Source organism: Heteronotia binoei, chromosome 4 (assembly GCF_032191835.1).
Source record: "Heteronotia binoei isolate CCM8104 ecotype False Entrance Well chromosome 4, APGP_CSIRO_Hbin_v1, whole genome shotgun sequence".
NCBI lineage: Eukaryota > Metazoa > Chordata > Lepidosauria > Squamata > Gekkonidae > Heteronotia > Heteronotia binoei.
The window spans coordinates 76,322,908-76,462,488 of NC_083226.1; the positions used below are offsets into that span (position 1 = coordinate 76,322,908).

The window sequence follows — 139,581 nt, forward strand, 5'->3', positions numbered from 1 at the left end:
CACAGCATTATTTCATTGGGATACATACCCATACATGCTGGATGGAAATATACTTTCCACTGAAAGAAATGCAGTGGAGGTAGCTAATTTCTGCATTCAGTTCACATGCTTTATACTTGCAGTTGCTATTAAATGTGTAGAGCTGCTTCTAGACACAGATTTCAGCATTGGGGCAAGTGTTCTAGTACAGCTGTGTTTTTTTTTTTTAAATTAAGGCTGACTATAAAACTCCTCTGAAAACATTTAAGGTTATTAGACTGGAACACAATTACAGCAAATGCTCCCTATGTATTTTTAAAAAGTCTTATGAAATATTCAAATAATACAAAGAAGCAGGTAGGAAATTACACTTTTCATGTGGCTGTTTATTTCAAGGTCATAAATAACAGCAGCTTAAATTTATGCTGTATAGTTTCCTTGAAAGGAGGTATTGTAGCATCTCCAGAAAATCCTGACGTTAAGCCTTGATGACAATAAATCCTTGGTTAGCAAATGGTTCTTTATTTTTCAATAAAACAGTGTATTTTTTAAATTGCCAACATATCCTTTTGCTTTTCTCTTTATGTGTATGTGTGTTATAGACAATGGGAAAATATATTATAGCAGCAGAAAACAACCAACCAGCTTCTCAGTCTTTCTGTGCACAAGGACAAGCAGCATATCATAAAACAACTGAAGGAAGAACTCACTCAATGGCACTGCTTTTCCACAGAGACTTTACATAAAAGTTTACTTAATGTCAATGTTTAGTTCCCCAAAGATTAAAATATTTGTAAATTATGGCAGTAGCAGTCCAAAAATGTTTCAGACATTTAACACAAGAAATCAGTAAAGGCTCATCATTAATAAATACCCCTTTTTAGCCTTCAAAAATAATATTTTGAAGGTGATGCTATATTTGGCTTGCACACCATTAAGTGCACTCAAACATTCAGGCTGAATACAGAAAACTTTTTGATGTGGCTTGGATTGGGGAATTCCCTGATCTACATGTTTTACCTAGTAAATACAGACATCATGGTTTTCTATTAAAATGCTCAAACTTATTATGAGCAGGGAAATTCACGGTAAGAACAAACATTAAAATCCACTGCTTTTTCCTCTTAAGCAATTTAATTAAAATAAAATGCATTCTCTTCAAACTTAATTTGAAGACTGCTTGTGCTGCTGTTTTGTGAACCTGGAGATTATAAACAAAAATAAACGGATGGCCTGTATTGCAAAAGTAAACGATTGCTTCAGTCTCTCATGAATCTTGATGGGGCCTCTTCTGTGAAGCTTTTCCCTGAGTCATGTATTTACTGGAAAGGCTGCCTGTGTATGAGGAGAAAATATCACTTAATTGAAAATATAACCACAAAGGAAGCAATGTACACAACTTTCCATTAATGTCTTTTTAGTTTACAATGATAGGAACCATTCTGCAGCCACAAAGAGAAACTGGATACTAGCTAAACTTGAACTAAAAGTCTCTCAGAACTTCTAGAACAGTGGCCCCCAACCTTTTTAGCATCAAAGACCGATTTTTTCATGGACCAGTGTGGGGGGGGAGGCACTGGGGGTTTTGCCGTCCCAGGCTGCCCCCCCAATTGTGCCTGTCCCTGCCCCCATGGGGGGGTCTTTAAATGGAAGGGAGACTGGGCTGTTTATGCCACCCCCCCCCAGATGGCCAGGCAGCAGAAGGCCAATTTCCCTCCCCCTCCCATTTAAAGACCCTTGCTGATCACCTGATGACCCCTGCCGATCACCTATAAATGAGGGTTAGGCTAAATTTGTAGCAGCACTGCTCCTTTTGCAGCCTGCAAGGGGAGGCAGTCTCAGAGCGAGGCCACACTGCCTCTTTTGTCCATCTGGGTCCCAGGAGAAAGGGGCAGCGGGGCTGCTCTATGGCCCGGTTGCTAGCAGGCCACGGACCAGGACTGGTCCATGGTCTAGTGGCTGGGGACCCCTGTTTAAGAACTCCTGTAAATCATTCCATGCCACCCATTATGACTTTGTCCAGTACACATTTCTAAACAGCTATTCTTCCATAAGAAAGGAGGTATATCCTAAATCTGAAGTCATACCCTTCATCATCAGCATCATCAAAGACACTGTGATGCATACAAGCAATGACTTCAGCATGCTATGACACAACTGGTTTTGATTACAAATTGTACAGAATATATTTTAGAACAATATTTCAGCAATTCAAAAACATACATTTTATGAAGGACTGGAGAAGCCTATAAGGTGCTCATAGTAGGTGAACATAGAAAAATAGATGCCATTTCAGTATGTTGTGGAAAAATAGGTTTTAAAGTACTTGAAAGCTGAGCATCTAAGTAGTAATAAAACTTCTTTTAAAATGTGTGTTAGCTTTTGTTGGAGCCCATGTAATTAGCCACTTGCCAAGGGAAATTAGCCTGCCCAACCCAAACTTTAAACCTCTAACTCTATGGGTGTACCAGGGAAAGGGTGGGGTGTGTATGAACTTATAAATAATAGATGCTATAAAAGAAAAAGTGTAAGTTACAAACCTGACTGGGGACTCAAGAATATCTTTCCTTTCTGTTTCTTTCTTTCTTCCTGAAAAAACAGTCCCTTAAAAAGGGTTAAAGAATGGATGAATATATGAAGTTAGTTACTGAATTATGCAATTTTATTTTAAAAAAAATATTATTTATTTATACCTTGGCTATCTCCCCAGTAGGGACCCAAAGCAACTTACATTATTCTCCTTTCCCCCTGTTTTAGTCTGAGAGTATGTGAACGGCACAAAGTTACCCAGCAGGCTTCCATGGCAGAGTGGGAATTCAAGCTTGGGTCTCCCAGTTTCTGGTCTGAAACTCATAATCACTAAATGCAGAAACAGTATACTACTTGAAACATCTAGCCTGTGGGGCACCTTTAGAATTCTGATAAAGTGTGATGTACACAGGCACAAAATGGCTGCCACAACTTACCTTCAGTTAGACAGTGAAGATCATTGTGCTGCTTCCAAAGCAGTAGTGACAGCTGCTTCCAAAGCAACATTTTCTTTTATTTTCTTTAAAATATGAACAGCTAGTCAATCTTCCAGTGGTCAATCAGACACCTTGGTGAGCAAAAGCCATACCTGGTCCTGCCACTTTTTAAAAACACTTGGAAGGTACCAGGAAAGGCGCTGGCAGATGCCATGGTACCCACAGGCACCACATTAGGGGCCCCAGATCTAACTGAATATGTAATATGAATTATGACACTTAAAAAAGAATATACTACATTATTTACCTGATTTAATTTACCAGGGTGTTTAACAGAACTGGATAAAGGGGACACACATGAACCTTCAGATGTCAAAACACCTAAGAAAGTAGGGAAAAAGAATTGTATAATGGTAAAAGGAAATGAGATTTTATTTCCCTTCTAAAATGAATCTATTCACAAACTTAGGAATTCATTCATATAAAAAATGTAAAATGTAGTTCCCTGTGCAAGCACCAGTTGTTTCCGACTCTGGGGTGATGTTGCTTTCACAACGTTTTCACAGCAGACTTTTTGCAGGGTGGTTTGCCATTGCCTTCCCCAGTCATCTACACTTTCCCCCTCAGCAAACTATTTATTCATATACAGCTGAGCAAAAGTTTAGCAGGCGTTTTAACCCACTGGAAGGTTTTAAAATGAGATGTTTTAGTGTTTAAAATACAGCGCAAATAGTATATTTGGGGAACTAAAGAAACCGAATAAACTTTGGTTCACAATAAATAAGGTCAATGCATGGTGTAGAAGTAAAAGGAAGAGATTGTTTAAAAATGTTTGCAGCCCCTGGAATTTAGCTTACAGGTGTAAAGGACCCAAGCTGCTGGTTTGCATCAGTTCCATGCACATTCCCACCTTTCTCCATGGCTCTATCCAGATCTCATGGATCAGCTGTGACTAAGGTGACTGCATGACCTTAGTTAGGCACCCAGCCATACAAGCGATGGTTTGTTTGAAAATCCCAGTTAATCTAATTGATTGTCTCCAAGATCAATCACATATTATTCGGAGCTCTCTTGCACTGCCACACTACTGGCAAAAGCCTCATTATTGGTCAGCTGCAATAAATGGGCAGGCAAAGGGCAATTTTCAGAGACATTCAGGCTGGTCTCACATAAGCCAATCAGTCCCCCTCCTGATTCTGTCTAGATCAAACCCACAGAAATCCCCCCCCACACACACACCTGCCCTCACCTTATGAAACTCTGAGGCTGCTGATGACATTCCCAGCTCCTTCTGCCTTGCCTTTGCCTGCTTCAGCTGGGCTTGCAAAGAAAATGCAGAATGGATTTTTCATTAAGGTCTCCACACCCAGAAAGATTGGTCTGCTTGGGTTCAGAGACCTTAATGGAAAATCCTTTTCGTATTTTCTGTGCAACTTTGTGCTGCAATGTATTTCAATCAAGTGGAGATCAAGCAGTTTCACTTCTGCAGCATTTATGGCCAGTTGAAGCTCCTTGCAAATAAAGCGTTGATGCTTTAAGCCAGCTTGTCTTTGATGAATGGACAAATGCAGATTTTTTTGTAGAAAAAGCTCAGCATGAATTCATTTGCATATCAGGCCACACCTTCTGACATCACCATTGTTTCACTTTTTTTGTAGAAAAAGCCCAGCAGGAACTCAGTTGCATATTAGGCTACACACCCTGATGCCAAGCCAGCTGGAACTGCGTTCCTGCTAAAAAATAAAAAAAGAGCCCTGGACAAATGAGTTTGACACCAACGGTCTAGATGCTTCAGTGCATTCCCTAAAGATCTGAAACAGATCTTTTACAGCCCTCATATATGCCTTTTCTCTCTTGTCATTTTCCACATTCCCTAGCCTTGTTTCCTCTCAGAAATGAAATAAAAAAAATTAGGAATAAACACATATGGCTGGGTTACTCCTCTAAATGGAGAGATGGCCTCATGGGGAGAAAGCTTTGGCAGCAGGTAGGTTGTGAACTGTTTTCAACTGCAACAATGATTTGTGTGGAACCATTACTGCACATATTGGCAAACTGAATAAAAGCAATAAAAATATTTTTGTCCCTCTGCTTTTTGCCTTTCCCCCTCCTGAAGCTGCAGTATCCTACTTGGTGAGTCGCCCCTAGCAGGGAGGGGGACCTGCAGGGAGAAGACAGGGGGCAAGAATATCCTGGAAAAAACCCTTTAACAACTGAATGCCTCTGATGTCAGCCAGGTTTTTTTGCTGCTCTGTGTAGGTGACTATGTACCTAGATTGCACTACTGAACAGACTGCAAGTTTTCAATTCAGGCATAATGAGAAACCACAGCTGAACAAAAACAGGTTTATAGTGTAATGTTAAACAGAGTCACACCCTTCTAAACCCATTAAACTCAGGAGTCCCCAGTATCAGATCTTGGAAGCTAAGCAAGGATGGGAGACCGCCAAGGAATACCAGGGACATGATGTGGAGATAGGCAATGTCAAACCACCTCTGAATGTCTCTTGCCTTGAAAACCCCATGGAGTCGCCATAAATCGGCTGTGACTTGATGGTACTTTAGCAGAATATTAGCATTAGACTGCATATAGATTTCATACCTGCAGCAACTTTGTGCTGTGGGCACTCTTTTTTAATGTGGCCTTCCCTTCCACAAATAAAACAGCGCTTCTCTCTTAAATCCCTGTCCTCTTGTCGCTTCCATTTCTCTACTGGTAGCTTAGTAGTCTTGTCTTTTGCTATTTCCATTGTTCCCTTGCCCAATTTGGTTTTATCAGGCATACATATCTGTAATTTCCCATCCTTCAGCAAAACGTCTCGGTCTGCAGCTTTAATTGGTGTCTCTTTGTCCTCTTTACATTTTTTTTCTTTGTTTTCTGTATACCTTTGGTTTTTGGAATCTTCACTGTCATGCCGTCTTCTTAGTCTAAGAGAACATAGCATGAATTATAATCTTAAAAGTGAGAATTCCCCATATGCTACACTCTTATCTTAGCTGTCTAGAAAAAACAGACAGTCAATGCAGTCATAATCCTTTTGCAATTGGATTTATAAGCTTTTGAGGTTTGATTTATTACTTCCATTTTGTCCTTCCATTTCCTCACTTTGTAATTTGCAGCCAATATACCTTGCAGCAATATCATTTGCGAAAGAAATCAAGCTCCCCACTCCTTTGTTATTTGGGGGCATTTTCATATCACTGTTCTATCAGAAGATCATTATTAGTAAAGGTATACACTGAATATCTATAAATGAATGCACAAAAACGTTTATATTTTGTGTAAACTGGACATTCATCGAGCAAACGAATAACAAAGTCCAAGTGTAGTATCTTATTGGTAGAAGCAGAATTAGTAACATAAAAAAGGGATCTTTTGTTAGAAGCTTCTGATTTTTATTAGAGAAATATTTAATCCAAATATTTTTGTGAAAAAAATCACCAATAGTTTTTTACACAGTTACAGAGTTTTTCCAAGAGTTGCACATTCAGGGTGCTATAAATATTTAGAATTACCAAACAAATGCATCTGACATGGACATGCATGCAGCATGCACGTACACTTCAAAAGAGCAGCAGTGCAATGCAAGTGTAATGCTCCAAATTTCTTAATAACAGTTAGAAGACTTGGAACATAAGTTTAAAAATATTGATACTATCAGAGGCAGATTGCTTCTAGACAAACAGGAAAAGTACTCACTTCCTCCGCATAGGACAGTCTTTCATGAAATGTCCTATTTTACCACAAATTCTGCAACATCTATCATTTGGAGCCAATTCTCCTTCTGTCAGGACTTCTGGGTCAAAAAAATATTCCTAACACACATACACAAAATAACTGTTAGCATTTGACTCACTGAAAAGAACAATTATTTTTACCCAATAAAGAACATACATACCATTTTAAATGACCATGCTTTTCCTAGAATTTAATTTAAATTCTAGTAATACTCTAGAAAAATCACCCAAGAGACCTCCAGAATTATAAGCCTAGACCTTTTTCTGTTTATCCCACTTCATGCACACAGGAATGCCAAACCACAGGGATCTTCAAGGGACACCTTGTAGATAAGACTACCCAGAGTATACATATGCTTTTGTTATTGTCACTATTTTTGAGTCCAATGGTTTATGAATAACCCTAATTCCCAATCATATGAACGTAACGGCATAATATAACTTGATTTGGGGTACTTTTTCAGTAATGGTGAATACAATAGGCTGTAAAATACTTAGATTCAGGTGGGTAGTTGTGTTGGGCTGAAGCAGCAGAACAAAGTTTGAATCCAGTAGCACCTTTAAGACCAGAAAGTTTTATTCAAGGTATAAGCTTTTGGGTGCACACAGAGGAAATAATCTGCACAGCTAATTGCCCCACTTCAAAGAAGATGCTGTAAGGTTGCCTCCATGCTTGAGAGGAGATGGATGAAACATAATGGCAGGGTCTCAGTTAATTATTTTCAGCATTCCAGAATGAAGACTACATCTGCCCATCAGTCTCCAATTCTGACATATTTATTTCCTTCATTATGCCCCCCCCCCCCAATTAAATCCAAACAAATGGTAACTTTATGAACGAAGATTGTTATTCCTGCTTGGCCCTTGAATCTGTTTAACATCTTCATTATATTGTATGCTAATTTACTGCTCACCCTCTACCTATGGACTGGTAACTTCTATTTCATTGTATTTGAAGAAGGGGCCATGCACACAAAAGCATATACCTTAAATAAAACTTAACTCAAACTTTGTTCTGTAAAATACTGCATACAGGAACTGTGCCACACAGGTTTAGTGCAGAGGTGTCAAACTCATTTGTTACAAGGGCTGGATCAGACATAAATGTTACTTTGTTGGGCTGGGCCATGCATAGGATAAAATGTAGCATGAGGTACCAGAGATATAAACTATATAAAGGTGATTTCAGATATCAAATGGCAATAGCAGGTGAATGACAATAGCAGGCTTGATTGAATTAGGTGTGGTATGCTGAGGGGTAGTAGGCATGGAGATACCAGTGTTGGTAATGAGACAGGAAACCTAGGTCTCAATTCCATCCAGGAGGATTCAGTCCAGGAGGATGCAAAGAGTAAATGGACATAAATCTGACATCTGAAGCCACAACATTCATAGAATCATAGAACTGGAAGGGACCCTCCAGGGTCATCTAGTCCAATCCCCTGCACAATGCAGAAAATTCGCAAATACCTCCCCGTAAAACCACAGGATCAGCATTGCTGTCAGATGGCCATCTAGCCTCTGTTTATAAACCTCCAAGGAAGGAGAGCCCACCACCTCCCAAGGAAGCCTGTTCCATTGAGAAATTGCTCTGTCAAGAAGTTCTTCCTAATGTTAAGCTGGAAACATTTCTGATTTAATTTCAGCCTGGAAACTCTTCTGATTTAATTTTAGAAGCTGGAAACTCTTCTGATTTAATTTCAAACTGCCTCATTTTGCACTAGCTGCAACTTCTGTATCAAGTACATGCGCGTAGGTTAAAACATTATGCGGTTATGCGCATATAGCTAAGTAGTAAAAAAAAAAAAAGGCGACTGTAAACCGGATGTCTGAGGCTTCTTTTGCTCCAGGACAGCCTTCAGACAGGTAACAAAATACTCTGGTTCCGAGAAGGACCAGAGGGGGGGGGGGATACTACGAGTTAATATCGGGAGGCAGATGTTGCTGTCTGATCAGCCACTTTTAATCTGGTATGAAACAGCAGCCACAACTGATTATACTGTGCGTCTGAACAGCCCCTCGGTGTAGTAACAATAATAGGACAAAGTGATAAAAGTTTGGAACAGTAATCTCAAATATTACAGTAGTTAAAATGGTTATAGTAAAAAGCTTAACTATCCAAAGAGGAATCATAGATACACCTTATTTCTCTCACTCACTCTTCCTGCCCTTTCCTCTTCCCTCTTTTCTTTCCACTTTTTCTTGGCCCCCTGAGTACATTTGTCAGGAACTCTGCCACCTGCTCAATCATTTCAGGGTTTTTGTCTTCTAACAAGAATTCAATGCCTCTATTGGTCACAGTCTTAGAGAGTTGAAAAAGAGGACTAATCAAACATGAACATAGCTGAGTAAACAGCAGGCAGTTTAAGAGGATATGCTGAACAGAGTTGGGTTCTTTACAGAGACATTTGTAGAGTCTTTCCTCATAGGAGATACCCTTGTATCTGCCTGTAACCACAGCCGAATGGAATATATTGAATCTGGCCATCATAAATGCTTTGCGTTGAGAAGGTATTGTTAAGCTTGAAATATACTGAGCCACAGAGGCTCAGGCCTAGAGAAGGCAAGGCCCAGGAAATGGAGGAAACAAATCCCCTCTGCTCCAGCTTTTGTAAGTTGTAAATCAATGTCCAGGATTCTCCTTTGAATTGTTCGGAATATATAGGTTTCATTGGAGTTAGCTAGGGAGTCTAAATCAATACCTAAAGAGTTAATTTTCTCCCGTATTAATTGGGACCATTTAGAAACATACGGGTCAGCAGGTAAAGCAACAATAAGACTATTTGGAGGGTTTGAAAATAAAGATGTAATATTTAATAGCAGCAATCCAAGCTCTAGATTCTATGGTATAGAGACCCAGCTCAGCACATAAGGTGAAATAACTAACCGAGTTGGGAATGCCAAGAATACGGTGTAGGAAGATTGCCTTAACTTGATCAACCTTTTTATTAAGGTCCTGAATCCACACGGGAAACCCATATAGTAATTGGGGAATCACTGTAGCCCGAAAAATCCATAGAGCATCCGGGACAAATTGGTTACCTTTTTGATAGTGAAAATGAATTATAGTAGCCATTTTAGATTATAATTTAATCACAACTCTCCCACAACGCCCCCCCCCTCTAACTGTACCTTCCCCCAACTCCTTGGTAAGAAAAAACAAGTATTTACCTAACTAATCTTAATGGATGGGTTCTTAATCTCTAACTAACTAGCTTTAGTAGAATATTTAAACCACAGTAAGATTAAGATACTTTCAGTTTACAGGCAGCCACTGGCTGCCTCTCTCCATCCACTGTCTCTCCCTTGTGTTGTCCAGGAATAAAAAATTATTTGTACATATTCATGCTGTCATATTCCCAATACTCACCATTTTGGAAGGGTATTCTTTAGGAAATCCTCTTACTGGGATACCAAATACCCTCCTGCCATTTATAAAAGCCTTCATTATAAAGTTTGTCACTAGAATAATAATAAAAAAACATTGTTTAAATGGGAAAATGAGAAGTAGTTTTGTACAGCATACTTAAACCAAGAAGTCTTACTTTTTCTTGATAATCCAGCTCCAAGATTATGATTCAAGTCAAAAGGATCTGCAAAAAGAATGTTACTTCAGCAAAATATATATAAAGCATATGAACAAACAAGAGCCCAGTGGACTGAAAACCAGTGGAATGCACTATACAAAATCAAAAAGATTTCACCCCATTAAAAAACAAAACAAAACATGCAGACAAAACTGAACTTTTTGAAAATGAAAAGTTTTCAGTGAGGAAAAGGTAGAGCTCTAAAAGTTTCAAGATTCAGCATAAGGAGCAGGGATAATTGAAGCACAGCAACTTTAAGTATGAAGGAAAAAGGACTAACAGGAAAGGGTGTCCTGGACTGAATAAAGGGGTGGAGGATCAGCAGCTATGCTAATGGTGGTTTGTACAGCTCTTGGTAGCTGGTATGGAGAACTTTTAAAAAAAGTATGTCTGTGCAAGGGATAGCTTGAGGCACTGCAAATTAGCCAGCAAAATACACAAGAAGCCAAAACCATGATGGCTTCTTTCTGGTTATATCAGAAATTCAGGATACATCCTGGGAGATGGGAGTTGAAGCAGGTTCAGGGTACAAAACACTTGCAAAATACCTAAATCAAACACCAACTTAATTATACACCAAGTTAATTGTCACTTTCTGTTTACTCTCCCCCTCTGTGTTTAATGTCAACACTTACTTGCAATAATTGTTCAAAGACATAGATGGCGTAGCAGCTATTATGCCCTGCTCATAACAATAATTTGCTAGGATCAGACTGCTATACAAACAGGTATGGAAGTTAAATAATTGTTATTCCAAAACAGGATGAGGTAAATAAGAAACAAGAGATAAAGTAGTTCTTTAAGATAAATGATACTCAAGAGGTTGACTATATGGTATATAAAATTTGACTTTAGCAGCATAAATATACACTAACACAGGGGTATCAAACATGCGGCCCGGGGGCCGTATCAGGGCCCCAGAAAGCTTCTATCAGGCTCCTGAGCAACCAGCTGTCATCTGCTTCCTTCTCCCTCTCTCTTGCTTCCTTCTGCATCACATCTTGCTTTACCAGGCTTGCTCAATTGCACAGGAGCTACAGTGCAAAACCTCTATTTTCTCAGTTACCTGAGGCTCCTCCCCTCAGTCCCCTGGGGAAGGAAGGAAAGAGCCACATTTCTTTGCCCTGTTCCCTGGATCCCATGGGAGAAATACAAAGAAAGCACCTTTAAGACCATCAAGTGCCAACGTTTTAAACATGTTCTAAGTATTTTTTAAAAAAAAATTAATGTGTTTGTCTGTGTCCTTTATAAAGTTTATATCTCTGCTACCTGATCTTAAATAGGTATACATGTGACCTGGCTCGACATGGCCTGACTCAACCTGACAAGGCCCGGCCCAACAAGGTCTCATTTGTGTCAGATTTGGCCCTCATGAGTTCGACACCCGTTGGTATAAAACTCTCTCATAAATGAAAGCTCTCTCTCATACCTTCAATAACAATGTATTTTGAAGTCCACTGTTTCTTGAATGTTGTAAGTAAATTTCTTCTTCTGATGCAGATAACATGCTCTTTAAAATCAAATTCTTCAGTATAAAATCGTAAAAGTCCTAGCCATAACTCCCCAATGGATTCATTATTTTTACCAAAGTCTGGCCAAAATGATGGCTGCAAATGAAACACACAAATACAATGCCTTCAGTGTTCAGTGCTTCAAACCAATTAGCTACAATGAAATATCAAATAACTGTAGTATTTTGAGAACATATAATTGTACACACATAATTCTCTGTTTCACTGTAAGATATCTAAGCTGTGTAATGCAACCCATGCCCTTCTTCTACTCCAAGGCCTATATCAGAAAAAGTCAGAATACCTGGCTGCTGGCAAATTTCCAATGGACTGCTATGCTATAAAGAAAAGCTCATGCTGTTGCCTCTGTGCTCCTCAGGTGCCACTGCCCTGCATGTCTGAGGAACACAGAAGTGGAGAAGGCAATATCTTCCTTGAGAGCTCATGCTGTGTTTTTGGGCGCAGGCTTGTATTTGTCCTTACTAGATCCAACAGAGTGTGTTTCTTGGCAGCTGATTCCATTTTGAAATGAAAAGTGAAGAAACAGCGACAATGTTAAGCCTTTCAACACTTTCATCTGGCATCCAGAACATCCACCCATCCCCCAGCCAGTTGAATCTGGTCCAACTCCAATAGGCCAGCTGCCAGACTATAAAAATGAGATCCTGGATCCAGCCATATTCAATCTAACTTCATCCACCAGCAGCTGTAGTGGTCAAGGAAGGGAACTATTAAGTACCTTCACCTGCTCACTGTCTAACTTCTGACACCTCCAGCAAAACAGCTGATAGTGAGAGTTGGATTGAACAGGGTGGAGCCAAAGGGAGACAGCTTTTTGGGATCTCCTCCTTATACTCTCCCTCCAAAGCAAACATGCGACTGAGCACCAGCCATCCAGTACCTGTGGCAGCAGGCAACAGTCTTTGAGGAATAAATTGCTGAGCATGAAAGTGAAAATATTGTGTACAAGTCCACATGTATGTATGCCTGAGTTTAAGGAAGGGAAAGGAAACTGGTGCTGAATTTTCTGCATGTTTATCCAACAGAGTCACCAGAAGCATTTTGTCACTGCTAAATATGATTCACAGCATGTCTTTACCATGTTTTCAGACCTTCACAAACAAAGAGAGGCAGCAGAAGTGGTGTGCAAGTGGGCCACCTCAAGGAGCTTATTAAAGACCCTCCCCCCAAATTGTGAAATTCAAAATTTGCTCACCCTTGCATACATCACAAGTGCAAGCCAGTATGTTTCCCATAACATACTGAGGCTTCATTCTGCAAGAGGACCTTCAACAGAATATCTATAGCTATGCTGTTACAATGATGAAGTTGCACCCTTGAATCAAGAATGCAAAACAAAAACCTTCCATTCCACATTATGACATTATCTTTGTTCCAAATCTCAGAACGTCCCCCCCCCACTCCCGCAAAACAACAACAACCCCTTAACTGAGGGTTTCTTAGATCCACAACTGCAGGATCAGCCATCAAAACAAAGCTGAATATTACTATCTGTCTTCTTTTGGTAACATGTCATGTGTTCCATCACACATAAACCACCATCAGAAATAACTTACAGCATAACCAGTGGCAAAGTGCATACTATGTGTCCTACTAAAAATAAACCTCACAAAACCATGCAATCAGACATTATGAAAGAAACTACTTTGTTAACTCTGCTCTGCGACAGCGAACACCCAGGCTTGCTGCCTGTTCAGATACTAAGAGTCTCCCTTCAGTTCTTCAGCTATTTCTGATGCATATGTAAACCACTTATTTTAATAGCAATGCACACAGACTTTGTCTACATAGAATACTTTCAGTTGCAGTGTATGCATATAATCTTTGGCACAGAACTAATATTTTACCACTGTTCAAATATTTCATTGTACCTGGGCCTATCAAGGTATCATGTTAAACTAACAACTGGAAAAGAGAAAAGAATTGTTACTAAGCATGTAGTTTCAGAATGTAAATGTATCCATTAGGTAATGTGGCAGTATGTTTAAGAAGGGGAGACTTTAAGGCTACATATGCAAAAGAAGAGACTCACCAATTCATCTATTTTGTCAAAGAAATAGACATTCCAGCCATCAACTAAAATCTCAGGCTTCTTTTGGTCTTCATAAATCTAAGAACAGATGTATTAGACCATCAAGTTTAAGACTTGCTGTTTCGAAATTATTTTGTGAGCATGCAACTGTGCAAAAAATAAACATGTACTGTACCTCTTGAAGAACAGGAATGACAGGTGGGTTTCTCTGCTGAAGAAAATAAAGCACCATAAGAGTATATGCATAGGAGGACAGACTGCCCCTAGATGCATCACCAATATCACACATCTGAAGAAGAGAAAAAAATAGTTAAACCACACTTGACTGGCATTGGGTTTTCTTTCAGTATCTGGAATAATGCTTACCTTTGTAAAGACTTTCATTGTATAACAGAGATGTTTTACTCTGGGATCAATAGATGCATAAGAGGATAATAGTCTTGTGTTATGCAGGGCCTATAAAAATACAAATATATTTAAAGTGAAGAGAACCAAAAAGATTTTCTCTCTGCAAGGCTATAGTTTGGAAAGCTCTTCCAAATAACTTCATCTAAAGCAGCTCAGCATGTTTCAGATGACTCAAACTGGAATTCTGAGTGACGAGTATGCATTTGAGACGTGTATATTCACATGCAAGTGTGTGTGCACACATGCACAGCCTTCTTACTTTCTTGATCCTGATAACCCATTAGTTAAATAAAATATCTCATTGGAGAACAACAGGATGCCAACAGGCATAATTTCAAAGAAATATGCTTGTAATCACATGGATTGTCAGAAACATATTTTTAAATATTTACAATGTCTACAGTTTAATGCCAGTCCTCATGTCCCCCCCGGCACCAAACTCAACCGATCAACTATCCATGGATGGCACTTCAGTTCCGTATTCCTGTTTATAAACTCCCACAATGTGTGTGTTCAAGTACTGTCAAGTCACTTCCAACTTAAATCTACCCAAAGAATTAATGTCCTCCAAAACGTCCTGTTGTTAACAACCTTGCTCAGGTTTTACAAACTGAGGGCAGTGGCTTCCTTTATTGAGTCAATCCATCTCATGTTGGGTCTTCCTTCTTTGCCTGCTGCCTTCAACTCTTTCTAGCATTATTGTCTTTCCCAGTGACTCTTGCCTTCTTAAAATACGATAGCCTCAACTTAGAAATTTTAGCTTCTAGAGAGAGTTTAGGCTTGAACTCCCATAATAGCTAGTAAAAAAGGTTAGCAGTTAGTGGGTGTTCTTACCAATGTATTGTATAAGCTGATATCTACTTCAAGACCACTTCGGACATGGAAAAACTTGACAATTGGCACTTTAGCAGTGGTTATGGGCAAGATATTTCTTAGACCTAAGAAAAATACGATACTGATTTATACCATTCCATTCAATGGCATAGTAAATAACAATTTCAATCCAATGTTATGTGTTCACTGAGGTTTATGCTGCAAATTTATACACACTTGCTTAGGAGAAAATGCCACAGAATTAAGTACATTTTGCTTTAGTACAGTTTTCAAACTAAACAGCCATAGTTTTCAAACTAAATTCCAGAGAAATCTGAGACTCCTTGGGAATCTAATCAGAGGTTTCTCAAATGAGAAAGTGGATGTACTTTCCTGAAAGATGGCTTCTGATCTTTTTTTCTGCAATTCACAGCCACAGGAGAATATTGGGTTGACTTTAGGGCACACTCTCCAATTCACATGTAGTGTACTGAAGTCCTACAGGTCTGGCCTGGCCAGTGCACCATGTGAAGAGTTTATCTTAAGATGTACCTCAAAATCTTCAACAATAAACGGCTTTCAAAGCAAACAAGTCCGTATGGAAAGGCCTGTCCTGGATAACCAGTGTTTTTGTGCATCAGCAATTTAAAACTCAACAATAACCTATCACTGAACCTACATTCCTCCTATTAACTGTGAGGAAGATGTCAGTAACTGAAAAAAAAAAACAACAGCCAGAATCTGTACAAAATAGGCCAAGTGTATTTATACACTTTGGAAAAAGCTATAAAAGTACTGGTTTGTCAGACTATATTTGGTCTGAGCCTGGACAAAGGAGGAATGCTCTGCTGGTTGAAGTGTAAGTTGTTTTATTTTTTGTTTATAAAACATTGTTTTAAACATTTGGTATAACTTGTTTACACTGCTTTTGCATTGCTGTTACTCACTTTAGATTCTTGGATGCCTGGGGAAAAGGTGGGTATATAAATATTCTGAATAAATAAATTCGGTATTGCTGCTTCTCAAGCTATTGTCGTAATTCCCCACACTCATTATAGGTCCACAAAAGTTATGCTAATGAATCTATATGAACACTATGATATTAAACAGATCTTGTGCTCTTCTTACTGCACTACTGACTGCTTGGAGAAGAATATTCAAAAGCTACATAAAAGTAAATAACATTGTATTCGTTGAAGTAAGACTCATTTATTTATATCTTCCTTTTCTTCCTACATGGACCCAACTTTACACTTCATATTACAGAGTAAAAGATTTACAAAACAGACCAGGTCATTAATGTTATTTTGAATTTAAATACAACAAAATCTGCATACAAGAAAACAAATGTGTATTTTTCATCTGCCTCTAAATCTAAGTTTTATTTGGAAGTGGGGGGCTGGTAACAAGCAACAAGACAGAAGCAGAAACAGGCACACAAGCATTAAGGAGATATGGCTATGAGAAGAGACTGAAAACTGAGGTACAAATATCTAGAACACTGGAGCTCTTTGGAAAAGAAGCCATATGCATATCACAGCACTTTTCAGAAGGGTTAGAAATGTAGTTTCCTCTCTTTAAAACCTTGGTTAATATTTTGCAAACAAATCAAATGTATGTATACTCAATCATGGAAAGCAACAAGTCCCACCTACAACTATAAGCAAAATAGTATCTTTTTAAGGCTATGTTTAGGTAAACTGAGAAATTAATACAAGCAACTTAAAACACCAAACTGACTTTATTAGCGGCTCTCAGACAAAGCATCCCTGATGTGTCAATACACAAATCATTTATAAAGCCTGCTTCTCCAATTAATTCCTGAGACAAATCTATGTTTAAAGTTTGGAAAATCTGCTGCTTAATCTGAATGCTTAGATATGTTCATTATAACTGCTTATTAATTCTGCAACCATCTTACATAACATGCTCCAGTATGTGTAAAAAAAATCGAGAGATAATATTTAACCAAAGTTACCTGAATGTTTCTTGAGCACTTTTGCAAGTTCCTCAATGATTCTTATACAATCAAGACCCTGTGATAGGAAAAAAACACAGTGTAACAACAATGGCTATTTCGATAAAAGAAAGCAAATATTTTTATTTACTTATTTATTACTTTCAACTTTTATCCTGCCCTCTCCGCAAGCGGACTCAGGGTGGCTAAATATTACAATTATAGGTTTTAAAACAATAAAATACATTTTAAAACATTTTATGGTGCTTCAATGTAGGCAGGATCTTACTCTCCTCTGATAGCGATCTTCTAGTGATCATAATTTCTCAGCAGTGTAGGATGGCAGTCCATCCTGGTTAGATATTGAAGGTCTGTTTTAGAGGTCCTGTGGAATTGAGAAAGATCCTGCAGGGCCTTTATGACCTCCGGGAAGGCATTCTACATTTCTGGTGCTGCCACTGAGAAGGCCCTAGCCCGTGTAGAAGAAGAAGAATTGCAGATTTATACTTCTCTCTTCTCTCTGAATCAGAGACTCAGAGCGGCTTACAATCTCCTATATCTTCTCCCCCCACAACAGACACTCTGTGAGGTGGGTGGGGCTGAGAGGGTTCTCACAGCAGCTGCTCTTTTAAGGACAACCTCTGCCAGAGCTATGGCTAACCCAAGGCCATTCCAGCAGGTGCAAGTGGAGGAGTGGGGAATCAAACCCGGTTCTCCAAGATAAGAGTCCACGCAGTTAACCATTACACCAAACTGGCTCTCTGTAGAACACAGTCTGGCCTCCCTTGGTCTGGGGATGGACAGTAGGTTTTGTGTCCCTGAATGCAGTGCTCACTGGGGGACATATGGAGAAAGGTGGTCCTGTAGATAGACAGGCCCCTGACCATATAGGGCTTTAAAGGTCAATACCAACACCTTGAAACGGACTCAGAACACAATAGGTAGCCAGTGCAGCTCTTTCAGCACCGATTGAATGTGCTCCGATCAAGGAAGCCCCATTAACCACCGAACCACAGTGTTCTGCACTAGCTGTAGTTTCCGAGTCGGGATTAAGGGTAGCCCCATGTAGAGAGCATTACAGTGATCTATTCTCAAGGCAACTGTAGCATGGATCACCATTGCAAAGTAGTCGTGCTCTAGAAAAGGGGCCAGCTGCCGCACCCGCCAAAGATGAAAAAAGGCTGCTACTTTTATTGATTTTTCCTCTTTGAATGCAGTAGATTAAAAAACAGATAACATCTGTTTAGTGCATATGGACAAATTAGCAATACAAAAAACAAAGATGAAAGGCATCTAAATAACTGAGAATTTTAATTAGATTAGTGATGATTCAATTTGACTAATATGCAATTTGTTCAAAAGTGAAGTTTAATGTTACAGAAATCGCCTACATTTGCATTTGTCTAGATGCCTAGATTTACCTCAGCACTCTCTAGACCATCAATTGTCATGCAGATATCAAGATCACTTTGCTTAAAGCCAAATCCATTCTTTGAAGACCCAAACAAGCTTAATTTGGTGCCTGTAGGGAATAAGCACAATTTTTAGTATTTGTTGTAGCACTCACCACGATCAGGTCATTGCAGAGTATGAATAAGCTGCTTTGTAAGGAAGGAATAATAAAATAAAGCACTTACACTTTTTCTGCCATGTTGCACATTACATAGTTTTTATACTGAGTGAACATCATTTTAAAACTCTGAGTTGGTGTAGGTCAGACAGAGCTCAGTGAGAACTCCTCAGGAGAAGAGGAGCCCTGTGTAGTCAGCTCTGAATCAGCAGAAGCCAGCAGGCAGGAAGACAAACTGCAGGCTTGTCAGGACTCACAGCCAACAGCTAGTGCAGACCCACCAACACCCTCCAGCCCTGACTGAACAGGTGCAACTAAGTTAATCATTCCCAGCCCTCCAGTATCACCCACACCCTTTGAGTGCCGCATGTGCAGGACTACAGGAGAGTACTTGCCTCCTGGCTCGATACCAGCTGCTTGAGTAGTTGCAGGATTACTCCTGAGAAGCTGGCTGCAAGCATGACCATTAGGCTTATGCCTATAAAAACCAGTCAAGTGTGGAAGCAACATGTCCTCTTACTGCTGACTCTGCAACCACTGTACCAGACCTTGCTTTGATCATGTGACTTCCGGACTGGCTCTTGACCTCGCTTCTTAGCTCTGTGACCTCTGCTTGTGACTGCCTGATTACGCCTCATGGACAACCCTTCAGTAACAATTTCTTCAGGTATGAACTCTGGAACTGAGCCCTTGACTTGGCTTCTCACATTCAGACCCATGCTACCCACACTAAGTGTGTTCACACTACACTAAATAATGCATTTTGCAACTGGATTTTTACTGTGTAAGAACAGCAAAAATCCAGTTGCAAAATGCATTATTTAGTGTAATGTGAACGGGCTCCACCTGACCACAACAGTTCAATCCAAAAATCACAAGCAGAACTCTGCTTGTCAAACAGATTTTCCAAACTTCTCTATGCAGCTCTTTGCACCACCACTTAAAAAGTGCTGCTGAAGGCTGGGGGGACACTTGGGAACAGTATGGGATGATGCGGGTGGGGCTACATCTTAAGTGGAAAGTTCACTGAAATTGCAGACATTCTTCTCCTTTTCCTGACAAAACTTTGGATCCTAGCCTATGGCATTAATAAACAAATTTGAAATTTGAAAAAAAAAAAGAAGAGACACCTGGAAATTCTTGTCGGATGAAACTTTCAAGATTTTGTCTTATATGTTCACGCGCCTGATCTTCTATATTACTTGGAGCAAAATCCTCTGTTGAAAAGTAAATCAGTTTCGAAACAGAATTATGACAGCAGTTAAGCAATGTAAAACAGACATTTCTTCCAAAATGTTTAGCATGTTATTCAGGCCCGTAGCTACAGTGGGGCCCAGGCCACTCCATTTAACCCCCCCTTCCATCTGTACGGCCGCTCCATTGGAGGGCCTCCAGAGATCTGCCCCCTTTGCTCACCGCCACTTGGAACCATTCTGAACAAGTGCAGCATTGCTACTGTAGGGGCTTCAGTGGCATGGGGGGGAGGGAACCTACATACAGCTGGATTCCCCTGAAAGGTTTACTGAGTTAGACAAATGGGGGGGGGGGGTTGTCACTTTACTTGAGAAGCGAAGTGTTTAGGGCCAAATCGGGTGGCTCCCTGCCCCGCCCCCGCCCAAACAACAAATGCTGATGCAGGCCCTACTAAACATAAAATCCTGGCTATGGCCCTGATGTTATTGCACCACACCTTTGGTTGCATCCCATGTAAAACCTTAAGATAGGTGCAATATCTGTCAGTGGAGTGGGACTTCCCCCCTCCCCCTGCAGCTCCAAACATCTCCCAAATCTTGCTTCAGGAACAATATGGGAGGGGCATGAGATATCTGCTGCTGGAGAATGAAAATCATCCCCTCCCTTCAATATGTGGAAACGTCCAATGGATTTTACTGCTTAGATTTCCAGCAGTTCTGGGAGCTCTAGAAAACTGCTGGATAATCAGATGTGTTCTATGATGAAGCAAATATAAAATTTGTGATCTAATGGATGAAGCATTAGAATCTGTGTGAATTTATAAGCCTAAACCTTTGGAGGGAAGGAGAGTATATTTCTCTCTCTACAGTAAGCAAGCAAAAAAAAAAAAAATTAATGATCTCTATAAGGTTTGTTAATAAGACTAATTTCATGTACTTCCATAGTTCAGGACATTCAGTGGCAGAACTTGGGTCCAAAACTCAAACTACCAATGTTTGGGAAGGGTACTCTACAGTAGACAAATGGCACAGGAGGGGATACTTAGCCCCTTTCCATGTCCACAGCTTCTCCAGTTCAGCACTCTTTGCCCTTTGCCATGTGTTTTCTTGTGCTTCTGCAACTGCATATCTGAAGTGGAGCCCATGCATAGGAAACACAAAGTTTCTGGCATTCTTGTAACTTCTTTGTATACTTAATCATTTCCAGAAATGTGCAAAATATAAAGTTCTGTCAACTTACTGTAGCACTGGATACACACTTGATCTAAAATTGCAGAAAACTTGGGTGTTAATGGTGGCAAAGGATCTAATTCAATTTTTTTGAAGTCTTCTGGACAGTCCCTCTTTAAGTGACCCTCTCGCTTACATAAGCTGCATACAACTGTAGGAGACTGTATCAAGAGAAAGCAGTACAACATTAAACATTTCTCTGCTGAGTTCACTTCCTCTTTCTAGTCTGTCAACAGCTATGGAAGAAAGCTCATGTCATAGAAAGCCAACAGCCACCCATGGGATATATAGGGGGGAGGAGAGAAGATGAATTTGTCTACACCAGAAAACAGTCAACTTTTATATGCAGGGTAGTGGGGGGAAGGCATCTTATTCTCCAAAACCTAGATAAAAAGTCCAGAACAATTTGACTCCTCTGTAGATAATCAGGAGTTATAAGGAATATATTTGAGGACTTCCAAAGTAGTCAGCTTATTTTAGGAGATTAATAATTTTTGTTACTAGACTTTGATTAAAATAGTGCTCTCAGGGCCCAGATTCAGCCCACCAATTGGTCAACCCTGGCTTATACAATACAGAAAAAAAATAACATTTCTCCATGGTAAGGTAGAGGGTCTCAGGAGGTCAGTATAACTCTGGATAAAAACTTTCATTTTAGTATAACTTCATCTTTCATCTGACATCCAAAGTATTTAATATGAAGCCCATCAAGTCCTCTCTCAGACTATGAAGGCATCCTAGATTCTGTCATGAGGCAGAATTCATGCTAGTTAATATGGTTATAAATAAAAATTGTGAATGGGAAAAAAGATTCACAGGAAAAGAACCATGGAGAAAAAAACAAGTTTAGATAACAGGTTTTATTCCAAATTCATCATTCTGAAGTGCCACTCCAAGGTCTAAACTCAAATAAAACCTTATTTCTACATATCATGATGCAGAAAACTTAAAACACTGTATTTTAAATAATACTTTGATACTTAGATATCATTACCTTGCCTTTTGTGAAAGCAGCTTTACTGAACTCATAGAAGAATTCAGATGCACTATATTGGTCTATAGGTAAGCTGCTTTCACAAGTCTCTCCTTTCTCAACAGCATCTTCTGTGATTGAAGATATCTTCGGAAACTCATCAACATTCTTTTTGGGCTCAGTGCCTTTATATTTAACTGACATGAACAATTCTTCCTCTTCAGAAAGAGCTTCTTCATCACCAGATCCAGTGTAAATGTTGTCCAGCTCATCCTCAGTATTGGTAGTATTGCCATGCTGTTCCTGACTTATGCTCTGTTCTTCTTCCTCTTCCTCTGAGTGATCTATTCCATATCTCTGTTCCTGAGCTGGTGGTTCCAATTTGATCAGAGAATCTTCCAGTTCATCAGTATCCTCTGTGCTCCCTTCATCAACGTTAACCGTTTCATTAAGTACCTCCCCACATTCTAAATTAAATTCATCAACAGCAACCACAGTGTTTTGAAAATTTTCTAAATCAGAAATGCTGTCCGTTTCAATATCATATTCACTAGTTGGAACTGCAAGATCTCCACTTTCACTGTCTTCATCCAAACCTTGGTTAATGCCCAAATGTGTCTGCCACTTTCTGACATGTTGGTTCCCTTCTTCCTCTTCATTTCCACTTTCAGTGTCTTCACAGCTTGGTTTAAATTCCTCATTGTCACCAGAAATAAATTCTTCAATTATGCAGTCTCCGGTGGCAATTCCTAAATGTTCTATGTCATCTGTCAGCTGCTCTTCTAAAAGGCTTTCAGTTCCGAAAACCTGAGAAAGATCAAATACATGTTCCTGAGGAACATGTGAACTTTCCTTGATAATAGTTGCAGAGCTGCCCATGACTAGTTCTCCTGCTTCTTTATGTGCCTCTTTCATGCCAGAGATGCTATGTTTCAAAGCATTCTTTTCATGCTTTTGCACTATGGAGGATTCCAGAGGTTCTTTTTCATTGTTTTTTGTACTATGCTTGGGAGGCAAAGCAAAATACTTGTAAGTTGCTCGTAAACAGTGAAGGATATACTCATACACTAGTTGACTATTTAGTGTCCTTGCCACATTCCTCTTCACAGAGTAAGGATCTGCCAGAAACAAAAGCCAAAGACCTTTCTAAAAAAGTGTATATTACTGGAGATATTACATGTTTTTCTGCTATAATTTAAGACACGAAGTTACTTGATTCAGAGATACTCAAGACAATGTAGATAAAAACAGACCCATGAATAAAAATGTCATTAAAACAATATTAAATACAAAATCAGTTGAATATAAGAACAGCAAAGGATTCACATCAATCACATTTAGCAGAAATCAAGAAATACCTGAAAAACAAGTCTTTAGCTGGTAGCAAAGAATGGACATGGAGAGGATCATTACATGCTCCCTCAAAAGGCAGCCGCAAAGAGCAAACTGCAAAGAGCATATATCATAGCTGAAAATGCTCTGCTATATGCCCCATGAAAACTTACCAGAGTAAAGGGCAGAATGCAAAGAAGAAATAGCATGGTATAGTGGTTAGAGAAAATAGGATCTGGGAGATCCTCATTCTGCTATGGAAGCCTGCTGGGTGACCTTGGGCCAGTCATATGCTGACAGTCTAATTTACCTAAAAGGGTTTTTGTGAGGATAAAATGGAAGAGAACGGAATAATGTAAACTACTTTGAGTCCCAGTTGGGGAAAATGGCCACATATACCCGAGGTAAATAAATAAATAACATGATCTGGGTCCAAACTAGATAAGGCATACATAACATTTCCCTGACAGCATTTTGCAGACTTAGAAAGCCACTTCCAGAGTGGTGACCGAGATTAGAGAGATAGTGTCAAGCATGGTTGAACACTACTGCCAATTGACTGCTTTAGGGTCCTGTCTATATCTGGTCTGTGAATTGTCATGAAGGACCCCAGTTCATTTGTTTGTTATTCTTTCCCTTTTCTTTTCCCACTTTATGGCTGTTAATTTAGAGTAGTGTGAAGGGAACAAAGTAATCAGCACCTTCCCATATATCCTCCGGAGGGAGGATGAGACATCTGGCGAAAGCAAGGACAAAGTTCTGATAAACGTCCTGGGAAAGTATACAGTCTGATAGTTTAGATGTGAACACTTCCCCGCGGCCCCCTCCCTTGGAATCCCTTTGAAGTATGCCTTAAAAGTTTTGTATCAATGTATCAGTTTCATCACTCTCAAGAAATGCCTTTGGCTAAAGTATCGGTCTATCAATAAACGTAGTCTTTGTATCAACTTCAACTCGTCATTGAACCCACATGCTTGACAGATAGTGGAGCATGTAATCTTTCCACCCGCGAGGATGAAAAGATGTTTGGAGAATGACTTAGAGAGAGTGTTATTTGCAGGAGAAAAATGACAAAGAAAGGTATACAGATCCTCTAGCTTGGTATCTACTCCCCGACCCCCCGAGATTTTTCAGATTACAAAAGGCAGTTAAAATGTTATGCACATCTGTGTGCAACATTTAGCTTGGTCCTAAAAGTCTTATTTTGCAAACACAGAATTGCATTTCAGGTAGTGACTTGACTTGTGCCCCTTAGTAAGCCAATGAGTGAGCATATGCTTAAACTCATATCTCTCAGCTACAAGTTCAACATTTATTCACCAGACTACAAAAGGCTCTCTGAATAAACCTGTTTGTTTAAGTTGTTGCACTGCAGCATGAGCTATATGGAACAGGGTGCATTAAGATTAAAGCACAGAACAAACTTTTCCTTGGTTTTTTTTACTAGTTTTCAAGCATTTGCAGGGTTTCACACTTCTTTTCACTGGATCTTCTAATCTGAATGTATGAGATCTGATCACAAAGTCCCAGTGACTTATTGGCAGACACCATCCTATATATCTGGAATCACTGTGGTACAATCAGACAATATTTGCCAGAAACATTTTGCTCAAAATGAGAATCTCCTCAACTTCTGTGGGTTGGCACACATGCAGCTGCTTTACATTATTTCTTATGGAAAGGGAAGGCAAAAGGAAAGTCGCCAGATGCATATGGATCCAGTTATATACAAATGACTTTCCACATGGGAGACAGTCAGGGACCAATGCATGACAGCCTCTAACTAGCAGGGTTTTTTGTGTACACCTTTCCTAAAACAGAATTCATACTATTAAGCCCAAGTCACTCAAGAAAAAACTTTGAATTTCCTCTGCTATAAATAACAGCCCCACATGATGTTGACCATTTAATGGGATGTCAAAGTAACTCAGAAAAACTCACAGTAGCTCAGAAAAACTAAAGGTCTGTAACCCTGCCCCCCACCCCAAGATCTTCTCTTTGTCCCTTAGCTGAAACCAAGTTTATTTCATTTTATTTATTTATGGATTTTTACCCTGCCCTACTCCATAGGCGGGCTCAAGGTGGCTCATATAAATCCACAGAACAATTAATTCATAAAAACATAAAAACAATAACTTTAGCCAGGTTAAAATTTAAATTAAATACTTAAATATTGATTAGCAGCTTGGTAATTAATTTCCATTCCAGTATGCTATGCTTATGCCAGGAAGACAGTAGATCATTTGGTAGAATAAGTCTACTGCCCCTAGTGCTGATGATCTAAATCGCATTATGGAGTGCATGAGGCACTTGAGGTTTGAGGCAGGGGAGGCTGATGTTATTTGATGTTTGCTGCCTCAACCAAGGGTCTGGCAGAACAGTTCTACTTTCAAGCCCTGCTAATTACAACAAATCCTGCAGGGTCCTGATCTTAGTTGGGAGTATTTTGCACCAGGCCAGGGCTGAGAAGGCCCTGGTCGAGGCAAAGCAGATGTCTTTCAGGCCAGAAGTACCAAATGGTGCTAGGTCTAGAAAGCACAAGGCTCTATGGGGGACAGATGGTTCTACAGGTATGCTGGCCCCTGGCTGCATAGGGCCATAATCTTAAACCTGATTCGGTACTCAACCAGCAGGCACAACACAGGCCAAATATGTGCCCTCATAGATGTCCATAAAGCAAGTATGTGACTGCATTTTGTAGCAGCTGAAGCTTCCAGATCAGGCTTAAGGACAGGCCCACATACAGCAAGCAGTAGTCAAGCCTGGAAGTGACCACTGCATGGACCTCTGTGGCCAAATCACAGGAGGAAAGGTAAGGGACCAGTTGCCTGACAAGCTGAATATGATAAAAGGTTGACCTAGCAACATTAGTGAACTGGGTCTCCATAGAAAGTAAGGCATCTAGGATCACTCCCAAATTTCTCAACATTGGCACCAGCATCAGTGGTGCCCCACCAAAAGTTGTAAGTCGGATTCCAAAACCAATCCCCCCACAACTCAGAAACAGGACCCGTGTCTTAGCTGGACTAAATGTCAGCCGTAACCAATCAGCCACAGCTTCTATAGCTCTAGGAAAATATCAGGGGCGGAATCTGGCTGGTCATACATCAACAGATACAGCTGGGTGTCATCAGCAAGGGAGCCATGTTGGTTTTAAATAACAATTAAGTGTGTGTGAGGGGTAAGGGCTAGGAAAAAATACAAAGTGATGCTTGTGCAACACACTGATTAGGATGCAGGAGGATACCACTGATGCATATGCAAGTCAGAAGCTTCTTGCCCCTTCCCTAGTTTGTTTGTAGCTATCTCTCACACACTCAAAAACTGTGGCTCTGTATTGAAAATTGCACAAATAGATTTCTCCAGTATTCAATACACCTGCACGCTCTTGAAGTTAGCAAATTCCAAATACCTTCCACAGCAATCCGTTTTTTAGGCCAGTCCTTGGATTCACGAGAGACTTTTTCTTTGAGGCGTATGCTGATGACCAAATCTGCCAAATTAAACTCCAGGGCATAGAAACGAAGCAGTTCAACCCAGAGCTGCCCAACTGCAACTAAACACTGATGGTTTGACTCAAACACTAAAGGAACCTGCCAATTAAAGCAAAATCTGAATTATTCTGTATGTCAAGGACAAAACCATACATTATCAAACATTTCAAAACAAAACACAGCAATATCAGTTTTCTCTAAGGTTTAAAGGTGCAAGGCAGAAAGGAAAGAAATGGAAAATAATCCTGTGTTCAGCCAGTATTAATATATGGAATTGATTTTTATATAACAGGAAATTAAGTGATTTTATAAAAAAAGAAACAAAATATGAGATCCAGCCATACTTAGCTATTTCAAACACAGCAAGATTGGCTACAATTTCTATCACAAACATTAGTACAACTTAGTTACATGGCAAGTGCTCTCCCTCAAACACACACCAGAATGTGATGATATTACTAGCATAAAGAGAGTATTTCTGAGGTAATCAATGGTTTTCCTTTTTTTAACTTGTATTCCTGGCATGAATGTGCTTACTCCATTACAAGTGCTCAGTTGTTCTGACATGTATTAATCAGTACAGTAATTAAGATGCTACTCTATCTTAAAAGTGCATTACATAAGTACCAAGTTACACACCAAATATTTAACAGAAAAAATAGCAAGAGTAAATAGTATTAAACAATTATGTATTTATTCAAAGCATTTCTATTCCACCTTGTCTCCTGGGACTCAGAGTGACAAACAATGTAGGAACCAAGTTCCAAATATATTCCCATTTGAATTAGGAATTCTAGTGTTTTCTTTAATAATGACTAAATTATATTACTTGGCCCTAAGGAAAATACAATTATTCATTATTTGTTTCTAGGAGCTGAAAGACTTGACTGTTTAATTCTTCAATTCTCCAATCTTGTGGGGGTCCACAGAATCAGTTTTATATTGTGGCAGCTATCAATAACCACTGAAATAAAGCGCAGCCTCAAATATATTTATGATGCCACTTATATTTCACCATTACCAATGTAATTGCTCCATGTTACTTGAAGGTTTATAAGCTGAAAATTACAATTATAGCCAACATCTTCATTTTAAAAACTCAGCAAGCAATAAATGTTTTAAAATATACTCTTAAATTTAATTTCTCCTCCATAGAAATAGATTAACACACCTTGCCACTCTTGGGAGAAGGCACCTGCGAGGAACTGGGTTCATCGACAGCAGGACTGTGCTCCCACACCACAATGTCATTTTCAACTTCCTTTAGATTAAAGTTCACTAATTTGTTTAATGAAAATCCTCCAATCTACAGAGAATACACATAATCAGAAGTAATTACATATGGAGATAAAATTCAGTATTGTAAATAAATATACATACTATATATAATGTATAATTATACATCATATACAGCCCCATAGCCAGAAACGTTGGGGTGGGGAGGCCCAGGGGAAAAATTTTGGGGTGGGGAGCCCGGAGGCTTGGCTGTTTCTTCCAGCGGCCAGCCACCTGGCTCCAGCTCTCTCTCTTGCATGCACTCTCCCTCAGATCCACTGAAAAAGCCCCCACCACCCTGCCCCGCAGAGAAGGACACCCTCGGCAAGCCAGCAACTCTCGCTCACTCTCTTCTTCCTCTCCACACTGGAGGGGGGGGGGGCATGACGACGACTCTGAGCAGAGCAGGTCCCGATCGATCCTCTGGACTGGAGTCGGGAAGGCAGGCGGACCGGGAGGAGGATGCGGGGAGGGGGGGGGAGAGGCAGAGCTGCAAGAGGGAGACTGAGAAGGAGGAGAGAGAGCATCCAGCAGGGAAGGAGCTGAGCTGCAGGCCAATGGACAAGGAAGACGGCACCACGACTGCTGCCTCCCAGACGCAACAGTGGAATCCAAACCATGCACCCCTCCCTCCCCCCTCCAGCGGCCCCTGGGATCCCCCTCCCAATCAGGCTTCCCGTGGCTCTTTGCCTGCTAGGAATCTCACCAGCTGGAAGACTCCAACAGAGGGGCCATACAACTAAAGAGGGGGAGTGAACAGAGGGGTCTCCCCCCCCCCCCCGTGGCTATGGGCCTGATCATATATATATTATGTATAATTATAATATTATAACATAAATACAGATATAACATAAACATAATATAGAGGACACAGTACTATAAGTGACACTATTAGACAGCTACTAAAAAGTGTCATGAAGAGCACCCTTGCTGTATCGGGTCAAGACACAGTCTACTTTACAAAGAAACTGTATTCTGGTTCCTCAGTTTAGATTTGAAATACGACAGAGTTTACTTCTCTCTATGTTTATCATCTCTTTGTTCAGCAGTATTTAAGGAATATTTTGTTCAGCTTTTTCTCTCTTCATTGTAAACAAAGGCTTAATTCAGGGGTGGCCAAACTGTAGTTTGGGAGCCACGCGTGGCTCTTTTGCACATATTGTGTAGCTTTTGAAGCCCCCACTGCCCTCTTGGCCAGCTTGGAGAAGGCATTTCTCTCTTTAAATCACTTCTAAAAACCAAGCTAGCCAGCAGCTTGGATAATGCATTTAAAGTTAAATCTGCTTTCTTTCCACTTCTCCCTCCCTCCTCCCTCCCTCTATTTTCCTTCCTCCCTCCCTCTCTCCAACATCTGACGTTTATTCTATGTGGCCCTTACATTGAGCATGTTTGGCCCCCCAGGTGTAATTACTAATAAATTGCAAAATTTCACGTACGTTATAAATAGCTCTTTTGATGAAATTAGTGTATTCTAATCACTCTGCTCCTACAATTCTGGGCACACTACCCAAGGGGCAAAGAGAAGAATGGGGCCTCCTTTACAGTTTTTTCTTGCTAAAAAAGTATTGGCTTCCTGAGTTTTTTCTTATGTTCACAGGGAACTGGGACAAGAAGCAAAGAGAGGAGGAGTCTTATGAGCTGTTTTTGTCACTTTTGAAAATTATGTCAATCTAAGTTGGTTGCAACTTGTCAAGTGCCAAAGGACTTTATCAGTAATACTCTTCTGACCTATAGTGGTGGCAGTGATTAAAACATTTTGATTCTTTCTGATATTAAGAAGGGAAGTATTTCAGAGGTACTGAATCAGTTGTAACCTTGGCTTTCTTGGAATATTCATCAATGGAGCAAAATAGGAAAGTCTGTAGAGAGCATATTACCTCTAATAATATGAAAAGGGGAGATGGAGACAGAACTTTCTAATTCATTTGCTAGTATTCGTTCCAGTATTGTGAAAGAGTTCTCTCTTAACATCATTAACAATTTTGGAAACTTCTACTACATTTTCCCTTAATCATCATTTTTTCTCTGGTGCAGCCAAATCTAAAGCCTTAGACCCTTTCATTGTGACAACTGACTATTTATGCATAACAACTGTCTATTCATATCTATCACTTGGCACTGGACTCCAATTTTGTTTCACTCGCTTAACCAGTTATCAATTCATAAGACTTTTCCTCTAATCCCATGACTGCTAAACTCTTTTTATGAGAAAGCAGTAAGGAACTTTGTCCAAAAACTGTTTGAAAAATCCATATGTCTACTTGGTCACGTATATTTAGAAGCCTGTAATTTTGTAAATACTTAGAATTAATTCACTTAACCAACCACTCATTAGAATGCGGTTGGAGATGGTTAAATCACCCTATCTCCAAACCACAATCTTTGCACTTCCACCGTAGTGTTGATTCCACAAAGTTTCTCAAGCAAGTACTTGGATTATCCAGACAAAAATTAGATATGCAGGCCACAGGAGTAGGGCACGAACTGGTTCACATACTACAATTCAGTTTGGGCTAGTTTGGGAACCGATGTTCAGGGAAGGCACCTTCCTCGAACATTCACCAGACTTGTGGCTGGTTTGGCTGTTCTGGGCCAGCTATTTAAAACTGACAACTGAGTGATACATGGTCAGCTGTTAGATTTCACTCCCCTCTTTGAAATGAGGGGAAGCAAAAACAATGGGTTAAATAGCTGCCAGCCATTTAGAGCCAGCACATGGAGTAGGCCACTGGGCACCCCCTCCCCTCAGTGGAGCTGGGGCCGGCACTTGCATAGCATGCTCCTTGCAAGGAGCGCGATATGCAATGCAGGAAGCCTGAGCAGGGCCGGCGCTTATGTAGTGCACTCCTTGCAAGAAGTGCAATGGGATGGTGCCGCTTGGCCATGTTCAACCCAAAAGCAGTTGGGCACCGCTAAAACAGTGCACTCCTTGGAGATTTCCAAGGAAGCCTTCAAAGAGCATTCTGCAGGGGAATGTGGCGGTGTGGCAGCACTGTTGTGCACTGCCTGTCACTCCCTCATCCCCCACTCACCTGGCCTGCATGATGACATCACTTTCCGTGTGCACGCAAAGTGTGCATGCAAAGTGGCATCAGGGCTGCAGCTATTTAAGCCTAACAGAAGACTAGCAGACTCAACCAGCTGTTAGATTTAAATGGCTGTGAGTCATTAAAACACTTTGTTTTCACTCCTTCCTCGACTTTCAGGACAGCCTCAGCCTGCTTTCTCCCAGTGGCAGCTCATCATGGTTGGGAGAAAGGGGGACCAAACTCATTGGACTGGCTTGGTTCAGGTGGGGCCCTTTTGGGTTAGTTCAGGGGCCAACCCTAACCACTTTTGGGGGGTTCGTGCCCATCTCTACACAGGAGTGACAGAAAGAAAGTGTCAGAAAGGTTCTGTACTTTACATAATATTCCTTACTGTATACTCTGGGAAGGAATACATGAGGTACTCATGTAGGAAAATTAATGTTGTGTTATGATGAATATTTCCTGATTAAAAAATGAGCAAGCAAAAAATTGTATGTTATCTTAAGTTTATATACATAAATGTGAATTCAAATTTTATAAGCATTTACACAAACTTTAAGCAAAATACACATACCCATGATCCTAAATAAACAGGCAGAAAAGGTTCTCTCCTCTGTTGCAGAAAGAAAATGACCATTAACGCAAACACATAAGGTGGTAAGCCACCTTCTTCAGGGCGATCTGCACAACATAGCTATAAATGGATGAGGAAAAACATTTTAAAAATGCCTTTGTCAGACAAATATTCCAAAACAACAGATCTTCAGTAATAACATAAACTAAAAGCTTTATTAGGAAAACTAATAAATTAGGGAAACTCATAGCCTAATCCTCTTCCGCCCCTTAAACTGCACCAACTCAATGGACACTCCTGCAATACAATAGCTCTCCACAGAAGACAAGTACAGCAGAGCCATGGAGCTGTATGTATGCAAACACACTCTCTCCTCATTACTTAGTTTTGGTGATGCACTGACATGCCAATGATAGGGCTTCATTGACAGCAATGCCATTCCTTTTCATCATATCTTGTGCTCCACTGCAGAACACAGCATTCATAACACTTGAGAACAGCAATATTTTGATTTTATTGTGACTAAACATGCATAGATTATAATGAAGTCAGATCAACAATCACACTAATCTGTTAAAGGATGTAGCACTAAGTATTTATAGAAAAAATGTTTCCATTATTTGCACTATAATGCAGTGTTCACTGTACTTAAATTTCTGTGAAGAAACACTGTAGACCAAGTATGCAAAAAAATACAGTCAGGTAGAAGGAAATGAAATAAGTCTCTTTGAAACTGTAGGTGAGAAAAATTCACAGCCTAGAAAAATCTAGCAAAATTAAGCTCACTGTACATCACTGTTAGTTCTGAAAATGAAAGGGATGGGAGAATTCCTAGATGTCACAGGAAGGGAAAAACTCTGTGTGAGCCCAAGCAGCAGCTAACCTCCTAAATAAGTGGTTATAAAATCAGGAAGCACTATGGCTTGAGTCTTGCATACAATTTTCATTTTCATAGGTCTGTATAAATTATAAAAATTAAGTAGATGTGCATATATTTCCTTATTTTCCTTAACTGATAGAGAAATCTAGGTGGTTTTTTCCAGTTGCACCTTAAAGACCAACAGAATTTTTATTTAAGGTGCAATTGATTTGAATTTTGTCTAACTACTACAGACTACCACGGTTTTAAGAACAGAGTGCATTCCGTTTGAATTGAAGGGAATTATCTGTTCCAAATGTGTAATGCTTCATGCCTAGCCTCAATCCTGGTTAGACAGATAGGAGGAATAAGCCTTTACACTTCCAAGATCCTGTCCAACAAAGAGAGAGTCGAGAAATATCCACAGCTCTTCAATACAGCTAAAATAGATATCACCTGGAAGAATATACAACAGATAAAATAATACCAATTTATATATTAGTTGTATAAATAAAAAAGTCACATTTACCTTTGCCCAGTACCTAAAGGCAACAACAAGGGACACCAGATGAGATTCTAGCTTTCCTAGAGCAGCCAAATGATTTGTTGTCAGACATGCATTTTCATTCCCTGCACTTACTCTGCAAACAAGGCCACTAAAATGATGAAGACAAAAATGTAAAGATCTTTTTTAAAAACATCATTTAAAACTGTGGATACAACTACAGGCGACTGAGGAAGTTGTGGTTTTGTACTTCCTCTTCTCTCTCCCTCAGTAATGAGTAGCAAAAGTGTGATATAACATGACCCTGTAGTCAGGGGTGTCAAACTCATTTGTTATGAGGGCTCGATCTGATTGGGCCAGGTCATGTGTGTCATAAAATTTAATATCAGGTAGCAGAGAGACAAACTTTATAAAAGATATAGACAAAAAGTTTTTTTAAAACATACTCAATGTAGGGAATTACCACAATAATAAATAACATAAATCAGAGTATGTAAGCACATTTGTACTTTTTAAAATTGATCCTCCTTAGTAGCTTTGTAACACAATAGACCTATTAGGGAAGCAGTTGAGGAACTGTGACACAAATGTTAATATTTGTATCAAAGTGCACATTATGTTTGACAGAGGGCATGTTATGTTTTCTGGTGAATCTTTTTTATTTACTAATAACTTAAAACCTTTAGTACCCATAATCAGATGCATATTTATTAAAACTGGCGGCTGCTCTGGGACAACAGGGCTCTCCAGAAGCCAAGACAGGAGGCAGACAGTTTCCTGGCCCTGGGGAAAAGTGGGGAAGTACTGGCAGTAACATTGTAGAACACAAGCTAGATGCTAGACGTGGCTGCAGTGCAGTCACTAGGCTCTTTCACTTCTGGGTCATTTTGCAGCTCACTGATGGGCAAGAAACTGGCACAGCAGCTGCCAAACCTGGCAGAAAGGAGTGGGGATCAGTAGCAGGCACCTGAGTCTCTGCCCACACCCCATCCATGAAGGCCTTCCCTCTAGAAGGGATGGGATGATTGCTAGGCATGTACATTCTGGAACAGGGCTTTATTGGAGCAAAGTAGGCAGACTTTCACTCCTAAGCACAGAAAGCAGGCTGGAGACCAGGAGGATTATCAGAGTAACAAACCAACCCTTTTCTCTCTCAATTCAGAGGCCTTACTGAAAAAAGTTTCAGGAGCACAAGTATGCCTTGGGACAGTGTGGCCAGGATCCCACTCCTCAACAGCGCACTTATTAGGAAATGCATTCTACTGAATGCAGTACAGCTTACTTCCAGGACAAGGTTATATGTCTTCACTTACATACAAGGTTCACCCCCCCTCCCCAATATGCCGATTCAAGGGAAAAGAACAGAATGAAAACAATGATTAGAGAATTAAGTAGTACAGAAGGAGTAACAACCTTAATTCTAAACTAGAAATGATTTAACCATATAATTATTTTTACATGTAAAGAATATCAGTTACTACTACAAAAAGAATCCTTTTCAGGTATGGGGATGTGTAATTTCCATTTCCATATGCTGGAACACCAGACAAAATTGCAGAGACCTTTCTTTTTCTTTGCATACCACCACAGGTACTCTAGCATGGAAATCTGCATCAACATCGATAAAGGATTCTAAGGGAAAAAAAGAAAGCCACAATCTTGATATCAATGATAACTAGGATGTAAAATCTTTTGCACATTAAAGGAAGATCTTCTACTCCTTTGCTTGCCTTTCAAAGATAGATTCACATTAATTTAATTTTCATGTGATATTTAAAAGTACTGATTCTGAGACCTGTCTATCTAAAACTATCATTTGCTGCTTCTCCCCAGGATATCTTTTTGATACATGGAGTCTGTATTTGCATTCACATGAAAGCATATCTGTTAGAATGCAGATGGTATTTGTGCAATTCATACACTTATACAAGTGTATATGCAGGAAACAATTTGCCACCTCGCCCCAACAACAGACTGTACGAGATTTTGCTCCTTTCTAGCCAACCTTATACACACTCAATATCACTTTAACACAGCTGCTTTTAATCCCTGACACTTCATAGCTAATATACCCCACTGAGTGGGTTTTTCTCCCAGTCTGAATGCATGTTTATAAATTCAATGGCAATTTTAATCCACATTTGTGACCAATTATGGAGACAGCAGGCAGTAGCTATTCCAGATTAAACAAGGATAAAGCACAAAGGTGGAATTCTGCATACACTCCAAAGTGTATTATTCTTGCTATGCCAGGCCATAGGCAGGACAGGGACAACCATTCCAACATTCTCGTATTTGTAGTAATTCTCATGGAACTTTTCCCACTTGTAATGTTAAAAAAACAATAGCCACCCTAATCAGTTGCCTTACTGACTCAGTAGATCTCTCTGTAGTGCTACTTGCACAGAACTGACTAACTCTCATGTGGCGTGAATGACCAAATATAGCTAGCAATAGATCAGAATGAATGCACCTTACCACTGTTCTTCAGGCTTTCCTGTACAAGCAAGAGAACATCTGGTTGGGACATCTGTGAAGGATAGTACAAGCTATAGAATTTTGATATTTCTCAATTCACTAGGTATTTATACTTTGCAGAAGTATTTTGAAATATTGGTATAGTGTATTTTTTTTACATTTAGCATGCTAATCAACCAAATACAAATTAGTTTTTTAATCCTTTTACTGCAATTTTGAGATAGAATATTTGAGAATAAAGTAAGCTAATTTCACATAAAAGGATAGTCTTCCAATAATCATATTGAAAAGAGAAATCTTAGATTTTAGTTTACATCAAGAGCTAGGAACCTAGGAAATGTATGTATATGTGTTACACCACCAAAAAACAATTACTTTTATTTTGCTTTAGGAAATGGCTCAGATTTAGACATTTTTTTCAGAATATCAGCTAATAGTAACATTATGGCAGTTATCAATCATTTTTAATTCAAAAAAAATTAGTGTAGAGTTGCCCCAATTTATACAATATTTATTAATGAAAATCATCACACTTACACTGGCTGGAAACTGAGTATCAAGATTTACATCAGAATTTTTGAAACCAAATCGGCTACAGGATGAGCCATACAGTCTTAGAGAACAATCTATAGGTGAAGGGAAATGATATGTTTTAATTCGAACTGTAGAATCAAGAAGCAAACCTATGTTCTCTATAACAGTGGCCCCCAACTTTTTTGGTCCCAGGGACCAGCCCCAGGGCCGGCCAGCTCACCGCAGCCCCAGGGTCAGCAGGGTGGGGGCACCCAATTCGGCCTCCCCCCCCGTGGAGCCTCCTCTTCCAAATCCCCCTCCCCCCCTGCAGCCTTGCCCCCCCCCCGTTTTCACCATTTAAAGGCCGGGGAAGGGGCTGTGAAGCACTTCCCAGGCTGACCCCCCCTGTCGATCACCTGATCTGCAGGGGAAACGGCAGCAGCGGTGGCGAGCAACCCACTGAAAGAGTGGCACTGCCCTTGCCCCTTACTGCCGTGGTTTTTCCCACCAATCAGGTGATCAGTGGAGGGGGGGTGTTGGCCTTGGAAGTGCTTCAAGGTCCCTTCCCTGGCCTTTAAATGGTGAAAACGGGGGGAGGAGGCGCCGCGGGGGGGGGATGGTGAGGCTGCTCAGGAGGGTGGGCGACAAGGCACAGCCCAGTTGAAAAGAGGCCCGAGGGGCACCCCTGCTCTATAACACCAGAGTTTTACCAGTACTGGTACACAAACTGCAAGAGGCTTCACTTCCAAAGCCCTCCAGTGTTTATTATGGTTCAGGGAAAATATACACATGGCTGAAACTTGATAAACTCAAACTGAAAAATCTGTTTTAAAAATGAAGATTGTCAACAGATTATTACCTGGCAATTTTTGATGCAATACATTTTCCATTGCAGTTTTAATTCTGAGCCTTTGTTCCAAGTCTTCATTATTTAAACCAAACTCTTGCACTACTTTTTTAATGGCAACACCAATAGCTTGGATTTGCAACGGTGTCGGTGGAGGAAGGGCTGTCAGCAGCTGTTCTTCCTGCTTTTCCTTTGAAGATAAATGCGAGAAAATTTGGATTACTTTTTCAGGCTTTTCCACAAACTTTGAAAGTGTATCCTGACATAATTATCTGACAGCAATGTAATACCTACCATATTGTACAGATAAAAATAAAACACACATAAAATACCCTGGAAAAACTGTTGAAACTGTGTACTCTTACAGCTGGAGACAGCAGACAGAATAGGGAGCAGATTCTGGGGTACAGCTGACTATCATCTGCCTATAGGTGGTATCAAAAGCCAAGGTACTTGAAGTGATCACCCAACGGATAGTGTGTTGTGTGAGGAGAAAATAAATGGATGACCCACCAAACAGACTAACTGGGGATGCCAATAAAGAAGCAGCAAGCACAGAGTTTCTCTCTGTGCAAACACTGGGGCAGATCACAATCCATGGAGGTGGTCGGCAAAACATGTGAAAAAGACTAGGAGATGGAGAATAAATGAAGACTTCCTACAGAAAACAGAGATAGTGGTGTCTCTAGGAAAATAAACCAAAGCTTTTTTTCAAACAAATGAAAATGAGGAGGAGGGACGGTGGCTCAGTGGTAGAGCATCTGCTTGGGAAGCAGAAGGTCCCAGGTTCAATCCCTGGCATCTCCAAAAAAAAAAAGGGTCCAGGCAAATAGGTGTGAAAAACCTCAGCTTGAGACCCTGGAGAGCCGCTGCCCGTCTGAGAAGACAATACTGACTTTGATGGACCGAGGGTCTGATTCAGTATAAGGCAGCTTCATATGTTCTTCATATGTTCTCTGATCGAACAACTAGACATACAGAAAGAGAATTAGCTGTCTGTGAAGTGAGTCAAGCAAGAACTATACTAAGAGAGTAAAAAATTCATGGAAGATGATGACAGAGCAGCCAGAGGACTTTTGGATTTAATCATAAGGAGATCATAGGCCAAGGGAGTAAAAAGCATGAAGATAAATAGCTAGAAAGGAGATCAAGCAGAAGAATAAGAGTAAGGAATATTAATATGATATTCCTGTAGTAAAAACTGAATAATATCACTAAATTAAAATTGATTTTCACATGGTCTGTGTTCCAAAAAGACCGTTACTAATTTTAGCATTCGTTTTCACATTCATTCTTTAGTTCTAGTAATATAGATTTCAGAAGATGAAAGATTAATACCATGAGCCTGATCACAATGGGTGGGATCCAGTTTCTATCAGTGAATGACCACTGGATACTTATTGTGAAGGGTCATTCTTCTCTGAGGAAAGGAGGACATCTTGATGGTGCTTCCTAATGTTCAATCAGGGAGGCAGGAACAATTTTTTTCAACTTTCTGCCTCTTGCCTGTGGGAGCCACCCCCTTCAGTTCTGGTAACTCCAAAAGCAGTAAGACTGAATGTCAATTCTATGAAAGAAAAATGGACAAAAGTCAAACAGCTATCTAAGAAAAACAGCAATTCATACCACTGAGACCAGAAGTATATCTGCTGAACAACTAAACTGATAATGACTTTGGAAAGGGCAAGATGTCCTCCTTTCTTCGGAGGAGAATCACCCTTCAGGGTAAGTACCCAATGGTCATTCTCCCTCTGAGGGGAAGGACATCTTGATGGGATCTCCCAAAGCAATATCTTCATGTAATTGGTTGGTAATCATCTTCTGGATCTAGAATATGTTGTAATTCATTTGTTCCAAACACAGCATCAGCTGAGTAATAGTCATCTTAAGACATCTTAGAGAGGTGGATATTGTTGACCACAGTTGCCTAGTAGGACTCTTCAGCGTAGTGTGTTAGATAACAGCTGTATCAGTTGTAGTCCATCTAACTAAGTATGGGGGTGATCCCAATTGGTATGTCTAACTCAAACTTTGTATGCTTCAACAATGCAGACCTTAAGAGAACTGCCAAGTCTGATCTTATATCTTCATTCGGTGGAGTGATGGATATGAATAATCAGCTTAAACATATGTGACATGTCCAAGACGTGTTGCAGACTGTATTTTGGATGAATGGGGTCCAGATGAAAAGATGGAAGGAAAAATTCCCTGAAACCATAGACAAATTCACCTTTGGTTTAAAGGTAGGGTCAGGGTCTGTCCTCATGACCACTTGTCTTCATCGAGACTCAAATTTCAGTTCTATTGAATAAGCACCTAGTGTAGACACCCTATTAGCAAATGGACTGCAAAAAGAAACACAGTACTGATCCCCAGTCCTCTAAGACCCAAGAGGGTGACTGGTGAAAACTGAAAGTACAGTACGTGGTTTCTGCATTGAAAATCTGCACCTTGTGATGGACCCTTTACAGAAATACCCTAGGAAAGATGGCAAACTTGGGAGTGTCCTTAAGACTTAGACCCTGGAATGGAGACATCATCATCAGAGATGAGACTTAACATATTGAGATAGGATCCTTGAGTTCACTGCCATGTTAAGAACATCAGAGAAGCCATGTTAGATCAGGCCAATGGTTCATCCAGTCCAACACTCTGTGTCACACAGTGGCCCAAAAAAAATTACATATATATATATATATATATATATATACATACACACACGCACACACACACACACACACACACACTGTGGCTAATAGCCACTGATGGACCTCTGCTCCATATTTTTATCTAACCCCCTCTTGAAGCTGGCTATGCTTGTGGCCGCCACCACCTCCTGTGCCAGTGAATTCTACATGTTAATCACACTTTGGGTGAAGAAGTACTTCCTTTTATCCGTTTTAACCTGTCTGCTCAGCAATTTCATCGAATGCCCACGAGTTCTTGTATTGTGAGAAAGGGAGAAAAGTACTTCTTTCTCTACTTTCTCCACTCCATGCATTATCTTGTAAACCTCTATCATGTCACCCCGCAGTCGACGTTTCTCCAAGCTAAAGAGCCCCAAGCGTTTCAACCTTTCTTCATAGGGAAAGTGTTCCAGCCCTTTAATCATTCTAGTTGCCCTTTTCTGCACTTTCTCCAGTGCTATAATATCCTTTTCAAGGTGCGGTGACCAGAACTGAACAAAGTACTCCAAATGAGACCGCACCATTGATTTATACAGGGGCATTATGATACTGGCTGATTTGTTTTCAATTCCCTTCCTAATAATTCCCAGCATGGCGTTGGCCTTTTTTATTGCAAATGCAAACTGTCTTGACATTTTCAGTGAATTATCTACCATGACCCCAAGAATTATCTACCATGACCCTCTTGGTCAGTCTCTGCCAGTTCATACCCCATCAACTTGTATTTGTAGCTGGGATTCTTGGCCCCAATGTGCATTACTTTGCACTTAGCCACATTGAACCGCATCTGCCACGTTGACGCCCACTCACCCAGCCTCAATAGATCCCCTTGGAGTTCCTCACAATCCTCTCTGGTTCTCACCATCCTGAACAATTTAGTGTCATCCGCAAACTTGGCCACTTCACTGCTCACTCCCAACTCTAAATCATTTATGAACAAGTTAAACAGCATGGGACCCAGTACTGAGCCCTGTGGCACCCCACTGCTTACCATCCTCCACTACGAAGACTGCCCATTTATACTCACTCTCTGCTTCCTATTACTCAGCCAGTTTTTGATCCACAAGAGGACCTGTCCTTTTACTCCATGACTCTCGAGCTTTCTAAGGAGCCTTTGATGAGGAACTTTATCAATAGCTTTCTGGAAGTCAAGGTAAACAACATGTTCATCTTGTCAAAAGAATAGGACTAGTTTTGTTTAGGGTACTGGAGGTGGATATGTCTCCTCATACTCCATTGACAGGAATTTTTCATGAAGTAGTGTAAATTCTGTTGGCTAACCTTTTTCCAGATCTAGCAGGGGATCTGTTACTTCCATCGAAAGCTCTAGATGTAAAAAGATGAGTACTCCCTTCTGTTTCTATTCTTCCTGATTAATTTCTTTTTTGGGGGGAGAAGGACTGGGGGAAAAAACAAATGTAAGGTATCTTGGCCACTAGAATGTAAAAGCATTAATTGCTTCAGAAGATGGGTGAAGTAAAATCTGGAGGAACACTGATTCACTTGATGTTTGAATGGCAAGGCAAATAGGACTACTAAAAGAAAACCAAGGTGGGACGTGATCATCTGGGTCAGACGTCTCAGAAACCATTCCTTCCCTTGGAGGGCCTGTCTGCCAATTTGGCTCACCTGGATATTCACTGATCCCTGAATGTGCTTCTCTTTGCCATATAGTAGAGTCTTGATAGTCTCTCAATGGAGGGATGAGGATCTAGAGCCTCCTAAATGTTGTGGTAACTTTGGCAGATACATGACTATTCTGATTACAGCATGTCGACAAAATATCTGTAAGTTGAGGAAGATAAGGTCAGGTACCCGACCCAAACTCAGGAGGTTGATAGGGAGGTTTTTCTTGCTCCTGGACCACCAACCTGTACTGGTGAGTCTTCTAGCACTGTCCCCAACTAGCCAGAGTAGAGTCCATGAAGATCCACTTCACTGGTGGAACACAGTATTTCTTACTTGAAAACTCACTGAGAATACTTGATCACTAAGCAAGACTAGATTTTACTATAACACGTGGGTATCCGATGGAGGGTGCTCTTTAATAATAAATTGTAGATAGGAACGTCTCAGAAATTGCTGAAGTGATTTCACATATAAACAAACTTGCTGTATGGTGTCAATGCTTGAAGTAAATAGGGTCATTGGCTGCAAGTGTCATCAATGATGAGGAGCTGCTCTAGGGATTGTTTGTAATGACTCCTTCATTTCTTGCCTTCTACTTAAATGGCGAGAAGCAATCACATGTTGTGCCCAACATGACACATAATTGCTCAAATTTCTGAGTATGGTCCGAAGAACCTAACTGAAGATTGACAAGGAATCTGCAGTCCTGTAAACAAGGCCTAGTTGCTTGTGAGTGCAGCTTGGTCACATAATTTGATCTGATCTACAAGTCATCAGTAAGGGATTGATCAAGATCTATTGGGATACTCACCTGGCTATAAATGCTCAGCGAGATAAATGGAGAAGTTTCCTTGTTCCCCTTCTAAGGAGGGGATAGGTTTTATGTCCCTAGTGCTATGAGATTATGTGTAACACATCCAGCCGGGGCTTCGGGGACTGCACTGGCTGCCGATAACATACCGAGTTCGGTACAAGGTGCTGGTTATGACCTTTAAAGCCCTTTATGGTCTGGGACCTGCCTACCTTAGGGACCGTCTCTCCCCACATGTCCCCCAGAGAGTGCTGAGGTCGGGGTCTCAGAACCTCCTTATAATCCCTGGGCCAAAGGAGGCCCGTCTGAAAGCGACCAGGGACAGGGCCTTCTCGATTGCAGCTCCCTGTTGGTGGAATCAGCTCCCGGAGGAGGTGAGGGCCCTGCGGAACCTTGAACAGTTCCGCAGGGCCTGTAAAACAACCCTCTTCCGGTTGGCATATAATTAACTGTGAGCAGAATGCCTGAATATTAAATCTTAAACATCAGATTACTGAATATTGGAAATTTGAAGGACTGATTTAAGGAATAGTAGCATAGTGTATATCGATGTGAGTTTTATGTATTTTTAGGCTTTTATGTATTTTATTGTATAATTTTAATTGTATTTAAATCGACCTTTGTTAGCTTTTATTGTTGTAAGCCGCCCTGAGCCCACCTCGGTGGGGTAGGGCGGGATATAAATCGAATAAAGTAAAGTAAAGTAAGTAAAGTAACAGTATGAGTTCAGCAAACTCCTTCTGGCCCTGGTTTTTGAGGTGGGAGGGAGGAAGGAATACCAACATGGTTTGATGAACTCCATGGAGTATCCTCTGACAACTGTCTGCAGGACAATGTCAGCTGAGGAATGAACCTCTTCTGAGGGTTGTGTGGGGAACCTCAGAAAAACCTGCTATTCTTGTTGAACCTCAGTAGGACATGCTGGGAACAGAGTAATAGTTCCTAAAACTCCTCTTGTCAAGGCAGTTAGTACTTAGGGTAACACATTTTTCTAATATCAGGTTTTTATAAAAATCGTATCGAAGTGACCCCAAATAGCCCACCGCTTTCAAAGGCACACACTGAAACTATTGACCTGGCATGGCGTGTAGGAGCCCTAAAATCTATAGCTATATTTTACATGACACTGCTAAGACCGCAGCAGAAGCCTTAATGGTCGTAAGTGATGTCATTAAGGTGAAGTCACTCCTCAAGTATCAGCTATGCTGGAACATGCCCTCACCATCCTCTGACAATAGTCCAGATGACTGCAAAGCTGCCACTAAAGCATCCAGTAGTGGGAAGTTCAAAGGAACCGAGTAGTAAATGATATTAAGAAACAAGTTTCTTAGTAACTCTTGTAATTGTCTACTGGCCATAGGTTTTACCCATTCAGTCTTTAATTGTTCCCCAAAAAACTTCTTCTGACCTGCTAGACCTAGGGAGGACTTTGTATTCTCTTCGGCCAACTGCTGGGCTGAGAACCAGAGGACTGAACATGTCTTGAGGTAGTCAGCTACAGCTCTAATGCTATTGTGGTCTTAGATCTGGGGGGGTCCCTTTTCACCACTCTGCTGATGTAAATGGAAAACAGCTTTGCATCCATGTAAAAGTTTGCATTAAAAGGATGGAGCCCATTCATTTAATTCCTGTCAAATACGTACTGATGCTTATTAGTCATTGCACATATAGCCATTTCAACAAGCAAAGTACTTTTTTGGTCTTCAGCTAATTTGTTATTATGTAAAGTTGTTAAGTTCTCCCGAACCACTAGAGGGAGTGTGAGGACAGTAATCTCTCTTTCCTTGTGTGCTACAAGATCCCTTCCTAACCACCTTAAGGAACCAGCTAGGTCTCCCTTTGGAAGAGGCTGTTTTTTCTGAACTGCCTATCAGAGCGAAGGAGCAGAAAGTAGTGTTGGAGAGGGACCTTTCTGTTCATCTCCACTATAAAATAATGTGGTAACTTCCTGATTTAATGAGACATAAAGCTGGAAAGTAAAGAAACAACCTGGGTTCGCATATATTACCATGACATTGAAAATGTAGCACATCTTGGTTCATAGAGCTTCCTGTTGTTAGCCTGTAACTGCAGGCTCTGGAGCTGGCAATATCAGGCAGTGTTTTTCACACTCTTTTCAGCACCAACAGATTTAGGCAATAGTGTTGGGGAATGCCAAGGTATGCCCACCTTGGGTCATGCTGGCTCCACAAACAATTTCATTGGGGATGCCAAGGCAAGCTGATAGAGCACACAGGCTCCTCTTGTGCCCTGCCAGGCACCAGCAATGAGGGGTAGAGCCCCTCTCCTCAGCAGAAGACTTTTGCTTTCTCCTTGTCAATCTGCCATAATATGAGTGGTCAAAGGGAGCTCGCTCAGTAAATGAAAGGAACTTGTAAAATGGTGGCCACAGCAACAGAAGATGGCCTCTATATATAACTTGTTCTTTCCCAAAGGAGTTAGAATGTAAGGAAGAACAGTGAAATGAATCAAGGGAAGTATATAAAAGTATTTAGGATGGAAGATATATATGACTGAATAAGGCTGATTTAGAAATAAAGACTTTAAGAATCATAGAGTTGGAAGGGTTGGAACAAGTTATATACAACAAGTTATATATAGAGGCCATCTTCTGCTGCTGTGGCCACCATTTTACAAGTTCCTTTCATTTACTGAAGGGACCTCTAGGTCATCGAGTCCAACCCCTGCACAATGCAGGAAACTCACAAACACCTCCCCCTAAATTCACAGGATCTTCATTGCTGTCAGATGGCCATCTAGCCTCTGTTGAAAAACCTCAAAGGAAAGAGAGCCCACCACCTCCCGAAGAAGCCTATTCCACTGAGGAATTGCTCTAACTGTCAGGAAGTTCTTCCTAATGTTCAGCCGGAAACTCTTGATTTAATTTCAACCCATTGGTTCTGGTCCTACCTTCCGGGGTCACAGAAAACACCATCCTCTATATGACAGCCCTTCAAGTACTTGAAGATGGTGATCGTATCACCTCTTAGCTGCCTCCTCTCCGGGCTAAACATCCGCAGCTCCTTCAACCTTTCTTCATAAGACTTGGTCTCCAGACCCCTCACCATCTTTGTTGCCCTCCTCTGGACCCATTCCAGCTTGTCTATATTCTTCTTAAATTGTGGTGCCCAAAACTGAACACAATACTCCAGATGAGGTCTTACCAGAGCAGAGTAAAGCAATACCATCACATCACGTGATCTGGACACAAGACTTCTGTTGATACAGCTCAAAATTGCATTTGCCTTTTTAGCCACCGCATCACACTGTTGACTCATGTTCAGCGTATGATCCGCTAAGACTCCTAGATCCTTTTTGCACATACTACTGCTAAGACAAGTCTCCCCCATTCTACCTAAATGCAGAACTTTACATTTATCCCTGTTAAAATTCATTTTATTGGTTTTAGCCCCGTTTTCCAGCCTGTCAAGATCATCCTGTATCCTGTTTCTGTCTTTGCAACCCCTCCCAATTTAGTATAATCTGCAAATTTAATAAGCATTCCCTCTATTCCTTCATCCAAATCATTGATAAAGATGTTGAGCAAAACAGGTCCTAGGACAGATCCCTGAGGCACTCCACTTGTCACTCCTCTCCAAGAGGATGAGGAACCATTCACAAGCACTCTTTGGATGCGATCTGTCAACCAGTTACACATCCACCTAACGGTAACAGGATCCAAACCACATTTTACCAACTTGTCAACAAGGATAGTATGTGGAACCTTATCAAAAGCCTTACTGAAATAACGATAAACAATGTCTACAGCATTCCCCCAATCCAGCAAGGTAGTCACTTTCTCAAAAAAAGAGATCAGGTTAGTCTGACATGACTTGTTCTTGAGAAAACCATGCTTAGTAATCAAATATTTTTTTCTAAATGTTCCAGGACCAACTGTTTGATGATTTGTTCAAAAACTTTTCCAGGTATAGACATCAAGCTGATGGGTTGGTAGTTACCAGGATCCTCTTTTTTCCCCTTCTTGAAGATGGGGACAACATTCACCCACCTCCAATCTTCCGGCACCTCTCCTGTTCTCCAAGAATTTTCAAAAATAGTAGCCATAGGCACAGAAATTACATCCGCAAGCTTTTAGAACCCTTGGATGCAATTCATCTGTCCTGAGGACTTAGTTTCATTTAAAGAAACTAGGTGTTTATGTACTATCACTACGCTGATCCTAGGTTGGAACTTCATACCCTCCTTATATGTTCTGTTTTTGCCATGTTGAGCACCGTTCCCCTCAGAAGAGAAGAGAAGACTGAAAAAAAGTAGGAATTGAGCAGTTCCGCCCTCTCTTCATTACCTGTTACAATTTCACTTTCTTACCCATGCAATGGGCCTACCATGTCCTTGCTCTTTTTCTTACTCTGAACATAAGAAAAGAACTCTTTTTTGTCTTTTTTAGCATCTTTGGCCAGCCTACGCTCATACTGAGCTTTAGCTTTCTTAACTTTTTCTCTACAAGCACTAGTGACTTGTTTATATTCATCCTTGGTTATAAGGCCCTCCCTTCCAATTCCTAAAGGAGTCTTTTTTATTTCTCAAGACATCGGAATCCATGTTTTATGCATCCCAAGGGTTTGGTTTCCGTACAAGTCTGCAAGTTAATATTACCTAGCGTATGAGCCACTCTCTGCAAATCTTTAATGTTCTTATCCCCAGTTTCTGGCATCATACGAGGCTCTGAATTATTGTCTCGCTCCCCCATACAATTTAGTTTAAAGCCCTCCTTATTAGGTTAGCAAAGCTGTTACCAAACACCCTTTTCCCTACCGCCGTAAGGTGCAAATCATCTCCTGATAGAAGACCACCATCTCGAAAGTGTAAGCCATGGTCCAGAAATCCGAATCTTTCCTGACAACATCATAAATGGCTGCTGCAGCAGGAAACAGCCTATATAGCTTGTTCTTCTCCAAAAGAGTTAGAATGTAAGGAAGAACAGGAAAAAGGGTTAAAGTATATAAATGTAGTTTATGAGGGGAAGTGTAGCACATTGAATAAGGCTGAGAAAGAAATTTGGGACTCTTAAAATGGTCATCACTGATAGAGACAGCCTCTATATATTATTTGTTGGTCTTCACCAAAATGAATCAGAATATAAGGAACAACACTGAAGGAATTAAAGGAAGTATATAAAGGTAGTTATGAGGGAAAATATGTAAGATTAAATGAGGCCGAGTAAGAAAAAAAATAGAGTTTAAGAATTAAATAAAGGCAAGGCTTGATCTAAGACCTGATCTCCCAGTAGAGGCAGGAAAATAATTGGAGGGGGTGGCTCCCACAGGCAACAGACTGGAAGCTGAAAAAAATTGTTCTTCCCTGACGGGACTGTGGGAAACACCATCAAGATGTCCTCCACCGCAGAATGAGAAACAACAGAATTACTGTGGCCACTGAAATAGTAGTTTATAATACCTTTCTTCTGTATCATCTTCAGAGACACCAACACACAGAAAGGTGAGTAAGCAAGAATAAACTACTAAAGGACACAGTGCTCAATCCACAGTGGAACCAATGCACAACAGTGCAGAATTGAAGGAAAGTTGAATCCATTCATTAGTCTTTTGCAAATGCCCTTATTTCTCAGATTTCAACTTTGATTCTGAACTGTGAAGCTGTGACTGGACAGCCACAGTAGCTAGCAATACATTTCATCAATTATATCTACAGTTGCTAACTTTTCCACTCACATTTTGTAACAATAATTGAGGCTCTTGTAATCTCTGTGACTGATAAACACAGTACTGTATATATCACTGGTGAAACATGTTCAGAAACTTCAACAATATGGCAAGATGCAAACATAACTCCTGTTTTACAAGCCTTAATAGGTGTGAAAGTATGTCGGTATTAAAAGAACACTATTATTAGCTGTTACAATATCAGTATTTGGAAACAATCAAAATAAAAGTTTCTTGAATTATATTTTCAATGCATGCAATATACAAGAACATATTGTTATAGTTTGACTTGCCATAAGCTCACCTTTATGTTTTTCTTGTGTCTTTTTTCTTTTATATGCTTATGAGCAAATGCCACAGATTCTAACAAAGTATCGCATAATCTGCAAGTATATTTGGCTGTTGGGTAGCTTCGAGGTCGCTGAAACAAACCATAATAAGTTATTAACAAAACTTACCAATAACTGTCACCTGAATGCAGAATTAAGAAAACAGATCATTTAATAGCACTAAAACTAGCAGCATAGTTCTAAGTATGCAACAGTAGATGCTACCAATATTTTGTGTCCACCGAAGTGTTCAAGTCCAGACTGAAGCACTGATTACTCAGATCAGATCCATCCCTTGTCGACATACCTAAGTCTTTCTACTTATTTATTTTGACACAATTTCACACTCTCACCAAGGAATATGCATACTTTGAATCCACTTTGATTTTCCTTTTTCCTTTACAGGTGAGAGACCTGTGAGAAGATGTGTGGGAGAATCTCATCCCCCTCCACCAAGCTGGTCCTCCTCCCGACATTCGCAGCATCCCCTCCAGTAGCCCCTTCAGCTTCTCTCCTTTCTCTGATTCCTCCTTTCCCTACTTTCTCAGAAATATCTCCCTCATCTGTACATGTCCACATTATACAAAATTTAGATCTGCACTCTGAGTCCAAATTCACCATTAAAGATAGATTTTGTTTCTTCATACAAATTTTTCTCTTTAAAATGTGTCGCTTTCTTGTGTATCAATAAAACCCAGCATTATACATACACATGAAGCACATAGAATACTCAATATTAAAGTCTACTTTGTATATTTAAGCAATACATTACAAAAGCTTATTCAAACTACTGTTGTATGTTCTGGTTGTAACTAAGAAATATTATCCTCTTCCAATAATTTTCAAATAGATACTCTTCTTGATTTACAAGGCTAAACATACACTGTTCTTTTATTCCTATCTAAAAACCTACTAACATAGCTCTTCTTAATTGAGAATATTTAAAGGACAAGGAAAATGAAATTGTTAAAGCATGTTCTCCAGTCCAGCTGACATATTCAACTTTTAATTTAAAATTTTATTTAATGCATTTATATGCTGATTTTAGGGTTCCTATGGTGGAAAATAATCAAAACAATGTTTAAAATGCAGATTATAAATATATAAATATAATATATAACATATATTATACATATTATATATAACACTATATATATAACTATACATATAAAACATTAGATACATAGATTTATTTTTAAAATATATTTAAAATAGATCTATGTGAGTGTGTATGTATATATATATGTATGTATATATAAACACAGATCTATTTTAAATATATTTTTAAAATAAATCTATGTATCTAAGTCTCAACTGTGCCTCCTATCTGTGGATAACTTTATCTATGGATTGGGGCCACATGGAAGCTAAACAGATTTTTTTGTACACTTGGGAAACTCTCCAGTTTTGCAGAAAACATTCAATGTTTAAATTTCCCCACAAATTAAAAAAAAACAACAAAAATGTTTGCACATCTGCAGTGGCAATTTTTTTTTACAGTTGGACACAGTGGTGGTGTATACTGGGAGCCACCCAGGGCTCAGCTTCAGCATTGGAGCCCAGTGGCGGGTGCAGGGAGCCACTCTGGGTGCAGCTTTGGCAGACACTGGAGCTGCTTGGGGTCCAGTTGCCATGGCAAAACACAATGGAAGATGCTCTGAGCTCAGCCACGGTTTTTCGGTGGCACTGGGAGTTGCTCAGAGCCCAGCTGTTGCTGCAGCACACATCAGGAGCTGCTCTAGACTTAGGCATAGCAGACAGACCCCATGAGCCACTTGGGGCCACCACAAGCTGCTTAAAGCTGCCAGTGGCTCCCAGGCATTGCTGCCAGTTAGGTTTCAGGTTGAGCACCAGCCAGTTAGGTTTCAGGTTGAGCACCAGCAAATCAGCAGGGGAAGATGGGATTCCCATGAGTTTCGTGGGCTCCCCCTTGTAAAATATATAAACATAAACATAGGCACATATAATCAGGGAGGATGGTGAAGAGGGAACACCAAAGTATTAGTTACCTTTCTCAACCTGTAAATAAAGTCTCGCTTGAGTCGTTCTTCTGCTTGCTGCAATCCCAGCAATTCTTTTGCAGTCAGTGTAGACTCATCTATAACGGGTCCATCCATATCATCATCTTGATCATTCTCTTCTTTTCTCATCCTTCTTGATCTTCTTGGCTTCCTATGTTTCTTCATTTCTTTTCAACAATTAACAGAACAAAGCTTCATTCAACACCACTGCAATAACTTACAGAATTTCAATATAGTCCCATAATTAAGCAAACCACTATTGAGAAACCTGGAATACTGATACTGCTGGTGGAACCTACAGTTCTGGTGCCAAAACATACCACAACCCAACTGAGATACAGCACAAAATAAGACAAAAAAAACCCAAACACCTTTCTCCAGAATATAAGCATGTGGGCAGTCCAATCATGTGCATATTTACTCAGATGCCCCACTGTATTAAATAGAACGTGCTTCTTGTGATACAACACTACTTTTCTAATGATATTCAGTGTTTTTTTAAAAGGCCTCCTGAATTCAATGAGACTTATTCCTTGGTGAGCAATACCAAACTGCCAACAACTAATGATATTTTCCTACAAACCCTAGTCTTCAAGTCCTTTGGGGGGTTTAGGTAGGCATTAAGAAGGCAGCCTAGTTAATTTACAAATCAATAAGAACCAAGTGTTCAACAACTTATGATTCTATTGTTAAATTTCAAACCCTAGTTTTTCATTCTACTATTACCCCCAATATTTACATTGTTTTAATATAAACAATATAATTATCATTCTCATTGAATTCAGCTTGCTGGGGGGAAAGTGTAGATGACTGAGGAAGGCAATGGCAAATTACCCTGTAAAAAAAAATCTGCTGTGAAAACGTTGTGAAAGCAATGTCACTCCAGAGTTGGAAACAACTGGTGCTTGCACAGGGGACTACCTTTTACTTTTTAATATTGCTCATTTGAAACACCTTAAATATAGCCTATAGGCTATTTGTGTTTCCAAACAAAATATGTGGTAGTCCAGGGGGGGAAAAGCATTCCCCTCCCCAAAGAATTTTTTTCAATTTTTCTGTTGGTAAAACTGGAAGATTTGGAGGGTCCACTAAAAAAAAAAAGATGAAATATTCTTCTCTTTTAGAAAGAGTGAAATGCTTAAAGAAAGGTGTTCGCACTCAAAATGCATAGCATTTAGAAGTCAGAGGACTTTTTCAATTTCTTATGAAATATTTTCTCTTTTTTGAGAAAAAATTTGTATTAAAACACATTTAACTCATTCCAAATGTATAGGATGAAAAAGTCTAGGGACTTCTTCAAAATTTCCAGTAGTAAAAATATGAAAAATTCTGGGGAACCATGAACCCTTTAGAATGAAGCAAATGAAATATAAGGTTTTATGGGAAAGTGTAGTATGAAAATCTTTATGTAAGACAACTTCAGATAATGAGAATTCCTACTGTAGAACTATACAACATTTTCAATAGTTTTGTTTTAAATGTAAATGAATTTGGCAACAATTAATATGTTGTCAAATGTATGGCCTGTGGGCTGTATCTGGTCCCTGGAGGGCTCCTACCGTGCCCATGAACAACTCATGGTTCTCTGCTTCCTTCTCCCTCCCTCTCTCTTGCTTTCTTCTGCAATGTGGCAGCTTGCTTTGTCAAGACTGCTCAATCACACAGGTGCTACAGGGGAAAGCCTCTATATTCTCCATTGGCTGAGGCTCCAATGGGAAGGAAGGGGGGAGAGGCAGTTTGGTTGCCAGGGTCTCTCAATCACACAGCAAAGCTACTGAGCCAAGCTTCTCTTCCTTCTACTGGCTGAGGCTCCTCTCCCTCCTCATCCTCTAGGACAGAGGGAAAAAGTGAGAGCTTCCTTTGCCCAGTTTCCTTGCAGGGAGAGAGACAAAGCACCTTTAAAACCAATGAAGTTTTATTCAAGGTATGAGAGAGAGGGGGGAGGGAGAGAGAGGGAGAGATGGCTTATTATGCCAGGGCTCTCCTGGGTGCAACTGGGTTTGCCTTCCCCTTTTCATGTCTTCATAATCCAGTCTTCTTCTCAATAGGAAAGCAATGTGAACTATTTAGATGTCGAATAACAACAAACTGGGATTAGGTTGAGAGTGTGTGTCCAGACCAAGTTCACACAGTACATTGCCTTTGCAGACTGGGGATTTTGAATTTAGACTTCTCAGACTGTAGGCTGATAATGACCACTATACATTGCTGTCTCTCTATTCTTGCACTGACTTATAGGAGTTGTAGTTATTTCTCTGGGGAAGACCATAGTTTTGTAAACAAACACATAGCCCTTGGTCTGTGTCATGGTGCCTTTACATGTTCTTCACCAGTACATGAAGCAATTTATCTACAAAAGCTCACAATGCCCAGCCATTTCATTTTTTCTTCTGGGTCTTAGGCTCAAAGCATTGACCATGAGATTTCTGTAATGAATGTCAATGAATCAAAAGTAGGTTTGCAACTTACAGACACACACCTCAACAGCATACTCATGATTGCTATGGCACAGACATTGTCTCCAGATTTTGATGCAATAATTCAGAACAAGAGGTGTCAGTTAACAGAGACTGTTAAATAAACAAAATAATCCAAGAGTGCTAATTTTTAAAGCATATTTTATTTTAAGTTTTTAAAAAAATCTTTGTATTTGTCTGTTTCCTTTATAAAGTTTATATGTCTGCTACCTGGCATTACATTTTATAAACACACACGTCCTGGCCCAACAAGGTCTCATTTATGTCAGATCCGGCCCTCAAAACAAATGAGTTCGAACCCCTTGCTTTAGTGTATTTAGTGATAATACATTATTAAAGTGTTCAGTGTTTTCAATGTCAGAAAGTTTAACAATATCTAGTTATGCTGGTAATCCTGTCTATTGTAACTGTATGTGTGCTTCTGTCCAAATAATACATTTTCTCTTGGCAGGAAAAAATCCACAAAACCCTTAGAATCCATTAGTTAAAAGCCAGTTTCTAGTTTACAGAAGAGACCTTAAAGGCTTTAAGTACAGTCATGTACTCCTGATACTAGTGCACATTTGAGCTGGTTAGAGGGAGAACTTGAAGAAAGGGCCAGAAAGCTGTCCAATGCCCATTTATTCAGAGCATGGAAGGTGCAATCTATTGTAAATTATTCTGTGCAAGCCCTAATGACATGAATGGAAGTAATATAAGAGCACTATAACCATGCTCTTGTTATGCATTTTCACTGCAGTGCAGCTTGCACAGGAGTCTTTCCCTATGGATTGTGTTCTTGATTATTTGATCTTGGTAGATGGAATTTTGCACAACATTATGTAAACCTCGAGCCTACTACTGACACCATATCTATAAATCTGGAATAATTTTCCAGCTCTGACTAATGGGTTTATTCAAGATTAATGGGAAAGGCAGAAAAGCTATTACTTGCTTAACTCACAAACAACACTGCTTTAGTCAATGTAGGGCAAAGACCACTTTTACCTCATATAATGAAGGAACAGGCCTGGAGTGAGCATACAAGTTGCCTTATACAGAATCAGGTCATTGGACCATCTAGCTCACTACTGTCTAGCACCTCATGCAGAAGAAACATTTCTTCTAGCACCCACTTCCCGAGAGTCTTTTAAAATGCTATGGATTGAACTTTGCATGTCTGGCCTGCAAAACATGCGCTCTACCACTGAGCCACGAGCAATTTTTTTAAGGTAGTTGTAAGAACAACAGTTTGTACTGCAGCATAACCTAATGATAAATACGGCATAAAATTATTGTTCCACAGTAGCCTTAATATTTCCCAGAGACAGAAGACAGAATAGATAAAATACATAAAAGCAACCTGCGCTGCAGTTACTAAAGAAAGTTATCTTTAAAAGTTTTACTTCAAAGATAGTTATCTGAAAGTGTAGATTACCAGAATTTCCTTTCTTATCAATCACTTCTTCACTTGTAACATCTCTCTGAAGCTGCCACCGTACATTTCTGCTTCCTAGGTCCTCACAGTCATGAACAGAATTCTTCCTTGGCCTGATAACTACAGGAATCCGTGCTGCAGATTTATAATCTCTCCAATTGTCTAAATTAATACGATGGTTGTCAGATAACCACTTTTTAATTTGGTCTTTTTGGGCATCATTTACCCTCATTCCCTGATTGTGACCAGTGTTTTTAAAAGAATTTGGACTATTCAAAGCACCATGTGCTCCCTTCCTGAAACTTGTTCCATAGTGACTCAGTGCTCCTTTCCTTTTTTCAGCTCCCACATCCATCTTGTTGTTGTGTCCATTTCCATAATCATCCATAGCTTGGTAATCATGACGTAAAGCACACTTCTGGAAGTCCTCTTCATTTACAATTCCCCGTTCCTTACTGCGCCTGGCAAAACAAGGTTTTGCAGCCTCTCCCATAATAGTTTTTCACTTTTACCCTGCAACGAAACAGAGAAGAAATACATTTACCAAATGAGACCAGAGATGCTGAATAGCACTGAGTTAGGCATGGGAATCTGATATTCACATTGTCATGCAAGAAGCTGTTTGCATTGTCCCAGGCTAAACACAGAATCTCAGGTAGTATAGATTTTATAAAGTGCTGTTATGAGTATTCAAAAATGTTACTTATTGGAAACATAGACTTGGATCTTGACTAGACTTTGGGGGGGGGGGAGGGCTTTTGCCAGCAAAAGTCCTTCCATTTCTTCTCCACTATTGCTGAGGGTCTCCATCTCCATGGGAATGGGGAATGATTGAGAATCGCCCCCACCCCAATTGAATCCACATAAATTTACGTGGGATCCAACCATACACAAACAATATAGAAGTCCATCACTTCCTTTTAAAAATTATAGCATGAGATTATTTGAAATATAAGCATGTCACCAAAAGAATAAATTTCATAAGGGAAATATTCCAATTGCTCATGGTAGTTATACTGATGTCAGATAGCATATATGCATAACCAGAGAATAGATGCTCCAGCTAGACTACTGACTTTAAAAGCACCCTCAATAACATATACAGCACTCAAGGAGGAAAAAATGATCTACTTAGGTTAACATAGCAAGCAAGGTGAGGCTACCATATACAATAGTGGAATTTTGTACGTTAAAAATCCCTCTCAAATTTATGGTAACAGAAGCTGGATATGGGGAGTGGTATCTCTTAATTCCTATGAGTTAAATTACATAAATTATGGAATTGAGGTTTAATCAAACCAATGACATCTAACTAAGTTATAGGGGAAAAGACAGAACTTCATACCAGTTATCTTTGGAAAGTTTATTTAAACGGTACAAAGCAGGATACAAAACTTTAAAAGGTGTAACTTCTCTGAGATGAGGGGAGCATGTGAAGAGGAAACTGAAAGGAAAGGTAAAAAGGGTCAAAACCCTTGAGGAAATTTGGAGACTATTTAAAATTATAATCCTAGAAGCTCAGATAAAATATATACCACAGGTTAGGAAACGCACAAATAGGAATAGAAAAAGGCCTGCATGGTGAATAAACGAAGCAATGGAAACTGTAAAAGGTAAGAAGGATTCCTTTAAGCAGTAGAAAGCTAGTCCGAGTGAGATTAATAAAAGGAAACAGGCTGTGGCAAATAAAATGCAAGTCTAAAGCTACACAAGACTGGTGTGGATCCGGATAATTTGCAGAAAAGGTATAGATTACTATCTTTCATTCCGGGAGTATTTAAACAGAATAAATTCAAAAGGTGGGAAATGGAAATCGAGAAAGCTTGGAAGAAGAAGGGATGAAGAGGTGAAATTTGGACTTTTTAAATTTAAAGGACAGTGCTAAAAAGTGAGAAGGAATTTATTGTTTGGTCTACTTGTGGTTTTGAAAAAAGAGCACCATCGTCACAGACCTACAGCATACACAGTCAACACAGGAAGTGCTACAAGTATCGTGAGATCTCTCTACCAGTGGAAACGGGATTTGGTGGCAAGTAAAACAGGAAGCATTAGATGAAAAGCCTACTCTAGGACTATAATACCATAGAAAAACATCGGCGGCCATTGCAAGGAGGTCAAAATTAAAATAATAATTTTAAGGGTTTCAGAACATTAATAATTGTTGGAAACAATTGAGATGGTGATGAAAGTTTAACTACTATCGGACATTATTGTCAATATTGGACTTTAGAAGCTTTTAAAGGAATTTTTTTTTCGTTTTTAATTTCTTTTATTAAATTCATGAAGTATAACAGCCATAAACAGAAAAAAAGAAAAAACAAAGCATAAACCACAGTAATTGACTTGCCATTCATACATAAAGAGGCTGTTTGTGGGTTGTATCGAAATCGCCAACAAAAAAAAAAGAAACTTCTATCTAAATTTTATAACTATAGAATACAAATTGTACAAATAAATCAGTGCATAACCAAATTTTCAATATTAATCACTTAGATATTATTATTGTTATAGTTGTTTTTTTTTCCATACCACCTATAACATTTATCCCATTTACTACTAGCTTCCGTCTTGGACTCTCCTTTTAGCAAATTAGAGAGTATGTCCATTTCAGCAGCATAAAATTTTTTATCAACCACCTTGTTTAATTCAGGGCAGTTCTTCTGCCACCAATATTTGGCAAAGACTATTCTTGCCGCAGTAAGAATATAGACCGTTATAAATTCGTCCTCAGGGAGAACTTCTTTCTTAACTAGTGATAGTAACATCATCTCAGGTTTAAATTGTATGTTTGTTTCTAATATTGCCTTTAATATTTCAAAAACTTTTATCCAGAATTTTCTGGATACTTTGCAATTCCACTATATATGATAGAAAGAGCCTATTACTGTACCACATTTCCAGCATTCGGGTGAAATAGATTGATTGATTTTAGATAGTTGCAAAGGGGTGATATACCACCTACGAAATAATTTAAAAAAATTTTCTCTGAAGCTTACTGGTTTAATAATCTTATAATTCATTCTCCATACAGCCAACCATTGTTCCAAGTCAATATTTTTCTGTAGGTTTTGGGACCATCTAATCATTGACTCTTTGACTAATTCGTCCTCCAACTTTATTTGAATCATATAATTATAAACCTTCTTGATTACTTTATTTTCATCCGTGAGCAATAGTTTATCAAAGTCGAAGTTACCTTTTGTAAACCCTTGAGATTTGTCTTTGTTAAACTTGGCTACTATCTGATTCATTGTCCACCAATCGAGTTTTATCCCCCGAGACTCTAGATCCTCCTTTTTTTCTCAAATTATCTTTTTCATCTAACAAATCAAGGTATCTAGTTCTCTTAGAACAGTTCCATAGCTGGGGTTGAACTGAGGCTTCTTCTGGATTTAGCCACCTCGGTGTCTTAATATAGATTATTCTTTTAATTTTTAACCAGACATCGTAAATAGCTTTACGGATTAAATGGTTTTTAAAATACTTTTGTCCTTTATTTATATACCATAGGTTTGCGTGCCAGCCTGCCTGCAAATCGAAGCCTTCTAATGCCAGTATTCGACTGCTTCCTAAAGTTATACAATCTTTCATCCAAAGTATTACACAAGCAAAGTAGTATGTTTCCCAGTCCGGGAGACCTAATCCACCATTTTCCTTTTTGTCCTTTAAAATTTTCCATTTAACCCTAGGCTTCTTAGCCTGCCATAGAAAGGATTTAATCAGTTGATCTATTTTAGCAAAAAAAGGTTTCTTAACCGCAAAATTAATCATTTGAAATAAAAACATAACTCTTGGGAGAATATTCATTTTAACCAGTGCAATCCGTCCCATAAAGGATATATTCATATTAGCCCATTTTTTGAGAGTAGGCTCAACCTCTTTTAAAAATGGTACAAAATTGTTATCATATAAATTACTGCATTTGCTTGACATTGTTATCCCCAGGTATTTTATCTTCTTTTCACTACTAAACCCTGTTCTTCTTTCAAGTTCCTTAACCTCTTGTATTGACATATTTTTGTAAGAATTTTGGATTTCTGCTTATTCACTCTCAATCCAGCAGCATATCCATATTCTTTTTTTAAAGGGAAGTAGAAAGTCGCAACCGCCATTTTGAAAGAAATAAAAATTTAAAAAATAAATATCTCAGCCTAGGAGGCTCTGAGGACGGCGAAATTAGGCGTGTTGGAAAAAGCAAGCTCTCATCTTTTGAATTTGATAGTTGAATTTTAATTTGGTGAGAACAAAATTTTTGGTGTTTTTAAATGTCAGAGCATAAGCAAACCCATAAAAGGGCTACCTCTCTGGTGAAAATGCAGGAACAATTAGAGGCAATGGAGGCTAGAATGATGAAAGGTATGAAAGACATGATAACTGCCTCTAAGAAAGAAATTATAGAAGGTAGAGTAAGAATCATGTAGGAATTACCAAGGCAAGTGATAAATGGATTAAAAAGCAAAATTGTAATATAGCTTGTTTACAAGAAGTACATATAAAACAGAAGGATTATAAATACAGAAAACTCACAGAGAAATTACGGGACAATGAAATTAGGTATAGATGGATAATACCTGAAGGTTTGAGCTTTGAACTTCAGGGAAAAAGAACCACAATTACAAATGAACAGGAACTGCGTAGATTTTATGAACATAAAGAATTTGCACCATGATGGATTACAAATTATTATCTTGGAATGTAAATGGACTAAATTCACCACAAAAAAGAAGGGCAACATTTCACTGGATTAAAAAGCAAAATTGTAATATAGCTTATCTACAAGAAGTACATATAAAACAGAAGGATTATAAATTTTTATGGAATAAACAATTGGGATTAGAATTTTATTCCCTGGCTGAGCAGAAGAAAAGGGGAGTGATTTTTTTATGTTAAACAGGAATTGGATCCGAAATTAATAATTAAAGATAAAAATGAAAGATTTGTAGCAGTAGAAATTAATTTGAATGGGAAAAAAGTTGTTATTGGGAGTATACGCGCCAAATGGAGCAAAAGATGTATTTTTAAAGGATATTACACAACAACTTGATGAACTGACGTATGATCAAGTTTTGATAATGGAGAACTTTAATGGAACAATTCAGAATGTATTGGATAGATCTGGACAAAAAATAATAAAGAAGGAAAATTGCCAAAATCTTTTTTTGAACTGGTTAAACAAGAAAATCTGGAAGATACATGGAGGAAATTTAATCCTGATGTACGGGACTATACATTTTTTTCAGCAAGACATAATTCTTTTTCTAGAATTGACATGTTGTGGGGCACTAAGGATTTGGGCCTTATAACAAAGAAAAATGAGATTTTGCCTAAAATAGGAGCTGATCATAACCCAATAATGTGGACTACAAATACGTTGAAAAAATCAAGGAGATTAAATGAAGATTTACTACAGAATAAAGAAATAGTGACATCTCTAGAAAACGAGACTAAAGCTTTCTTCCAAATAAATGATAGAGAAGATATTGAATTCCAGACGGTGTGGGATGCCTATAAGGCAGTAATGAGAGGAATATTGATAACATTGAACAACAAAGATAAAAGGGCAAAAGGTAAACAGATGTTGGACATTCAAAATGAAATAAAGAAAAAAGGTGAATTAAGGAAAAGGCCAGGAAAAAAGAAAATTATGAGGGAGATCACAATATTACAAACACAAATGAGACATTTGTTAAATAATGAATTGGAATGGAATTTGAAAAAATTACAGCAAAAGTCTTTTGAAGGAGCAAATAAACCTGGAAAGTACCTGGCCTGGCAATTGAAAAAAAAGAGAGAAAGTAACATTATTAGTAAGATTGTGGTGCAAGGAAGAGAGATGGTGGATCAAGAAGGAATAAAAAGAGAATTCTTTAAATATTATGCTAAAATATTTAAGGGTGTTAAAATAAAGAAAGAAAAGATGGAACTATATTTACAAAATATTAAAATAGCATCCTTAAAAGATAATATGAAAAAGGTTTTGAATGCGCCAATTGAAAGAATAGAGATTGAAGCAGCGATCGATGCAATGAAAATTGGAAAAGCTCCTGGACCAGATGGATACACAGCTAAATTTTTAAAAACATTTAAAGAGGAATACCGAAGCTCCAAAAATTGATGAACATGATAAGATTAAAAGGTAAAATACCAAATACATGGAAGGAAGCAGTGATTCCGTTAATTTCAAAAGAAGACAGAGATGTCATGAATGTAAAAAATTATAGACCAATTTCATTATTGAATAATGATTCTAAAATATATACAAGAATACTGGCAGAACGACATAAGCAATATTTGATAAACTTTATAAAGGAAGATCAAGCAGGATTTCTCCCCAAAAGACAGATAAGAGACAATATTAGGACTGTTGTAAATATTGTAGAATATTACGAAAGACATCCAGAAAAGGAAGTAGCATTATTCTTTGCAGATGCAGAGAAAGCATTTGATAATCTAAACTGGGACTTTATGTTTGTAGTAATGGAAAAAATGGAGTTGAGAGAATTTATAAGGATGATAAAAGCAATATATACTGAACAACATGCAAGGCTATGTATAAATGCAGACCTTACAGAAGATATGATAATTAGTAAAGGTACAAGACAAGGGTGTCCGCTCTCTCCACTGTTGTTTATAATGACACTTGAAATTTTGCTGATGCAAATTCAAGAAGATAAAGAAATAGAAGGATTAAAAATAAAAGGATTTACTTATAAATATAGAGCATTTGCAGATAATATAATGTTTATAAATGAAAATCCAACTCAAGTAACACCCTTGCTGTTAGCTAAAATACAAGAATATGGAGAATTGGCGGGATTTTATATAAATAAAGAAAAATCAAAATTTTTATGTAAGAATATGCAAGTAAGTAAACAAAAGGAGTTACAAAAGTTAACAGGTTGTGAAGTTACCTCGAAGGTAAAATATTTGGGTGTGGAGATAACAATGAAGAATATTGATTTGTTTAAAAATAATTATGAGAAGCTATGGCGTAAAATGGATGAAGACATGATAAAATGGAATAAACTTAATTTGTCATTGCTGGGAAGAATAGCTGCAATTAAAATGAACATTTTATCAAGAATAATGTATTTATTTCAAACTATTCCGATTGTGAAGGACAGCAAACAGTTTAACAGACAGCAGAGGAAGATCTCAGAATTTGTATGGGCGGGGAAGAAACCAAGGATCAAAATGAAAATTTTAACAGATGCAAAAGTGAGAGGATTCCAATTACCAGATTTAAAACTATATCATGAAGCAGTCGGCTTAGTGTGGATAAAAGAATGGGTGATGCTACTAAACAGAAAACTTCTGGCGTTGGAAGGTCATGAAAATAAATTCAGCTGGCATGCTTATATGTACTATGGAAAAAAGAAGATGGATGTTTTTTTCTCTCACCATTATATAAGAAATAATTTGTTGAATACGTGGATGAAATATAAGAAATATGGTGATGAAAGGAAACCGTTATGGATAGCTCCAGCAGAAGTGATTAAAATAACGGCTGCAGTGGGTGAAGAAAAGTGGTTGTCATATAATCAGCTATTAAAAATGCAAGGCGGTAAAACAGAGCTGAAAACTGCGAAAGAGTTGAACAATAAATATGATTGGTTTCAAATGCAACAAATAAAGAGTTTGGTGGAAAAAGACATTAAAACTGAAGGAATAAGAAAAGAACAAACAGAAATGGAAATAGTTCTGCTTGGAAATAATGAAAAATTAATTTCAAAACTATAAAAACTGCTTTTGAAACAGTCTACAGAAGATGAAGTAGTGAAATCTCAAATGATTAAGTGGGCAATTAATGTAAATAAAGAAATACAGATGGAAACCTGGGAATATCTTTGGAAGAATTCTATAAAGCTTTCAACATGTCAAAGTATTAAAGAGAACTGTTTTAAAATGATGTACAGATGGTATATAACTCCTAAAAAGTTGGCAGAGATGAACAATAAGATGCCAGATAGATGTTGGAAGTGTAAAAAACATGAAGGTTCTTTTTACCATATGTGGTGGACTTGTGAAAGAGCAAAAAAGTATTGGCAGATGATTCAACAAGAAATATCTAGGATCTTGGGATATGAAATCAAGAAAGTTGCAGAGACTTTTCTGTCGGGATTATATATGGAAAAATTTCCAAAAGAAGATAGAAGTATAATTTGGTACTTGCTCTCAGCTGCTAGGACATTGTATGTGCAGTTGTGGAAGCAAGAAATACCAGAGAAATGGGATTGGATTATAAAAGTTATAACATGGAGTGAAATGGACAAATTGACAAGAATTTTAAGAGACTATGATCTAGAAACTTTTAAGTTGGAGTGGAAGAAGTTTAGAAGTTATATAGAAAAAGAGTGGAAAATAAAAGGACATTGGACAATTTTTGATAATGATTAAGTCTTAAAAGAAAGAAAAATAGAAATTTGTTTTATTAGTTAAGGGTACCTTTAAATATTAGAATTTTAAGTATATAACATCGGCGGGGGTCAAGTAACGGGGGGAGGAGGGGTTAGAAAAGTAATATATGGGATAGTTAAAAAGAAGTAATTAATAATGCAAGACTTGATTGTTACCATATGTTACTGGAATAAAATTGTTTTAAACAATAAAAAAGAGGGCCATGGCTTTACCTAATCCTCACCTTGAATCTGCCAGGAAGAAGAGTAGGTTTTTATAGCCCTGCTTTTCTCTAGCTGTAATAATTTGAATTTCTATATGTGTGTTTCTTTAATCGTTGGTGTGTTGTAACAGAGGAAGGGGGAATGAGCAAGTGAGGTGATTGGTTGATGGATGAGTGTGGGCGGAGCTAAAAAGTATGTGTGCGGGGGTGAGGAGAGAGAGAAGTCAGTCTGCAGTTGACTTTCGGCAGAGTGACAGCAGTCTATAGTCAGTTGTGGTCAGTCAGCAGTCTACATAGTTTGAAAAGCAGTCTTCTGATTAAAATCCGATACTAGTACTGTAAAAGGCATTAAGATTCTAGGGAAGAAAAGTAGAATACTTTAGAGGGCATGCTAGGGGCTAGATAGATAGCCAAACCTAATATTGTCAGAGTATTATAGGAGTGTGAGAGACAGAAGCTGTCAGAAAGTTAGGAAGAAAAAGGAGGATTTGAGAGTGAGGAGTGTGTGAAGTGTGTGTGTCAGAGTATTATAGGAGTGTGAGAGACAGAAGCTGTCAGAAAGTTAGGAAGAAAAAGGAGGATTTGAGAGTGAGGAGTGTGTGAAGTGAAAGTGACACCTCAGCCAGAAGTTATTATTATTCACTGAAAAATTAAGCTATAAACATCTTGAAATCAATATGCTTATTGTACAAATAAAAGTTTTATTTTGTTTTACATTAACCTGGAGTCTGATGATTGTAAAATATAAGAGTCTCATCTTCAGGGCCACATAGTCCAATGAAGAAGACTTAGAGCTTGGGCACAATTCATTTGGGAACACTGAATAAAGTGTTTGGAATTAAATCCCTGGGGGGAGCATTACATACATTAAGAGCGGTCATGACACTAGCCTAAGGCATTTCAAAGCAGTTTATGATTGCCTTTTCCTCTCTCCTCACAATTGGCAACTTGTGAGGTAGGTGAGGCTGAGAGAGTTCTGAAAGAACTGTGACCTGCCCAAGGTCACCCAGCAGGCTTCATGTGGAGGAATGGGAAATTAAACCCAGTTCTCCAAATTACAATCCACTGCTCATAATCATTACACTGGCTCTCAAGAGTAGCAAAATAGCCATTCTTCCTTGAAAATCACTGGTTTTTAGTAATATGGGCTTCTGGAAAAATTAGTTGGATTTATTTTCTAGAAAACTATTAGTGACCTAGATGCAGCACGATCTGATTGTAATGTTATGTTCTGATTGTTATGTTTGTTTTGACATAATTAGGAAAAAAAAGTAGCCCAAAATCATTTCATGTCCCAATAGCATCTGTAGCTGAACTGAAATATCTGCTTAGGAAAAAAAAAAAATCAAGCCAGTTTGGTGTAGTGGTTAAGTGTGCAAACTCTTATCTGGGAGAACCGGGTTTGATTCCCCACTCCTCCACTTACAGCTGCTGGAATGGCCTTGGGTAGCCATAGCTATTGCAGGAGTTGTCCTTGAAAGGCCAGTTGCTGTGAGAGCCCTCTCAAACCCACCCACCTCACAGGGTGTCTGTTGTGGGGGGAGAAGATATAGGAGATTGTAAACCGCTCTGAGTTTCTGATTCAGAGAGAAGGGCGAGGTATAAATCTACACTCTTCTTCTTTAAATGTTGTATTTAAAAAACCAAAGTTTTATCTGGAAATTATTTGTATTGGAATAATTGCTGTAAAAATGTAAACACAATACAACATGTACTCCCCTAACTTTGTTTAACTTTAAGAGAAACCTCCTCAGCATTGAAAACTAGTGACAGCAAATGTTTACACAACCAAAAAACTGTACATGATATGCTTTGTCTGTTCATCTACTACTTAGGGCCACCCTATCAGTTGCATCACTTGCATTATCCCTATCAGATTGGTGTTTACAGTATCCCATATGAGAGAAAACAAATACAATTTTATCTTTTCTTTTCTTTCAACTTATATATACCAAGCAGGCAAATTTGTAATTTAATTTTTTACTTGGATGATTATATGTATTTGTGGTTTTACTTCCCCTCACCCCCGGTGTCCAAGTCAATAAAACATACATGTACTCTCTCCCATAGTCTCTAGGTATAATCAGGTCTTTTTTTGGTACCAGGAACTCCTTTGCATATTAGGCCACACATCCCTGATGTAACCAATCCTCCTGGAGCTTATAGTAGGCTCTGTACGCTCTTGGAGGATTGGCTACTTCAGGGATGTATGGCCTAATATGCAAAGGAATTCCTGCTACAAAAAAAGCCCTGGATATAATTAATTCAAATTCCTTAATTACATTTTTGAAACTGCCTAACACTGTATTGGCAATGGCACCCATTAACTGTTATATTAACCATATGAAACAATTAATTTTTAGATATGTGTAAACTTCCACAGAAAAACAGAACACTGGAGAATGTTCTGTTCCATATATTTGCTGGCTTTTATAGTAAGATATGGCATGATATCTGAAAAAGGGCAACCAATAGACTTTTAATAGGCACTCACAAGTCCATTACTCATAAGACTCCATTAAATATCTGTGCCACCTGAAGTACATAAACACTTTCAACAAGAATATGATTCAAAGTATATTAATTTATTTAGTATATTTAGTTTTAAAACGTGTGACACTAAAGAAGAAGCTTAAAGGTCTTTTTCTATTTTCCTCATATATAAATATTAAAGTTTAGCAGAAAATACATATACTAGTATTTATATTGCATCTAATGGCCTAAATAGCTCTTGCATTCTAAATCTGGAGCAATTTAACACACACCTAAGAAGCCTCCCTTAGAATAAGATATGAAGGCCCAACTTAAACGTAAAATGCAAGTGTATATATATAGGTTCAGTGCCTTGTTTAAACTGCACCCACTGTTCATGCAAAACAGCTATGCATGCTCTGTTAGTACACAATCACAAAAGTTACAGCCTGGAATGCAAACTGCTTTGCATGGGTATTTCACATTTTAAATGAAACCCGGGCTGATTCCGCACTCACCTTTCTCCGGGGCAGGCTTCCGTGTCTGGGCGGAGCAAACTGGCTTTTTCGCACCAGTTGTTCCGCGCAGGCATTTTGCGCGGGGCAAACCCGCGATTTGCCCCGCCGCAGTGTAAACCTGTTTTTTCAGGTTTACACTGTGGCGATTTGCCCCGCGCGCAAGATGCCAGCGCAGAGCAACTGGTGCGAAATCGTCAGTTTGCTCCGCCCAGAAACGGAAGCCTGCCCGGGAGAAAGGCGAGTGTGGGATCAGTCCCTGGGTCTCACGGGAAAACTCTTTGCCTCGGCAGCGTCACATGCACACTGAACCTAAAAAGCACCACAGAATATTTCTTGTGCCAGCTGTGAAAGTTAATGGTGAACAATGCTGGAAGGGCTTAGGACGGAGTCTTAGCCTATTGCCACAAAACTAACAAAATCTTGTACTCACTCGCAGGATCGCTCACAACAGGATCACTGCAGAAACTTCCATGCGCTAGAATATCAAATACACCTTTTTTCCAAATAAGATCAGGAAACGAAAGTCAACTGTACCAGATCAAATAGATTACGTATTTAGTATACAGCCTAATTTAGGCAAAAAAACTTTACGTGTGAGAACTATTTGCGTAGGCTACTGTGTAAGCATTGTATGTATCACTTTTTGTCTTTAGAGGGAATCGTTATTTCGCCAAACTGAGTATCTCGAAAGGAACGCGAAAAGGACGCTGCGGAAGCACCGCTCAGGCCCAGCAACAAGAACATCTGACAGTCACCTCCTTCCCCGATCTCAGTTCCCAGAACCGCAGGTACAACTTCTCCCGACCAGCCGCCGTCGCTGTCCCACTCGGCGGCAGGCGGCTACACACGGCCCCTCCCCAAATAGCAGCCGCGGGGGCATTAGCCTGCACCTCCCACCTACTCGCGAGCAGGGGGAAGAGGAAGTTACCGGGCAGGAAAGCAGTTTAACCGCCTTTGGGGCCACAACGTCGTTATTTCCCTTTCTTCTCTTACCAAGGCCGGCGCTTTCTTCACAGTCCGTCACTGGTCTCGCTTCATCATACCAAAAGCGGAAGCCCCGGCCACACAAAACCGTCCGAATTCGCTGCCTATTCCTCCCTCCGCCCCTTCCACCGCCCGGAGCCAGTCGCAGAGCCTGACTTCATCCGGTACATTGTGTTTGGATCATGCGTCAGAGCGCCACGACGCTCCAGGCACAGGAAGCGCGCGTTTTCTCTATCTCGGTTGCCGTGACACTAGAGGCAAGGCCAGTCTTTCTTTCTGTCAGAGGTACGTGCTGTAACAGCGTCCTCAAAGAAAATACATGCAATTTTCTAGGAAATGGTGCGTAAAGGGATTGTTGCTCTTGTTAACAAAGCTTTATCAAGCAGAAACGTTGTTTAACCTTTTAAGGTTGCCAGCCTCCAGGTGCGGCCTGGAGATCTGCTTTTACAACGGATCTCCAGCTGACAGAGATCAGCTCCCCTGGAGAAAATGGCTGCTTCAAAGGGTGAACTCTATGCCATTTTACCATGCTAATGCTCCTCCCCTCCCCAAACCCCACCCTTTACCGGATCCACCCCCAAAGCCTCCAGGTATTTTCAACACAGACCTGGCAGCCCTCATATCTGTTTGGAACGCCAGCCTCAGCATTTGATAGGATGAGATAAGAGTGTTTTGAAACCAACAAGTCCCTTTCCCTCACCTAGTAAATCATTCTATGTGAAAATTCCTACTCATTCATTAAGAACATAACAGAAGCCATGTTAGATCAGCCCAATGGCCCATCCAGTCCAACACTCTGTGTCACACAGTGGCAAAATTTTTTTATATATACACACACACTGTGGCTTATAGCCACTGATGGACCTCTGCTCCATATTTTTATCTAAACCCCTCTTGAAGCTGGCTATGCTTGTGGCCGCCACCACCTCCTGTGGCAGTGAATTCCACATGTTAATCACCCTTTGGGTGAAGAAGTACTTCCTTTTATCCGGTTTAACCTGTCTGCTCAGCAATTTCATTGAATGCCCACGAGTTCTTGTATTGTGAGAAAGGGAGAAAAGTACTTCTTTCTCTACTTTCTCCATACCATGCATTATCTTGTAAACCTTTATGTCACCCTGCAGTCGACGTTTCTCCAAGCTAAAGAGTCCCAAGCGTTTCAACCTTTCTTCATAGGGAAAGTGTTCCAGTCCTTTAAACATTCTAGTTGCCCTTTTCTGGACTTTCTCCAATGCTATAATATCCTTTTTGAGATGCGGCGACCAGAACTGCACACAGTACTCCAAATGAGACTGCACCATCGATTTATACAGGGGCATTATGATACTGGCTGATTTGTTTTCAATTCCCTTCCTAATAATTCCCAGCATGGCATTGGCCTTTTTTATTGCAAACGCACACTGTCTTGACATTTTCAGTGAGTTATCTACCACGACCCCAGGATCTCTTTCTTGGTCAGTCTCTGCCAGTTCACACCCCATCAACTTGTATTTGTAGCTGGGATTCTTGGCCCCAATGTGCATTTCTTTGCACTTGGCCACATTGAACCGCATCTGCCACGTTAACGCCCACTCACCCAGCCTCAACAGATCCCTTTGGAGTTCCTCAAAATCCTCTCTGGTTCTCACCACCCTGAACAATTTAGTGTCATCCGCAAACTTTGCCACTTCACTGCTCACTCCCAACTCTAAATCATTTATGAACAAGTTAAAGAGCATGGGACCCAGTACCGAGCCCTGCGGCACCCCACTGCTTACCGTCCTCCACTGTGAAGACTGCCCATTTATACTCACTCTCTGCTTCCTATTACTCAGCCAGTTTTTGATCCACAAGAGGACCTGTCCTTTTACTCCATGACTCTCAAGCTTTCTAAGGAGCTTTTGATGAGGAACTTTATCAAAAGCTTTCTGGAAGTCAAGGTAAACAACATCTATCGGGTCTTCTTTGTCCACATGTTTGTTCACCCCCTCAAAGAAATGTAACAGGTTAGTGAGGCAAGATCTTCCCTTACAGAACCCATGTTGAGTTTTCCTCAATAACCCGTGTTCATCAATGTGCCTGCTCATTCTGTCCTTGATAATGGTTTCTACCAACTTTCCTGGTATTGAAGTTAGACTGACTGGCCTGTAATTTCCCGGATCTCCTCTGGAACCCTTTTTAAAGATGGGGGTGACATTTGCTACTTTCCAGTCCTTAGGAACGGAAGCAGATTTCAATGAAAGATTACATATTTTTGTTAGAAGATCCACAAGTTCAACTTTGAGTTCTTTCAGAACTCTCGGATGTATGCCATCCGGACCCGGTGACTTATTAGTTTTTAATTTTTCTATCAGTTGTAGGACCTCCTCTTTTGTCACCTCAATCTAACTCAGGTCTTTCAACACCCCTTCCAAAATTAGTGGTTCTGGGGCGGGCAAAAAGTTTTCATCTTCCACAGTGAAGACGGAGGCAAAAAATTCATTCAGCTTCTCAGCCATTTCCCTATCCTCCTTCAGTAATCCTTTTACCCCATGGTCGTCCAAGGGCCCCACTGCCTCCCTGGCTGGTTTCCTACTTCTAATAGATTTGAAGAAATTTTTATTGTTTGTCTTTATGTTTTTTGCAATATGCTCCTCATAGTCCCTTTTTGCCTGCCTGATCACAGTCTTGCATTTGATTTGCCACAGCCTGTGTTCCCTTTTACTAATCTCACTTGGACTGGTTTTCCACCCCTTAAAGGAGTCCTTCTTACCTTTTACAGCTTCCATTACTTTGTTTGTTAACCATGCAGGCCTTTTCTTATGCCTGTTTGTACCTTTCCTAACTTTTGGTATGTATTTTATCTGAGCTTCTAGGATTATAGTTTTAAATAGTCTCCAAGCTTCCCCAAGGGTTTTGACCGTATTTACCTTTCCTTTCAGTTTCCTCCTCACATGCCTCCTCATCTCAGTGAATTTACCCCTTTTAAAGTTAAACGTGGTTGTGGTGGTCTTTTTGGGCAACTCCCTATTTATACAAACGGTGAAATCAATAACATTATGGTCACTGCTCCCAAGCGGTGCAATCACTTTTACATCTCTCACCAAGTCTTGGGCATTACTTAGGACCAAATCCAGGATCGCCCCACCCCTGGTAGGTTCTGAGACCATCTGCTCCATACACAGTCATTGAGAGCATCAAGAAACTCAATCTCTTTCGACCAGAACACATATTGACCCAATCAATCTGTGGGTAGTTAAAATCACCTATTACGACACAGTTTTACGTTTAGCCACTATCTTTAAGCTTCCATCATATTATAATCGTCCTCTCTCTTTTGATTTGGTGGGCGATAACAAACTCCCATAGTTAAATTTCCTTTTGGGCCCTCTATTTCAACCCAAAGCATTTCTAAAAGTGAATCTAATTCTCTGACCTCAGTCTTACTGGACCGTATATCCTCTCTGACATACAGAGCCACCCCACCTCCAACCCTTCCCTCCCTATCCTTCCGATATAACTTATATCCAGGAATCACCGTGTCCCACTGATTCTCCTCATTCCACCAAGTTTCTGAAATTCCCACAATGTCTATGTTTTCTCCCAACACTAAACATTCCAATTCACCAATTTTATTTCGAACACTTCTAGCATTTGCATACAAACATCTATAATTTCCCAGGCAAGCTAGGCCCGCCACCTTCTTCCTGCCGCCTTGAGACTCTGGCAGACAGTCCATACTGTTTGTCACCATCACAGTCGACAACTCTGGTCCGTTACTAGGGATGTGCAAAAAAAAAAAATTCGGAATTACACGGATTCGGAAGTACACAGGGAAAAAAAATTCGGATTCCCCGTGTACTACTGAATACCGTATTCGGAATAGCCGCATATACGGTAATGCGCGGCTATTTCCGAATATACGGCCCTATTATACCCTATGGGCCATTGAAATCAATGGCAAATAGGGTATAATTGAAGCCGCCTGGAGGGGAGGGGGTTTGAGGGAGAGCCCCCAAATTTTCATGGGACCTGCAGGGGACTCTCCCTTCCAACCCCCCCAAGTCCCAAAAAGATTGGGCCAGGGGATCCCTGTCTTTGGGCTCCCCAAAAGGCCCATTGCTAACAATGATGGGGAAAGGCCAATTAGCCACTTCCTCACTGTAATTGTCGTGGGAAAAAGTGGGTCTGGGGAGCAGGGGGTTTTGAGGAGAGCCCCCCAAACTGCTGTGCAGCTTCAGGGCACTGTCCCACACAAAACCAAAAAAAATTGGACCAAGGGGTCCAATTCCTGGGGCACCCAAAGCCAAACCTAACCACATCAGAGAATCTCTATAGGACCCAAATGCACTACATCTCTCTATCTACTCTATGAACCCTGCAGGCCTGGAAGCAATATAAACCCAGTTGCCAACGTCACTGCCACACAAAACACAATCTGCTCAAGGTCTGCTCTGCAGACCAGGCTGAAGCAAACCCAGATGCCAGCTCTCCAGCCCTGCCCCAAACAACACGGGGAGAGCTGGCCAACAACAAAAAGCCTGCTGTTTCTGGGTCTCTCACCCAGGTGCCAGCTTCCCTGCCACAGAACACACAATCTACAGATGCCAGCTCTCCAGCCCTGCCCCAAACAACACGGGGAGAGCTGGCCAACCACAACAAACCTGCTGGTTCTGGGTCTCTCACCCAGGTGCCAGCTTCCCTGCCACAGAACACACAATCTACAGATGCCAGCTCTCCAGCCCTGCCCCAAACAACATGGGGAGAGCTGGCCAACCACAACAAACCTGCTGGTTCTGGGTCTCTCACCCAGGTTCCAGCTTCCCTGCCACAGAACACACAATGTACTCTATAAAAAAAAGAAAGTGACCCAGCCCACACACACCCTCGCCAACCCCCACACCAACCAGAGGTAATTTAAAAAAACCAAAATAAAACCAGCAGAATCACAAAAGGCCAAGTGTTAAAAAAGTGGCCTTTTCACCAACAAGAAAGCTCAGGCCAAATCAGTCAACAACACCCCCCCCCCCCAATAACCTGAAGAGAAAAGTAACACAGCAGCAACACAACACAGCAGCAACAAATCAAACACTGAAACAGTAAAAAACTCAACTTTTAACAATACAGGAACTTCCCCCCCCCCAAAAAAAAACCCCTTCACCCTAACCCCAAGAAATCCAAGCCACCCAAATCAGGAGAAGTAAAAGGACACTGCACTTTTAAAAGTCCTCTCACTAAATTAAGATATGGGCAAATTAGCAAAACCCCCCCACCCCCGGCCCCCACCCCCAGCAGAACCTAACCCCAACCCCAAATAGGCTACCCTACCCACCCAGTACTCACCCACCCAAATCTGGACAAGTAAAGGGACTCTTTACCAACAAAAACTAAAACAAGAACCCCAAAACTGTCTTACCTTGTCTTCTCTGAGTCCAGGGAAGTAAGGCTGAGTGAGAGAGCAGCAGGCAGCAGCAGGCTGAAGCCAAGGGCCAGCCACCAGCAGCAGCACAATCTCTCTCACACACACCAAGCCACACACCAACACAGCAATGGAGGAGTCCAGCAGGAAGACTCCTTAAGCAAGAGATCAAAATAACAACAATGTAGCTGATGGCTGGGCCATCAGCTACACAAAAGCCCTGCAAAGCATGCATTTGCAATGCATTTTGCAAATGCATGCTTTGGATTGGTTGCTGGGGCTCCTCTTCCCCCCATTCGGAAGCATACGGCAAGCCGTATTCGGCTGCCGCATAATAGACGGCAATGGGAATCGGCTACAGCTGATTCCGAATACAGCCAAATCAGTGGTGATTCGGCTGTATATACAGCTCGGCCGAACCGAATGCACATCCCTATCCGTTACCCGGTAGAAAAATAGCAGCCAACCCTTCATCTCTTTGAGACAAGTCCTCCCGAACCAGAGACATTTCATTTCCTGTCAGCTTTCCCCCAAGATTTAGTTTAAAAACTGCTCTGCCATCTTTTTGATTTTAAGCGCCAGCAGCCTGGTTCCATCTGGGGACAAGTGGAGACGGTCTCTTTTGTACAGCTCCCGCTTGTTCCAGAAAGCATCCCAGTGCCTAACAAACTTAAACCCTTCCTCTTTACACCATCGTCTCCTCATCCACACATTGAGCTCCGCAGTCCAGTGACACCATTAAGCTCCGCAGTCTAACCTGCTTCTCACTTGATGAATACTTGGTATCTGAGGATGTGTGCATTCAAAGAAAGCTTATACCCAGAATTAAATTTTGTTGGTCATAATGGTGTCACTGGACTTGAATATTTTTCTGCTGCTTCATATAAGGAAGTTCTGAGAAAGTGTCTTTGCGAGGGAAAGGGCTACAGGGCTTTCTTGTGTTAAATCGGGTCCCCAACCTGCAGGGCCCCCCCCTCGCTCTTTCTGTGCAGCCCTCCAACTTGTTTGTTTGCTATCACCCTCAAGGCATTTTCCCTCAGATCTACCATCATCTACTGTTCTTCCTGTCCCTTTCTAGAAAAAAATACCAACATTATTTCTTCTAGTCTCCACAGGACCGGCGCCAGGGTTTTGGTGGACTAGGCCGCCAGCCTTCCCCTCCTGACTTCCTGCCCCATCCCAATGCAGGAATATATCCCAGCATGCACCGGGGGGGGGCTGGAGACAGCAAGGGCAAGTGGGGTGGCAGCAGGCCCGAGCCAAGGCTGCTCCTGCCCTCAGCATGCTGGGGGGACACACCTGCTGCTGCGCCACCCCTGTCGGGATGGTCGGGTGGCTGCTGTGGCTGCTTGCTGGGTCCAGCTCAGAGGTGGCTGCTTCTAGGGGCCATGTGGGGGACCACACCCGCTGCCCCACCACTCCACTGGGAAGAGCTGGGCAGCTGCTGTGGCACCTCCTCGCCAGGGACAGCTGCTGTTTGGGGCCCCATGGAGAAGCGCACCCACCGCTGCATTGGGAACAGGTGACTGCTGTGATTTCTCTTCGCTGAGCCTGACTCAGGATTGGCTGCTGCTGGGGACCATGTGGAGAAGCACACCTGCTGCCATGCTGGGAAGGGCCAGGTAGCTGTTGCAGCTCCTCCTCTCCAGGCCTGGCTCCAATGGCTGCTACTGGGGGCCGCATGGAGAAGTGCACCTGCCACTCTGCTGGGAAAGGCTGAGCAGCTGCTGCAGCTACTCCCTTTGCTGGGCACAAGTGCGCCTCGCCAGTTGAGGTAGGCGTGCAAGAGCTGCCCCTGCCACCAGATGGTGCTCTAGCAGCCACCTGCCTTACCAATTTGGTTGCCCCAGCCCTTGGTCTTCATGTTTCTTTCTGTCAGTCTCCACCCCCCCCCCCCGTCCCAGTCTTCCCTCTCTCTGTGAAAGCAGGGGATTCAAAGAATATGCTACACCTATTGTTACAGCAGAATGTTGATATAACAATATAATTTTGATGGGGTTTTTTTAATTGTAAAAGCCCTGGTGGCCCATGGAAGGAGTGGTAGCCACTTCTTGGAGATTGGAGTAGGAAAACTGGAGAGAAACATAGACCGATTTCCCACTAGCCTTACGCCAATCTCACTCTCCTCTTCTCCATGGGGCTTCGGTGGGATTTCACACTATTTGCCCCAGGGCTGCAACTTGCTCTGCCTCTTTTGCGCAGCAAACAAAGTCCTCTAAAAACCAGTTTCTGTTTGCTACACAGAAAAGGTGAAGCTAGTTGCAGCCCCGGGGCAGATAGCGTGAAATCTGATGGAAGCCCCACGAAGAAGAGGAGCATGAGCGTGGCATAATGCTAGCGGGAAATCGGTCATAGCCTTGTTGCTATGCTTTATCTGCAGCTGCACTAGCAGTGGGGAACCCACAAAACCTTGTCTCTGTGTGGAAGACACCAGGGAAGAGAGAAAACACAAGAAAAAAGGTTACTCAGTGGCAAGGTAGTTTTAGGAATTCCTGAGCCAACCATAGGTTTAGCTCATGTTCTGCTTGCTGGTCATGAAAATGGATCCAAATTTGTATGTGAGACTGAGAGAGCTGATTTAGATGTCTGTGAGCAATTCAAGCCTCTTTGGTGAGTTACTTTCTGCATATTCAAACAGTATAGTACAGGTAGTACTGGTGTGAGAACTAGTTATTTCCTTCAGTACACAGATCTGTTGCTGTGTGCTGCTCTGCACCCAATTGCTTGAATAAAAAAATGAGAAAACCAGTATATTATTTTGCTATAAATAAATGTTTTTTAAAAAAAATTACCGGCTTAAATTAATCTGAGCTGAGATGTTGATGTTATTTCACACATACTTGTTTTTGCACAGCCTTAAACATTATAGTACCCCCCCACCAAAAAAATCTTTTATTTATCTGGCCCAGCCATTCATGACCTGGTGGAGAAAAAAAAAGTAGCTGCAAGCCAGAAAGAAGGAAATAAAATTCTACTTTTATACTACTGCATAGCTGCAAAGCTGTTTGCCATACTCTTTAAGTCAGATGGGAAGGAGATCGAAAGCTTGGCTCACAAGTCGTTGCAGTGCTGTGTTCACCTGATGAATGTGAAGTCTTCAGCATCCTCCATTAATTTTTTTCAGATGGGCATATTTAGAGAGGAGGGTGAATTTGTGGTTCTTGTTTATAGAAATCATGGTTGTTCCATGTCTGTGAGCCGCCCTGAGCCTGCCTTTGGCGGGGGAGGGCAGGATACAAAAATAAATTTACCTTTCCTTACCTTACCTTGTTTCAGTAATATCACAGGCACTATCTAATAGGTGCTGCAAATCACACAATTCTAATTAGCATAATGGTTTGCTCGGTGATGGGGTTGAGTTGCATTTCTCCACAAACTCAAAATTATGGCATGAGTGTGATTCAAAGGAGAAATGTGCTAGCTATTATAATGTTTTAGTTGTGTTAAGCAAAATTAATAACATGTACAGTGAAAATAACTATTTGAGAAGGCACTAAGAGAAATGAACTCCAGAATTCTGGTTTTACTAGTTTTTAAGAACAGATTGCCAACCTTCTGGTTCTTGCAGGATTTACACCTTCATTGTATACATAATTATGGAGGTATTGCATAAATATGAGCCTTTATGATACATTACTAACCCAAGCGGAAAATAGGTCTGGCCGGTATAAGCAGTACTAGGAATGGCGCTGAGTCATGATATGGGCAGATTAAAAACATATCAGTGGGAGTCTCTTGTTTGTTATGATTCCTTTAAAACATTAATCACTGTTTAAGGTATACAAAGGTACAGGTTGGAGTACAGAGGTGGCTATTTTGATATGTATCCATTCATGAAGCCTGAAGAAGTTCTTGCTTTGCTTCTGAATATAAAAGGCTATGTAGGCCCAAATGCTAATCTGCATTATTGTCTCTTCTCTCCACCATATTTCTCACAATCAGATGTTAAAAAAAAAGCAGACAATGTATTTGAATACTTAAGTATGTTCCAACAAGTAGCAGAAAAGTGCTTAAGGTTCCTGGCAGTAATTCAGAATTTTCCAGCTAACTGGAAATTCATTGTTGTTCAGCTAAGATGACTTCATAGGGACAAAGTATTAAACTGCTAAATTAATGTTTACCAGGAGGTTTAATAGTATTATTGAGGGTTTATATAGAGATTAAATATTTTTCACCCACTACAGATGTTAAATTAATATATCAACTAGTGAGTTTATTATATCACCACATTCACAAAATAAGCCATAGCAACAACACAACACCATTGAAATAAAACAAGATTATTACCAATTGCTGTTGTTTTGAATGGGCATTGTACATATGTGAAATACTTTTGAGCTCAGCATAGAAATCATAGACTATACTGCTTATATTTCATGGTGTTTTAATCTGAATTTTTATATTTCCCTGTTTCTGTTTCCATGTATATATTTGTTGATTATGGATTCCTTTCATGCATCTAATGAAGCTTATTCCTCAAGAAATCTGTTAGGTTTTAAGATTTTGTTTTGCTGTAGTGGTTTGATTTTGCTGCACCAAAATAGCGCAGCTACTGCTCTGGCAAATGAAAAGCAGTACATGTGTGGTTGCCAGCCTCCAGGTATGGCAGGAGAGAACCAAGGTTCTGCTATACACCAGCCTCAAATTCTTATAAAAATAAATAATCAATAGACATCACTCATTCATCCAATAGAAACGTTTTTAACACATTCAAAATATCAAATAATATTTCAAATAGGAATCCAAAAGATGAGACAGAATGCTTCAAGGCACCAAAAACTCTCAAGTGCAGAAGCTCCAGTCTGGAGCATTCTTGCCATGTCCTGATTCTAGAAGCATGTTGGAAGAAACATCAGTGAAACGGAGACAATTTGGTACCATCCTATCCACTAAAGATTCATCGTGCATAGCTGTGCGCTAAGGACTAGGCTTCCCAACCCTCCCGCCCTGGCGGGGGACCCCAGGTTTTCCAGCCTCTTCCCCCGCTCCCCCAAAAAATGGAAGCGGGGGAAGGGGGGGGAAATGGCTACACCGCGAGCCGGTGTTGGAGCCTGGCGCCAGGAGAGGCTTTGCCGCATTGGGCGAGGCGTGCTTGGGGGTCCGCACTGCTGCCTGGGGAAGAACCGTCGGGACTTTCACAGGGTACTCAAGTGGGGCAGGGTGTCCAGCTTGTTGCCTTGGTCGCGGGCCGCAGCGCTCTTGAGGCCTCGCAGCCACTCGGTGCACTTCCGCACCAGCCCTTCGTCCAGCAGCTTACAGGCCCCGGTGGTGCCGGGCGCCTCTTCCTCGTACTCCACGTCGTCGTAGCGGTGGCGCTCATTCAAGAGGGAGACCTGGAGCAGGGCGCACAAGTCCCCTCCGGGGTTGGAGCCTGGCGCCAGGAGAGGCTTTGCCGCGTCGGGCGAGGCGTGCCTGGGGGTCCGCACTCATTGCCGCTGCTGCTTCTCCAGACTTCGGCGCTGCAGCACCCGCACTGCCTCCGGGGGAAGGCTAAGCGAGAAGCGCAGCGCCGCCTTTCCGCGCCCTCCTTGCACCACGCCGAGACTCTCGCAGGAGTGTGTGCCTGAGCCCGGCAGCACCAAGCCCGAGCGGCCCCGGGCGGGGGATGGAGGAGGGAGTCTCAAGAGCGGTGCTGCCGCCTGGCCTGGCGCGAGGTTGCTGCTCCCTTGGGCGGCTCTGCTGCGCGGCAGCTGCTTCTGGAGAGAAGCGCTGGGCCAAGAACTCGAGAAAGCGCCGGAGCGCTCCGAAGGCGGCCCTCGACCTTTCCTATGGGCTTAGCACGCCGAGTGCATCATTCCCAGCCGGCCAACGACCCCCAGCCCAGGTAGTCGAACCACACACAGCTGACTGGGCCTCAGGCCGCTCCCTGCTCTCTGGGGGTGGGGGTCGCCCCTGGAAGGCTCTTTGGAGCAAAGCTGCTCCAGGAACAGTAGGGCTGTGTGCGGGGAGGCGGGCGCATGCTCCATGTGGCGCGTCGCGTCCTGGGACATGTCGGTGGTGCTTGGGGTGACGGTGCTGCTGTCGGCCGGCGTTCACATCCATCAGAGAGGCAAGTGGAGGCCCCTGCCCCGTTTGCAGGAAGGTGCCAGCAGAGGCCAAGCCGCATCCCACCCCCCCACTCCCGTCATGAGTGCAGGGTCGCGCAGGATTTGACCTTTGGAGTTCAATTATGCTTGTCACAGCCTTCATCTTGGCTCCACCCCTAATGTCTCCTGGCTCCACCCCCAAAGTCTCCTGGCTCCACCCCCAAAGTCCCCAGATATTTCTTGAATTGGACTTGGCAACCCTACTAAGGACACTGGTGCAAAGCTGCACTTGATGAGGACTTTGTTTCCTTATGATTTTGGACTGTGTTTATTACATAGGTTTCTGTTTCATCTTTTTGTTTCCATTTGAAATATTGTTTGAAATGTAGAAATGTATTTTGAATGTGTTAAAAACTTTTCTATTGGATGAAGGAGTGCTGTCTATTGATTATTTTTATGATAATTTGAGGAACCTTGGTTCTCTCCTGCTCTATCTATCCGTGATTTCTCTTGGGTTGCTTAGCCTACAGGTAGGGCCTGGAGATTTTCCAGATTTCCAGTTGATTTGCAGAGATCAGTTCCCCTGGAGAAAATGGCTCCTCTATGGATTCTATGGCATTATAGCCTGCCAAACCCCACCCATCCCAGGCTCAACCTCCAGTTCTTCTGGAACCTCCCAATCTGGAGCTGGCAACCCTAAATACAAACTTGTTTATATGTACATTTTCAAATAAAGAATCCATTTGTTATAAATTATATTTGTTTATTCTGTAGCTAACTATATATGCTTGAATAACCTAATTGAGCTACAACCTGTTATTGGTAAGGAGGGCAGTTGTGAGCAGGAAGTTGTTGTTGTTGAGTTATTCACCTCTGTGAGCAGCTTGAGCCTGTTCAGTGAGTTACTTTCTGCATATTTAAACAGGACCTTACAATGTAATCAAGCAGTACTTCTCATATGCATTGCACATGGCTTGATGGGATGTCTTAGTTCCACCCCCCACATACCCAGATCTGTCATTGCTGCACACAACTTGACAGCAATTAAAAAATGAACATAAATAATAGCTATCCCACTTTCTCCGCAGGCAGGCTCAGGGCAGATAACAACAAAAGCAAGAAACATTAAAAACGAGTTAACATATAATCCTAAAAACAGTTATACGATTTAAAATCGACTAAAAGATGGTGAAGTATAATAACAATCATAGCATAAGCCCATTGGTTGAACAGATGGAATGGAGTAAAATAAAATTTATACAATATCAGTGCTCTATAGGGACAGATGGATGGCAGTTTCGGCAGGGAGGCCTGATAGCTGAATGTCCACCAGCTCAACCAAAAGTCTGGTAGAACAGCTCTGTTTTACAGGGGCTGCAGAACTGTAACAAGCTTTGCAGGGTCCTGATCTCAGGCAGCAGCAGAAAAAGCCCTGGCCCTGGTTGAGTCTAAATGGGCATTCTTTGGGCCAGGTATAACCAGTAAATGTTGATCAGTGAAGCAGAAGGCTCTCTGGCGGTGGTGGTATGTGGGGATAAATGGTTCCTTAGATATGCCAGTGTAAACCAAAATGCCCTCAAAAGAGGTTGGGGAATTGACAGGTGGGCACCTTTGGCTTAAAAAGGGATCTAGAATCTATGTATACAGGATTCCACTTCCAGAAATTATTACTTAAATTCATCAAGGACACTAATTAAGTAAAACAATCATGAATTTATTACAGAGAAATATAGAACACACATACAAGGTAATGAATACATACAACAAACATACAGTCCTAATAAAAATAGAGAGAAATGTATAGAGGTAACATAAGGATGGACAAACAGAGTGATAATTACCAATCGTAGTCTTCAAGGAAGGCTCCAATGGCGACAAACGAGGACTTGGGGGAAGGGGACCCTCAACTGATCAGGAATTGGGGATGTATCTAGACAGCAGAACTGGGATACTGCTAGATGCACACCTGTGGGGAGCTGGACCACAGGTTATAAGGACTACCTTGAGCCCTTAGGGGATGGGAGGTACAGGGGCGGATGACAGTGGTCAGCTGGTACATGACCTCAGAAAAAGGGGAGGCTCTGCAAAAACCATAATGACTGGACTTATGCATTAGCCAATAGCCAGTTTATTGGGGGCACCTGATTGGCTGCCCATATCTGACCAATGAAGAGGCTTGGCCCTGGTTACCTGATTGGACTTCCAGGTAACAATGGGCCAAGGGGGAGGCTCCAGGATGACCATTAAGGGAAAGAATGAGAGAAATTATTGGGGGGGGGGTGATTAAAACTATCAAGCTTATCTAAAAAGGTGACAATAGATGGCCAAATTGCAACCTAAGGTAACACCCGATCTGTACAAAGACACTTGGCTCTAGGTGAAGATGTTCTTCCTCTTCTTCGTCCCTCTACTGGCACCAGTCTTTGTCTTGGGTTCCATTGGACAAAGGCTTAGGCAGTCTGGCAGGATCCACGCCTAAGATAAGCTTGATGGCTTTATGCATAGGTGACATCTGTTGAGTACGTGAGTCTCTTGCTTTGCTGTAATGGAGTCAGGAAAACAAGATGGATTCTGGTGGTGTTAGCCTTTGGTTCATGGAAACAAGCTGGAAACTGTTTGCCCGGTACAGTTCATGGCGGCGTGGCTTCTTCCACTGCAACGGCCGAGACTGTGCACGCAAGGAGCGGCTGGAGGCTCGTCTGTAGTTCTGGCTAACACCCATCCAGAAATGTAGAATGCTGCTGCAAAGCTGAGGCTTACAGTATTCACATAAGCCTTAGAAACCGTGGGCAAAGTCCACTTCTTAGAGCAGTTGTGAGTGAGTCAAAACTCCAGACACCCTGGCAACCATACTGGTGATCACGATGTCCATGTGTATGAAATGTAGGCGACTTTTTCTTATATTACCCCCCTTCAAGACTTCTGTCCCCAAATGAGGACGGTGTCTTGACTAATGTCACAGTCTTGACAGGCGACGTTCTTGGTGGGAGCCAGGTGTAAATCAGGGTGTACCTCCTAGAGCCAGTTTGGTGTAGTGGTTAAGTGTGCGGACTCTTATCTGGGAGAACCGGGTTTGATTCCCCACTCCTCCACTTGCACCTGCTAGCATGGCCTTGGGTCAGCCATAGCCCTGGCAGAGGTTGTCCTTGAAAGGGCAGCTGCTGTGAGAGCCCTCTCCAGCCCCACCCACCTCACAGGGTGTCTGTTGTGGAGGAGGAAGGTAAAGGAGATTGTGAGCCACTCTGAGACTCTTCGGAGTGGAGGGCGGGATATAAATCCAATATCTTCTTCTTCTAGCTAAAAGTTGGAGCCGCTAAGGTAAACTACTAAAAAAAAAAAGAAATTTAAAAGTCAGGATCCAATAGGCCATAGGCTACTTCCTCAGAGACTAAGACGTGGGGACAATCAATAGTAACATCATTGTTCAATACCTATGGTTAGTTCAAGACTACTGAAATAAATCTGGAGACAATTCTTGTTCCCTTAGTTATGAAAACTAACACAACAGAGAAGAACTTATCAAAATTCCTAAAACATATGCCAATGAGAGAAAAAGCGATAATACCGAGCATGTGCAATATGAGACATATGTAGGCAAGTTAGACTATGTAATGAATTAGTTCATGTACCTTTATGGCAAGCAACTTATTGTGGTAGGGGTAATCAGGATGACACATTCAAACATAGGTGAGAGCATTGCCAGAGATGGACAGTCCATACTGGCTACATTGTTTACATTAGAAAAACCATTTCACTGTTCATTTCTACCCCCCCCCCCCCCAGCACCCAGCAAAATTTGTCTTTATTGTTGCCAAAAAGGAATTCTTCTTGTAACCCAGCATGGAATTGGCAATGGTGCTTTTCAGCCTGTATCACCTATGGTCCATAGAGCAACTGTGGATTTGGGGAAAGAACCAAAAAGGAACCAAAAACATTCACATATGACAACATGGAAGATGATTCTGTACCATTGTAGGGAGCAGTGAAAGCAGATCAAAAATGCATACATTCAACCATGAAGAAAGGAGTCTTAAAAAGCTATTAGTAAAGTGTCCTCCTGTCCAGGGTATGGCGACCAGTGAGCTTTTACGTCACAAGCTTACACATGTCATGATAGGGGCCTGCATTTGGCACTATTACACTAAGCATTCAGGACTTTAAGAGGCTTTTTCTTTGTCAAGGAAGGAAAAGAACATACACAATTCAGAAAACACAACCCCAAATAAACTTTGTTGCAACATAAAACTTAAAATAAAACATTGTGCACAAGGTTGTAACTCCAGGGAAATGACCAGAGTTGGGGCGTCCCCCATATAATGAAAATAGTCCCACAAAGGAGGGACGAAAAACCTTTGCTATAGCTTTGGAATATAATAAATTTTCAAAACAATAGAAAAACTTCAAAAACAAAAACTGAGGCCTCAATAGAACAATGCTAGCTAGTTTATATGAGAGGGATTAGACCCAAAATGACAGGTGAGCTAGATCAGAGAAATTAAGACTCTGGACGTAAGTAAGGTGATCAAGTTCCATTGAATCCAGTTTTTCTCTGTGCTAGTTCAGCTAAAACCTCTTGGTATAGATTTCAACAAAACTTAACAAAACAAGAATTCTGAAAAGCAACATAATGGTTACACATACATAAAACAATGAGCAAATTTAACAAAACAATGATAAAATCCTAGAAATCAAATTCTGGTTAATACACCTTGACAAACACATAAAACAATTATTAAATCTACTTATACTAGCATGCAATATATATATATTGTGCTATTTTGAAAAGAGAAAAACTGATAAGGAGCTTCCACAGGCAGGATAAGGCTTGTGTGGCAGTGCAAAGATGTAATTTCAACTTCAGCGGAAAGAGATTTTACATCAAAATTGCAAACATAAAACTTCAACCCATTGTCTCATATAAGACCCACTAGAAATAAAAAAAAAACAAATATGAGGGAGAGAAAAACATTATCAGGGTAACTGCAGTTTCTCTTCCTAGGCACCTAGAGGCATGCTGTTGAACAAAGGAGGATTAAGGTAAACTGAACTTTGAGATGCCAGCTCCAGGCTGGAGATCTCTGGAAATGTGGATTAAATTAAAAAGATCACAAGCCATGCAGTCCATTTCCTTGGACACTGTCTGTCTTAGAGGCTCTGGCCTTAATGTACTGGGGAAAAGGCTATGATTTTGGGAGAGACCTCCAGGTCCCACCTGGAGATGGGAAAAAAGTTTGGTAATGAAAACCTTTTGAAATTATATCTTTTTAGACCCCAAATCAGGAGATGAGAATTCAAAATAGCACAAAATATCTCAACTGTATCCCTCCCCCCCCCGCCCCCGATGTGGAAGGTGGGGAAGGTTTTAACAAAAAAAAAACCCAAAATTCCTTCCCTCTTGGATGAAGTGAAGGCTTAGCTCAACAAAAGGCTAAAACAGACACAATGGATTTGGCCAGTACTCTCTTATCTGATCCTGATAAGTTTTTAAGCAAAATTGGTACAAAGGAAGGTGGAGAAGAGGAAAATAATGAGCTTTCTGCCTGGGTGGGGCTCAAAATTGTAACTCTTTCCAGTTTCTTTAACAAGCTGAATTTGGTTTATTTCAAGAGGGTCTGCATGAGATTTGTCAAGCAGTACTGTATTGGTTGTTGCTGCTCCTACATCTGGAGGTTCTACTTTCTGTACTTTCAAATTTAAATTACAGACTTGCCCATTTGAGGTTAGCTATCTTGTGTTGCTGTGACCTTTGAAAAGGAGAGGCAACATCTCCTTTTACAAACACTGAATTTGATCTCTTCTGAGGCTCTACAAAAAGCTTTCCTAGCCAGCCATCCACTGGAAGATACTGGTTAATACACCTTGGTTAATACACCTTGACAACACTGGTTAATACACCTTGACAAACACACTGAATTTACAAACACTGAATTTGATCTCTTCTGAGGCTCTACAAAAAGCTTTCCTAGCCAGCCATCCACTGGAAGATACTGGAATAAAAAGTTCTTTACAAGAATGGTGGCAAACAAAAACTATTGTTACTTAAGGAGATTGAATTAACTTTGGATCAAAGACTAGGCTTCCTCTTTCTAAATTTTCTAGAAGAGGGGAATTCAAGATCTGGGTGTTTTCTTATTTGCCTGTGACAAAGGTGGCACCTGGAGTTTTCCATCTCTCAGTCACATGGTTAAGATTTTCAAATGGCCAAATCTCTTCTTTCCTCTGACTAAACTTATAGATCTGTTTTTATATAAGAAAATGGGGTTGCCTCTCAAAGACACTGAGTTGCTTGTACTTTAAGGAGAGACCTGAGATAAACAAAAATTTAATTTCTCAGGGCAATGCATTTCAAACTCTATTCCTTTGCCTTAGTTACTTATCAAATCTTTACTGCTACAGATTTCCATTGAGCAAGAGAGAGAACAATTAGCATTTCTTCCTGATGGAGGAGGAACATGAGTGATGAGCATTTGCAATACTTTAGCTAGCTCTATTGGGCTAGTCTGTAGGCACTCTGTACAAGCTCAGAGGCTATACCATTTAAAATTCATAGAACTGAGGCAATAAATATTTTCTGACTTTATAAGCAAGAGAGAAAGATGGACTTGGCAGTTTCACAGATTTTCATTCAGCCAAGTTGAAAGTTAAAATGGTCAGTTTCTTATATTTTGCTCTGAATGTTGTGAATTAACAAAAACTAGTTCAACCTCTCTTTGTCAGGTACTTGATTCTGGCATTTTAAAGGGTTAAACTAAAGATATTACATCAAACTCCCATTACCCAGCAGAGAAAACTGACTCTGCAGGCTGGAACCCTTGCTGGGATTCCAGGAGATCTCCAGGCCTCACCTGGAGAACTGGCCTGGTCTAATTGTAGTCCAAATCTTTGCTTTTCTGTTTCCTTATTTAGTCAAGGAAAAAGATGTCTTTGTCACCTTTAAACCTTACAAAGCCAGGTTTCTCTATTCTAAGAGATGTTCAAGTTTAAAAGTTAGATTTTCCTTGAGGGGGGGGGAGGTTCAGAGACAAAGGAATCTCATAATCACTTAATCTAGCTGTGTAGTCATGAAATATTTCCCTTCTTTCATAGTCAGCTTTCATTTGACTCCTTTTTAACATAAATTTGCCAATTTGGTAGAGATTAGCCTCTAGAACTTTCCAGGTAGTTTCTCTCATGGCTGCTATGCCTAACAACTCCTGGGTGGGTATATTGAGACCTGTGATCACATCAGATATGAAATCTTGATTTTCATAATCTGGTTCCCCACTGTCTTTGGGTAAAATTATTTCAGCTGCTGCTAGGAATTTCTTCCGTGTTAAATATGCAGCAGGGGCCTCGTCTGGGCTCTGCACACTGTGGTAGTAGATGTGCCTTATGGTATCTCCATTCCACATGTAGGATATTACCTCAGCCATCCATTCTAAGATGGTGGTATTAGAAGGGTTCTGGTGATCCATTAAATTTTCTACTTTGGCTAGTTCTGGCCCTGAGGCGCATAATCTTAGCACCTGGTTTAATTCAGTTATGGAGGCTTCTTTATAGTGAATTCTAGCTCTGGCCATCCACAACACTGAGGTGTCTATGTTATATGGACCAAGGTATCTGGCAGTCATTTTAATATCCTCTGATCCCCAAGATTTAGTATCCCTTACAATATTAATGGTTTCTGATCCATCTCCCTTCGCTGTGGTAATCTTTTTAGTGAGTATGGGTGAACTGGACAAGATTCCTTAATCTCCTGTGCGTCTGTTTCCTCTTCTTCCTCAGACTCCTTGTCTGAGGAGAAGTCTATAAGCAAGTTTGGGGTAACAGCAGAGATCAGGGCTCCTTTGAGCTCTAGCTTTTTCTTTAATTTCTTTAATTTCCTTAATTTCTCTATTTCTTTTTTACACACTTCATGGCTAACTGCATCACGGGCCTTTTTGTTTTTCTCTGCAAGGTACTCAGCTGCATGTTGCAATTTGGTAACCTGAGCTTGACTTTTTTCCTGTTTACTCTCAGTTTTAGTGAGCTGTTGCTGTGCCCTTTTTAAGGCTAGCATCGTATCTTGCTGAGCTATGGTCATAGCGCGTTTTTCCAGCTTCAGCTGATCTATGTTTAGCCTCAACTGCTCATTTTCCTGCATTACTCCCTGCATTTTGGCCTCATGAGCTTTCTCAAAATCAGGGAGTCTGTTCTGTGCTTGTGCTATCTCTACTTCCTGAGATCCTGCCAGCCACAGATTGTTTCCTTTCTTGGCTAGCCATTTCTCTAGTTTTAGAACTTCTTTATTTTCCTGTGCTAAAAATGCCATGGCTTACACTTTAGTTCCTCTCAAAGTTCTTACTTTACTTGCAGGGCTGGTTTTCCTGCACTGTTAAGTGCCTAGCCACAGGCCACCAAGATTAACTGGAGCTTTCCCTGGCACTTTTCTGCCTATTGGGGAGCAAAGAACTTGCAGGACACCTCTGTGTGTCTCACAAGTGAAGGAGGGAGTTGCAGGACCTTCCTTAGTCCTCTGCAACACTAACAAATGTGTGTGGAATGGGCTTATGGCCTTGCACACATTGCTGGGCTCCTCAGGAGGGGTTTTTCTCTATCCTCTGCTTCCAAACCAATCAAAAATCACTGCCCCTGCACCTTTCCTTAGTGGGGCAGTCCTGAGTTCACCAAAAGGTTTTAAAAGTCTCAGAGCCTGATTTTCCTCAGTTGGCCCTAAGCAAAAAGGAAATTTTTCAGCTGGGAAGGGAGCTTATCTCCTCAGACCTGGGACAAATTATTAACCCTAAGGGAGATCTTCTCGCTCCTTTCACTAAATTCTCTTAAAGGCACAGTACCAGAACATTCTCTCTGGCTGTTGAATGCACACGGCAACAATCACCTCGAATGTGGAAGTCCCTATATGTGCATGCCAGGGATTTATTACTTTTACTTCACTCTAGATTTTGCTAAGAAGCATTGCTGCTTGGTGCTTGGCTTGCTAAAAACCAAGGGTTAGAAGCCTACACAAGACCTCTATGATTTGTGAGGTAAACTTAAGCTACTTGGGGGAACCAAAGCCCTCAGAGAGCATGGGGAGGGGGAAAACCAAAGCTCCTGGAGTGGAGCCTATCAAAATAAAAGTTTCTCTAACCCCGTCTCTGCCAGGAGGGTTCAGGTGCCAAGAGAAAGAACTAGCAGCATATTTCCAGATGCTCTCTGGCTCCTATGTGCTATTTTCCTAAGAATATGGAGGGGGAGATTTTTAAAACTACTTGCTGACTGCAGGGATGTTTTTCCTGCAACTAAGCTTTAGGGTTTGGGGGATGGCCAGTTCTTAGCCCTAAGGTGATGTACATATAATGCCAATTACAATTGGGAGATGTTGTGTTCTGCAGATCTCTCCCTCTCTAGTTTTTTTCTTTTTGAAGCAATGCCCTACAAGAAGGTCGCTGCGGTTAGCAGACTGGACCCCGGGACTTTTGGGAGAAGCAATGCCCTACACTAAGGTCACTTGCCGTAGCAAATTGGACCCCGGGACTTTTGGGGAAACAATACCCTAAACTAAGGTCGCTTGCGGTAGCAAAGTGGACCCCAGGACTTTTAGTTGGTGCCCAGAAAAAGCTGATCCTTTTAACTTGCCCAGCCCTAGGACTTTTTCAGTGTGTGGATGCGTGTGTAGTGTATGTGCACATGTGAATAAGGTATGCGGTACTCAAGGAAAAAGAGAAGGGGGAGGGGTCCCTATCCGTTCTTAAACAGTCCTGACCTATCTTCACATTCCCACCCAAGATAGACGCAATCAGGAGGCCTCGGGAAGCGGCCGGACTTCATGTGATTCTCCCCTTGCTTTCCAGTCAGGCTCAGCCCCTGAACAGGCAGTATCTGGCCCTCTGGGTGTGGCTGGAGAATCAGCACTGAATGATAGAGAGGGAGCAGCCCCTTCCCAATATAGAAATGCTCTCTAGAGCCATTCACACAAGTTACAATCACTCACACATTCACACAACAGCCTAACCAGCAAGATTTCTGATAATGTATTCTCACGTCTGATTGTCTAAAGACACACGTGTCAACTCGCATGCGTTCAGACAGTCAGGATTCTGCCCGCTGCTTTCTCCACCAATATCTGTAAGCCAAAATGCCCTCAAAAGAGGTTGGGGAATTGACAGGTGGGCACTTTTGGCTTAAAAAGGGATCTAGAATCTATGTATACAGGATTCCACTTCCAGAAATTATTACTTAAATTTACCAAGGACACTAATTAAGTAAAACAATCATGAATTTATTACAGAGAAATATAGAACACACATACAAGGTAATGAATACATACAACACACATATAGTCCTAATAAAAATAGAGAGAAATGCATAGAGGTAACATAAGGATGGACAAACAGGGTGATAATTACCAATTGTCTTCAAGGACAATGGCGACAAACGAGGACTAGGGGGAAGGGGACCCTCAACTGATCAGGAATCGGGGATGTATCTAGACAGCAGAACTGGGGTACTGCTAGATGCACACCTGTGGGGAGCTGGACCACAGGTTATAAGGACTACCTTGAGCCCTTAGGGGATGGGATGTACAGGGGCGGATGACAGTGGTCAGCTGGTACATGACCTCAGAAAAAGTGGAGGCTCCGCAATGACCATAATGGCTGGACATGCATTAGCCAATAACCAGTTTATTGGGGGTACCTGATTGGCTGCCCATATCTGGCCAATGAGCAGGCTTGGCCCTGGTTACCTGATTGGACTTCCAGGTAACAATGGGCCAAGGGGGAGGCTCCAGGATGACCATTAAGGGAACGAATTAGAGAAATTATTGGGGTGGGGGGGTGATGAAAACTATCAAGCTTATCTAAAAAGGTGACAATAGATGGCCAAATTGCAACCTAAGGTAACACCCAGTCTATACAAAGACACTTGGCTCTAGGTGAAGATTTTCTTCCTCTTCTTCATCCCTCTACTGGCACCAGTCTTTGTCTTGGGTTCCGTTGGACAAAGGCTTAGGCAGTCTAGCAGGATCTCGCCTAAGATAAGCTTGATGGCTTTATGCATAGGTGACATCTGTTGAGTACGTGAGTCTCTTGCTTTGCTGTAATGGAGTCAGGAAAACAAGATGGATTCTGGTGGTGTTAGCCTTTGGTTCATGGAAACAGGCTGGAAACTGCCTGTACTGTTCATGGCGGCATGGCTTCTTCCACTGCAGTGGCCGAGATTGTGCACGCAATGAGCGGCTGGAGGCTCGTCTGTAGTTCTGGCTAACATCCATCCAGAAATGTAGAATGCTGCTGCAAAGCTGAGGCTTATAGTATTCACATAAGTCTTAGAAACCGTGGGCAAAGTCCACTTCTTAGAGCAGATGTGTGTGAGTCAAAACTCCAGGCATCCTGGCAACCATACTGGTGATCACGATGTCCATGTGTATGAAAAGTAGGGGGCTTTTTGTTACATCAGTCCCAGGCCACTCGGGACTTTAAAGGTTACCTTTTGACCTTGAAGTAGATCTGGTACTCAGTAGCCAGTGCAACTGGTGGAGCACCAGCTGAATACATGCCCGCAAGGGTGTCTCAGTCAGCAGATGCACTGTCGCATTTTGCACCAGCTGGAGTTCCCGGGTCACGTTCAAGGGTAAGCCTGCATAGAACCAGTCGCCTGACCTGCTGTAGAAAATAAAATAGGGTTGCCAAGTCCAATTCAAGAAGTATCTGGGGACTTTGGGGGTGGAGCCGGAGACATTGGGGCGGAGCCAGGAGTAAGGGTGTAACAAGCATAATTTGAACTCCAAGGGAGTTCTGGCCATCACATTTAAAGGGACAGCACACCTTTTTAAATGCCTTCCTTCCATAGGAAATAATGAAGGATAGGGGCACCTTCTTTTGGGGCTCATAGAATTGGACCCCCTGGTCCAATCGTTTTGAAACTTGGGGGGTATTTCGGGGAGAGGCACTAGATGCCGTACTGAAAATTTGGTGCCTTTACCTCAAAAAACAACCCCCCAGAGCCCCCGATACCCATGGATCAATTCCCCATTATTCCCTATGGGAATCATTCTCCATAAAGAATAATTGCCCAGTAGACATTTCCCTCCTCCCCCTCCCGCCACTTTCTGATGACCCTAAGGCCATCAAAAAACAACCCCCTCAGAGCCCCTGATACCCATGGATCAATTCCCCATTATTCCCTATGGGAATCATTCTCCATAAGGAATAGTTGCCCAGTAGATATTTCCCTCCTCCCCCTCCCACTGCTTTCTGATGACCCTAAGGCGGAGGGGGGGCCTCCAAACCTGGGGATTGGAAACCCTCTCTCTTTCACACACGCACTTATTGGGTCTGGTTTCTCCACAATGACATTCGAAAAGAACGGGCTACGCTGCTCTCTCTCTCTCTCTCTCTCTCTCTCTCTCTCTCTCTCTCTCTCTCTCTCTCTCTCTCTCTCTCTCTCACACACACACACACACACACACACTTAGTTCCTCTGAAACGAAAGCAAAATAAACCAAGGGACTGTATTGCTGACCCTTCCCATTAAGTACTTCCTGCTCAACTTTAAAGGCACACAGACACACACACATTTTGAAACGGACCTGTTTGCAGGTTTCTAAACCTGCCGGAGATCTAGAGCTGCATGGTGGCTGTGCGGGCGGGGCTTTCCTGGCGGCCAGCTGGCTGGGGGAAGGAGGAAGCCTGCTGGGACCTGGGGATTGGGAAGCCTATGATAAAAGACAGACCTGGGCCTCCAGAGAGAGCAAGGCATCCAGGATCACCCTAAGGTTCCTAGCCCTCAGCGCTGGCATTAGTAGCGCCCCGCCGAGAGTCAGGAGTCTGATTCCTAAACCAGCCCTGCCCTTGCTTAGACACAGGACTTCCATTTTCGATGAATTAAGTTTAATTGCCTGATCTGACTATCCATGATCCTGTGAGGGAATTGATTTAATCTACTGTGCATATGTAAAAGCAGCTGGAAGGCAGAAGGAAAGGAAACTTCATCATAGGAACCTCTGTGCAAGGAGGAGGGCAGTGATGTGAGGATATCAAAGGCTTGGTTCACAAATGACAGTGGCTGTCAAAAATTCATCTTCCAGACATATTCACTGTGATGTTAATTGCTCCTCTAATTATCAGTCATTTGAAATGAGCCTCACAGCTTTTAGAACACATTTTCATACATGAGGTTTAAGTTTTAGAGCAAGGGTATAAAAAATGCAGCCCAGGGACCTGAATCAGGACCCCAGAGGGTTCCTATCAGGCCCCCAAGCAACTGGCTGTCATCTGCTTCCTTCTCCCTCTCTCTTGCTTCTTTCTGCATAACAGCTTCCTTTACAAGGCTTGCTCAATCGCACAGCAGAGCTACTGAGCCAAGCCTCTCTTTCTTCTATTGGCTGAGGCTCCTCCCCCTCCTGGTCCCCTAGGGAAGAAAGGAAAGAGCCAGAGCTTCCTTTGACTAGATCCTTGGATCCCATTGGAGAAATACAAAGAAAACACCTTTAAGACCAATGAGTGCTAATGTTTTATTTTATTTTTACATGTTCTATTTCAAGGGTTTAAAAATACCTTTGTGGTTGTCAAGGTGATTACAGACCAGCACTTTGGACCGACTCAGAGACGCCTCAGAAATTAACCCAAAAATCCTGCCACACACGAACATCTGCTGCCCATCCTCATCCCGTACTCACCTCATCCTCCAGCCTCTACAGTGCAACTCAAAAAGCTACATGCCAGTCACCTCCCTGGCATCTGGAAGCAGAAGGGCGCAAGAGAGGTGCCTTGGCAATGTGAAACTGCCAAGCCACCCCAAGCCACTTCCGGCCTTTTTCTTCTTTTTGGTAAAAACTATCCAGAGCACTTGAGCACACGACTCATTGGGGGAGAGAGCAATCCGGCCTCTAAGGTGTCCCCCTATCTGATTGTGCCAAGTCACCTCGCAGATGGAATGGCGCCGGGAAGGTGGGGGCACTGAATTGAGCTCCTCCCCCTCCCGGTTTCCCAGGCAAGTGTCTAGTTAGCCTGCATCCTCCACTTGTGGTTGCAGCGGAACTCTCCTTTCCCTTCTCATCGCCCCCCAGCATGCCACCCACTTGCCCATTCTGTCTCTGCCGCCACTGCCACCTGCCCCTCCTTTCCCTTCCCTTTGCATTTCCCCCAGTGCGCCACCCATGCCTCTTTCACTGGCCTGCTGCTACCACTGCCGCCCACCCCTCCTTTCCCTTTCCTTCCTTCCTGTCACCTCCCCCCAATGCAATCACAGTGTGCTGCGGCTTGTGGTGTGATTGCGCGGAAGGAGGCAACAGAAAGGGAAAGGAGGCAACAGGAAGGGAAAGGAGGGGCAGGCAGCAGTGGGCCAGCAGAGGAGGCACGGGCAGGTGGCATGCTGGGGTGGTGCAATGGAGCAGGGGGCGGCAGGGGGGCAGCAGCAGGGGGTGCTTGCTTGGTGCAATGGGTCCATTGCTTGCTTGGGTCGGCGCTGCTTATAACAAATGAGTTCAACACTCTGGAAACAGGAAAGAAAGGAAAGGTCCCCTGTGCAAGCACCAGTCGTTTCCGACTCTGGGGTGATATTGCTTTCACGACATTTTCACGTCAGACTTTTTACGGGGTGGTTTCCCATTGCCTTCCCCAGTCTTTAACACTTTTCCCCCAGCAAGCTAGGTACTCATTTAACCGACCTCGGAAAGATGGAAGGCTGAGTCAACCTTGGGCCAGCTACCTGAATCCAGCTTCTGCCGGAATCGAACTCAGGTTGTGAGCAGAGAGTTCAGACCACAGTACTGAGGCTTTACCACTCTGAAGAAGAAGAAGATATTGGATTTATATCCCGCCCTCTACTCCGAAGAGTCTCAGAGCGGATCACAATCTCCTTTACCTTCCTCCCCCACAACAGACACCCTGTGAGGTGGGTGGGGCTGGAGAGGGCTCTCACAGCAGCTGCCCTTTCAAGGACAACCTCTGCCAGGGCTATGGCTGACCCAAGGCCATGCTAGCAGGTGCAAGTGGAAGAGTGGGGAATCGAACCCGGTTCTCCCAGATAAGAGTCTGCTCACTTAACCACTACACCAAACTGAGAAATTTGAGCAGACTTTGAAGGATGGTGGAAGACAGGAGGGCCTGGCGTGACTTTGTTCATGGGTTGCAAAGAGTCAGACTGTGTGATTGAACAACAACAAACTATTTATATATATATTATACTATTTATTTATTTTTATATATTATACTATTTACAGGAAGGCCTGATGTGACTTTGTCCACAGGGTCACAAAGAGTCGGACTCAACTGTGCGACTGAACAAAACTATATTTATTTTCAAAGATAAATTTGTACTTTGTAGTAAGAATTTTTAAAATCAATTAAAAATTATTTTTCTGTCATTTTTCAGCTGCTGGTTTCAAGTCTCCTTCTCTCAACATTCCATCTGCTCTCATTATCTGCTCTTAGGGAGAGGCTGAACCTAGCCTGTCTCTCGTATCTCCCCATCAGGTAACGTGGGATAAATGGCAATGTAAATGATCTCCTCATCTGCCTTTGACATATATTGTATTTGAACTGGGCCACAAATTTGTTTGGACTGAACAACATTGTTAGTAACTACACAATTTCTGTATTTAAGTACTTGTAGTTATGTAGTTTTAATACAAATTATGTAATAGAAAATTACAAGCTTGAGATAAATAGATTTGAATTTTGTTTTTTAAAGAATTAAGGTACAATGTTAACTTGTTATACATATATGATTGAAAATAATAGTAATTTTATCTCTACATTTAAAATATAGAGGAAGTTCTTAGGCTACAACATTATTCAGAGAATTTAGTGTTAGCCCTGGACCCCCTCCTCCACCATTATGGGCTATAGTTCTCTGGCTCTGATGCCAGACTCCCATGGTTTTACAGTTATAATGAACTATAATCACTTAAATTCATATGTCTACTGGACTTTGTACGTTTGGTCTTGCTGGACCATAAACATTTAGCCCCTGTGCCTATCCTAATATGGACATTTACCCTGTATGTATGCAGCAGTGTTTCCAGCCAGGCTCCAGCCAGCTTCCTGCCTGTGCCTGCTATTGTGTGACTGTTTGTGCCTGCCTTGCAAAGAGGACTCCACACTATGCTTCCCAGATGAGCTGCTCATCCCTACAGACAGCAACTGCACTCCTGTCATCCAGAAGACAGTGTTAGAAGCAACCCTGGCAAAAGCCATGTTTCTGAGATGTCTCAAAACAACTTCAGCTCTTGCAAGCTTCCGTGCAGAGACGTGTGGACCACATACCACACTCCCAAGGACCAGGAATGCATTGGAGATGTAAATGAAGAAGCCAATGGTCAATAATAGACTTGCTGCAATGTCTTCATGCTTAACAAAAGATTCTTCCTGCGGACGATCAAGGCAAGTGTCTTATACAATAGAACATTGTGGAAGATGTTTGCTTGTCAACTACTCCAGTCTGTCACGTAGACTTCCATTGTTTTAATAGGTGACAATTTGGTGCTAGATTGACCACTCATATTTCTTTGTTTTAACAATGGTTTACACTAGGTAACACCATCATCACTCATTGATCCTTTTGTCAAACTCCTGGGAGCCATTTCCGGGGTGATGTCAGGTACACCGTCTCAGGATACAAATTTGGCTATTAGAAGGACAGTTTTTGGCCAGTTCGGTATTTCTCTGACAGTACCCCTACCTTGCTATCTGAGCCACCCCCAAATCCTGATCAGTTTTGGACACATTATTGCAGGTGATGCTAGTGGTCTCTTGCTTCCCATACCCCTGTTATTGCTCATTTAGCAGAGGATTGTCCTTCTGTCATCGAGAGGTAAAGTATTTCCCTGTTTGTCATTCCTTATATGTTTCCCTATCCAATTTCCTATCTGGTTTCCTAGGCTTGTGTGACTGCTGATTGTGTTATTTTTGTGTGTCCGTGATTTTCCAATAAAACTCCATTCATAGTATACCAGTCTCATCATTATTTAAGAGGGCTTCTGGGTGAACAGACTCCCGTATACATAGGTTATAGACCCCATATGTTTTAGCCATCTTGGCCCACTTAATTAAATTCCCCATACCTCGTCTGAGGGCAATTTGGCTAACATTGGTCTCATTTATTTACTCCTGGTTCCTCCTTTTCAATTTCTACCTAACTTAGGGGAGTATCTATGTTGCAACAGTGGCACATTTCTTCTGTAAGGCTTTCAAGAATTTATAGAAACAGTAGTAATTGTTAGTTTTGTAAACAGCCAAATGCTAGCTTTTATCACATGTGGTGGCACTGTGATAGAGCAGAGTTGTTTGGAGGGATGGTGAAGAATTCATTGTCTTTGACTTTTAATATAAATTTGAGAAAAACTGTAGAACTTGTTTTGCTTAATTATACAGAGTCTATTTCAAAACAATATCAAACTATGACTTTATATTTATGAAATTCTGCAAGATGGTTTTTACATGAGTCTGGAAGTTGAAGTTAAGACTGCAAAAATAGACTGGTTAAAGCAAAAGAAATATAAATTATTAAAATTAACTCTGTTGCAGAAATCCCAAGATATAGCAGGGGTGCCAAGAATTTGGAGTTTTGTTCTTGTGAGAACTGAAGCAGGTAAGCAATTAATTGTATGTGTAATATTTACCATAATGTAAATTTGATTAAATTAAATAATAAAAGAGAGATATGGCAAGGAAACAACCACCACCATAACAAAAAAGTCAGATTCAGTAGGACATGCAAAGCAATCATAGACGCAGGTGAAACTGCCTTATGTTAAATCATACTATTGATTCAAAGTCAGCAGGGCTTTTTTTGTAGAAAAAGCCCAGCAGGAACTCATTAGCATATGATGCCACACCTCTGGCACCACCATCATTTGCATAATGGGCCATACACCTGAGACAGGAGCTGATTAGCACGCAGATGACTTTCTTCTTATTCACCAGTGTCTTGTTTCCTGCCCTGAATGTCTATCGCCAAGTGATGCTACTGCAAACAAATTCCACCTTAATGTAGCTCAAAGCTTGGCAAGTGCCACTAGCATCAGTGGTTTGCCAATCTGATTTGCCCATTGACACTGCTTCATGTCTTCTGGTATTACAATTTCTGCTGGGGATGGTGGATGAAAACAAAAGTTAGAAAGTATTGCTTGACAGTAGGGAGCACTGTGTCCCTCTAAGCTGAGTTAGTGTGAGCTAGTTTGCAGTCTCCAACTAGCCTCCAGCTCACATTTTTTCATAGCTCAGGAGAAAAGATCTCAGAGCAAACTAATTTATGCAGTAGCTCACAACTTTAATCCCAGTAGCTCACAAAGTAGATTTTTTGCTCACAGGACTCCACAGCTTAGAGGGAGTATTGCTTGGGAGGTCCCTATACAGGAACAGATGCGTGGCTCAAGAACACATTTGAACTCAACCTTATTAAAATGGGACTGTTGCAATTGTAAAAATGAGATAGTATTCAAAAAGTCACACGACACAAGTTGCTCTTGACCAGCTCCAACTAGCAGAACAGTATGATACTCCCTCTAAGCAAAATCCTCACTAAATATCAGAAGGCAGGAGAGTTCAGTTATAAAAGGTCAATATAACTGACAGTATTTTCTGCTGTGACTGGTGGCAGATCTCCAAGGTTTTGTTTGATTTTGCCATTGTCTTCTTAGTTGCTATTCTGAAACCTGGACAACCAAAACATCTGGTGGGATGTTACAGACCCATTTCCCTTCTGAACTCTTGTTATAAACTCCTTGAGAGGCTAATGCTAAACGGAATCAGTGACAGAATTAACAAACATTTGGGGAAAATGGGGCAATAGGATAGATGTGGAATTTGTTGGGACAAAGGGGTCCAGTCTTCCAGATGTGAGGGCCTAAATAACAGAAAGAAACAAAGTGCCAGCTATCTGTGTGGTGCAGTGTGGTTTGGAAAATAAAGGAAGACAGATAAAGATGGGGAGCAAAGATATACCTGTCTTAGTCTGTGTAGAAATCAGATGAAAGCAGGAGGGATCTAGTGCAGGGCTGTCAAACTTAGAGCCTGAGGGCTGCAACTGACCCGCCCAGGGCTTTAATCAGACCCGTGGCTCTTTTCTCTCCCCTCCTCCCCCTCCTGACCTCATCCTTTGAAGCTCTAAGGCCGCTAAAGTTCCCAGCTCCTTCTGCCTTGTCTTTGTCATCTTGAGCAGAAAGCTCTTCTGGGCTTGCAAAGCTGCAAAGAAAATGCTGAATGCATTTTCCATTAAGGTCTCTGTGCCCAGGTAGACAACTCTGGGACTGTTTCTAGCAATAAGGTCCAAATACCTTAATGGAAAATCCATTCCATGTTTTATTTGTATTTATTTATTTGGTTGATTTATATTCTACCCCTTCCCATACAAGCTCAGGGCAGATCACAGTCATGGTTAAACAGTTAAAATACAACAATAAGTTAATAATATATGAATAAAACATAACTCAAAAACTCAGAAATATACACAGGCAGCAAGGCACATATTTCAGGTGACAGCATAATTTTTCAGCTCATTGTAGCTTTTCAGCCGATTGTGGGGGAGGTCAATAGATGGTACATACAGTAGAATGAGAGGATGTCCGTTTGCCTCAACCAAAGGCCCGGCGAAACAGCTCCGTCTTGCAGGTCCTACAGAACAGAAGAAAATCCGGCAGGGCCTGGATCTCCACAGGGAGCTGATTCCACTAGGCCGGGCCCAGAGCTGAAAAAGCACTGGCCCTGGTTGAGGCAAGCCGGATGTCCCTTGGGCCGGGGATGGCCAGAAGGTGCTGATTGGCTGATCGCAGCAGTCTTCAGGGCTCTTAGGGGGAGAGGCAGTTCCGCAAGTATATTGGTTCCAAGCCGTGTAAAGCTTTAAATGTCAGTACTAAAACTATGAAGCAGATTCGGTACTCAATTGGTAACCAGTGCAATTTGCACAGCATTGACCGACTGCTTGCCCGTAGAGGCAATCCAGTTAGCAGCTGCGCTGCCGCATTTTGTACCAGTTGGAGTTTCTGGATCAGCCCCAAGGGCAAGCCTGCATAGAGTGAGTTACAATAGTCCAACCTGGAAGTGACCGTTGCATGGATCGCTGTAGCTAAGTCATGGGGGGGGGGTCAGATAGGGCCCTAGCTGTTTGACCTGCCGAAGATGCTGAAATGCAGATCGTTTTCCTTGCAACTTTGTGCTTCAGTGTATTTCAGTGGAGTTTGTATGGCCAGCTGAAACTGTTGCTTGCTGGAGTTGCCACCTTGCAAATAAAGAGATTAGTGCTCTTTAGCTTGGAGAAACAATTGAGGGTGTACATGACAGAGGTTTACAAAATTATGCATGGGATACAGAAGGTAGAGAAAGAAATACTTTTCTACCTTTCCCACATTACAAGAACTTGTGGGTATTCAAAATAAATGAGCAGTAGGCTTAGGACAGATAAAAGGAAGTACTTTACCCAGAGAGTAATTAACACATGGAATTCACTGCCACAGGGAGTGGCATCAGTGGCTATTAGCTACAAGGTATAGGTGGCTATTAGCTTCAAGGTATAGATGGAACACTATATCTGAGTCAGTGATGTTTTGTAGTCTTGGTGCTTGTGGGGCAGCAGTGGGAGGGCTTTTAGAGTTCTGGCCCCAATGGGGGACCTCCTGATGGCACCTGGGTTTTGGTCACTGTGTGACATACGGTTGAACTGGATGGGCTGTTGGCCTGATTCAATGTGGCTTTTCTTATGTTGTCAATCTTTGAGAGCTGGACAACTACTTAGGACTAAATCATAGAACTGACTAAATTAACTGGGGAAGGGCAGCAGAAGGGGAAATTTTTGACTGAATTATGATTCAGAATTACAGAACTGGAGACAGAAATATGAGTCATATATTCAACAGGAACTTCAGAGACAAAGAAAAAATTTGAATTGGAGGCCCTATGCTGTCACAGGACACTTAACGACTGATTTGCATTAATGGTCAGTGATTGCAAGACATGTGGGGAAAGACATCTTTGTCATCTAGCCTGTTGTGGCAAATTGGTTTCATCCTGTTGGCATTCCTCATTTCTCCCAGAAAGGCTTCCTTAAAAATTGATATTGTCACAAGATCATCACTGTGTTCATTGCTACAAAGTCCATCTTAAACTTGGTAATTGCTGCCCATGCTGTCTGCTTGCCATGCGGGACTTGCTCACAGTGTTACCAGTACATATATTCAGGCAGTGATGGCAGGATGTCCAGACGATAATGAGGAGGCTGGCAACACAATCAGCATATCAGAGGCTTCTCTAGTCCAAAAGACCTTCACATACATTGCCGAGGAGATGAGCCATATCCAGCATCACCAAGATTCTTCATGCAACATGAAGCCCCAGTCCAGAAGAGGCTTGCCATTACATTTTACAAGATAGTGTTTAGTGCCTTGAATGTTGGAATGAGATAAGGCTGTCACCCTCCTTCATAATCTTCAGGAAAGTGGAGCATCTCTTCAGTGAAATGCATTGCATAATAAAAACTGTGAGGAAGACTATAAAAAATTTTTGGCCACTGTGTGACACAGAGTGTTGGACTGGATGGGCCATTGGCCTGATCCAACATGGCTTCTCTTATGTTCTTCATGGTAGGCTTCCTAAAGATGGAGGTTCTCTGCATATGTGGCATTTTAATAACCTCAGGGTGAGGAATACTAGAATAAAAACTTCTGATATAGTATGGTAATCCATCTTTGGTGGAATCCAAGAACTATTCCAGGAGATATATGCCAGAGTGCCTAGTAGAAGAAATGACAAAGCTATATTTCTTCCAGCTAAATGAACACATCCTTTTATATCCAACTATCCAAGTTAGTTTTCACAGCTGTTCCTCTTGTTACCCAAGTGTGCCTGTTGCCTATTATGCTAATATCCAATGAAGGACACAACAGGGAGATTTCAGAAACAGACAAAACTTTATTGCAGTAAAGGAAACCCCAGGCAGTTTTACCTCTCTCATCCTTGTTTTTTGATTGCCCTTTTTTTTACAAAGTGTACTTAGTACATGTATCAGTGGAAATGGGTGGGGGCATGCAGGATCTTTCAAGGACATTGCTGAGAGCTGGGTCTGCTTGTAAGCATTCTGGATATGTGGTAGGTCGGAGTTGTTTGCAAGGAGACAAAAACTACTGGAAAGTATTGGTTACCTTACTTTGTTTAGCACAAATTACCATGCAACTCTAAAACTTACATAACCTCAGAAATTCCATATACTTGATTCAGTGTTGGGAAATGCATGCAAAATTCAGAGGTATGGAGATGGCAATTAATGGAGATGAGAGTTAAGCTTATCAAAACAAATAAAGTTTACTATAAAACATCAGGAAAAGGTACTTGGGATAAAAGAAATAAAACTTAGCATTCTAGCATGGCTAACTATGTCCTATGTGCTACATGTCTACTTTACAACTCTTTGTTTGCTGGCTTCTTGTTCCCAGAGAACTTTGAGACAGGACAACAGGCAGTACACCTTGCATATGAGATCAAAGAAGTTTCACACACAAGATGCCAACTGACCAATACAGTCTTTACATTAGCCATGGTCTAATTGGGTTTAAGCTGCAATACATCACTTGCTCTTTTAGGTAAACAACAACAGTTAACTCTATAATGGCTGAATGTAAATAACTTGTATTCCAACAGTCAGTGTCTAACTCCATGCCACTTCATACTGCATCTTTTTTGAGTTTCTGCATTCCCTCTATATTATATATTCAAAACAAGGCATGAAGCAGGCAGCGATTAGGGTTTAATCAGAGCTCAAATATTTAAAGATTTTTTTAAAAAATATTTAATAAAGAATGTAATATTGTGTTGCCAATGGGGCGTTTTGTCCAGGAGGGCCTCTCAACTAGGGTTGCCAGCCCCCAGATCCCAGAGGGGTTTCCCCACTTTGGGGGGCTTTGATCACTTTGGGAAACCCCACCCCAAACAGGTCACTTCCAGGTGACATCCTCATGCCAGGGATGTCACATGGCAATGCTGTGGTTTGGGGGCAAACTATGGTTTTGAAGACAACAAACCCATAGCATTTTGTCTAAAAACCAGGGCATCACTTCCAGGTGACGTCATTGCATCAGGGATATTGTGCGTGACATCTCACTCACCCCTGGAATGCTCCCCAAATCCCCTTCGCGATGGTGAGGTGACCTGGCAACCCTACTCTCAACCCTCATTGTCAGGTTTTTGGGGTTTCAGTGGATTGCTAGGCAAGAAGGAAGGTATGGTAGAGAAGATCTGCAAACTTCTTTTGTTGGCGGGTCATAGGATCCAGCACACTCTGAACAACATAAAAGCATTTGCTGGTTGTGGTACATCCTGGAAAAGTCAGTGATGCTTTGGCTGTATACATGCTTGGGACCCTGCATTAATTATTAATTATCCATTATCCATTTGTTAGACTCATTTAACATGCTGTGGTTTCAGTTATTTTCTAAGGTTTCCTGTGTACAGGGACATGACACAGGCTCTGGATAAAATAAAATTTAAAAAGCATTCCAAGAAGAAGATAAAATTCCATGTTGGAGAAGTAGTCAGTGGAAAAGGAAACCTATGGAGAGATTAGTTGATCCTTCACAAAGGAATAAAAGTTAAAATGGAAGATGGAAATGAATAAATTGTCATTTTTCAGCTGGATATACATTTCTAGTTCTCATTTTCTCTGGTGTGCAGTCTGATGAGGAAATTTGTAATTATTTCCAAAGGGTATGAGTTACATGAAATGCTTGCATGAAAGTAAGTTCCACTATGTTTGGTGGTTTTTCTTCTCAGGCATGTGTGCACAGGATTGCACTCTTAAGTGTTTTTATGTTATTTCATTGCTTTATTATTATTAGAGAGAGAGAGATTGTACAATTATAGCTTTCAAAGAACTTGGGGACAGAGTTGTAAAGTTATCATTGCCCCACTATGTGTGTGTGTTAAGTGTCATCAAGTCACTTCCAACTTATGGAAATCCTATGAACTAATGACTTCCAGAATGTTCTATCATTAACAGCCTTGCTCAGGTCTTGCTAACTGAGGGACATGGCTTTCTTTATTATTCAATCCATCTCACGTTGCAGCTCCCCTTCTCCTGCTGCCTTCAACTTTTCCTAGCATTATTTTTTCCAGTGACTTTTGTCTTCTCATAATGTGACCAGTACAATAACCTCAGTTTAGTCATTTTAGCTTCTAGGAATTCAGGTTTGATTTGATCTAGATTCTAGAACTTATTTGTCTTTTTTGATGATCTAGGGTATCTGTAAAGCTCTCCTCCAACACAACATTTCAAATCAATCAATTTTCTTCATGTCAGTTTTTTCATTGTCCAACTTTCACATCAATACATAGTATGAAGGAATACTATACTATAAATATCTTGGTCACTAGTGACACATTCTAACATTTGCAGTGCAATCCTAAATAGAGTTACACCCTTCTAAATCCATTGAAGTTAATGGATTTAGAAGGGTGTAACTTTGTTTAGAATTGCCCTGTTAAGGATCTTTTCTAGCTCCTTCATGGCTGACATTCCAAGTCTCAATCTTCTGATTTCTTAGTTGCTGTCTCCCCTTTGGTTTATGATGGATCCAAGGAATAGAAAATCTTGAACAATTTCAATATCTTCATAATCAAAGTTGTGTAATTCCTCAGTAGTCATCACTTTTGTCATCTTGATGGTAAACTGTAATCCTGCTTTGGCATATTTTGCTTTAACCTTCATGGGTAGTAATTTCATATCTTCACTGTTTTCTGCCATGTGTGTGCTATCATCTGCATATCTCAGATTATTAATGTTCCTTTCACTGATTTTCACTCTACTTTCTTCTAAATTTAATCCAGTTTTCCTTATTACATGTTACATAATGACAAACTGATTTGGTACATGTTTGCAGCATCGCTACAGAATTTCTGGAGTTATATACTGACCACTAGGGGGTGCAGAAATAACATGAACCTAATTGTTTGTTATTTCTCATATACTGTACAGATGAAACCCCACAGTGCATCCTTTAAAATGGGGGCGCGTTGTGAATATGTGAGGGAAAGAAAACTACCTGGGTTATAAGGCATATACCTAAAAATCACCAATAAGGGGGGAGGCATTCTTGATAATATATCCAGGGTATTACTGGACATTGTAACCTTGGTTGAAATCTGCATTCTGTTATGGAGGTTACTGGCTGATCTTGGCCCAATTTCTCATTTTCAGCCTAAGGACAAGTCTAGAGGAAACAATAGCAGGTCTCTTTATTGTTGAAACTGGAGAAACAAACTTAGCCTGAATAATCTTATACAAAGATCAGGGGCTATCAGCTGACCTACTAACTGGCCTATTCAGTTTAACAAAGCTCTCTGAACTGGCACTGCTTGTTCCCTGCCATTTTCTTATGGCCTGAGTGGAGTGAGATTGCACAGGATAAAACCTGATCTATAACACTCAGGGCACAGGTTCAGTATCAGAATCCACGCATAAACCTGCCTCACAGAGTTGTGAGGAGAAAACAGAATAGTCTCCATGTACTGAAGCAGGGCTGAAATAAAAATATATTAAATAAGGTAAATTGAAAACCAATTAGGCACAAGGGCAAGAAAACAAAAGGTCAAAGAAGATTTCAAAAGTTCTTGCCAGACACTAGTGAAATAATCCTCCTCGATTGTGAAAGTAAGGAAAGAGAAGTTAGCAGTGTGTTTGGCTTGTAGAAGCATAAGGCAGCAAAAGAGGAAGTTAATCCTTCACTCACCAGTTCTGCCACAACTGCCGAAAAGAGGAACTAGAAACTGGCTGGAATAAGCATTGAGCAAATCTACCTTGGAAAATGTCTCAGGAATAGGTCAAAGGTGCAAATGTGTTTTTGATGAAGCATATTGCTGTTGAATATATGACTCAGATTCCTGTCTCCAGTTCTGTAATTCTGAATCATAATTCAGTCAAAAATTTCCCCTTCTGCTGCCCTTCCCCAGTTAATTTAGTCAGTTCTATGATTTAGTCCTAAGTAGTTGTCCAGCTCTCAAGGATTGACAACATAAGAGAAGCCACATTGAATCAGGCCAACAAGAGTGTTAGCAATATCAATGCCATGTATGGAAAGACCCTCCCTGTCTCATCCTTGTTCCTTTAATAATAATAATAATAATAACTTTTATTTCTATCCCGCCCTCCCTGCCTAGGCGGCTCAGGGCGGCTAACAACAATTTACACGTTAACATAAATAATAAAACTTTAAATTTAACAATTAAAATTAAACATATAAAAACCAGTCAGTTAAGTTAAAATACATAATTTACATTACACTATATATATATATATAAATATATCTGGCAGTAATAAAACTATTATAGCGCTGGTTCTGCCAGTTTAGACAATCTTATATGAGTGTTCTTATATTTAATAGATGGCGGTTCTTTGTATCATGCAACTCAGCAGTCAGTGTCACCATAGGCTTGTCTAAAAAGGGCGGTCTTGCAGGCCCTGCGGAATTGGTCGAGGTTCCGCAGGGCCCGCACTTCCTCCGGAAGCTGGTTCCACAGTGCAGGTGCCGCAGCTGAAAAGGCCCATACTCTGGTGTTTTGGAGTTTGACCTCTCTCGGCCCAGGGATAGTCATTTTGTTTTTACCCACTGACCTCAGTGCCCTCTGGGGTTCATATGGGGAGAGACGGTCCCTTAGGTAGGCTGGTCCTCGGCCATATAGGGCTTTAAAGGTGATAACCAACACTTTGTACTGGACTCGGTAGATAATTGGTAGCCAGTGCAGTCCGCGCAGCCCCGGCCTTATGTGCTCCCATTTCGAGAGCCCCAATAGTAGCCTGGCCGACGCATTCTGCACCAGCTGTAACTTCCGGGTCCAGCACAGAGGTAGCCCCAAGTAGAGGGCATTACAGTAGTCCAATCTTGAGGTGACCGTTGCATGGATCACTGTTGCGAGGTCGCGGCGTTCCAGGAAGGGGGCCAACTGCCTTGCCCGCTTCAGGTGGAAGAATGCTGACTTGGCAGTGGCTGCTATCTGGGCCTCCATTGATAACGAAGGCTCCAGTAAAACACCCAGACTTTTTACCTGGCGCGCTGGTTCCAATGGCGCGCCGTCGAAAGTTGGGAGAGCTATTTCCCCTCCCAGAGCGCCACGACCCACACAAAGGACCTCTGTCTTCGCTGGATTCAACTTCAACCCACTCAATCTGAGCCACGTCGCCACAGTCTGTAAGGCCCGATCCAGGTTCCCTGGGGCGGAGCCAGGCCAGCCATCCATTAGTAGATAGAGCTGGGTGTCATCTGCATATTGATAGTAATATGACGCTTGTAATGATGTATAGGATATCTGCATATTGATAGTAATATGACGCTTGTAATGATGTATGGGATATGGGGTGGTCCTTTCCTGTAATTGTGTGATTGTTTACTGGAAATGATTGTCTGTGACTATAAAACTGTAGACCTTCCTGAAATCGGGGCTCCCAGATTCATTTAGACATGAGTCTGGTCTGGGATCCGTGTACACGTTAAATAAATGGCTGTTTCTTCCTGATTTCGCCTGTGGCCTCGTTTCTGCCTGACCACCAGCAGCTAAGGTTGCTGCTACATTTTTCTGGTGAATTGGCCGGGAAAGGGGGGATTTGGGCCCTGCCCTTTGGCCCCCAGACCAGCCTGGGGCCATGGTCGAGCCAGCCTCAGGTCCGGGAAGGAGCTCCCAGCTGATTTCAGCTGCCTGGCCTCTGTCTGCCTCTGCCTGGCCTGGCTGAACGGGTTGCCAAATGGACCACAGAAAGGCATTCAGGAATCAGCCCTAGTAAGAAGATCTGCGCAGGTGAGTATGAAAATGGGGTTTTGTAGATAGAACCTCTCCATAAGAGACTGCTTGGCCTCAGCCTGTCTTGGAGGGAAGGAGGGCTTGATCACCCCTCGGCTGCACACTTGTAAAGCTCGCTGAAGACAGGGGAAGTAGTTCTCCCCGCCAGCGCCCTTGAAGCTGTGCTAGCCTAGTACTGGAACTGGGAAGGGGCTTGTGGTGAGATTGTGTGTGAATGAGACGTGGCATTTGCTGAAGGCAGCAACCGTTACAAAGCAACATGTTTCCTTGTGTCGAGATCGCTCTCTCACCCACCCCCTTTTCCCTTTTGTGTCTAAGAATGTCTCGTCTGTCTGGTTAACCATGGGAGGATCATAGTCTAGGGGACTGCATGATTGTAATTCTGACATAGGTTTTAGTGGAGACTATGGTATAGATAGGGTTCCTGAAGTGTTTGTAACATTTTGTGAACTAGAGGGTTTTAAACAGAGGCTAGATGGCCATATGACAGCAATGGAGATCTTGTGAATTTGGGGGGAGGTATTTGTGTGTTCCTGCATTGTGCAGAGGGTTGGATTGGATGGCCCTGGAGGTCCCTTCCAGCTCTATGATTTTATGATTCTAGAATGACCTACATTTGGTGTTGTTCAGTCATCTGATGGTTCATGTGACAAAGGTTATGAGTTACACTGACCACCCAGACTAGTCCTTGTATATTGTTTCTTAGTATAGTTTGGTTTTAAACCACCTACGTGGTTGCAAGATACACTACTCTTGGACAGGCATCTCAGGCATCTCAGTCTCAGGCTAAGGCAATCTCTGCCAAAACACCCCCAGGAACCAGATATTAGGACATAGGGCAGTGTCTCCATTGCCCCTTGCAGGGAGCTGGTCCTTCAAGCCCAACGCACAGCTCCCAGCCTTTCCCCTTTGCCACTTAGACTTCACCCTCACCCCCTTCATCAGTTAAAACCAAAGAACTCCAGATCTATGGGCTCCCCCAGAGAGAAGGTCTCCAGAAGCAAGCCCCTTGCCTCTGGCCAGCTTGCTACCTCAGAAGAAGTCCCCTCCAGCAGATCCAGGCTTCTCAATTCCTGGGCCGTGATGGGACAGAAGGAGGAAGGGAATAACGTGCCATGATGGGCTACAATTCATTTCCCTGGAACTGACCTCAAATGGGATGCCAACAGGGAGGCTCCCATTTGCTGCTACCGGAAGGCATGAAGAAGGTGGCCACGAAACCCATTAATATGTGTGAGGTAGCAGAAGTCCTCCAGAAGCCAGTTGCCTTTTTGGAGCGCCTATATGAAGCCCAGCGAATCTATTCGCCCACCAACCACGAAGTCACAGGTGCTCAGCAGATGGTGAGTGGTGCCTTGCAGCTCAGTCAGCTCCAGATATCAGGCGAAGGCAGCAGGAGGCTGAGTTGAGCTTGAAGGAGACTAGAGAGGTGCAGGTCCAGATGGAGAAGCAGAGGGTCATCAACCTGGAGGTCCCGATGTATGAAGTGTCCGAGCTCCTGGGAGTCTACAAAAAAGGCCAAGCAGCTGGCGGAGGGAAAGCTGCCTGGCAGCAAGCAGAAGACCGAGCAGATCCTCAAAGGGAAACTGGCTGCCTCATGCCTGAAGGCTGAAGCCGAAATTGCACCAGAGAGAGATAGCCAAGGAAACAGTAGAGCACTGAAGAAGCAGCTGGCCCAGTGCAAGGATGTGGTGTGCGCCTACAGGAGCCTCCCCAAGGAAAAGGAAACCCCAATTGCCAAACCCTTGTGTGAAGTTACAAGGGGTGGTGGTGAGCAAACACCCTTTAAAGTGAGACACTAAGTAACATCAGACCTTAAAGAAGTTAAAAAGCTGTTGTTAAAAGCTCCGGCCCTAGGGCTACCTGATGTCAGCAAGGCTGCCACCCTCCTCATTCCTGAAAAATATGGGACTGCAGTTGGAGTTCTGTACCAGATGGAGTGCACCAGGCAGAATATGCTGTGGTCACCCTGCGAAGGCAGAGCCAATTGCCCTGGCCAAAACACTTGAATTAGCAGCTGAAGCCAGAGCAAGCATCTGCACCAATTCAACATATATGTTTTGACCCTCTATGGCTATGAAGCCCTATCTAATGAGAAGGAATTACCGTATTTTTTGGACCATAAGATGCACTTTCCCCCCCAAAAAAAGTGGGGGGGAAAGTGTGTGCGTCTTATGGTCCAAAGGTACGTACCTTCGGGGGGGAGGCAATCCGCTGCCTCTGCCTCTGATCTGGCGCTTCCCCCGCGCCTGCCTGCCTGGCTCCATCTTCTTCAGGCAAGCGCTGGGATCACTCCACGTGGCCCCACCGCAAACCCAGCGCTTCGCAAGCGCCGGCTGCGGAGGGGGCAGCGTGCTTCCTCCTTTTCTGTCTGCCTGGTTCCACCTCTGATGCTTAAAGCAAGCGCTGGGATCGCTCCCTCCGCCCTCCGATCCCAGCGTTAGCTTTAAGCATCACAGATGAAGCCAGGCACACAGGCAAAGAGGAAGCAACCGCCCCCTTCGCAAACCCAGCGCTTCGCGAGTGCCGGCTGTGGAGAGGGCAGCATGCTTCCTCCTTGTCTGTCTGCCTGGCTCCACCTCTGATGTTTAAAGCAAGCGCTGGGATTGGAGGGCAGAGGGAGCGATCCCAGCGCTTGCTTTAAGCATCAGAGGTGGAGCCAGGCAGACAGACAAGGAGGAAGTACGCTGCCCCCTCCGCAGCCAGCGCTTGCAAAGCGCTGGGTTTGCGGTGGGGCCACGTGGAGCGATCCCAGCGCTTGCCTGAAGAAGATGGAGCCAGGCAGGCAGGTGCGGGGGAAGCGCCAGATCGGAGGCAGAGGCAGCGGATCGCCCCCCAGGAGGAAGGAGCGCCCTATGGTCCGGAGCACCTTATGGACCGAAAAATACGGTAATTCACACAACAGAAGAGGTTACTGAATATGGCCCCAAGATCCTGAGCCTTTTAGACTTTTGGTACAGCACCTCAAAGCCATTCAGCAGCAAAAGGAAGAACCCAGGAAGAAGAAGGAGGGAAAGCCCAGGGAGCATCTACCGATCGTGATCAAGGACAGCTATCTGATAACATGCTTATTTGTCCCCAAAGCTATAGCTTGGCCCTAGTGCTGCAAACTTATAAGAGAACACATTATAGGAGACTGCCATAGCAAGGCTACTAAGACAGGTGTTGTGGACTGTGTGCTACAGCTGCAACCGGATGTGTGTCCTGTGCCAGAAATGATCCAAGACAGGGCCTAAATTAGCCCCAGGGGTGCAGCATGTAGAAACTACCCCATTTAAGTTTATGTTAGTTAGTTTCACTGAGCTGCCCAGATCACTAAGTACTCACTAGTCTTTGTGTGCTTACTCCAATTGGAATAAGGCCTTTCCCATCAGAACCAAGAAGGCCTCTAAGATATTGGCCCCAGAGGAAGGTGAGAGAGCACACCGGTCCATTGGAAGAATTAAGTAGCTAAAATGTGTCAGAGGACTAACTTTAAGTAACCTGACACATTGCCCATTGCCTTGTTCAAACTGAGATGCTTACCCAGAAAAGGGCTGGAAATTAAGTTCTTTAAGAGATTATTCATGGAAGGCCCCTCCTAGTGTAACAGGGAGTAAGGGAGACTCGGCCCAAGTAGGAACTCTTGTGTGGTTTCAAGAGATGCGGTCGTAAGGAAAAGCTATGAATGATGTGTCTAAATATGTGTTAGAAACTCTCCCTCTCCAGGTGCACCATCCCATGCATAAATTCCAACATGGACTCATCTTAAATGAGCTTCCCCAGGTACAGTCCGTTCCTGGGCCTAAAACTTACCCGACATCTGACCTCTGGGCCCCACTTACCGGCAACGGTGGGGTTCACAGGCAACGAGACGATCCCTAGCTGCCGTCACGCTAGCTGACGTGCTCAACACTCAGGAGAAGAAGCCATCAAATGAGCAGCTGATCAAGATGAAGACCTATAACAAGCCCTAGTCAATGTTTTGTGGGTTTTTTATTCTTTACTTGTGTTTAGTAAGATACTGGAGCTGGATTCTGCGATTTGACCACACTTATTTATTTATTTATTTTCGCATTTATATCCCGCCCTCCCCGCCGAAGCAAGCTCAGAGCAGCTAACAACATTAAATATCACAATAAAACCATAAAACACTAAAAACAATTACAGCAAGATCAATTAAAATTAACAATTGCACTTTAAATATTGAACAATTTGTAAACAGTTTTGGTGCTAAGTTTCATACCATGATGTCAAACAGCTTTGTACTTTAGTTAAAGGCCATTCGAAAAAGTGTTGTTTTACAAGCCTTGCAGAATTGGGCAAGGTCCTGCAAGGCTCTAACATCATCAGGGAGTTGGTTCTACCAATGGGGGGCCGCAATAGACCAGGCTTTTTCTCTGGTAGCCTTCAATCTCGCCTCCCTCGGCCCGGGGATTTCTAATAGATTTTGTGATCCATATCTCAGTATGCTCTGGGGAATATATGGGGAGAGACGGTCCCTAAGGTAAACAGGATCTTGGCCATATAAAGCTTTAAAGGTAATAACCAGCACCTTGTAGTGAATCCGGAATGCTATTGGCAGCCAATGCAGTCCCCACAGCCCCAGCTGGAGAAAGTCCAGAAAAGGGCAACTAGAATGATTAAAGGGCTGGAACACTTTCCCTATGAAGAAAGGTTGAAACGCTTAGGGCTCTTTAGCTTGGAGAAACGTCGACTGTGGGGTGACATGATAGAGGTTTACAAGATAATGCATGGGATGGAGAAAGTAGAGAAAGAAGTACTTTTCTCCCTTTCTCACAATACAAGAACTCTTGTAGAAGCATAAGGCAGCAAAAGAGGAAGTTAATCCTTCACCCACCGGCTCTGCCACAACTGCCGAAAAGAGGAACTTGAAACTGGCTGGAATAAGCATTAAGCAAATATACCTTGGAAAATGTCTCGGGAACAGATCAAAGGTGCAAATGTGTTTTTGATAAAGGATATTGCTGCAAGAGTGTTAGCAACATCAATGCCATGTATGGAAAGACCCTCCCTATCTCCTCCTTGTTCCTTTAGTAATATGACGCTTGTAATGATGTATGGGATATGGGGTGGTCCTTTCCTGTAATTGTGTGATTGTTTACTAGAAATGATTGTCTGTGACCTCATTTCTGCCTGACCACCACCAGCTAAGGTTGCTGCTACAGTACCCTGTCATGTATTATATGGAAAAAAGATGGGATACAAACCTGTGTTGCAAATAGGCTTCCCAACCCCCCCCCCCCCACCCTGGCGGGGGACCCCCAGATTTGCAGCCTCCTCCCCGGCTCTCCAAAAATCCAGAAGCGGGGGGGGGGGGGGAGAACATGCGTGTAGGCATCATGTAGTTGTAGAGCTCCGGATCTGTTTGTAAAATGTGTGCCTTTAAGGCTGCGCAGGAAACAGGAAGGGCTTCATTGGAAAGGGTCACTAATAGTTTCCATGGAGAACGGCCCCTCCCTTTCTTTTGCTTTCGTTTTCACAGCAAGTAGAGTTCTGCAGGAAGAAGATCTAGTAAGTATTTGTGTTTGTGAGAGAGGGAGGGGGCAGGGAATTCCCTGGTTTGGAGGGCCCCCCCCTTTAGAAAGCGTGGGGGGGATGTCTAGTGGGCACTCTATTATTCCCTATGGAGAAAGATTCCCATAGGGAATTGATCCGTGGGTATTTGGGGCTCTGGGGGGCTATTTTTTGAGGTAGAGGCACCAAATTTTTCATATAGCATCTAGTGCCTCTCCCCAAAATACCCCCCAAGATTCAAACGATCCAATTCTATGAGCCCCAAAAGATGGTGCCCCTATCCTTAATTATTTCCTATGGAAGAAAGGCATTTAAAAAGGTGTGCTGTCCCTTTAAATGTGATGGCCAGAACTCCCTTGGAGTTCAATTATGCTTGTCACACCCTTGTTCCTGGCTCCACCCCAATGTCTCCTGGCTCCACCCCCAAAGTCTCCTGGCTCCGCCCCCAAAGTCCCCAGATTTTTCTTTAATTGGACTTGGCAACCCTAGTCGCAAAAGAGTTTTAGTCTGTTGCTATTATGATCATAAAGGTCAGGAGGGGGGACATTTGCAGTTGTATATGTCAAGGTATATTTAGCTTTAGATGTTCCCCATTGCTATTGTTTCTAATTTGGTAGCAAAATAGGGATTAGATCTGTGTTGAATCTTTAATAACATCAAGGAAAATCTATAAATACTGCTCTCATCCTGTATAAATTAAATAACAAAATCAATAACAATGTATTGATTCAAAAATTTTAGTGGAGCGGGGGTTGCAGATTTAGCTCTCTGTAAGCAATTTACAGAGATTAAATACTGTACTACGGCTTGCTTGCCCCTCGGCAGATTGCATGCTATGAAAAAGGCATGAAGTCTGGTTAGCTTTGGCCTGTGTGAACAAGACTGAATAGGTTCCCCTGTTCTGTGTCAGCCAGTAATTTTTCAGGCCTGGCTAATGTAAAGGAATGCCCTGTAAAATGCATACAGTTTGTTTCCAAAGCAGAAGAGCAGATATCATGCGGGGGGGGGGGGGGTAGCCAAGTATTTGAAATAGAGTCAGAAATATTTTGTATTGAGGCACTTGTGGTTTTAATAAAAGTAATGCTACATGCTCTGCTCTGAGTGAAGAGAAGTGCCAGGCACAGCACTACCTCTGGAGGAGAGACCACTGGAATCTTGTTGTTGTTTATTTACAAACTAAAAGTAAAACAAGGACTTGACAGGAGGAGAGAAAGAGGCATTCCTATAGGGCAGCAGAGCGACTAACCCACATCGGATCCCCAGAGAGAGGGAGTGTTGAAGAGAGATCTTGCACTCCACTGTGCTTTAGCTCACTCTGACCATTCCATTTGCTTCTCTCTCTCTGTTCTAAACTCAAGCTGCTCTTTCAAAAGTTCCAGCCCTCCTCTTCAAAACTAGAAAGGGGAGACTTTCCCCAGGTTCTGATGGGCATTTGAATAGAATCACCGTGGAACCATCTTCTGACAATGATCTCCCCCTGTGGAAACATCCATGCTTTTTGAGGAATGTTCTTTTATTACAAGCCCTAGCTCTTGTTCCCTTAAAGGCTTAGACCAACTCATTCACATTGGGCAGAAAACAACCTTAAAGAGTTAAGGTAATTTTGGTTGCAACCCTATACACAATTGACAGTGAGACAGGAGGAAACTGTCTAAACTTAGTGGCAGATTCCACCGAATAAACATGAACAGGATTGCAGTGTTTGATACTTGGGGAGGGGGGGGGGAAGCTTGACTATATGGTAGAATTAACCAAGTATAGAATTAAATAACTATGTAAATTGTGTAGAACATCCTCTATTGTATTCCCTACAAATTCATCTGCAGACATCTTATCTATTTGGAAGGTTTTTAACTGGACATGAGCCAGTTGTAGCTCTCAGCATGGCTTCAAGGCAAGTCCCTCCAGCTTGCCTTGACATTTGGGAGGTGCCCTTCAGGAGTCAGAGCCTGGGTGATGAATATAATACAGAGCCAGGGTCCAGCCTCATGACATCAGTTCCTGTATTCTCATGGCTGGATTGTTTCTGCTTATAGGCCTTTTATTTATACTTGCCAGAAAGTAGGACTTTTATTCTATGCATGGGATATACACAAGGTGTCTAGCTTAGTGAGTGATGGATGCTGACAGGAAAAAAAAGGTTCCCTTGCCTTTTTTGCTTTCTCTGGCAACAGCTGAACATGCACTGACAACACACCTTCCATTACCAATATTTTGAAACCCAGAACAAGAGAGTGCCTTACACCCGCAGTCCTCTAACGTAATGAAGAATTCACACAGCTGCAGTAACAACCATGTAATTATTTAATTAGTTTTTGACAGCTTCAAATTGCACAAGCAAAGGAATGCCTGAACCACATTTGGAAAGCTGCCCATAAAGATTTTTTTTGAGTACGCTGGTAACTTGAGACCAATGTAAAATTTTAAGTTTCACTGTGAATAAATATAGTCTGCTACTCCTTCTTTGTAGCTAAGAGTAAAATTGTTTTACTTTTATTTGTGCATTCTTAAAAGTAGAGGATGGAGGGTGAACTGTTTGCTATTCTCCTTTATTTTTTGACAATTGAAAACTCTAGTAATTATGTCCAATCAGTATTCTTATCATTGAATTCTTACAATTAAAGACATTTAGTACTATTTTTGAATGATGAAGTATTACGGTGATCATTAGACAAAAGTGGAACATCAGGGTCCTGTGGTATTCTATCTCCAATTTAGATCAGTATTGAGAGAGGATAGTATTCAGTGGAGCACAAACCATGAGCATATGATGTTCCATGCTCAAGGCTGTATTACTGAACAGCTGTTGCCTGTCAGAGTTGTTGGTATTATAAAGAAACTTTTTATTATGGATATGTTACAGTGAAGTCAACATTATGTGAGTGTTAATATTTCCAAGTGAATTTTGCAATTCTCCAAAATGTTTTCGTTTCAGAAAAATACAAATGACATATACCAACACTAGCCATGGATCAACAGTAATTTGTTTAAAATACATATCTCACATGTCTGTCAAAGTATGTATGCAGCAGCTTACAAATTAATAATAATTAAAAAGAACAATATTAAAAACAATTAAATTGACCAAACACCCAATTGACAGTTTAAAAACAGCAATAAAACGAAGTCTGCAGGCTAAGATCATAAATTTCTTAAGCTTCTAAAACCACAGTCTTGAATAATTAAAAACAAGATGGAATAATTAAAACCAACTGTAGGGGGTACCAAAAGCCCCCTCACTATCCAGAACATTTCAACTGTAGAGTCATGCTAGTAGAGGAGTAAAAGTTTTGCCACCAAAATTACCACAAATGCTTTAGCCTGTATAGTGCATGTTTTCCTTCTCTTGTATTCAAACCAGTAACACTCCTGACTGTAACTGGAATAACATCCCTTCCTCCCGCCTGGCTTCTCTTTTCTAGAAAACAGGCACGGCTCTTTTTTCTAACAGGAAATTCTTTGCATATTAGGCTACACCCCCTTGATATAGCCAATCCTCCAAGAGCTTAGTAGGCCCTATAAGATCTTAGAGGATTGGCTACATCAGAAGGGTGTAACCTAATATGAAAAGGAGTTCCTGTTACAAAAAAAAAAAAAAAAAAGCCCTGAAAGGAGGTATTGCATTTAGATTGCTGTTGTCTTTATTTGAGCTGCTTGGGGATTCAAGCCCTTTGTGTGAGAAGACTTGCAGGTTGTGGCTATAGGTATTAGCTGTTTCCCAGCTATCCATAGAATCATATAATTTGTTCCCATGTGGGAACAAATGATACTGCCTGGCACAGTCTGGAACGTATTAAAAGAGACTGTGTGGCTCTGGGTCAGAAGGTGAATGAGCTGGGAGCGCACGTTGTGTTTTCATCAGCTCTTCCTGTCAAATGCCATGGCTTAGGATGGGAAAGAAGAATACTGCAAATAAATGACTGGCTACATGGATGATGTCATCAGGAAAGGTTTGGATTTTTGTACCAAGGCTTACACTTTTGAGATGAAGCTCTTCTATTGGGAGATGGTTTGCACCTCATGAAGGTAGGAAAAAAGGTGTTTGGGGTCGTGGTAGATAACTCATTGAAAACAGTGTGCAATTGCAATAAAAAAGGCCAATGCCATGCTAGGAATTATTAGGAAGGGAACTGAAAAGAAATCAGCCAGCATCATAATGCCCCTGTATAAATCAATGGTGCGGTCTAATTTGGAATACTGTGTACAATTCTGGTCACCGCACCTAAAAAAAAAAAAGGATATTATAGCATTGGAAAAAGTGCAGAAAAGGGTAACTAGAATGATTAAAGGGTTGGAACACTTTCCTTATGAAGAAAGGTTAAAATGCTTGGGACTCTCTAGCTTGGAGAAACGTCGACTGCGGGGTGACATAGAGGTTTACAAGATTATGCATGGGATAGAGAAGATAGAGAAAGAAGTACTTTTCTCCCTTTCTCACAATACAAGAACTCGTGGGCATTCAATGAAATTGCTGAGCAGTCGGGTTAGAACTGATAAAAGGAAGTACTTTTTCATCCAAAGGATGATTAACATGTGGAATTCACTGCCACAGAAGGTGGTGGCGGCTACAAGCATAGACAGCTTCAAGAGGGGAATGCATAAGCATATGGAGCAGAGGTCCATCAGAGGCTATTAGCCACAGCTGATCGTTGGAACTCTCTGTCTGGGGCATTGATGCTCTGTATTCTGGTGCTTGAGAGGGGCACAATGGAAGGGCTTCTAGCCCCACTAGCCCCACTAGATGGCACTTGGGGTTTTTTTTGGGGGGGGTGGCCACTGTATGACACAGAGTGTTGGACTGGATGGGCCATTGGCCTGATCCAACATGGCTTCCCTTATGTTCTTAGTGTTTGTAGAGAAAGAGTTAGAATAGCTAAAGCTCAGTATGAGCTTAGGCTAGCAAGAGATGCTAAAAACAAAACCAGTTCTTTTCTGATGTTCAAAGTAAGAAAAAGAGCAAGGACATGGTAGGCCCATTGCAAGGACAGGAAAGTGAAATTGTAACAGGTGATGAAGAGAGGGCAGAACTGCTCAATTCCTACTTTTCCTTAGTCTTCTCTTGTGAGGAAAATGGTACTCAACATGGCAAAAACAGAACATGTGATGAGGGAAGGGAGTTGCAGCCTAGGATCAGCATAGGGGTAGTACAACAACACCTAGTTTCTTTAAATGAAACCAAGTCCTCAGGGCTAGATGAATGTTTCCAAGGGTACTAAAAGAACTTGCAGATCTGTCCATAGAAGAACTTCTGAGGCTCTGTCCATAATTTTTGAGAATTCTTGGAGAACAGGTGAGGTGCTGGAAGACTGGAGGCAGATAAATGTCCCCATCTTCAAGAAGAGGAAAAAGGAGTATCTGGGTAACTACCTAGGCTGGAAAACTGGGGCTCCTGGCCACACTCAGGCTTCCTGCATCGTGAGAAGCTTGAGAGGGGTCAGGGGTGCTGTGATGCTTGTGTAGTGTGCTCCATGCAAGTAGCATGCTCTGCAAGCGCTGGCCCTGCTCAGTTTTTCCGGGTTGCAGGAAGCCTGAGTGGGATTGGGGGAGTGCTACGACATGAATAGCATGTTCTTTGTGAGAAGCAAGCTACACAAGCACTGGCCCCAGCTCCTGGTCCAGCTCAGGCTTCCATCATTGCAGGAAGCTTGAGAGTTACGATCTGTTTCCCTTCCTCTTCTTCCCTCCATCTCAGGTTGCAAAGGTAAGTTGGGCCCAGTGACCCTTAAGATCTGTTTCCCTTCCTCTCCCATCCCCCCAATCTCTGTTTGCAGGGGAAAGTTGGAGCCCCACCCCCCATTGGTCTGTCTGTGTGAGAGTTCACCCAGCACATTTTGTTTTATAGCCTGGGGATTTTGAATTTAACCCTCCCAGATTGTAGGCTCATACTGACCACTATACCTGGCTGTCTCTCTATTACTGTACTGCCTCTTAGGAGTTGTAGCTATTTTTCTGGGGAAGACTATAGTTTTCTAGACAAACACTCCAGTTTAGTTTTGTAGACTCCCCCACTCCAGGCAGTTCTGGGGCATCAGCAACAAACTATTGCAAGACTGTTAATGTTTTAAGTATGTTTGTATTTAAAGTAAAAAAAAAAATGGTGAGTGTGCGGGGGGAGTATTTGTGATTTTCCTAGAAATAAAGTGCACAATTGTATCATCCTGAAACCATTGCTTCCCCTGCTCTCACTCTAATCCATGGAAAAATCTTTCACAAAACCAGTCCCTGGTGCCAAAAAGGTTGGGGACCACTGTTATAGAGGATGGTGCAGAATTGTTTTCTTTTGTGTAAACCAATTTTATTATTTTTGCAATATATTGAAGAATATACCTCTATCAAATACCCAAAATAATCAGCCAATACGTTACAAAATTTCCTCCCCCCCACTCACCTCTAATTCATGACCTCCACCGGTATTTAAAATATATAAGAAACAATCTAAAGGAAAAATTTACAATTATAGAATCTACACTAAAAATTACCATTATCTTAAATCAAGGATAATTATTGTAATTTGTCCTCTACTTGATTCTTATTCATCTAGCTTGCATATTAAATCAAATATCAATAATCACAATTTTCCTCTTCCCTTTAAAAGTTCAATTAATGTTATCAAAAACCACTAAGTGTCTCTTCACTTTCCATTGTTTCTCCACGTAGTTTTGAAATTTCTCCCAGTCTTCTTTGAATTTCTCTAAGTTACAGTCTTTTAAGATTCTAGTAAGTTTGTCCATTTCACTCCAGTTTAATACTTTTAAGACCCAGTCACATTTCTCTGGTATTTTGTGTTGCTTTTACATTTGCGCATACAGTGTTCTCGCAGCTGAAAGCAAATACCGCAACAATGTCCTGTCTCGCTTCGGAAAGCTTTCCATTTGTAATCCCACCAGAAAGACCTCTGATGCTCTCTTAATATTATAGCCCAAGATTTTCAAAATCTCTTGTTGAACCATAAGCCAAAATTGTTTCACCTTTTCGCAAGTCCACCACATATGATAGAAAGAACCTTCATACACCTATCTGAAGCTTGATTGTTCATTTTTGCTAATTTTTTAGGTGTCATATACCACCTATACAGCATTTTCAAAAAGTTCTCTTTTATATTATAGCACGTTGATATTTTCAAATGTTAATTATATATTAACATTTTCAAAAAGTTCTCTTTTATATTATAGCACGTTGATATTTTCATAGAGTTCTTCCATAGGTGTTCCCACGTCTCCATTTGTATTTCTTTGTTAAAATTTATTGCCCATTTTATCATTTGAGGTTCCACCACCTCCTCTTCTGTAGACCATTTCAATAGCAGCTTATAAGCCCTGGAAACAGTTTTTCATTTTCACCCAACAGCATTTTTTCCATTTCTGTTTGTTCATGCCTTATACCTGTATTCCTAATATCATTCTCTACCAAGCTTTTAATTTGTTGCAATTGAAACTGATTAAATTTATCCTGCAAATCTTCAGCCGGTTTCCATTCCACTTTGCCTCCATGGATCTTTAGCAGTTGTTTATATGATACACATTTTTCTTCCTGTGGAGCTGAAGACAACTTTATAACTTCTGTTGGCACAATTCAAAGTGGTTTTCTCTCATCACCATATTTATTGTATTTTTCCCAAGTATTCAACAAAGTCCTCCTTATATAATGGTGTGAGAAAAATCCATCCATCTTCTCCTTCCCATAATACATATAAGCATGCCAACCAAAAATATTTCCATGACCTTCTAATGCCAATAATTTTCTATTAAGCAAAGTTATCCAGTCCTTAATCCATACCAAACAAACTGCATCATGATATAATCTTAAATCAGGAAATTGGAAGCCACCTTTCTTTCGCATCTGTCAGAATTTTCATTTTAATTCTTGTTTTTTTGCCCGCCCATACAAATTCTGAGATCTTTCTTTGCCAAAGATTAAATTGTTTCTTATTTTTCACTACTGGAATAGTTTGAAAAAAACCCATAATTCTTGGTAGAACATTCATTTTAATTGTGGATATCCCCCCCAGCATGGATAAATTCAATTTATTCCACTTTAGCATATCCTCTTCAATTTTGTGCCAAAGCTTTTCGTAGTTGTTCTTATATAAATCAATATTTCTCATCGTAATCTCCACTTTTGAGGTAACTTGAGCAATTCTGCAGGGCCTGCAAGACTACTCTTTTTAAGACGGCCTTCGCTGAATGCTGAGCTAATGATAGATTTGCTGCTATTTTATTCCGCAATCAATTTATTAAAAACCTGCAATTTAGCACCATAACTGTTAATTTTAATTGGAATGTTGATTTAAATGATGGTTTTATAATGTAGTATTTATTTAATTATATGATTTTATTGTATTGTATTGAACTAATATGTTGTGAGCCACCCTGAGCCTGCTTCGGCGGGAAGGGCGGGATATAAATAAAAAGTATTATTATTATTATTAACTTCACATCCAGTAGCACTTTGTACTCTTTCTGTTTGCTTAATGACAGATTCTTACTTAGGATTTTCGATTTTTCTTTATTTATATAAAAACCCGCCAGCTCTCCATACTCTTTTAATTTTCTTTAACAACAAGGGTGTCACTTGTAATGGATTTTCATTAATAAACATCATATCATCCGCAAAGACCCTATATTTGTAGGGAAAACCTTTCAATTTCAATCCCTCTATTTCTTTATCTTCTTTAATTTGAATCAACAAGATCTCGAAAGTCATTATAAATAGCAACGGAGATAGAGGGCAACCTTGTCTTGTGCCTTTGCTAATTGTCATTTGTTCTGTCAAGTCAGCATTCACACAGAGTTTAGCTTGATGTTCTGTATATATTGCCTTAATCATTCTTATAAAATCACCTCCTAATTTCAGTTTTTCCATCACTGCAAACATAAAGTCCCAATTGAGATTATCAAAAGCTTTTTCTGCATCAGCAAAGAATAAAGCCACCTCCTTTTCTGGATGCTTTTCATAGTATTTTACAATGTCTATTACTGTTCTGATATTGTCTCTTATTTGCCTTCTGGGGAGAAAACCTGCTTGCTCCACTTGGATAGAAATGTTCAAATGCTGTTTGAGTCATTCTGCTAGTATTCTAGCAAATATTTTGTAGTCATTGTTCAGTAGTGAAATCAGTCTATAGTTTTTGACATTCATGACATCTCTTTCCTCTTTCGGTATCAATGAAATAACTGCTTCTTTCCATGTATTTGGCACATTTCCATCTTGTCTAATACTGTTCATCAATTTTTGAAGTTTAGGTACTAATGTTTCTGCCAAAACTTTGTAAAATTTTGCTGAAAAACCGTCAGGTCCCGGAGCTTTTCCCAATTTCATTGAACTTATTGCTGCTTCTAGTCCTGCTTTTTCAATTGGTTCATTCAAAGTTTTTTCCATGTTTTCTTTTAAGGGCTTCATTTTTATTCTTTGCAGGTATGCTTTTATTTTCTCTTTATTTACTTGTTGACCTTTAAATAATTTAGCATAAAATTTGTAAAACTCTTTTTTAATTCCGGTTTGATCCACAGTTTCTTTACCCTCCAAAATAATTCTATTTATGAATTTATTCTCCCTTTTTTTCTTCAGTTGCCAAGCCAGATATTTCCCCGGCTTGTTAGCACCCTCAAAAGACTTCTGCTGTAACCTTTTTAGATTCCATTCCACCTCTTTATTCAATAAGTGTCTCAATTGGTTCTGCAAAATTGTAATCTCCCGCAATATTTTCTTTTTCCCCGATCTTTTTTTCAGTTCATTTTCTTTTTTACCTATTTCTTTTTGTAAGTCCACCAATTGTTTTTTTTTTGGCTCTTTTATCTTTATTGTTCAATGTAATTAATATTCCTCTCATAACAGCCTTGTACGCATCCCATACAGTCTGAATTTTAACATCCTGATTTTCATTCATTTGGAAAAAAGCTTTGGTTTCTTTTTCAAGAGATGTCACTATTTCAGCTTTTTGCAATAAATCTTCATTTAGCCTCCATCTTCTCACCTTTTTCCTTTCTTTCGCTAACTACACTAATGGATTGTGGTCTGCACCTATTTTTGGAAGAATCTATATCTTATTAGTAATAAGTCCCAGATAACTTCGTAGACCATAACATATCAATTCTTGAGAAGGCGTTATGCCTTGCTGAAAAGAAAGTATAATCATGCATGTTAGGGTTAAACTTTCTCCATATATCTTCCAGACTTTCTTGCTTTGTTAGTTCAAAAAATGACTTTGGCAGCTTGCCATCTTTGTTTTTTTATTTCCAGATCTGTCCAAAGAGTTCTTAATAGTTCCATTGAAGTCTCCCATTAACATTACTTGGTCATAAGTCACTTGGTCTAGTTGTTGCATAATGTCTTTTAAAAAGGCATCTTTCGCCCCATTTGGGGCATATAGTCCCAATAACAATGTCTTTTTCTCATTCATAAACACCTCCACTGCAACAAATCTACCTTCATTTTCTTTAAAAATCAATTTTGGCTCCAATTCTTTTTTAATGTAAAAAAACACTCCCTTTTTTTTTTCTTTAGCTAATGAAAAAAATTCTTCACCAAGAGATTTATTCCATAAAAATTTATAATCCATTTGTTTAATATGTACTTCTTGTAGGCAAACTACATTACATTTTTGTTTTTTAAACCAATGGAAGATTGCTTTTCTTTTTTTCGGTGAATTAAGTCCATTTACATTCCAAGAAATTAATTTGTAATCCATAATGATTCTTCAATTATTCTGTACCCCCAAACTCTTTATTGTCCACAAAAAACCTCTCCATGCCTTGAGTATCTACTATTGTCATTTTCAGTCTTTTATACTCAAAGCTAAGACCTTCAGGTAAAATCCATCTGTATCTTATTCCCTTCTCTCTTAACTTGTCTGTCAATTTCTTGAACTGTATTCTGTCACTGATGACCTTCCTTGGCAACTCCTTCATTATCCTTACTCTGCTTTCCTCCACAACCATTGGGCTCTCAAATTGTTGAATTAAGATCCTTCCCACCACATCTCTTGTAGTAAATTTTACTACCACATCCCTTGGTAGCTTGTGCTTTCTGGCAAATTCTGAGTTGACCCTGTAAACGTAGTCACACAAATGTCCCATCACCTCAGGGTCATCTCCCATAAACTCAGCAATTATTGTAGCAATGTACTTCTTTAGATCCTCTTGGTCTTTTTCAGACACCCCCCTTAGGCGAATCATGTTGTCCAATAACTTTCAGTCTTGTAATATTGCTTTCTCCTGCATCTTCTTAATAGTAGCATCTTGATTCTTAATTTTAACTTCTATCTTCTGTGTCTTCTTAGCTGTTGCTTGAGACTCTTTTCTGAGATCATCATTCTCTTTTTTGATCTCTTTCTTGACTTCCTCAGCACTGGAGTTTATTTCTTTAGTTAATTTCTTCTCACTTCCAGTTATTAAATCTTTCATTACCTTCACCAGTCTTGCCTCCATAGCATCCAATTGTTCTTGAACTTGCTTAGCCATTTTTCCTTCTCCCACCGAGGCAGCTCTCAGACATGTAAGCCTTGGTCCCAACTTCTGATCAGACATCACTGCCCTTCCATTACATAAAATGGGTTCTTAAGTTGACCTCACCAATCCACAATCTTTTGCGCATGATTTGTGTAGGTTTTATAAATTTTTAAAGTCCAGTTCCAATTTATTTTATGTAAAACCTTTGACCTTTCTTTAATGGCCACCGATGTTTCTCTATGGTTTCTGGCTCTAGAGGGGACCCGAATGCTTAAGGATTCCTCTTCTTTCAGTGTTTACTTCCTGACTCTCTGGCCATGAAGTCTCATTCTCGATGGTTGTAGATCCCACGATAGTTATAAAACGTCACTTCCTGTGTCGTGCTAAGAGTCTGCAGCTATGTTATGGCTGGGTTTGTTTTTTCAAAGCCACAAGAATTTCAAACATCAGTTATTTTTCTGCACTTTTCTGCTTGCTCTTAACTTCAAAACCTCCACTTTTACCCCCTTCCACTTCTCCTTGATTTTATGTTCTTGCAAAGTTTCAGATCTTAAATCTTTTATTTTAACAGTCTTATTTTAGTCCCAGAGTGATAGATAAGGATCTTTTACCTTAATGAAGTCTATTCTTCTTTATACCGTCCACTTTGCCTTCAGATGTTATTATAATCCATAGAAAGCTGGAATCTTGATGAGTTTATGTCAATTTAATGACTCCGAAGATTCTTTGTAGACGATGGAATGCAATTCTTCATCGGGGACTCTTCAAAGCCGAAAAGAGACCCCCCCTGGGATCTCTCATCAGCCAAAGTAAGTCCCCTCAAAATTTTCCAAGCATGTCTTAGACAGATTCCTTTCTGGAAAATATAGGCAGCAGGCATTATATTGCCTTTTATGCCCAAAACAAAGATTCCAGTCTGCTCCTCCAAGAAGAAGCAGGTCAGCTCACCATGTTCCAGCCCTGGAAGCCCATGCAGAATTGTTTTCTGTTGCCCCAGAAGGTCAGACCAGAACCAACAGGTTGAAATTAAATTTTAAAAGTTTCCGGCTAAACATTAGGAAGAACTTCCTGACAGCAATTCCTCAGTGGAACAGGCTTCCTCAGAAGGTGGTTGTCTCTTCTTCCTTGGAGGTTTTTAAACAGAGGCTAGATGGCCATCTGACAGCAATACTGATTCTATGAACCTAGGCAGATAATGAAAAAGAGTGTGGGGACATTGCATCAGTGCTTAATTCTTGTGGCCCTTTCTTACACACCCAGCAAAATGCTGGTTGTCACTTTGGGGCCAGTCAGCAATATTTCTCCAGGCCAGTTTGGGAAGGGATCCTGAAGTTTTGGGCATGGAACAGGGGTCAGTTGGGATATATATGTGTGGGGGAGGTAGTTGTGAATCTCCTGCATTTCACAGGGGGTTGGACTAGATGACTCTGACGGTCCCTTCCAACTCAATGATTCTATGAGCTGACATGAATGACATGAATGTGGAGTGTCTTTCAATGATGCTGTCTTATCACTTGTTTCTCTTGTATTTTCCCCCCCATAGGACATTATGATGATATAATGCCACTATATCCATGGCAGAATGGCCATCAGCATAGCAACAACATTGCAAGAACCTACTCATTCTATGTATGGAAATTCTTCAGAAGGGGTGAAGGTAAACAGACTGTGAACATTTATATTAAATTTGCACTCACAGGTATTCATTTAACTAACTCTGGTAACAAAACTCAAAGGACCAAGCCTTAAAAAGCTTGGAAAAGACTTGCAAATTCTAAAAACCAGTGGGGGAAAATGTAATTTTTGAAGTCTCAAAGGACATTTCAGGGGTTTACATTGGCATTAGTAATTTGTTTTTTTGTTATAGGCTAATCTCAGGGAAAGGAATGCATAATTTAGAAATTAAATTGAAACCAATATGCTGTAAACATTTGGGTTTGTGCCATTAAGAAAACAGCAGTGAGCTCACAGTGAGCTCAACAGTGATTAGCAAATAATATGATAGTATACTAGTAGAATGATTAATCTTCAAGAGCCTTAATTAAAGTTGCCAAAATCAGAGTTCATTGAAACATTAATACATCTTTCTCTGCTCCTCACTCACCTCATCTTTGTTTTGGTTTTATTCTTTTGATCATAATAAAAAAGTATATATTTGAATAGAATAAATAGTTATGTAAAATGTTGACAGCAGGAGCTCAAACCATGTGGAATATCAATAGCTTTATATTTTATTTAAGGATTCAAAACTCACAACAGGTTTGTTGAAAGATTAAATAAAGTCTGAAAAATGTTTTGCATTGTATCAGGACAAATTTCAAGTAAATAAACTGGTTTGTGGCTTTAAGTGAAATCCACAAACCATTTGTGGTTTGGCAGTGTTTGAGATGAAGTCTAGTGGTTCTCTGAGAACTTTATAGTTACATTTGGGATTTATTGTAAAGAACTATCTTGTTAACTCTTTTCCAACTCTGTATGTTTTAACCCTGCATGATCACTGTAGTAAGAAAAATGGTTTGAAATGGTCCCCAGATGGAAAGACTAGCTATGACTGTATTGCTTTTTTGATGTCACATCCTGAGTCCCAGCCGTCATTGGCCTTTTCCCCACAGTAATGTGACTAGCTCAATTTCAGATCCATGCTGTATCCCGTATTCTACTTCTTTATTAATAACTCTAAAATTAATGAGTCATAAAATTTAATGTTACTTTGACATAGGGTTGCCAGGTCTGTCTCAGAAAATACCTGGGGACTTTGGGAGTGGAGCCAGGAGACTTTCCCATTCTCTAAAATAAATAAAAACACAGCAGTGCAGTTCCCCTGAATAGTCTTCATTTCCTCATCCCCCAGCCAAGGTAGGTGCCAGGCTTTTTGGTATCCTAGGTGAGGCCCCCCACCCCACCAGCCTCCCCCTCTGCTGACAACCCCTGCCCTTACTTCCTGACCCACCAGGCTGTGCCTTTCCTTCCCTCACGTGCAGGTAAAGTCAGGCCAGGGCCCTGCCACTGCTGCTTCCCTCCACATGCCAAGAACCAGCTGACTAGATCTGTAGGGAGGTAGGGAGCCTGAGCCCGGCAGCAGCAACAGCAGCACCCATCAACAAATAGACCCACAAACTGCAAGGCTACCTGCCATCCAGCCATCTGCCATCCAGCCATCCACCCTGGTTTCCCTCCCACACACACACATGTGCCCTGCCTGACATGCCTTGGCAGGGCCTCTTTCCTTCCTACCTAAAAGGATGCAGCAGCAGCAGCAGCTCCTTCAGTGGGCACAACTGGCAGCTTCTGAGAGGTAGGGTGAAGCTCCCTTCCTGCCCATCCACCAGCCTCACTTCTGCCTGCCATGCTGAGTGTGGCCACACACTTCCTCTTGCCCCAGCAGCTGCCATGTTAAGCACTGGCAACCCCCACCCCTGCCGCCACAAATCATGTGGGGGGGTGCCCAATTCGGTGCCTCTGAGGGCTGCTGCCTAAGGTCACCTAGTGGGTGTGCCAGCCCTGCCCCCAGCAGCTAGCTGCACTTCCACTAAATAAAAGTGAATACACCCACACACACTCACAAAGCAGGCAAAAAAAATGCAGTTTGGAAGCACACACTTTTATGATGTCATTGGGACAATTTACTCATGGAAGCTGTTCAATGTAACCATCTGCTGCATTTCCACTAACTTTTTCAGACTAATACAGGTTCTAATTTACTCTTTACTGTGCAAATGACTCCTGAAAGGAATGTAAAACAAATGAAGGGGCTGTGCTGACTTCTCTTCCTTTCTCACAGCTTCACAGACTCACTGGGAACAACCATGTGGCTCTGCCAGCTCGCCCCACCCCCATTCAGCCTTGCTCCTACTGCGATTTAAAGGCACACACACCTTCCAAGTTTCCAAGCTTCTTCTAAGCCTTCTGAGGTGGAAAGGCACATTTTGGCTGTTGGGGCGGGGGTGACCAGCTTACTGGAGGCAGAGAGGGGCCTGCAAAACCAGGGGATCCTCCGCTGGGACCTGGGGACTGGCAGGACTGCTTTGACTTTCTTTAAACCTAACAATTGATGGGGAACTCAGACACAATCAGTGGCTAGCAGCAAGTGTAAGACTGGGACCAGAGGCTCCTCAGGCCAAACCTCTGTTGGCCACAAACCTTAGTAAGTGATCTTGGGTGAGTTATCATCTTTCAGTCCAGTTTACCTCACAGAGTTGTTATGAAGAAAATTAATGAGAAGATAAAGACTGATTTGTACATCAGAGGTGTTTTTGTTGGTACTAATCAAAATACTGAAGAAAATGAACAGAACTTTGTTTTGTATATGACAATGACAGCAAGGTGGTTATTTGCTCAGAACTGGAAAACTGTGTGTTTACCTACAATAGAGGAATGGTTAGTCAAGCTGATGGAATTTGCAGAGATGGCCAAACCTATGTCTTTGATAAAAGATAAGACTTTACTCAATTTTGTACATACGCTTTATGGCAGGGGTATCAAACTCATTTGTTATGAGGGCCAGATCTGACATAAACGAGACCTTGTTGGGCCAGGCCATGTCAGGCTGGGCCATGTGTGTACCTATTTAAGATTAGGTAGCAGAGATATAAACTTTATAAAGGACATAGACAAACACAATTTTTTTTTAAGCTTAAAACAAAACATGCTTAAAACATTAGCACTTGTTGGTCTTAAAGGTGCTTTCTTTGTATTTCTCCCATTGGGTCCAGGGAACTGGGCAAAGGAAACTCTGGCTCTTCCCTTCCTTCCCCAGGGAACCAGGAAGGGGAGGAGCCTCAGCCAATAGATGGAAAAGAGGCTTAGCTCAGTAGCTCTGCTGTGCGATTGAAAGAGCCTGGCAAAGCAAGCTCTGCCTCCCCACCCCTTCTTCTCCAATGGAGGTTTCTTTAGCCAATGGAGGAATTGAGGCTTTGCTCTGTACCTCCTGTGCGTTTGGGCAAGCCTCGCAAAGCAAGCTGTTATGCAAAAGGAAGCAAGAGAGAGGGAGAAGGAAGCAGATGACAGCCAGTTGCTTGGGGGCCTGATTCAGCCCCCCCCCCCCCCCCGCTGCATGTTTGACACCCCTGCTTTATGGACTTCTTGCATGAAAAAGAAAAACAATGAATTGATTTATGGTTTTGAAGATTAAAAGGCAAAGATAATAAAGTTATATAGAAAGGTGATAAATTTCCTTTGCTCTGATTTTGGACTAAGGTCATAATGAGTGAATGTATGGATTATGGTAGTGGGGGAAATCAGATATTAATTTTATAACTGTAATACTTTCTCTCTTTCTTTGTAAGTGTTAATATATTTTTTGTCTTTTTCCTTCTCTTTTTAATATCTGTATAAAAATTCTAATAAACTATTAAAAATGTGAGGGGGTGGATGGAGAAAATTAATGAGATAACTCCAAGTATGCCACTCTGAATTCCATTGAAAAATGGAATGATATAGCAGACAGGAATAGCATGCATGCCTTTTTTTTCTATGCTGAGCCATTAGTTAAGAGGAACTATCACAATACCCTTTAAAGATAGACACTCCTAGATTTCTCTTTACCTTCCCTGGACTCCCAAACACACATCATTAAAACCAATTTAAAGACAGAGCTGAAATGCATAGAAAACATTAAAACATTGGTTTTGAAAGAGGGATCACTGGAGGAATGGTTAACCAAGAGAAGTCTAAATGAGAAGACAAACCAAGACCTCTCCATATTAAGTATAGGATTAATTAATCTAGTTTTATTGTGCTGTTTTAAAGAGCACAATTATTAGAACACACAAATTGAGAAAAAGCTTTAATTTTGGAACTACCAATGTGTATAGGTAAACTATTGCCACCTCATTTTTCTAGAGTAACCAGGAACAGTCTATTAGCTTTCAACAGGGCTTTTTTTGTAGAAAAAGCCCAGCAGGAACTTATTTTGCATATTAAGCCACACACCCTGCCATTACTGGAAGTGACATCACCCATTCAGTAGGTTACTTTCCACATATTGACACAGAACAGTACACTGCATCAGCTGCACACAGCCCAATGAGAGACCTTGTTCTGCCCCTCCCACGTGAGAGAGAGCCCTGTGCGGTGGAGCAGGCAGCGGCAGAACCAGCTTCTCCTGGGAGGGGGTGCTTGTGAGCAGCTCCGTGTCTCTCACTTTCTTTGCAAGCCCATTGGAGGCTAGAGGCAGCAGAGAGGATGGAGTGCGCAGTCTGGAAGCACGTGTCTTCACTCTGCCTAGTACCTAGTGCCTTCCCTCTGCTGGAGACCGTTTTTTGAGCCAGAATCCTGGCCAAGCCAGCTGGAACTGTGTTCCTACTCAAAAAAAGCCCTGGCTTTCAATTAGCATTTGCTCAGAAATAGCCAGGCCCTTGGATTTCTGGGTTCATGTCTATTATGTGCCACAGTAGACAGCAGGTTGTCTGTGGACACTGGAGTTCTGAGTGTTGTCGGTCTCTGCTATGCTTCAGCCAAGAGCATCTATACCTCCTGCTACAGAGAGAAGCATGCGTGGGATATTACAAAATTAAAGCAGAGAAGAATAAAAATATGAGAAACTGTGGATTACATATAGTAGAAAATAATTAGGATCAACCCCTGCACCCAACCCCATGGCTGGCCATTGTGGGAAGCAGGATATTGATGGACCTTTGATTTGATTCAGCAGGGTCCTTCTTATTCTCATTGCTGTAGTTTCAGCCATCGTACCAATGATGTCCCTCTGCCTTCCCTTATGTGATCAGCTGTGGCTAAACTCCAGGCATTTTCAGTTGTTGCCCCCATTTTATGGAACATCCTCCCTTAACATGAGTATGGCCTCTTCATTGATGGTTTTCAGGAAAGATGGTAAAGCTGAACTTTCCAGAAGGACATTTGGAATATCATAGAGGGCAGCAGCAACAATTCAATCTGTGGATGGCTTCTAGCAAGTATTTTTGTTTTATTTGTATGTTGTAATCTGCTTTGGGTTCTAGGAAAAAGAAGAGCTTACAAATATTTTTAATACATACATAAACTCTTTCCAGATTACTGCCACCTTCTGCTATCCTCTGGAAGTACAATTACTATAGGCTCTTCACATCGCACCATATTCCCACTAATACAGCGCTTATCCCACAAGCATTATTCTAAGCATGTTGAATTAGACCCCATTCAGTTCAGTGGATTTACTCAGACTGAAGTATATTTAGGAATGCAACATGGCAGCTATTTAGTAATTTTTTTCCTGTGCTCATTACGGCCTTTGGCAAAGCAGTGTGCTTTCTGTGTTTCCCAGATGTATCTCCAATGCAATACCTCTGTCTCCATGTTGAAAATAATTAAGGCCAAAGTCTGGCTCACTCAGGAAAGCCCCCAAATGGGAAAAACCACTGTGTATGTTACTCATAATTGCTCCTATGTATTGGAATTTTTTATATGTTGCTTTGTATTGCTTTTCTGTGCACATAGGGTTTTTTTTTTTTTAAGCCAAGGACGGGGAGTGGAGTTGCCTTGGAAACCGTTAGGTTAAAAGTGCAGTTATGCGAAGGGAGGAGGGGGGGTGCTGAGACAGGATGCTTTTAGGATGCTTTTGAGCATGCGTATCTATTACTAGGTAGATTGTGAAGGGGCCCACAAAAACTCCAGAGTTAACCAATTAGTGTGAAATTTGACTCACTCAGGAGAGATGAGGTAATGAAATAATACGTATCTGTGTATATTGCTTCCATATAAGGGGAAAAGTGTTGTCTTGCGGCCATGGTTGGTTCAGATTGTGCTCTCTGCACCAATGACCTGTTGGTCACAGGGATAGAGGGGGGGGCTGAGCGTTGGGCAATGTTTAAAAGACAACACCTTGGGCGTAAACAGCAGAGAGACTGCCTCTTAGCTGAAGCCTCTCTTTCTCACACATTGCAATGAGATTTTTACAAATAAACCTTTTGGACTTTGAGCAAGAAGTATCTGCCTGCAAATTGTTTTGGGTTTCAGGGCTGTGGCCCAAAAACCGGTTAACATCCAGACACTCATTCCTGCTTTTCCATCCATGTCTGGGGCTTGCTTTGAAAATAAAAGGGATCCAGAGTTAAAGCCCATAAACCAGTAAGCACAACAGACCAGCTAAGACTGTCCTGCTTGCCCTGACCTGGATAGCCTGAGCAAGCCTGATCTTGTCAGACTTTGGATGCTAAACAGGGCCGACCTTGGCAAGTACTTGGATGAGAGACCTCCTTGGAATAGCTGGAAACACAGGCAGCTGTATCAAGCCACTTCTCTGAACATCCTCCAGTAGGAGTTGCCATGACTTTCAGGCACACACCCACACACATACGCACAAATAAATAAAAAAAGAGCTTGTTCTGCCTGGCTATTGGAGGCAAAAGGACCAGGCAGCAACTATCCCTCCTCCTCAGAAGTACTCCCCCCTGTTGGCAACTGAAGAACCATAACAGCTTTTGAGCTGAAATTGCATCCCAGCTCATGCAGATTACGTGTCATTTCTGTAACAGCCATTTTGTAAACTCTCTGCCCCAACAACAGCTTCTGTCTGATCTACAGATTATCTTTCTGCTGCCTTTCAAGTAGCAATTGTGTTTTCAACATTTTCCTCATATTCTCAGTCTATGTATCTAATACATTGAGGCCCAGATGGGAACACTGGCTTGAAAGGATGGAAAATTAAGATGAATGTTATACCTAGAGTGTTATTTTTATTCCAGACATTACCTATTCTGACATCTGATGTACCATTTAAACAGTGCAGAAGCAGGAACTCAGGAACGCAGTTCCGGCTGCCTTGGCATCAGGGGTGTGTGGCCTAATATGCAAATGAGTTCCTGCTGGGCCTTTTCTACAAAAAAGCCCTGGGCAGAAGGATATATCAAGATTTGAGTGGCAAGGGGAAAAACTTCATGTTAAATATAAAATATTAGAAGAAACAAAAGAAAGAGTTGGGTTGGGTTTATCCTGTTTGAAAGTATATTTTTTGGCTTGGTATGGATAAAAAATGGGTACTTTTGAGAAACAAAATGTTACTGGAGTTAGGTCATGACTTAAGATTTGGGTGGCATGTTTATCTGTGGTATGATAAAGTGAAAGTTAATGTTGATTCTAAAAATCATTATGTTAGACACGCCCTGGGCTTTTTTTGAGCAGGAACTCACAGGAATGCATTTCCAGCTGGCTTGGTGTCAGAGGGTGTCTAATGTGCAAATTAGTTCTTTCTGGGCTTTTTCTACAAATGGTACAATGGTATTCCCAAACAGAGAGGGAGGCCCTTGCAGTAGCTTGGGCATGCTCTCATTGTCATCTATGCATAGATGGATGCCCATTCACAGTAATAACTGATCATAAGCCACTTAAACCCATGTTTAACAATTTGTCTTTTCAGCCTCTGGTTCACATTGAATGATGGATGCTCAAACTGCAAGGCTATGATTACAAAGTCATCTATCAACCTGGTAAAGACAATTCAGCGGTCTGTTTTTCAAGACATCCCACATCTGCACCATGAAGTTGCAAACACAGCTGAAGGACATGTCAACATGCTGTTGCCAAAGTTCTTTTACTTCAAGACTCAGAGACTGCTGCATGTGCTGATTCTTGCTTCCAAATGATTGCCAAGACTGTCCATAATGGCCAATTGAATGATCTTTTTAATAACCTACAATATTTGACTATGGAGACTCAAGCAGTCATCTGTTCTTTAGCTAATATTAGGAATGAATTTACTGTAACTGAAAATAGCCTCCTTCTCTGAGATAAACAGTTAGTTATCCAACGTTTGCTATGGAATCATGCAGTGGATCTGGCTCAGGAAGGTCACCAAAGAGTAGTTAAAACCAAAGATTTGTTAAGAGAGAAAGTATGGTTTCCTCAGATTAATAATCTCACTGAACAAATAAAATCATACACTCTAAGCCTTCGGTTGAGACAGCGGACATCCTTATTTCCATCAGCTTGGCCTCCCTTACCTGTCATGATGCTATTTTATCTTAATCCTTTCTTAATCTGTAATTCCACTTCTGGGCCTACTGTTGTATTGATATATATAATGTGCCCAACTGGAAACCGCTGCCTGTGACATATATGTTGTTTGTTTCATTGTATCCTATGGTTTTAGCTTGTATTTTTTAATTGTTTTAACTTTTGTTGTTATCCGCCCAGAGCCCACACCTGAGAATGGGTGGAATACAAATTAACAAAAATAATTAAACAAATAATTCCAAAGACCTGTTCTGCACCATTGCAAGCCTCTCTACTACCTCCATCACCATGGGTTGACGTCACTATAGATTTCTGTGATCTTCCCAATGATGATCATCTTTTGGTTGTTATCGATGGCTGTAACCAGTACCCAGAAGTAGAAATGCTCACTACTACTTCACAAAATGCTGTCATCCCCAAACTCAAAGATTTTCTCATTTTATGGTATACCAGTAACAATAGGCTGCCATTTCAGAATCTGCAATGTTCTCAGTTTTCAAATAATCTTTGATTCGGACACAGAAAAATTACACCACATTGGCAGCAAGCAAAAATTGAGAGATTTATGTGGACATTGAAGAAAGTTCTACACATGGCTTTTTTGTAGAAAAAGCCCAGCAGGAACTCATTTGCATATTAGGCCACACTCCCTGACACCAAGCCAGCTGGAATTGCATTCCTGTATGTTCCAGCTAAAAATAAAGCCCTGGTTTTACAGATTAATAAAAAGAGCCCCATGGCGCAGAGTGGTAAAGCTGCAGTACAACCCCGTTAAAAAGTCTGCCGTGAAAACGTGAGAGCAACGTCACGCCAGAGTCGGAAACGACTGGTGCTTCCACAGGGGACCTTTCCTTCCTTCCTTCCTTCCTTCCTTCCTTCCTTCCTTCCTTCCTTCCTTCCTTCCTTCCTTCCTTCCTTCCTTCCTTCCTTCCTTCCTTCCTTCACAGATAAATGCTGCAGAGGGAGCCAATATGAAGCAAGAACTATACAGGTTTCTCTGTGGTTATTGAACAGCTCCTCAGTGTTCTACTGGCATGGCACTAGCAACTATTATATTTGGAAGACAGACAGAGAAAGAACTGGATTTGTTAAACTGTGCTCCTGCCGGAAACTGCCTCCTCATTTTGATACCATGCATTAAGAACACAAAAAGCTGATGCAGGAGAGAAGAGTCAAAAAAGACATGCCTCACTGGCAGAATTCTTGCACCTTTGAAAATGTGCAGCTGGATTGTGATGGGCCATTTCTACTTCATGGATCCAATATACTATCCTAAACATATTTTTTATTAAGTCAACCTGTCCACTAAACTCTCCTTGCCAGCTCAGAACAGCCTATAGTAAACTCTTAATTCCACTTTAGAGCAGCTTTTATTGGTTGAATGATCTCTGCTGTCATTGGCTCCTGGGTGATTTCTAGTGTATTGCTGCAACAGTCAAGCTATCTCAAATAAAATATTATATATATATATATATATATATATATATATATATATATATAAAAATATGGTGTACACAATATCAGACTGCATAGAACATCAACATGATCTTTACACAATTTCACATACAAAACTAATGATTTCATATACACAATGCATATACCAAATGACCAACAATATGATTCCAGCCTCTAGGGCCTTCCTCAGTGGCCCATAATATATATTATTTTTAAAAGGCTCATATTCAGAAATTAATATATAAATCCAGACCAGGTGTTGCTTTCTGAAAGTACAAAAAAAACCAAATTGTTATATTAAATACTATTGAATTTTTCTTTAAAAAATCCATAAAAAATAATCATTTTGCCCTGACCTGGATAGCAAGCTGGGTACTCATTTTACTGACCTTGGAAGGATAGAAGGCTGAGTCAACCTGGAGCCAGCTACCTGAACCAGCTTCTGCTGGGATCAAACTCAGGTTGTGAACAGAGGACTCCAGAATACTTATCTTTTTTTGTAGGAGTTTAAGCAGGCTTGAAGATGTTGTCTGGACATTTTCACAACCCAGAATCTCAACTGCTTCACAGTGTGGCCAGAAGTTTGATAATGGTTGACAAGTGGAGCATTCAGGGTTTTTTTGGATCTAGTACAGCTGTTATGCTTACAGATTCCCACCTTGATTCTCACTACCAGGTCTGGTAGATTTCCACACACATCAAGTCCAATGACTGCAGCGGACTTAGAAGAATGTAATTCTGTTTAGGATTGCACAGTTAGGCTGGATCATACCAGTATTATGTTTGACAGGAACAAAAGAGATGAACTAATGGATATACCTTTTTACCATCTGTAAATCAGAATGTATGCATTGCATTTCACAAAGATCATTTCAGGAAGAAAATAAAAGTCTCAAGTTGACCTGAATGAATCCAATCAAGTGTCAAGCTCATGTGGGGAGTATGTAGTTGCTTAAAGAAAAGATAATAGTAATAAAAGAGAAATGGTTAGGCATAACTCCCTGAGCTCTAAGCTTCTTAAAGATGCTTTTTACCTTTTGAAGACAAAAATTGGAACCTTATGGCCTATTAAAGCTCCATGTGAGAACCAAATGTCAGCATGAATGTTCAGTAGAAGCCCTCTTTTTAAAGCCCTTAAGTTGCATTCCAGTCTTTGAGCTCTTGGGAGGAAAGTTTGCTAAATTACTTCCCGTTGTTCAGTTTTTAAAAATATCCTGACAAGAGGCAAGCTAATAGGCTCATGGAACTAGTAAAATGAAACATCAGAAAAGGATAAGTCACATACCAAAAATGTTTGTATGCTAGCTTGTTTCAAGCCCTTTATCAATTTGAACTAACCCTTTAAAGTGATTTCTTTTGTATAACATAAATCATGTTTTACAGTGTAGCTTTGACACTACGAACTATGAATACCACTGTTGCCATGACAAGTCAGAGGCCTAATTCAATAAAGGAGTTGATCTGGTGCATAAATCCATCATTGATAGTAAATCACTTAAGCAGTTGCTTAAACATGAGCATGCCTAAATTAAACATGCCTAAATTCTCAGGGGCAGAAAGGGAGCAAGTTCAATTTAAATGTTCTTCAGGTCTGGCTTGAGAACTACTTCCTGTTGCCCACTTTATCATTCCTCTTGCAAGAATGGCCTTTAATAAGAGCCGCACTCAAGTCCTCTTGTTCTCCTAACATTAGCCTGGCCTCTGTGCCATGCTTCTGTATGATGTGCTCTTCAGATATGAACAATGGTAAATGCCACAGGTAAAGCCTGCTGTTGACAATATACCTAAAAAAAACCCTCCTTAGTCATGGGTTAAACTTGAAGATATAATAGCTGCAATCCCAAGGACACTTTCCTGAGGGAACATTCCATCAAATAACATGAGTCTTATTCCTGAGCAGACCTGCTTAGAATTGCTCCCATTTTACAGTTCACCAGAGCTTCTTTTGTTTTTGGTAGAAAAATCTCAGCAGGAACTCATTTGCATATTAGGCCACACACCCTGATGCCAAGCCAGCTGGAACTTCATTCCTGTGCATTCCTGGTCAAAAAAACCTCCACAGTTCATCTTTCCCTATAATGTAAAAGCTTCTTTCAACAGTAAAACCTTTATATAGTAAAAACAATGCTAATCAAAATTGTTTTAGCTTCCAGAAGGTAAGTACAGAAGATGACTAGTTTTAGTTTGAGAATAATAGATGCTGTACTATTATTAAAGACTAGGAATAACACCAACAGGTGAAGAGCTTGGGAGTGATCATGGATGCCTCACTTTCCATGGAGGCCCAGGTTGCGGCAGCTTCCAGGTCTGCCTTCCACCATCTACGGCAGATCAGGCAACTAGCACCATATCTCTCCTCCCAAGACTTGGCCACTGTAACCCATGCAATGGTTACTTCCAGATTAGATTACAGTAACTCCTTCTATGAGGGCTTGCAGCGAGTGCAGAACGTGGCAGCTCGCCTGCTGACTGCATAACCTATACGGGTGAGCACACGGCCGGTGCTTCGTGGTCTGCACTGGCTGCCTATAGAATACTGGATCCACTTCAAGGTGTTAGTTCTGACTTTTAAAGCCTTACACAGCCTGGGACCAGTATACCTGCGGGACTGTCTCTTCCTGTATATGCCCCGGAGGTCGCTTCGCTTGGTCTCCCAGGATAGGCTGACTGTCCCCAGCCCAAAAGATGCCCGTCTTGCCTCTACCAGGGCCAGGATCGAAAAGGACCTTTTCGGTCCTGGCTTCAACCTGGTGGAATCAGCTCCCTATAGAGATCTGGGCCCTACCTGGCTTACTAGCCTTTTGTAGGGCCTGTAAAATGGAGCTGTTCTGCCAGGTCTTTGGGTGAGGCGACAGGCATCTGCCCATTAGATCGGTTGACCTCCCCTACTGTATATACTGTATATCCTACTGTGCTGACTTGCTGCACTGTCCAGCTGCACCATCTCATCAAAACTTCTGCCGAGCTATTTGTTTTTGGAATAATTGTAATTGCTTTTATTAATATATGATTTTAATGTGATTTTATTATGTTGTGCTCCACCCTGAGCCCCCACAGGGGAATGGGTGGAATATAAATAAAATAATAATAAGGCCATTGTGAGAAAAAGTACAACGGGCTCTATAAAGAGACTCTGGGTGGATGCCCCACCACCCTTGTTTTCTTCCCACCCACCCATCCAAGTGAAGGCATTCACTCTCCACACCCTTGGAGTCTTCTCCAACTACTCCTCACCCCCAAAAAACTTCTTCCTCCCAACTACCCCTGCACCACTGGCACGCCACAATTCCCCCCACCTCTGATATTCACCCCCCACCCTTGCTGTGTTCCCACCCTGCAGCTGAAACAGATGCCAGCTCCCCCCTGCATGTTTGTGTGTGTGTCCCTGTGTATGTGGTGGCTCAAGCTCTGAAAGAGGCCTAGAATGGAGATAAAAAAGAATAATTATGGGATGCAGGGGGGCATGACGATGGTCACACAGACACTGAAGTTTAGCATTTCTTTTATTTGGAGTGCATTGTTGCAACTTTTCCCTGATACTCAGCCTTGGGGCATTTAGTGTGAGCTGGTAGCATAGAATCATAGAGTTGGAAGGGACCTCCAGGGTCATCTAGTCCAATCCCCTGCACATTGCAGGAAACTCACAAACACCTCCTCCTAAATTCACAGGATCTTCATTGCTGTCAGATGGCCATCTAGCCTCTGTTTAAAAACCTCCAAGGAAGGAGAGCTCACCACCTCCCGAGGATACAGGATGACCTTGACAGGCTGGAAAACTGGGCTAAAACCAATGAATTTTAACAGCGATAAATGTAAAGTTCTGCATTTAGGTAGAAAAAATCCAATGCATGGTTATAGGATGGGGGAGACTTGTCTTAGCAGTAGTATATGCGAAAAGGATCTAGGGGTCTTAGTGGATCATACGCTGAACATGAGTCAACAGTGTGATGTGGTGGCTAAAAAGGCAAATGCATGATGTGGTGGTATCGCTTTACTCTGCTTTGGTAAGACCTCACCTGGAGTCTTGTGTTCAGTTTTGGGCACCACATTTTAAGAAGGATATAGACAAGCTGGAACGGGTCCAGAGGAGGGCAACGAAGATGGTGAGGGGTCTGGAGACCAAGTCCTATGAGGAAAGGTTGAAGGAGCTGGGGATGTTTAACCTAGAGAGAAGGCAACTGAGAGGTGATATGATCACCATCTTCAAGTACTTGAAGGGCTGTCATATAGAGGATGTTGTGGAATTGTTTTCTGTGGCCCCAGAAGGTGGGACCAGAACCAATGGGTTGAAATTAAATCAAAAGAGTTTCCGGCTCAACATTAGGAAGAACTTCCTGACCGTTAGAGCAATTCCTCAGTGGAACAGGCTTTCTCGGGAAGTGGTGGGCTCTCCTTCCTTGGAGGTTTTTAAACAGAGGCTAGATGGCCATCTGACAGCAATGAAGATCCTGTGAATTTAGGGGGAGGTGTTTGTGAGTTTCCTGCATTGTGCAGGGGGTTGGACTAGATGACTCTAGAGATCCCTTCCAACTCTATGATTCTATGATATCCATCATGTATTTACATTTTACTTCAAAAAAAGAACATGGACACCTATAATAGAATGTTTGAAATAATGAAGCTATTGATTCCAAATAAACTGTGGTGGGGGCACAATGCTCTTAATTCCTTGTTCCATTTCAGTCATCCCAGGGTGTGGTATCTATTTGATGGACTGCAGAGTCACCTGGCTAATGCACAGGCAGGTTGCCTAGAGGTAGAAAAGAGGAAATATGAGGCACTACATTGCATGGTTGCCACTTCTGTGCAACAATACGAGCAGGTGGAAGATAAACTTAGTTGCTTAAAGAGCTTGGCTAATTTGCAATGAAGAATTATATCTGAATTATTATTGTTGTTAAATAATTGTTGATTTTACTATTAGAGTTAGATAGTCTTTTGTCGTGGTCACTGGGTGCACCACAATGTATTATATTACCAAGTTTGACAAATTGTAAATTAACAAAGTTAAAGTATTTAATTTTATTTAAATATATATTTCTATGTAGAGTTTAATTTCTGTTATTATTATTTTTCCTTCTTAATAAAGTTCATTGATAACAAAATGGTCACTTCTTGTTGCATGTGAATATGACATATTTTAATCCTAAAATAACAATATAAAAAGCGGGCGTTCGTGGACTGCTGAATTATAGTTTGTAACAAAGGAAAACGCCAAAACGGTTCGGTTCAGGGACCTTGTCACTATGTTAACTGACAGGGATAGCGTCAGAAACAACAATCCTACTGTCAGATTTAGTAATGTTTTTAATTAAGTATTGACTGGTTTTTAAATAATGTTAATCTAATGTTTTCATCTACTGTATTGTTTGCTTATGGATGTTGTTAGCCGCCCTGAGCCTGCTTCGGCGGGGGAGGGCGGGATATAAATAAAATATTATTATTATTATTATTATTATTATTATTATTATTATTATTATTATTATTATTATTATTATTATTATTATTAAAATAACAAAATGGTCACTTTTTGTTGCATGT

At 41.3% G+C, this 139,581-nt stretch overlaps 1 protein-coding gene and 1 pseudogene across 1 annotated transcript; both read right to left on the reverse strand.

Moving 5' to 3' along the window:
* Positions 1-344: 344 nt before the first annotated feature.
* TUT7 (terminal uridylyl transferase 7) lies at positions 345-66,803 on the reverse strand. Its single transcript, XM_060235443.1, has 29 exons — positions 66,543-66,803; positions 53,940-54,452; positions 50,034-50,212; positions 48,000-48,116; positions 36,897-37,074; positions 36,062-36,150; positions 35,525-35,576; positions 34,609-34,678; positions 33,071-33,197; positions 31,683-31,802; positions 27,976-28,110; positions 26,723-26,903; positions 22,000-23,096; positions 21,016-21,166; positions 19,713-19,799; positions 18,434-18,534; positions 17,034-17,091; positions 15,077-15,180; positions 14,201-14,290; positions 14,010-14,123; positions 13,835-13,912; positions 11,700-11,877; positions 10,229-10,276; positions 10,054-10,145; positions 6,646-6,761; positions 5,548-5,873; positions 3,253-3,326; positions 2,520-2,583; positions 345-1,314 (listed from the first exon to the last, which is right to left on the reverse strand). The coding sequence occupies exons 2-29, from the start codon at positions 54,430-54,432 to the stop codon at positions 1,247-1,249; spliced, it is 4,587 nt and encodes a 1,528-aa protein (XP_060091426.1). The 5' UTR covers positions 54,433-54,452; positions 66,543-66,803; the 3' UTR covers positions 345-1,246.
* A 10,242-nt stretch (positions 66,804-77,045) lies between these two features.
* LOC132569841 (proline-rich protein 18-like) lies at positions 77,046-86,226 on the reverse strand (annotated as a pseudogene).
* Between the last annotated feature and the right edge of the window lie 53,355 nt (positions 86,227-139,581).

Bases quoted from the DNA above. Each gene is read 5' to 3' on its own strand.
- TUT7 (XM_060235443.1), bottom strand. From the start codon at position 54,432: ATGGGAGAGGCTGCAAAACCTTGTTTTGCCAGGCGCAGTAAGGAACGG. The intron at 50,213-53,939 runs GTAATCTACACT...ATTGTTGAAAAG, and splicing joins TGATAAGAAAGGAAATTCTG to AAATGAAGAAACATAGGAAG. The intron at 14,124-14,200 runs GTAAGCATTATT...TCTCTTCTTCAG, and splicing joins CAATGAAAGTCTTTACAAAG to ATGTGTGATATTGGTGATGC.